The sequence below is a fragment of the Psittacula echo genome (genome assembly GCF_963264785.1).
Source record: "Psittacula echo genome assembly, chromosome: 2".
In the NCBI taxonomy this organism is placed as follows: Eukaryota; Metazoa; Chordata; class Aves; order Psittaciformes; family Psittacidae; genus Psittacula; species Psittacula echo.
In genome coordinates, this window is record NC_137737.1 from 3,624,794 (window position 1) to 3,768,107 (window position 143,314).

The 143,314-nt window shown below is 42.6% G+C and overlaps 4 protein-coding genes across 4 annotated transcripts; 1 reads left to right on the forward strand and 3 right to left on the reverse strand.

Moving 5' to 3' along the window:
* Window positions 1–8,025: 8,025 nt before the first annotated feature.
* On the reverse strand, window positions 8,026–28,364 carry CRTAP (cartilage associated protein). Its single transcript, XM_080611805.1, has 7 exons — window positions 27,877–28,364; window positions 23,961–24,110; window positions 23,174–23,345; window positions 20,972–21,100; window positions 19,248–19,393; window positions 17,717–17,800; window positions 8,026–8,703 (listed from the first exon to the last, which is right to left on the reverse strand). The coding sequence occupies exons 1-7, from the start codon at window positions 28,342–28,344 to the stop codon at window positions 8,644–8,646; spliced, it is 1,209 nt and encodes a 402-aa protein (XP_080467931.1). The 5' UTR covers window positions 28,345–28,364; the 3' UTR covers window positions 8,026–8,643.
* A 4,618-nt stretch (window positions 28,365–32,982) lies between these two features.
* ZNRF2 (zinc and ring finger 2) lies at window positions 32,983–84,051 on the forward strand (the record flags this gene model as incomplete). The annotated part of the gene is made up of 4 exons (XM_080610888.1): window positions 32,983–33,578; window positions 63,122–63,217; window positions 83,148–83,253; window positions 83,994–84,051. Exons 1-4 carry the CDS (start codon window positions 33,104–33,106, stop codon window positions 84,049–84,051), a joined length of 735 nt encoding a protein of 244 aa, XP_080467014.1. The 5' UTR covers window positions 32,983–33,103.
* Window positions 84,052–96,612: 12,561 nt separating this feature from the next.
* NOD1 (nucleotide binding oligomerization domain containing 1) lies at window positions 96,613–115,067 on the reverse strand (the record flags this gene model as incomplete). Its single annotated transcript, XM_080610328.1, has 11 exons — window positions 96,613–96,685; window positions 98,120–98,203; window positions 100,287–100,370; window positions 100,995–101,078; window positions 103,184–103,267; window positions 105,149–105,232; window positions 106,503–106,586; window positions 107,636–107,719; window positions 109,795–111,598; window positions 112,781–112,955; window positions 114,852–115,067. 11 exons carry the CDS (start codon window positions 115,065–115,067, stop codon window positions 96,613–96,615), a joined length of 2,856 nt encoding a protein of 951 aa, XP_080466454.1.
* Window positions 115,068–124,659: 9,592 nt separating this feature from the next.
* GGCT (gamma-glutamylcyclotransferase) lies at window positions 124,660–133,048 on the reverse strand (the record flags this gene model as incomplete). Its single annotated transcript, XM_080611239.1, has 4 exons — window positions 124,660–124,809; window positions 126,782–126,917; window positions 129,913–130,058; window positions 132,908–133,048. The coding sequence occupies 4 exons, from the start codon at window positions 133,046–133,048 to the stop codon at window positions 124,660–124,662; spliced, it is 573 nt and encodes a 190-aa protein (XP_080467365.1).
* Window positions 133,049–143,314: the final 10,266 nt, after the last annotated feature.

Consider the following 143,314-nt stretch of genomic DNA (forward strand, 5'->3'; position numbering starts at 1 on the left):
TGCTCCTATTAATAATAAATTAATTGATTAATTTCTGTGTTACCTGGTTATAATGTAATGGCAAGGCTGGTCAGGCCTTCTTGGTCTAGTCTCAGTGGAAGAAAGAAAGAGGGAAGGAGGGGAGAAAGACGTTTTTGGAGCCACCACACATTTGGTGTTGTTCCTTTTTTAGAACCTGCCCAAGCTGGTCAGGATAAACCACCATAACAAATTATTATCTGATGTGTCTTAAAATGAAAAACCATTTGCTACCGTACTTTAATGGATAGTACTGCAATGATTACTAAGGTACTCTTCTTCAATGTTGTGAACTTAACAAGCCACAAGTGCTGGATCATCACGCCTTTCTGGAAGGTGTTATTTTAGCCTTAGTGAAGAAGTACCATTCTTATACTAATCTATTTATAGAAATCATGATATCTCCCTGGAATTCAGAGGATACAGTAAGTGCCATTCTTCCTTGAGTATCAGCAGGAGTCAGAGCACCTTTGATTCCAGGTGTTATAATGAATAGCCTCTTATTACAGAGCCAAACAGTGATGAAGCACTTTCCAGGGACACCCTATATAAAGTCAGCTGCTTTTCTGAACACGACACTGACTGACCAGGACGCTGAATTCACAGCCAGGTGTACCTCTGGCAGCTGAAGCCATGTAGAACATTTCTGCCATGTGAACTCTGTGGAAGGACTGATTTTCTCCATTCTGCTCTTATATCAGCTGTAGGGGTGCCTGGGGTGGACACTGGCTGTGGGAGATGGTATCCATTTTGTATGCTGCTTGTTGTGGTTTTAAAGATAAAGCAAACCTGGGAAAGAGAAATCGCATCCAGTTAATAAATGCAAACACTTGACTTTTAGACTGGGCGTTGGTGTAAAAACACAGAGGCTTTTCCAACAGCATGTTCCATTTCCAAGAGTCCTGAAAATAAACTGAGAGAGAAGAGGATGTTTTCTAGAATCCCTTAACATAGTTCTGGTGAGTTTAGTATGAAATGCTCTTCCTTACCTTTCTGAATGAACAGGAGAAAGACTGGCAACTGAATAACCTGCAGGTCAGGAATAAATTCATCTGCCACTCTATTGCACAGCCTTAGCCAAAATATGCCAGTAACTCAACACACCAAAATACTGGAGTAAGAAAAGGTGACTGGGGGGAGTTGACCTGTGCTGCCTTGAGTCAGAGTGGTAACCATCTTTAACTCCATGGAAGGTAGACTTTATGAATTGGGCCCATCATACACACAGCCATCAATCTCAGTGCTGATAAGGAAAACAGAGCATTTTTAGATGATGGCCATATGGAGAATTTGACCTCAGAGTGGTAAGAGTGGCAAGAGCCACAGTAAATAAGGGACAGAAACTGTACAAATCTGTAAATATTGTGTTCTCTGCCATATGCATGACTTTATGCTTTTAATGCATTCTAGACTACAAAATAACCTAGGATTTCTGTTGTAAACTATTTTTTTATGCAGTAACATTTAAATAAATCCAAAAAACCAATGGATTTCGCACTATGCAACTTTATAGAGACTAACTCAACTAAAACATGCCATCTGTAATCTTATGGGAACATGCTGAAAAATAAACCTGGGGACAGCCATTACAAATACTGTTTAATTGAAAGATACAAGTATGTGTTACAGCTCTGCGTAGCATCATTCAAAATGAAAAGTCAATACTCTTTGGCTCAAGAACTGAACATGTGAAAATGAGGCTCAAAATAGAATTAAAACCACAAATTGTAAAGGGACCTTATTTGAGGCTTAGAAATAATCGTTATTCACGAACCAGAAGAAAATGTATGTTAATATAATGCTTTGGAGGTATTTAAATAAAGATCAAGGTTAAAAAAAGGGAAAGTAAGCATTTGTGTATGTTCTTGTGAAAATCATCCAGTTTGCCTACATGTTTATGAAGGAAAGACAGGTCTGTCATTTGGATTTCTTGTAGGAGACAATTTAAGACATAGCTAAAAAGTGTTTTGCTTAGGCTGCCAGGCTGGCTCTGCTTCAGAATACCATCTACCCCCTTTTGCAGCAGCATCTGTTTGTACTCACGATTTTCACTTTACCAGAATGAATCAGGGAGTTTGGGGAAACTAACAAACAGATGGGGGTAAACAGCCCATGAATTATACAATTGACTTAGATCTCCTTTTGTGTGTGAAACGTGGCTAATCAAGGACAGTAGGGATGGCGAACAGTATAGTACAGTAAAATCTGAAGATAAGGTCAAAATACAGTAGGGGATGAGTCACTTATCATAGTAATTAAGAGCTGAAAGTGACAGCTATGGGTTGAATTTAGGAAAAGTAAAAGGCAAGGGGAAAATACTGGGAGTGATTTTGTGATGGTGACATCTGTTCATTAAGACATTGATCTGCTGCTCTGTGATAGAAGTCATGTATCATCCTCTTCCAGGAAAGCCACATATTACAACAGGCTGGCTAGAATGAGCTCACTGGTGTTAAGACTGACATGATCTTTCTCTTCCTTTCTTGTATTAGCAACTACTATTAAATAAGACCCCATTTCATACAGATCACGCGCTGTTTTTTGTGTCTGGGCAGAGCCTTGCATAGATTTGTTGTTGGGCAGGCTCAGAATTCACTGTGAGTTGTAACACTGAAGCTACTTGCAGTGTTTGGGGATTCAAGCCCCTGCAGCCAATAGGTTCGCCCCGCTTTGTACAGAAACTCTGGGATCATGGATTTTAGGTATTCAGTAAATTCTTGGGCCGAAATACCCTCAGCTTCTGTACTTGCCCTTGCATTTGCCAGCTAGATGACGATATACGGTTTATTGTGCTGTACTGCCTTATTGCATACTTTACCTCAATAGCTGTTACGTTGGGGATTCATTGCCATGAGCATTGAAGCCAGCATAGATTAATTTTTTTTCTTCAATGGAAAGAATTTACTTTTTTTATATCCAACAATTTGCAATGCAATGATACAACATAATACATCACTGTGAAAGATCGAAAAAAGGACCACTGGAAAAATCACTTGTAACAAAAAATGAGTTGAGTTATAAGGCTACAGGGGTTACCACTACAGGGTTACCACTAGCTCAGGATAATGCTTAAATGTTTAATCCCTTAGAATAAATAAGATAGTAAGATTTTAGACAGTAAGAAGGGGGCAAAGGCAGAAACCCCCAATTTTTTCTTCAAAGTTAGTAGTCACATAAAGTTACACCTCTGACCCCCATATTTCTACTTGAAAGTAAGCAAGTTCCATTCCTTTGCAAAAGAATTAATCAGGGGAAAAGTTACTTCCTGCTGCTTCAAAGGCCTACCCATGATGTACACCAAAGGGAAGAAAAAGGTTAAAAACAATCAAAAAAACCTCAACTTAGAAAGTTTGTCTACAGATAAGGTTCGCGTTTAGAAACTTAAAACTTCAAAACTCTCTACAGAAGGTAGTTTCCATAGCTCATCGGTACTGTAAGGAGAGGGAAGAGGGGAGGGAGGAGGGATGGGTATCTAAACCACAGAATATTTCCTCGCCAAAAATAAATAAATAAAAAGGTACCTATTTAATATTTTTCCTAGGCACTGGAAAGGACTTAGGACACAAACCCCTGATTTGCTGGGGTGTGCAACCCAACTTGCTATGGCTGTTTCTTACTTACCTTCTTTATTTCATATAGCTTAAACTCTCCACACTAGGTCATTCAGGTCTTGAGTCACCAGAAAAAAGAAGTCGCTGTTTAAAGCATGGCAGACAACCAAAAGTTCAGACAGCTGCAATGAAGGATTAGTTGTGGCTTTTTCTCACTGCCTTGCTACAAACTGCATCACAGCTCTATGTTCAAACATTATTAAATGGGAATGTTTTCTCTGGCACTGACTACTTCTCCCCACAGTTTAAGTATTGAATTTTTTTAACTGAAGTAGCTTTGGTTTACAGCTCACATTAGAACTTAAAAACATATTTCCATAGTAGCAGGCATATGCAGGCAACTGTTTATTCTCAGTACCAGTCATAATAAACACTTGTACTTTTATAATCCAACAAATCTTTGCCTAATCACAACTCCGTTTTCAGAGCTGTAAAATTTGCACGCTATTTAAACCATTTTTCCTGAAGACTCTAGAAACAAAGATTATCTGAATCTGCCTTCTTTATCAATATAGACCAATAATTCACTGCAAAGATACACAGTGGGTATTACTGGCAACAGCCTATTGAGAAAAAGCATCATAAAGCAGGACATGTGATAGGATTTTCAGGGGACCAAGTTGTCTTGAGGAGACCCACCTCTAATTCTACCTTGACTTACTCTGGCAACTATGAAGAAGCAGCATCCCTTGATGGATGGGCTTTCCAGGTGAATTGAGAACAGCATCCAACTGTGTTTTGAGTTTATATCCTAGCACTCCAAAGGATTAAGGCCCTGGAAAACGGAGCAATCTGAATCTGCTTTTTGCTCATGCCTTGTCAACAGAAGTAGTGAAGGTCTGCTTGCAGATTTCCTACAGTGAAACAGCCCAGCACGACATTCAAATTCCCATTGAATTTGCCAGAACTGATAATTCTAAAGGTATATGGGTCTTGTAGCTGACTTCACTGGCTATTGGAATTGACATGACACTGAAGTATGGAGACTATATTGCTGTTTTATGGGAACAGAATTAAACTTTGGGGAAAAAAATCACCCACCATCCTTCTTCCTTTTTTAATCAATATTTGTGTTTATGAGGATGAATTAGGCAAGAAGCTGGTAATACATGAGAAGTCACTATCAGGAAGAGCAGGTATTACTTTGAAAAAGATTATATGCTTGGCAGAGTCTGTCAGATACACTGATTTCCCAGCTGCAAATCTCTTCCCTTGCCCAAGCTTTGGTTCTTGCATAAAAAAGATTGTCCTGACAGACAGCAGTCATGTTTTTCACATAACCAAATACCCAGTTCAGTGCACCAGCATTTTTGACTCAATTTGATCTTCAGCTCTCCAGCAGTTCCCCATCACACAGGACCCCATCCATCAAGAGGCCAAGCACTGGTCTTGCCTTTCGTACAGGCCCTTGTGCTAGCCATCTCCCAGAGGATCAAAAGCCAACATCAGCTACCCAAAGAGCCAGCTTTGTTACTGGAAATGTGAGCAATTACTAAGAAAATTAACTGTATGGCTCTATAAAAAGCAATACTACTACTGGGATCAACATGAACTGGTCAGCCCAGGGGTCAGCAGACACATGTCACCTGTGCTGCGTTCAACTAAGTCACACGAACACAGTGGCTTCAACAAATGACGCTTCCCTGAGAATCAGCATCATACTATAAGCCTTATAAAAAAAGAAGAAACGGAGACAAAACCTAAACATCCCCTCAGGTTTTGCAGATGCTGCTAACATCTGAAGCAGGCAACTCACAACTGAGAGAATTTGGGGTGGCAGAAGAGAGGCAAGAACTACGCTCCTGTAGCCTCCCAAGAAGAACTGGCAGGATCAGACAAGTGGAAGACACTGATTTACTGCAGTCACATGTAAGTGTTGGCTTCTAACAACAGCAGCAGAAAAAGAAAAATCAGTTAAAAGAACCTGAGAATGCTGAAAAAAGCCACAATAAATACTGAGGAACTGGAAGAGGAGCTATTTCTCATTAGAAAAGAACAAGGGTTTGAGAACAACTTGTACTTATTAAGATTGAACTGGCTTGGGACCATAATGTAGTGGAAATTAAAAAAGCCAGAAAAAATCCACAGACACTTGAACAAAATGAAAAAGGGATCACGGTGCCATTTCAGGAGGCCACGAGAGTATCAGCTGCCTTCTCAGTTTAAGTGGAATGGTAAAGGACATCAGGCTTACCTAATGTAGGCTTAAGAAAAATAAATCACTGGCTAATGGACATCCTAGTCAATCATGAAATCCCCATCTGAGCAGACACAATGGCAGGGGATTTTAGCTCTAAGGTCAAGAGCTGAGGAAATGGCTGAACATGAAAACAGATCAGCTAAGGAAGCCTTAAAGACAGCATCACAAGCTTACCAGAAAATTGATAATACCCAAGAGACTTGCAACAGCTGAATAACCGTTTGATGAAGAGAAAAAATTAGGGTTCATAGGCACTAAATGTATCCCCAGTGTAACTCACTGAAGTTCAATTAATCACGAAAGAGGTTGATTCTGGTGCTCAGTATTTTACTGGTGGAATAAAAATATTAGAGTATTTTACCACGTACTTTGTTCTTTAAAAATATCACAGCAGTCTCCAATAATTAGTGCTGGAGACAGAAACGGGCTTCTTTAACAGGAAAGAAATAATTTTGGGTGGCAAACCACAGAGATCCTGGAATTGATTTTCTGTTCTCTAGTACCTACTATAGTCTATGCCATTTGCTTCACCAACAGGCAAAATCTGATCAGAAGCTTTTTGCACACACTATTTCCATCCACAATGCACAGATACAGAAAAACCTCATGCCCAGGAACTTGAATTACAGGCACCTCTCTTAGGAGTCTTTAAGGTTTTGCATTGCAGTACTTACAGACAACACAGAAGAGCTGGGACACCACAGAAACAGACAACAGCCAGTGCTTGGCAGAGCTCCTAAGTCAGCTTGGTAAATGGTGATAAGAAAAAAGTAAATGGCAAACATTGTAAAATAAAGGCAGTGTAGATGGATACATCCACCTCCAACCAGCTCCATGCCCTCTAATGGCAGGATTTCTGGATTCAGAAGAATATTAAAGATGAAGTTATTTGGGCATATGATCTTAACATAAACAGTTGGGTTTCTGAGGGGGAAATCTGGAGTTGTCCTATGCAGGCTGGAAAGCAGGAGGGCAAGAATTCTCCAGAGCAGTAACCTCTCCCTTGAGCAAACACACACACCTCCAACAACAGAAAAACAGGGACAAACTGGAGAAGCTATCCCAGCTGGGTATTATAATACATGTGTTGCATAGGGATGTGATGGTTTATGATCAACTGCTTAAGTTTGAAAAGCAAAGTTATTTAACTATCTTACATAAAATTACAATAAATGGAGTGCTAATATTTTGTGGAACAAAAAGCTCCAGGAAATCTGATACTCACTCTGTATTAAGGCATAGAGCAAGCCAGATTCTGGTTTTGTTACCACAAGTGGAGCTGGCTAAATCTCCTAAAGTTAAAAGGCTCTTGATAGATTTTCAGCCTGAGAATAAAACGGCCTGCCCCTTCACATCAGCATGCTAACCGGGATTTATATTAAAGAAGCTAAAAACCAATCTGATTTTCCAAACATCTTTCGCACGCAACTTCTAACATTTTAAAATGAGTCATTGCTGTCATGGGCTAGAAGACACCTAAACCTGATCCTGTGGATTCCCCTTATTCTCTGCAGACACTCAGTAGTGTAGACACTATACTTCCACAGCATACATAGGCTACAGCAGCAATAACTCAGCAAGGTCGTGGAGATCATGTTTTGCCTTTTTAACCGCCTAAAGGAGGTTTTGGTTTTGCAACTCACTTCCATTCTGCTGAATTAGGATTCAGTCAGAGGAGCACTGAATGCTGTTGTCTCCCTTTGATGTAAGCAGGATGAAACCACTTGCAGGACCTGATCCTTAAAAAAGAAAGGGGAAAGCAAGGGATGAAATCCTGGATCCTCCTCTTATGTCAATGGGATTTCTGCTCTTCAGTAGTCTTGTGCACCAATTCACTATTCACCTCTAATACAGTATTTTTGGGGCCTTCAAAGTACTCCTGTATTAGCCTCCACCATATAGTTAATAAAAATGTCAGGAACTCACATGCAAATGCTTAAGTATTCCACTTAAAACTGCCTCAGTCTCCACCTGTACTTACTTTTGGATGAGAACTGCGCAGACAGTCCCACCAGGCTGAAAAACAAAAAAAAGCAAACTGTTTTCTATGGAAAAGCATGCTAAACACATTGATCACCATTATTATAGACAAGATTGGCCTCACCTCACACAGGAACCACAAGTTGTTTCAACAGAAAGAGTAAGAATTCATAGGAAAAAGGAATTCTTTATTATACAGTTCTAAGTGACCTCAGTTTCACATCATGGAATTTAATTTAGTTCTTAAAAAAGAGCAACACTGCATACAGAATTCTTTAAGCAATTCTTACAAGATCACTAGTTGTGCCTTGTTAACTTATTTTGGCTATTTAAATGTATCTCAATGTCTTTCAGGTGCACTGGGATTCAGTATCCCTTTACTCTTCATCGTAGAAAAAGACACATATAAATAATACAACGCATAGCTCAGAAAGTCAAGAGGAACTGTTACATCTTTCCTGGTGCACAACCTGCCAGAAGTTCTTTGGAATTTAGCTGTACTGTTAGAACTCAGTAGAACATCACTGAAATAAGGAACCTTAGTGTTATCCCACAAAGTACAGTCTGTTCTGTTGTGTTTGTGTGATGGGAAGAAAGGTCAGGGGGAAAACCCATATGCACCAATTCTGTAAATGCACAGTGAAAAGCCACGCTCACAGAAGAGTCAGTGCAGCATGGAAGTGATCTTTCAGGAGTGGATCTTGTGACATAAGGTGGAGCTTAAAGGAGCAGATTTGAGGTATATCTAACTGGAACTACAGGTGACCAAAAACAATAGTAAGGATCAATGGTGAATCTTCACTTTCATAAAATACTTCATAGTGATTTCACTCATCAGGATTCCTTCTTTTCCTCTACTTCTAGCAGCTCATCAAGGAATTCCACAACTTCACCCTAGAAACGATTAAATTTAACAGGAACAAGTTAACCATGTACTGCAAAATCAGTGACAACCATTAACTATTTTAACCAAAGCATAAACTGTAGTAGTGTGTCTAAGTACTTTTTAACACACTTCATACAGAAGCCAGAACAGCAAGCCTATAAAATGCAGGTAAACGGCCCATAGAGGTGTAGCACAAGTACTTGCAGGGACATACAGATCTTAAAAGAAGGAAATGTTACACTCACAACAAATCCTCTTTTTCAGGTATTTAAACAGACAAAATTCTCAAACTCAGAAAGTAGAAGAAGAAATGTTTAAAGCACCTGTTAAATTAGGAAATTGTTAGAATACCATAAAAGACTAAAGGATTTTAGAAAGCTTCAAAATTTAAAGCCAAAGTGCTTTGCAGAACTGTAACTCTGACTTTGCATCTGTCTGCTGTAACCATTCATGTCCTGAAACAAAAATGTAAAGAACCAGAGACACCAGAATATCTTCCACACTGGAAACAAGTATGTTGGATATAGACTCAGACCAGAAAGATATTGTATTTACTAGCTCCACTCTGGTAATACAGGGTACTGACACAATCTGACTTTAAACTACTCCTAATGTAGTTCTAGGTCCTATACCATAGTCAAATGTCTTCCTGCAGTCAAGCCTGAGTACCCTGGGATGATACAGCCCCACCGGCTAGAATTTACTGCTCTGTCAACTGAGCTACAGTAACTGCTACAGCACGTTTTTGCCTAGAAAGGTATTCCTTAGGAAGACAGCACCTTGCAGATATGTAGTTTGAGTCCCAAAATTTTAGTTTTCTTTCTATTCTGATAAGGAAAGGGCATTAAAACCTTTGTCAGTAAAAATAATATGAGGAAATAGAGAATTGTCTGTTTTTAATACAGCAATTGTATTATGCTCATGGTGATTAAAAACATTAACATCACATTTTTCAAAAGTATGATTAGCAAGGAGAGAAATAACGAGAACCAAGCAAGCAAAAACAAAAGTGGGAGGAAAGCTGTCTGAAATAACTGCTGCTCTTGTGCCCTGCTTCACAGCTCCATCTCAAAAGGCTGCTGAGTTTTTGCAACTTATGAAGTGGTTTTAGCAAGTCCTGAAGGACGGCAATTTCTTTTTGCTTTGAATTTGTTCAAAACATCTAAGTATCCGATTCAATAAAAACCATGGGAAAAAATGCCAGCACTTTCATATTCCCTACTTGTCTTACTGGTTGCAGGAAATCTGGCACTTGGAAAACAGGAATTTGACATTTCTGCACGTTTTCCTTTGTTTGAAGTATTCTGATTGCCCAAGGAGCCCAATCATGGAAAGAACTCAAAACCACTTCACAAATGGACAGGATAGCCACTAGGTCCAACAGTCACTATACAAGCAGTTGGAAGATACAGAAACAGAGGCCCAGGGGACTTCTGGTCAAGTTTTATAGCACAGCTCCTAAAACTGGGCACAAGCATTTGTGTGCCTCTTGAAGGACTACAGACAGGCAGGTCCCATTAACTCTGAAGAGAGTTAGGAGACTGGGAATACAGGTGTCTACTGCAGGAGTCCCAGACCTAGTTCAGACTAATTGCTTTACACCTCAGGATCACAGTTTAACGAAAGAATAACAGACAATAAAAAGGATTTTTGCCCTCATTCTACCTGCAAAGACAATCCTTAAAAAATACAGAGTCTGAAAGGCACAAGCATCCAACAAGATGACCCAGAATAAGGAAATATAAGGAAGACATGGGGATTTCAATATTGTACATTTGGTAACTCAACCATACGGAATCTCAATTCAATTCATATTATTGTCACGTTCATTGGTAAGATAGGCTTTCAGGAGGCACAGATCACAAACAGAATTCAGGTTTTTTAATTCTACTATGTTTTCACATCCAGAAACATGTGAGAAGCCCAAGTTTTAAATGGAAAAGGATATTTAAAAATTGACTGAAATCTGAATTCTCTAGAGCCTGAAATTGGTCTCTAAGGGAAAGCATGTCAGAAGCTGTTGTGCTCTAATGAGAGGTACTGTGGAGTAAGACAGGTTGAAATATGGCGAATATATAAAAACAGCTGCCCAAACAATATATATACAGAAAATACACTGTAATGCAACTGAGTAATTGGCTGGATGCTGGTTGTATTTGAGAAGGCAAACCCTCCAGATTAAAGACAAACAAAACCTGCAGTCAAAATACTTTTGCCTGTGCATTCACAGTCAGAATGTAAAACATTTGCAAGTTGTCCACAGTGTGGTTGGCAGCCTAATGAAAGGTGCTAACACTACATCAGAAGAGCTGATCACATTGTCACACTAGCAGCTATGACCAAATTGACCAACTGTCCTTGCCCCATTAGCGCTCACTTGACACAGGCATTCTGCATGACTGAAGTCAGCAAGCATTTCAGAGGTGTTCACTCCAGGGAAAGAGCCTCTTGCCCACTGATATCTAATAAACTTCATGCTGGCCTGCAGATCTGGAGCCCAAAATTATTCTCTGATATGACTTAACCATTCTGTGTGATAGAGTTCCTCCCGCTATCTGGAATGCTATTTGGCTCCTACCTACCTTAATAGGAAGGACATCAAACTTTACATGCAGTAGTAAAGAAAATTTTACATGCAGTTGCTGCAGCTACTACACAGGACAACAGCCACCCACCAGTAATGCAGGTTACACAAATATGCTGCTCAGACACAGTGCTGATGTAAATCAGAGTTGAGCAATATATGGCCCAAAGCGTGATGTAGCTGTCTGGCCAGTAGCTAGTAAATCAGTATGCGAAGTCTGACTAAGCTGGGGGAAGAGAAGGATTTGCCACCAGATCAGTACATGCCTGATAGGCAGCCAACTGGTCACGTCCTCATCAGCAAGCTGGCTCTCAGTCCACAGTCCTCACCCCCTGGTTTGCAGTGGAAGCTGGGTACATGCTACAGGTACAGCAGCTCTGCCAGCACCCCATGACCTCCCTTCTCTGTGCTACTCACCTCTTCTTCCCTCTCCCAGTCCAGGGACAGTGAATGGAAAGTGGGAGTGACACAGCAAGGATGTATGGGAAAAGACGGGACAGGTATAGCCTGAAATATGGGAGGCATGATATCGAACAGCAGAAGGGGAATGCTCTCAGACTGGTGTGAGTGGTAGGAAGAACCAGAGAAGCTGATCTGATCAACTGGGGCCTCTAATTATCTGCCATATATGCAAACTGAGCAGCCTCGGCTTAGATTAACAACTGAACAGAGGCACAAACAGAAAGAACAAGTTTTGTACCACAGTAACTAATCCCAGAAGGTTTTACAGAGGGTATGTGAGTAGGTGGGTTATAATAAAGCATGATTTTAAAACACAGTTCTTGATCAATTCTGAATAAGCCAACCCAGGCTACTGATACTGGTGTGCTATTACAGCATTTGAAAAAATAAGTGTTAAAACGATGAAAAATGCAGAAGTCCTCACTTACTACTGCAAGCGGAGTGTCCAAGACCATGGTACACAGCAGGCCAGGGACTGTTGCCAGCCCTTGCTTATGCAACGTTAAATGCTGCATGCACACACACAAAACACAACCTTTTAGAGGAAACATCCGTCCTTTGGAAACTCCTAGCCAGCTATTAAAATAAATAGCAAAAAGGAAAAGCTACCAATACATGGCTCAGGTACAGCCCACTTGAGACTGACAGTCCAGCACCAACTCTTCTTTTGACAGCAGCATTTCAATCTAGTTGCAAGCAGTAGCAGCTGTACTGACAGATCAGATGCTTTGCTGTTAGTTGCAAAGACTAAGCACTGCCTTCCACATAGAAAATATCAATCATTCATGGGTCCTTGTCCTTTCTCAGGGTGAACTGGAAAACTTCTGGGGAAAAAAAATAGCTTTCTTTTTTTTTCTAAAAAAAAATTTTATTATTTGAAATAACCTATACATTCCGTGCAGAACTGTTGATAGCATTTCTAATAGGGCCTCTGTATGCACTGCAGTGAGTACTGTTCTTTAGGGAAGTAGAAGAAAATATTAAGACAATAGTGTTCTACAATTAATTAGGTTCTACATAAAAGTATTACTATAGACATGCCTCCATGTGTGATTATCAGTGGATGAGTAAGAAGCAGCCTTTATCCTAACTCATTCAACAAACCTTGGGAGACAACAAAAAGAGCAAGGAGAATTAGCTGGACATTTGTTTCCTTATGATCTACGATCTAGAAGGAAAACATTTATCCCACAAAATGTCCCCAGCTGTCCTTCACAGCAAAAACTGAAATCTTGCTACAGTTGGAAGATCTTAGTCACTGGAAACTTGTTCAACAGTGAGAGTAACAGATTTGATTCCCTTATGTATTGGGCCATGGGTGAAAAGATAGTGGTAGGGGAAAGGGTTGCAGGGGTAGCATGTATGAGGAGAGGTCAGGGCTGCCCTGTAACTAATGAGCAATTGTCCTATAACTGTCCCAGGGACTAATTTGAATAACTAATGGGAGTAGCGACAAAGAGTTAGGTTATGAAAACCAGCGGACTTTGTTCAAGGAGGAGTAACCATCTTGCAAGAGGGAAGACAAAGGTTTGACGTGGACAACTGTAGAGGGTACGTGCTCCATGGGCCTGATAAGACCTTATAAAGTGCACACCCCACAGTCTTCCGCCCAGTGATATTTTGGGTCACACACATTATTTTGGGATAACAGTAAGGCATGTGTCAATGAATGGCTCAGCCTGAAAGGTTTATTCAGCCTTCGACCAAGAAAAAGTTCCTTGATCTAACCTTCAGTTAAAACATGAGAGTTCACTGTAACCACCTCAAAGCCTTCCCAGATCTTCCAAGAGCAGTACAGACCAGGCTGGACATTCCTTGCATTCTAGCAATGGGGAAAAAAAAAATCCCTCAATTCTTTGTGCAGAGAAATTATTTGGCCCTTAACCTGTTTATTTTTCAAATACCTAGTCCACAGTGCCCCACTGCCACATGCTTTTAGGTGGGGGTTTTCTTCAATATTAAAAGAGCTTATTTGTTCTTTACATGTATGTTAACTGCTTTCTCAAATATTTTTTCATTTCATTTTTATTGATACAGTCTGAACATGTAACTGTTCTCTTCCCATACACTATGAGAGACTGCAGCACACTGCAGTTATTACAATAGTACTTTATAGTAATCCAATAAATATGCTTTCCTCTTAACGTTTTTATAATGCCTATAAAACACGAGTCAGCCCAGTTTCAAAGCAACTTCAACACTGCTCCCACTGCACTGAAAACAGAAGCCTTCTAGTGGCTTTGTTTCTGAACTCCACTTACTCTCTCTTGCTTGCTTTATGCTGCATGCAGAAGCTTAAGAAAAACTGCGCAGGTAAAAATTCCTCCTAATGTCACAACTTAGGGACGTCCTGCCATTTTAGCCCAACCATGCAACCAGCTTCCCATGGAAGGTGGTTTAAATGGAAGAAGAAACATCTTTGACCAGGATACATATTCAACGGTAAAGAAGCAAGAGGGGAAAGCAGGAAGGTTCTGCAGGGCCAGCCATGTAGGCCATATCTCCACTACCAAATGATGACAAAAAAAACCCACCTTCTTCCTTTAAAGTATCTTATGTTGAACAAGGACCATAACAATGCCACTCAGCTGCCAACCCCCTCCGAAATGGCTGCCACCAGCTCTTCTCAGTGTAGTGGTGCTATTGTAGCTGTGTTGGTCTGAGATTGCAGGCAGGGCAGGGTTTAGATGTCTGCAGTTACAGCCTGCCATTACAAGCACACTTGTATAGATCATCTGAATGTAGGCAAAAAGTGAGTTAATAAAGCTGAAAATATGGTGTTAGTGATTCCCAAGGAGAAAAATAGGCTAAATTCAGATCATTATTTGCTATAAGTAGTCCACTGGGCCCTCATGCTTTGATGTAATTCCACATGTTCTTTTTCCATCAGTCACATTAGTTCAACACTTGCTTTCCTTCGCATCACACTCAAGAATGGAGCATTTGAATTTCAGCTACTGTACAAATGGACACACACATCATATACAAATAAAAAGAACAAGATGGCAAATAAAGTGGGTCAAAGCTGCCAACAGTTTTTCACCTACTGATCAAGTACTGAAAGAAAAATCACATTGTGAGATCATCTCAGCCAAATACTTGTGGTTCTCATGTAATCTAGAACAGCTAAGTAGCTATCCCTGAAAATAATTATAAATGGAAAATCCTTAAGAACACTGATTTTATGGGCCAGAAGCATGTCTCATACAATTAGTGCAGAGCTGAAGTTACATCTACACTAGCTGAGTATCTGGCTCTTAACAGCATTTCCGCTTGCTATTTAAATCTGTGCAATACCAGGAGTTGTATCTATTAGAGCCTTCATGAATTACACATCTGAACAGGAATCCAAAAGCTTAACAATCCATGGCCAGCTAAGGTGACAACTCCGTGTAATGTTCTTTCAACTTCACTGTGGAAAACTGTAAGGGTATTTCATAATAATTACTTTAAAGAAAAATTAATTTGTAGCTAGTTGGCACTCATGTTCTCTGTCACCTCTGCTGTGTTAAATGTTTGAACTGGAGTTTTTCATTTCCTTGTGGAAAAACATTAATAAAGTAACATGAACAGGACAGTATTTCTTGTAGTGACATATGCAAAAATCATTACTGCATGTTCCAGCCTTTGCAATTATGGCCATGTATTATTGGAAGAGGCCACATGTTCTCACTCACTTTGCTAATTGGATTTAAAAAGACACATGGATGATATGGGAGCACTGAGAAGTCTGAATAAAGTGAGATTCTCCACTTGGAAATGCTGACATTCACATAGGAAGAGATCCTTTTGCCACATAGGATCCTTTTGCTTCACTCAAGGAAAGAGAATGATTTTCTTCTGCAGATTATTTTTGAGCTTGTTGGCCCACAAGCAACTTCACAGACAGCAAACTTGAACTACAGAGACACACAAAAGGTATGGCCTATGGCCCAAGATGCACATGGTTTAGATAAACAGTGTACTAAAAAGAGAGGGTTGCCTTCATCCTTAACTTTTAATAAAGCTTTTACTGTAACACCTTATCTGGGTTTTTCAGTTTTCAGCATTCCAATGGAATAAACTTTTCAATCTGTGCCAGGAGAAATATTAACAAGAAATTCCACTTCTGCTACCAGGTCCTGCCCATACAGCAGAAACTGGAAGGTAGCGCTTTTACCTTTGTGCTATTCCTGCTCTGTCTGGACTCCCTGGAAGGCTCCTGCAGCCAAAGACAAGTTCTGGTAGCCAGGGATTTATGAGTTCACTACCAAAAGCCAGAGCCAAGCCAGAGGCATGAACAGCCTCCATCCCTCCCAGGTTCTTCAGCCCTAATAAGGGAGGGCACAGAAGCTTTTCCCTGGGAGAAGAGTATGGTAACTTTCCTATTATGATGAGAGTGTGAGATAGGGATATCTGTGGCACTACTAGACCCAGTAATTTTGGTTGTTTAACCCAACAATTAATCCAGTGTAATGCAACTTCTTTGTCACTTCCTCAAAAGTTTAATTGAGGTTTTAATTTTGTACTTCTCTCCTGCAGATTGCAAGGTCATGTATAACTGCATGGGTGAAATCAGCTACAGGAACAAATGCCAGCAGATAACTGCTTGTTAATTCTATACACAGTACTTGAGGCTGAAGATTGTTTCTATCCCTCCTTCTAACAACATATGGGGAAAGCCCTCACAACAGACTGCTTCTCCCCTTCCTTAACTACTCATCACTATGTTTTGAAGCAGCAGATATGAGAGAAGAACTACAAATTAAGTTTATGCCCAACATAACGGGCAAAGCACAAACCAACAAGGGAATATAGAAAGTGCTCAAGAATTTCACACCCAGATGAAATCCATACAGACTAGTCCTCATCTAAGCTTAACCTTATAACAAGCTTATGAAACTGTCTTTCACAGTTTTATCACAATGGAAAGTCTTCCTTAAGTCTGGTAACCTTGCAATGGAATTTTATGTATAGGCTTGTTTTCAGGTCACTAGCATACTGAAGGCAGCACAGACATGTTATTACTTTTGTGCTATAAAATATTATGTCTCCCTATGTGCTGGATAACAAAAATTGCAAAGGTGATTTCATTTTTTAACATAAACCATCCTTCTCTTTCCTAACTAAAACAGAGCTCAGCTGTGCTCATTACAAGTACCCTGCCCCATGCCAAACTGAGCATAGCTCTTTGCCAATGCCAACAATGAACTATTCCATCATTTGAAGATTCTTCTCAAAGCTTTAAATGAACAATTCTGAAAACAAAGCAAAACAAAAAGGCAACCCAAAGCCTCCATGACTTACACTTTCATTTCAGCTGTGGGAGACAAAGAAATGCCCTCTCAACAATTTAGCTACTTTCCTTGCTAAAAAAAAATACATTTAACATATTTCCAGTCTAATAGTAGCCATTTTAAATGTCTGGAATTCCTGGACAGATAACATAAGAAGCAAGACTGGGTGAGCAAACTGTTACTGTGCAGGAAAAAAACCCAACTGATGTCAAGATTTCCTTTTGATAAACATTAAGATTCAGGTGGTTACTTGTGGACAAAATTGTAAGGATCTTTAAATCTAATTTAAACAACATTTCAGAAAGAAACAACCAGAAAGACACAAAAATAAAACCAAAGAACCCCCCAAAACCAGAAAAACATTAGGTTTAAACATATATATAATATATATATATAAAAATATATATACACACTACCTCTCTGCCCCCTTGTGTTATAGCTTGCAAGGTGGATTTCTGTTTTGTGGGCTCAGTGTTACATTTACCTTCGTGTTAATACTATCCACACTTTTTTAAACCGTATGTGATGCTCTTCTGGTTTTTTATATTCCGTTTAAAAAAGACAAAACCATGATAAAATGGTCATGCTTACAAGAAGATTTTTCCATAGTAGCTAAATCCTGGGATTCCATCTATGTATCATCTTCACTTTAATGTGATTGCTGTTTTTTGACCTTGGTTTCCTTTCTAGAAAACTCACCTCATCATCATCCATCAGATGTTCCTTTGCAAAGTCATACATTTCCAACTGGAGCGTGGTTATGTTGTGGTATCGAACAGCCTCCTACCAAGAAACAGAATATCCACATTAGGGTAGCAGGACAGGGGAGTGTCATCACATGTCACCTGAATATACTCCAGCAAAGTCAGATCCAGACTTAGTAGAAGGTAGATCCGGGGGGGGGGGGGGTTATAATGTTTGTGAAAGGAAACAATAGAACAGCAAGCGGTGTATCCAGTGTCTTCTGTGGACCTTTCAAAGCGCAAGCTCCATCGGTGTCAGAAGAACAAAGCACTCTCCTCTTTCTCACGTTTCAAAGCACTGGCAAGTCTGAGAATAAGGAATGAGACTGCCAGAGCTGAGCAGCAGCCTGTGCCTGCATTCCAGCAGGCTTTGGATGCGAGAAAGCTTCTGTCTCCCTGTGCTCTGGCGTATGGCAGCAGGCAGTTCTGAGAAAAAGAGACACTAAGCTATTTTGCATGATAATGGCTCACCCCAGCCTGAGTCTGGGCTAGGGAAATTCTCACCTGTTTGTTTAGCTCAGTCACCTACCCTCATATTTGTGAATACCAACAGTAATCTACTTTGATCATCCCCTTTAACTCTTTTGGGGGAGGAAAATAGGAAACTTCTCTTTCACAAGAACATCTAAAGCTTAGTGATAAATAAGAAAATAATTGTGCAATGACTCAAATGCTGCTCCTTAGACATAGAAAATATTTTCTTTGATGTATAATCCCAATTCAGTTTATAAAATCTGGTTACACATATTCCATATACAAAAAGTGAATAGTAGCTTTAATTAGGACTATAAGGTATCTTGATATACAGGTTTTATCAGATAAATTCAGAATCCCACTCATATCCAGCAAGTTGGTACATACAAGTCTAGAAAGGCACATAAAGCAAGGATGGAGAGACCACAATCATTGCTGGATGGCCTGATGTTTACTGTGGGCTCTTTGCAGCAAGTATTCCAGCTGAGATAATTAGATGCAGTATGGTCCTGGGCCTTTTCCCATCCTCATCCACCCAACTATGCTCTAAAGTAACTGGAAAGTAAGTTCAGCTGGCGTTATCATATCCAGACACATTTCAATGCCAAAATAACCTGAAATAACAACCAAGTGGGCATGTCAGCAACTAAGTGATTCCCAAAAGCCTAAATGTTACTGGAACTATCTTTACACCAGAAGATTTCAGGGAGCAGCTGCTTCAATCATCAAGGTAGATAAAAATATACATATGCATGTGTCAGACAAGTACCACTGTGAATTTACTTGTCATCATATTATAACCTACTGTAATATATGCCAACACAAAAGACTATGACATTCACTGTCTACATTACACAGTACATCTCTGTGTACAACTTTTTATGTGGTTTTAATAAAACAGCATGTATTTAACTCCAGAAGCAAGATAACCCCCACTTTCCCAACCTCTGACCCACTGAGCATCAGGAAAACATCTGAATGTGTCTAGAAGGCAAATTAATTAATTCACCTACCGATCTGGGCTGAAAATCCTCCTCTTTAAGTCCCCATTTGTCTTTGTGGTACTGATAGTAGACCATGTTCTGTTTCATTACTTCATCTTTCTGGTCAAACAAAAGGTAACTAGCAGCACAAGCAGCTGCATTCTTCATGTCATTCACTAATTAATAAACACACACACACACACGAAAATTCAGTTAAGGTAAATGAAAAAATTCCTACTATTACCAAAGCTCTGAAAAACGCAGATGGAAACAGAACCCATTTTATATCTCCCCACCAACAAAATTGCTTCCCAGAAAGGATACACTATTTTCATGCTCTGAAACAGGTTTCTGAAACGTGATTCAAAAATGGGGACTTAACTGATGGCTTTCTATGAAAATCCTAACCAAATATCCCAGTACCAGTGAGGTATCAGCCCACTCTGGGGCATTTATTACAAAACAAAAACACACCGTCCCCACCCCTACAGCAAAAACATAACCCCACTTCTTTGTACAAGAATTGACAAAGAGGGAAGAGTCAATGTGTAAAATGTGCAGTCAAACAAGATAAGCAGAAGTCATTAATGATTTGATGCTACATGGCTGAATGTGTCTTCCCTTTGACGCTGGAGCCTGCAGCAGTAGCTATAAGTGCTACATGTGTCCTTTATAGTGCAAGTGGTTCCTCAAGAAACTGCAAAATTCACAGTTATTTAACTATCAAGTAGGTAATCATTGAGCATCAGAACACTAGAATTTCTGTGAAGTGGTCCCCCTTTTGCTCAAAATCCATTTAGCCCCATAAGCCCCATTCTAACAGGACTGTAAGTATCCACTAGTGAAAAGTGAATGGTATTAATTACTCTCTAGGTTTCTCTGTGGAAGAAATGATGAATAGTAAACTGAAAATTGAGTATTTATTGAATAGAATGAAGTGTGTTGTGTTAAATGTGTTGCCTTGAATCACAATCTTTCTTTTCTCTGAGTAAGTTATAAGTCTAAGAAAAAATTTGCTAGAGCTATACATTCAGCTGCTTAGAAACCATGTGGGCCTGACAGCTTGAACCCTATGGCTTTTTGGCACAAATCACACTTGTTTTGTACATAGATGTACAAAATGAGTCTGTGCCACTGCACACATTCCAATGGAAGTGGTTGGCACCCTAAGATGTCTTGAGTTACTTCAAAAAGGCAGAAGAATTGGTGCATCATTTAAACATCTAAAATACATACTATGAACATTTATAATTTATATGAGCATTTATCATTTCCACAAAATTATAAAAGTTCATATAAATTTACACACAAGTGTAAAGAATTTGTGCTGGCAGTACACATCATATAAAGAACAAATGGTAGTGATGGATCAGACCACATTTACTCTGTAACCACCTCATTTTTCCAGCACCCAAGTGGAGACCAGTCACAACCACGCATGACTTAAACCAGAGGGGCCTGACGTGGACAAAATCCTTATGGGACTTACATTCAGCAATTTATTTTGTCATGGACGATTTTATGAGCATGGGCTCTATACATAAGGTTTATCTTCCATGTCTGTTAACTACAGTTACACAAGGAGAAAAAGACGCCAGGCAACTCAGACTTTCTGTCCCAGAACAGGTTAAAATGCAGATTCTGGAGGCTACTACTTACATTGTAAAGCATTATAACTAGAGGAAAAAGACTATGAATGGAAACTGCCCCACATCATCCCAATGTTATTTCAGCACATTAAAATCACTACTTACATTTATAATAAGCAAACTGCAAGTAGTGGTACATGGTGGCCACAAATTTCTCAACAACAAAGCCTCCAATAATGGGCGTCAGATTACTCTCGCACTGTACTTTGCATGCAAGAACTTCAACATAATGATCTAAAAGGAAGAAAACAACACGGGATGTGAACACAGCACAGTGAATCATTATAACCCCTCCCATTGGTACCCATTAGCATTTCGCCTTATAATGCTCTCCTGGGTTCTATGCAGCTGGATCTTGCTGCTTGGAAGTACTGAGCATCTACAGCTCCATCTGAAGTATGCATCAAGCACTGGTACTTAGCACTTCGGTAAAAATCTGGGCGGTCTGGACTTGAAATGATTCAAAGCCGCAATCCCACAGCACTAGCAGTAAGGTTACACTGACACCTACAGGCAGTCTGTGGCTGCCTACAAGGAATTTCGAGCAGTTTTGGGATAGATCACATCAGGCACCACCACCAAACAGAAGTATTTTAAAGCCTTAGTTTCCCTGTCAGCCACATTGGGCAGGTGAAACCAAGTTATCTAAGCTTACGTGGCAAGTCTCTGACCAAAGCAAAAGAACAGCAAAGGGCCCTTCCTCTGTTTTCATCTCTGACAACTCCTAACACGAAGAATGCTGAAGCTAACTAAAAATAGGTGGCAAAATGAAATTACCAGGCCCATCTTTTACAAGAACTGTGGAATCTCCAAACAGAGTAGTATTCAATTCTAGCCAGGACATAAAGCTAGAAACACAAGTCCCTCAGTGAAGTGACCCCATGCAGCGAGGACAGCTGGCTTCCAAATAGAACTCACTGCTCAGGGTTAAACACGTACCTAGTGCAAGCACCAAATACTTGTGGTTATCTTTTCTTGCTGCATTTACTTCTGCATTAAAACCCTCAAAGGCAGAATGCATCTCCAAGGAGCAAGAGCACAGCTCTGCCCAGGCAGTGCAAGTAAATATGAATTTTCCTATGTCAAGAACAAAATACTTGAAATGTATGCATATGCTCATGATGACATCATGCAGCATCTCCTACTTTTCCTTCTCACCACTATTGCTGGGAATTGTCCTTTCCTTCCAAGAAGGAAGAGAAAGGATGACAGCAAGTGCCAATCACAGCTAAGCATGGACACTGTTGGCTTTGGAGTCATCCTGATGTCAGGGCTCTGAACCACTGGGAAAGAAGGCCTGTGTTTCAATGCTTTACCACCTGTGATTGGACCTTCACTCCTTATCTGCTGTCCTAGGCAAATGCCTGCTTGGCTCAAGAGTAAAGCATTGCTTAAGGAACAGTCTGCAATAGCTGTTCCAGTCAGCTGCACTGATGGGTACCAGTTCCACACTGAGAAACTGTGAAGCTGCTCTTGTACTTCACATCTACATATTATGTATTTCACAAATCTTCCCTCAGCAACACATCTGATGGCTTTCGAACAAAAAGTTGGGCTGGTTTTCCTTCTGGCAAAGCAGAAATTCTGTTGCATTTTTCATGTTTTTAAGTCTGTTGATAAAGCATGCCAGCATTCTCCACGCAACATTGCCAGCAACACTGAGCCTGGAGCACTGAAGAAATTGTTTCTTTTGCTATGAAAGAGCATAGGAAATGAGTATGTGTCAATTTGACAGCAATCAAAAAAGGTGGTATTTCTTTTCCTTTGCAAAGCAATTGATTTTTTTAATCTACACACTAAAGAAATTTTAACTGCTAGCAAAACTGCTGTAGGAAAGATGAAAAATAGGTAACAGAAATTTATCATGTTTATGAGAAAGCAGATACATCTGACCAGTGACACATAAAACACAAAGCAGATTTTGAAGGCAGGCTAAACGCTGAGCCTCAAAGGTATCAAACTGATATTGAAATGTTGGTCAAGAGACCTGTCTGGATAACTGTTGCTACCTGGATGGAGTAGTTCTCATTACTTACACATCTGTTATTCTGGCATATGCTTAAAATTCCATGTTAAAGTAAAAGCTCTCCATTCTGATTTGCTGACAGCCCTCCTTTATCCTACTGGAAAGAGCAAACCAGAATTCAAGCAGTTTTCAGTGAATCTAATAAACTCATGTTGGCCCAAACTGAGCATGGTGTAGCATGTGCATTTCACGCTGCAAACTGAGAAACAGGACTCTGGTAGTCAATCCTTTGGGAAGAGCACCTTTGGGACATCTTTCCTTATTATTTCCTAACTGCTCACCTGCAATGGAAAGATAGAAGTCTTTAAAATCCTTGATCTCTCGGGAACCTTCACAGGTTGCTATACAGTCATCATAGGCTTTGAAGAAATCAGGAAGAGCCAGTTCCATGTCCGAGATAGATGTTCTCCAGTTGTCACCATTGTATGCTCTCACAGCCCTGACAAAAAGATTCTGGAAAATTGGCAGGAATGAGAACCAGAAGTAACTGATCTGTGGAAATTGGTGTGGATATTCAAATACAGAATGCATCTGTATGTCTGAACTAATATAGAAGCTATTATCCGACTAATGTGAGGACAACAGATATAAATGATTAATGGCTTTTACCACGTATTTCTAGAGAGCAGAGTACATAATTTTATTTCAGATCAAAATAAAAGCCTGTTGGACAGCAGTAAGAGTGTGAATCTAAACCACAGGTTTTGACAGACATTTTCAGTTGAATATTTAACACCAAATGTCCAGCTTATTTTAAGCTTTGCCACTATACCACATTTGAGTAACTATGCACCTGCTTAGCTCCAGCAGTGACCTGCATGTAGCAGCCCCCAGGTGTGCCACTATCTATGATTCATTGTGACTCATTAATGAAACAGTGAAAAGCCTGAAAAGTGAGAATTACTGACTGCATCAAGAAGGCAGAACAGAGATGATGGAGAAGACAGGAAGACAGAAAGGAAAGTAGGAACCAAGAACATGTGAGCAAATGATATTCTTGAATCTCACACAGTAAGAGGAGTAACTGAACAGTTCCAAAAGACCAGACTCTGAATAAAAAAAGCATACCTCATAAGGTTTTGTCTCCAAGTCTTTAATATGCTCCTCGGCATCAGGTATGCTTTTATAGTAGGCCATATTTCTTTGCATCATTTCATCATCTGGATGCTTCAGAAGAAATGTGTGAGCTGCTGCAATTGCTTTTGGAAGATTATTAGCCTAAACAGGAATGGAGAGAGAAGGAAAGGCAGGGGAAGAAAGGTTAATTGGAAAAAAACAGTTCAAAGTTTCCCAGTTTCTGTCAATGAACTTTCCTGCAAGCCTCTATATTCCCAAACTTACTTCTACTGAAACCAGTCTCAGCAGATACAACAGTACAGTAAAACTGATGTAATTTTTCTCCATTTTACTCCTAGCTGCATCATTATGAACATTTTGTGTGAACATATACATTTGTATTAACTTATCAGTGAATAAAAACCCGGCCCAGGGAGCATGAGTGACCAGGAGCGCAGCGAACAAGACATGGCATGACAGCTCGCATGGGCAGGTGAGCAGGATAGTGAGCACTAGCCTCAGGACCAGAGCCTGGTCTGGGAACTCTGCTCTGGCTGCCCCAGCAGTGGCCAGCATCAGCACCGGAAAGAACTGATGTGAGGAGAGGCTGCAGCGCAGAGCTCAGGGTGTAGCAGGTGCTGCCACTGGCCTCTTGAGGCTCGGTGCACCCTTGCGGGGGTCCTCCTGCAGCAGAAGCTGAGCTATGGGATGCTGTCAATAGGCTAAAAGATGACAGGGAAGCTGACAAGGCACAAGATTATACTGTTTCTCCTGTGTGGGATTTCTCTCACAGCAATTACTGATGCTAAGCTCTGGATACTGGATAGAGTCATCACTTACCATGTTTATGTTGCTTATTTGCTCAGTGGCACACAAAACAATACTACAATAATCTATCTTCCTGACAGTGTTACAAAGTTAGAGCAAACAACAGGGACTTGCTCAATAATTGTGTCCTAATGTGATTTCCTGTACCCATTTTTAAACCGCATTAGAAATACTTTGTGAAGTATGCATTCCTTATTTACAACTGCATGTGCCAAATGTGCATGCACTTCTGTGTGCATACATTTTTTAGTTTACATATAGATACATATTTTTATAAACTATATAGTACATATGCACATATTTAGAAAGAGTGACAAAGTAGAAATCTTAAATATTTGTGAAACATTACAACGCTTTCCCTTATAAGCCAAGATCCACATAAACCCATTCAGCGTACTGTGATGCATGTGATACAGAGTTCTACCTCTCATCTAAAATAGCTTCTGGAAGTGTACGTCTAAAACTATGAGCAAGAATCACAAGCATACATGCGCATGCTTTTTCCTGTCTTCATCCATAAAAGGTGCCCTTTCATTTCAGAAAGAAACTTGAGAGACAACTACCAGAAAGAAACGACTTCAACCTTAACATGAGCTCTTGCTGCGGTGCTGCTATAAGTGTCCCTCCCAGCACTGGAGCTCTGCCAGCTGCCCTTCCTGGCTGTCCCAAAACTATGTGCTTCCAGTCGTCCCAGACAGCGCTAAAAGCAATGGGAAATTTCAGCTGCACTTTCGTCAAACACCAGGTTTCATTTGTGTTTTCATTGTTTCATTTCATTATGCTTTAACCCTGTTCGTTGGTAGGCTGACAGGCCTCTCAGTTTTGCTTAGTCCATAATTCACTCTCAGTTTCAATTTTCACCACTAAGAAAAATAAAAGTTGTGCAGAAACACATTCCTAAGTGAACTCCATGGCTACAAGAAAGCTCCCTCCAGAGGAGCACGCAGCAGCATACAAACATCTACTCCCAGGATCCAAGACGTGGCAAAGTTTCACTCTGGAACATGCCTCAATAAACACACGGTCACTCTAAAAAAATGACATAAAGCATTTCCCTCTTCTTTCTTTCTATACTATAAAAATCTGCTGGGGGGCTAGGGGGTTGGGAAAGTGACATTCCTTTATTGAGAAAACCATCAGCAGGGAAAAAATCCCTTGTACATAGCAGTTTAGCCCTAGAAGGCCCACTGAGAACTCCCTCAGTGAGTGGTAAGGGCTCAGACCTGAACTGCAACCTAGTAAGAAAGACAACATGAACAACTGACACTAAAGGGGAAACCCACGAAACTGCACCTCTAAAACCTACTGCAAACAGAATGGAAAAACAGTTTAAAGGGAGAGGGAGGGGTTTCTCCCATTTCCCTCTCACATTCCTATCCACCAGTTACTTAACCGTACCAGAAATGGGATGTAGGAACAATTTTTGCTGTGATCCATAAATTGCAAGCTTTGTACGTGCCACAGGGGGGAATGAATGGTTAAAGATAGACAAGAAATGGAAACATCTGTGCTGATGTCATTTTGGTATCCCTATATGGCTTTGAGAATGGGAGGAGTGCCTTTGCACTCTACTATTCAAGAGAAATGCCCCCAGTTTGATACCTTCTACATGTGCAGAAGCCTTAATGTATAAAGTTAAGTTCTTCCATATGATCTTAGGGATGGTTTTAAACTCACAGAATGACACTGGTGTGATACTGTGCATGTGGATACTGTTTCTATTTTTATGAGGACACATTTCCTTACAACTGTTTGTGTAATTTGGAAAAAAAACTGAACATTTTAACAAGAAAACAGCACTCCTACGAGTAAGACACAGATGATGAGTGTTAAGAAGATGAGTGCTTTCAAGCAGCAATCTCAAAAACAATGCACAAGCATACAACCCTATATAATGTATACTGGGATATGTTTGGAGTAATTGCCTGAAAGAAAACAATCTAAGCAAAATTCGGCTTGTTTTCTTCCCTCCCCAGAAATCCCATTTATTTGAAATGCAAGTAATCGCAGTACCTAAGGGGATGGTGTGAAGACAGACCCTGATTTAGAAAACAGAAGAGGAAGGTGAGGAGGGACAGAATTGTCAATCAGACCCTGGACAGGAGGATGACAAGTAGGTAAAAGAACGGGATGAAATCTGTTAAAACAGGTGTGTGTCCCCAGCCTTGGCTAACCCTGGAGCAAAAAGTAAACACCATTCCAGGCCTAGCATTAGTGTCACACTTCAGCAGCCACATTTCCCTTTATTCCTTCCTGTGGCTGCAACAAAACTGTTGTTTGCAGGCATCTGGTTATCTGTGAGTCACAGGCTGGGAGCTGCTGCACTTGAAACAACTGGACCAGAAGGAAGTAAGTGAGGAAGATGGACATGCTCAGGGACAGAAAGCAGCAAAGAGTGCTTGCAATAGCAGAGTAGTGACATGAAAACTCTGAAAAAGGTTTTAGAGGTTAGAAACAAAATAAGGCAGATAGAAAGAGGGGCAGGCGTAGAAAACCCAACTACAGGACAAGAAGGCAAGATTTAATGGGTGCAGGTCTGAGAAGAACTGGAGGAGCTAATCTAGGGGATGTGGTGGATGAGTTGGGAAAAAACTGGTGAAGAGTGAGCTGGATAGCAGTATGTGGGCAAGCAGGGGGGACAGACAACACAAACACTGGTCCCACTGTGGGTTACACGAAGTGCATGGGAGGAAGGGGCTTGAAGATAAGCCCAGAAGACAATGAAGTGCAGAGTCCCAGAAGGGCAGGGACTAGGAGGCCAAAGCACAGACAGAAAGGGAGGTGGCACAGAAAACTGGCAGCTAAACTGATGTGGAGAAGGTGATGGGGAATTAGGCTACAGCCCAGAGCAACTGCTTGGAAGGCCAGGCAAGAGGTCAGGGGCTTTGCCACGAGTGGGTGCGAGGCATCCACATTCAATGAGGCTCTGCAGGGACGGGCCACACTGTTCCCCTCGCTCCACCGCGACACTGCCAGGCACGTTTGGCTTACTTGGCTTGGCTGGAAGGTGGCAGAGCACCAGGCAAGACTTTGGGGAGACGCAGGCAGGGCAGAGACACAGCAGACAGGAGCTGAGGAGGGACGAAGGGCCGGGCCTCACCTTGAAGTAAGCGAACTGCAGGTACTTGTAGGGCTCTCGGCGCTGGAAGTCCTCGAGGAGGTCGCGGCCGGGCTGGGCCTGGCGGAATGCAGGCAGCCCCTGCTTGCAGCGCCTCAGACACTGCGCCCGCCGCAGCACCCCGGACAAGAGGCGCAGCTCGGCCAGAGCTCCCCCGGAGCTGGCGGCAGCGGCAGGGTCGGCCACAACAGCGGGAGGCTGCCCGGCGGCGTGGCTGCAGTTGCGGTGGCAGAAGGCCTCGCTGTCACGCAGCAGGCGGTAGAGCCTCATGCTGACCTCCAGGTAATTGACGCTCTCGGGCCAGTTCTCAGTGCTGTACTGGTCCAGGCCGTAGCGGTAGGCAGACTCGAGCGGCATGAGCTCGTCCCGCGGGAAGCTGCGAAAGCTGTACCGCTCGTACTGCGCGCCCGCCGCCGCTAGCAGCGCCGACAACGCCAGCCACAGCCACATCACCGCGCTCCGGCCGCCCCGCGGCCACCACGTCTCCGCTGCAGGAAGAGGAGAGCAGCGGGACCAGGGGAGGAGCCGGGGGAGGGCTCGGGGAAAGCCAGCCCGGCCCCAGACGGGGAAACCGGCGGTGGGCGAAGTGGGACTGAGGCGGGAGGTTTAAGGCTGCCGCTGGCGCCCCTCCTGGCGGGGAGCAGATTGCAGCTGCGCCACTTTTAAGGTGCCCCACCTTGGAAGCTAAGCAGGGGCGGCCCCGGTTACTACTGGTGGGATCCCGCCCCGATTACCTGCTTGCTGCTGCCCCTTTCCGCTGGGTTTCTTTCTCCCTTTCCTCCTTGCCCTGGATTTCGTCGTCTTCCCTCGAAAGCCTCCTCGCGCCCGAGCTGGGAATCGGCCCCATGACTGAAAAGAGGCGCAGGGCCGCCTGCCACCTCCCTTCTGTACCTCCAGGGGCGCGGTCGGCAGCGGGAGCAGCTCTGGTGCGAGCCTGTGGGCTGGGAAATGCATCTTCCACCACGGCTCGAGGGGTGCGAGGCTTTGTGGCACTGAGGAGGTAGCGGGTGGGGAGCAGGGGGGGCTGGTTTCCTCCTGAGGAGCCACAAGTCCCCGAGCCTGAGCTGGCTGGAACGTGTGGTATCCTGTGGTGGAGAGGGCAGGAGCAGGCAGGCCGGCCGGCCATTCTGTGAGGGGTCAACCTCCATAGGCTCACCTGCCACAGCTGCTGCTTCTCATCAGCCTGCTTCTTTTCTGGAGAGGTGTTCTTGACAAACTTCTCCAATGTGAGTCCGTCCCATGGGCTGCGGTTCTTCACACTGCTGAGCTCGGCCTTTGGTGGTGGCAGGTCTGTCACGGAGCCAGCTGACACTGCCTGCACTGGAGCCTTGTCTCTCCTCCTGTGGGAAGGTGCTAGAAGCTTCCAGAAGTTTCCTTGTAGAAGCCCCTAAAGAAGGGGGCAGGAGGGCAGATGGAGGGTGATCTGTTTGCATATCTCACTGCTGACCAAAATCCTGCCTCTGTTCCATTTATCAGCACTCCTTTTCCAAAACATGCGATATTATGAATTTACAGCTAATCTCTATGCTTAGGGCACACCTGACACCTGGTATTGCAAGGAAACTGGTCAAGAAACAAGTTCATTATTTTCCCTTGCTGATGGACAAGGTAGTATAACCAGAACTGGAGGTACTGCAGCTTGTAACAAGGAGCAGTGAGTATTTGCCAGTCTAAACCATTATTTTTCCACTATCCTGGACAAAGATCAAGGTTATTTTGTGCTTATTTAAGCCTGAGTAAGATTCCCTAGATGTGCTTTTACAGGAGTAATAACAGCATTCATCCATATAGGCCTACAGGAGTAATTTTTTATAGAACTACCTGCTTTTTACTAAGTCCTCGAGACCTGTGGAAATGTGGTCAGGTCGTTTCTCTCTGCACCATTTCCTCTTGTCACTGGTTATTTTCTATGCTGGGGAAGCAATTGAAATTTTTATGCAAATTACTTCTAGAGTGGATTAACGAACAAATGGGTGGAGGTTACAGTGCCAGGAACTTGCCTCAACAATACTTAACAGCTAATAGACAGTCACTTCTTGTTAGAAGAAATGTTATCTTGAAAACCTAACTGTTCTGTTGGCTATAGAAAGCAAATTTCCACAGGTAGAAGAATTTTAGTTGGACCATTTTTAGGAGGAACCAGGAAAGACAGAGGGAAGAAAGCTGGCTCAGAAGCATGTCACATTGCTTCTTGGAAGATGTGGTTATTCTTTGAGGTACGTGGCCTGTTTAGAGTCACACGTGATAATAAGAAAGCTGCAAATATGTGCCCTATATGCAAAACAAAAACTGAAGCCCCTTTCTCCAAAGAAACACTGCACTGGGAATAGCCACGATCTCTGGAGAAGGGAACGCAGGCTGTCCTGTTGTTGTGGCTTCTGAAAATATCAATGAGATATTCTGCCAAAGGTAATTTTCTAAAACTGAATAACTGGATGTCTTGAGGGCTTCCCCACCCCTGAGCTTTATCATTTAATCCTAAATGTAATAAAGGGTTATTCACAGTCAAATATAATCTGTATTTAATACCTGCTCAACTCTTAGATCCTGTGTATAAAGAAATTACAGGAAGTACTGTGGCATTGTGTAGCAATGTACTGTGTTCAAAGTGCTGTTTATTCTAGCAGCTGACAAGTTCTACCAGTACTCAGTAGTGGAAATTTTAAGAACTTCATAAAACTGAGCATGCTGCCCTCTAAACCTGAGCTGATAGGGCTGAGCATGCCACAGGCATTCTGTGAGCAGCAGAAAGTATGAGTCATGTTTGCAACATCCTTTGCCCATGCGGATTCCTGGAATCCTGCAAGATAGGAATTCCTATGTTAACTTTCCCTTCTGTGGGAACCTTAATAGGATCTCTATTTTCTACATATTCACCCATTTTCTATACTGTTAGTGTCTCAGAGATTTGGCTGAAGCTGGGCAAGGATTTCAAAAGCATCCATGGTAGAGCAGACAGCTTATTCACACCGATTTTCTTTCTGTAGGAAACTGAACTAGAAAGAGCTAATGCTTGTCTACTTTGGCGTACACACCACTGGTAGCAGGGACTGCAGCTTATAATTCACAAGTGGGGATGGCATAGCCTGGGACGGCAGATTATCAACCCCAGCTGTCTGCCTAGCACACAAAAGACCAAGCTGTTCATGAGACAGCTGTGGAATCAGTGCCTCTTACTGAAACTGACAACCATTTACAGCACCATCCTCTATATGGGGTTCAGATTCTTCACAGAGCATCTCAGCTATCTGGAAAAGTGGTGTCAGAATGAATTAGGGCTTGCCACCTCCTTTGCCATACCCAGAACCTCTTCTTGCAAATTGAACTGTGAGCTGCACTGATGCCAGAAAGCAAGCATATGTAGTTGTAAAATGGAGATGGTGAAAGGAGGGGGAAAGGGAGGCCTCTGTACCTCTTCACATACATGGATGAGTATCAAAGATGCCATACACATACATGTTACAGTTGTACACTACATATACGTAATACATGTAATGGAGATGCAATAAATGGAATGTACATGCCGTATGTCTAGTACAAGTGTTACATAATACTTCATGTATTAAGGTTTTGATCTATTTTATTGTATTAATTGTAAAATAGCTCAGGTATTATGCCATAGTGACACAGGCATGCAGGTAGCTGGAATCCCTACCTAGATGGTATGATGGGGAGTCCCAAAATGGTGATAGCACTGCTTTATGGTAGAGCAGACAAAAACCCATACACAAAAGCAGTTTACCTCAGATGACCCATGGTAGGAATTGTGCTCCTATAAACTCATGCTCATATAAACTGAGCAACCTGGTCTAGTGGAAGGGGGTTGGAACTGGATGAACTCTTTAAGGTCCCTTCCAACCCAAACCATTCTGTGTTAGTCAATCTTGGGTAAAGCATTCATCCATAATAATGGGGGAGTTTTTCTCTGAGAGACTATGGTCTACGGGGTTCTCCTACATCGAACCTTAAGATGTAACGGATTTTCATCCTTCTCGTCCAGCTTCTCCCCCGCAGACACCACGAGAACCGAGACTCACAGCAAACCTCAAGAGCTAAAGCCGAGCTACACGATAAAGCTCCCGGCAGGGGTAAGCAGCCTTTAGGCCGCACCCAGCCACGCCTAGGCTCGGGGAGCAGCGGGTTGGGCCCTTCGCCCTCAGCCGGAGCGTGGCGTGGCCCGCCCGAGGCGGAGCTCGGGCATCGGGGCGCTCTCCTGAAGCTACAAAGGCAAGCCAGGAGAGCACAGGCCGCCTCGGCGGGCAGCGCCCCGCGCTCGATCACGCGGCCCTGCCCGCCCTGCTCCTACACCTGGCGGGACCCTGCTCGGAGCCCAGCCCCGCAGGACACCGCCTGCGGCCAACGCCAAAGGCCGCCCTCAAAGGCCGCCGCGCTCGCCCGGCCCGCCAACATCACCGCCTAACGCCTGCCTCGTCGGGGCGACCCTCCGGCACCCCGCGGGCTTCCTTCCTCGCAGGTAGCCGACCCCCCACCCTCCGCTGCCAACAGGTTTTCTCCTCGGCCCCGCGCTCCGGTACCCTTCCTCCGCTGGCGGCCCCAGCGGCGGTCTCGGCCCGCTTTTTGCGTGAGGAGCGGGGAGAGACGCCGGACCCGGTTCCCTGCCGGTCGACGGGGGGTGGGAAGAAGAGGCGGCGGCCAATGCCGCCGTAACCGCTTGCCGTCCCGCCCGCTGGTGCCGCCTCCAGTATGGCGACACGGTAGAGGAGCGGCTGCGGTGAGGTGACCGCCCCCTCCCGCCTCCCTCGGCACAGGCACGACGCGCCACGGGCGAGCGAGCGGCCTCGGCGGCGCTGCTGCCGCCGGTGCCCCCCACAGGGCTCAGCGGCGGCGGCGGAGGATGGCGGCAGCGGTCACGGTGGCGGCGGGCAGAGCATTAGCAGCGGCGGTGGGGCCGAGCGGCCGCGCGGAGGGAGCCAGCACCGTCCCGAGCAGCTCATGGTGGCGCCCCAGATCCGCGAGCAGCGGCCGCGCCGGGGCCGCCAGCTGAGCCGGATCCCGGCGGGCGGCTCTCCCCTCTCGACACCGACCCACCAAGAGACCCGTTCCCCTTTCCCGACAAACCCTCTCCCCCTTCCCCGGCGCGACCCGCGCCTCGGATCGCCCTCGCCGGGGCCGGACTTCCACCACCCCCCGGCGCCGCGAGAAAGGCGGCGGCGAAGGGCACCGGGCAGCGCCAGGCGGCGGCAGGACCATGGGCGCGAAGCAGAGCAGCCCCACCGCCGCCAATGGCCGCACCCGGGCGTACTCGGGCGGGGATTTACCTTCCTCCAGCAGCAGCGGCGGCGGCGCTAACGGGACCGGCGGGCGCTCGGCAGGCGCTGGCGGGCGGTACGCGCACCTGGCGGCGGCGCCTCATGCCGCTCCCGGCGGCGCGACAGCGGCGGCGGCAGGAGGAGCGGCGACGGCAGTGGCGGGGGGTGCCGCCGCGGGGTCGGCCCCCCGAAGCCGGTCCTTAGGGGGGGCCACCGCCTCCGGGGCCCGGGCCGCGCAGTCCTCCTTCAACATCCCCCACAGCAGCGGCCCCTACGGCTCGCAGGACTCGGTCAGCAGCACCCCGGAGGAGGGCGGCCGGGAGCGGCCCGCGGGGGGCGGCAGCGGCTCCTCCGGCGGGCCCCGGCTGGTAATCGGCTCGCTGCCCGCTCACCTCTCGCCGCACCTGTTCGGAGGTAAGCGCCATGCCGGGAGGGGTTCGCTGCCCGCGGGGCTGGGGGCTCGGGCGGGCGTGGGGTGGTGATGGTTGTGGGGGGGCTTTCTTCCTAACCAATGAATCATCACTGTTGAGAGCGGCGACTCTTCCAGTCTCGCTGGAGAGGGGGCACGGTTTGGAGATGGGGTTTTTCAGGGCAGTGTCTCCTATTGTTTGTAACGAGAGCTGTGAAGGGGGGGGGTTAAAAATGAAACGAACCCCGCGGTAGTGCGGTCGGGACGGCGAAGAGGAAGCAGAGCCTCTCCGGCCGGCGACTTTAGACTCTAATAGCTGTAATCAGTGGCTGTGTAAGTACTCTTGCCCTCCTACTTACATAATTAGAATTTAATTGGATCATGTGTCTCCGCCGTTTATTCTAAAATCGGACCAAACCCCTCTTTAGGTACTGATGTAACGTGGCTGATGCTTGTTCCTCGTTGTAAGGTCTCGGGTTCTTGGTTTTTAAAGCTGTTTAAGAAAAGCAGAAGTTAAAGTAAGTTTCTTTGTTTGTCTCCCTCGTAAGAGATGAGTACAGCCGGATAGCTGTCCGTGCCATTGAAGTACAGGTTTCCAATACCCGTGTAGGCTTAAGGATGTGCTCTTGTGAGAGAAACACTTGAGGCAGCTAAACTCTGAATTAACCGAGAAGCTGAGGCCCTGTAAGAGGCGTAGTAAAAGTGGAGCAAATTGCATAGTTTTTTGTGTCTCGTGGTATTGAGATGAATAGGGCTGGTGTAGGACTTGCATTTTACTGCCTGAGTTCTTTACCTTGAAGCTGATAATCTGCCTGTAAGTTGCCAACTGCTTTCAAGGTGCTTTCAGTACTGCTCGTTCATTGTTGTTCATATAAACCAAACATTAAGGTGCAAGGTGACTTTTTGATGGATTCGTTCTCTTGATAATAGAACCTATCTAAATACTAACCAACTTCCCCAAAAGCTCTCTTTTAGGAAAAAGGAAGCTAACATAAAACTCCTGTGTTTCTGAATCTTGTAGCGTGCTGGGTATTCTTTTCTGTCATGCATCCTGTTCTCAGCCAAAGCAGGGCTCTCCAGTCTGGCCATCACAGGGTGCCCAAGGGTTCTGTTCTCAGGGCCTGCCACCTGTATGTTGTTGGTGTGTTGACCTAAAGACAGCATAGCTATTACTTCCTAGATCTAAACCTCAGCACAGTGGTTGAACATTAACAGAAAGCTCTCAAACCCTTTTATTATAAAGGAATATTTGCCCTTAAGAAAACATAACTCTTCTCATAGTGCCAAGCTGCTCAGTAGGAGTGCTTTGTTGCAAGGTTGCTCATTATACCATCAAGGTAGTTTGTGGGGGAAGAAAGATGCATGCCTTTCTCCTAGTGATGAAAGGATGCACTATCATGGAGAATCGTGCAGTTCCTGCTAAGCACAAGGGAATCATTAAAACATGTAGCCAATTGTTGCTCAAAGGTGAAACTTTTCTTCTTGTTTAAAGGTTGTCTTGCAACCTGCCTGCCTGCAAGGAGGGACTGGATTAAATGTAAATGCACTGCTGGGGATCAATAACCTAGGAAACTGTTTATTCAGATGCAGGAAGCTTGCTTCAGGATAACTCTGAATTTGCTCGTACTTTCCTATTTCATGTAATAATCTACTGATTGCTGTACTAGACTATAGTTTGTCTTTTGCAAATCTCTGAAATTGGCATATTAAAGAGGATAGAGGCTGGAGTGATGGAAAGTTCTGAGTGCAGGAAAAGAGTCTGCCTTCTCTTCATCTGCTGACAAATAAGGAATGCTGTATGTTAGGAATATGAGTAGTAAGTTTAAAATACACTAACCTTATGTAGTCACAAGATGGTAATGAATCTACTTGCTGCTTGTGTTCTAAAGAGCTTTGTATTTCTTGTTGGGATGAATAGCTGTTTAATCATAATACTGCAACACCTGTGAAGAAGGCCTCACTTGAGATACTGTTCTTTCTTTCAATATAAATATTCTGTGATGTCATTGATACATGTACTCCACATCACATTGAATGTAGGCACTTGTCTACATTTGTGTTTTCTTGATTCCTTGCTATTACTAGATGCTTGGAACAAGTAGCTCCACTGGAGATCATCCATTTGTAGCATCAGCATGGTGAAAAATATCTTGAAGCATTGTTTTTGTCCTGATGGCAACTTGCTCAGGCTTGTCTAGGTGTGGTATCTGGCATTTATCTTGTGTATCATAAGCATGCTTGAAGTCCCCTCCCTTGTTTTGTAACTTGCAAATTAGCCGAATTGTTTCTTTTTATCTTGGAAACTACTGCAATGAATTTTGAGGATTAGCATAACAATTTGGTGAAAATTAAAATAAAAAAGACCAAAAAGAACATAAGTTGAACCAAATCTCCAACTATTTATGCTTTTAGGGAAACTACTTGGCTTCATCAGTCAGTGACACATGGGTGTTGCATTTGTTAAATGACTGTAATTAACTTGCCATTAGTGAATTACACTTTATTGTCACTTTTACAGAGCAGCTTTGCATGCCAAAGTAGTGTATAGATATTAATTCTCCAATGTAACATACTTATATCCATACTGTGCTTGTTAGTATGCCATTTGAACAAGAATATACCATATATGTTAATGTATTGGAAATACCATGGTCAGTTATTTTCTGTGTTCCTTTAACAGGAACTGTACTAACTTCCTGACTGTGAGGGTCTGATGTTCCTCAGGCTAGTGCACCTTTATGATCAACATATAACAGACTAAATTCTGCAGTGTAACCTTATGTCTTATCTCAGAGAAAGCTCGATTCACTGAATTATTAGAACCAAAAAAGAAGTGTTGAACTTGCTGCAAGCATGCCTGGAATAGGCTTGGAGCATTAAGCAGAGCGAGATCAAAATTCCCTAAGATCTTATGGCACTCCCAGATGCAGAGGCCAAACCTGCGCATGACGTGACACTCAGACGCTTTCTTGCAAGGCAGCGCTGAGTTCCAGCTTCCTTTAAGGTGATAACACTGTTATGAGGACTTTCGACGAGTAGCTTCCCTGTTCTGTTCCTCAGTGAATGGGACTTCCCCTCTCTCCCAGCCTCAAAATAAATATTCTTACCTTCTGTTAAGAACAGCATGCAGAAGAGTTAGCTCTAAGAGCCACAGTTAGTTTTTCCATTGTATTGTTAGGCAGTAAAATTCCTGTGTGGACTGTGAGCACTGCAGCAAAGCTATGGCTGTAGTACAATACAGCTTGATCTTTATAGGATCCCAGAATAGTTTGGGTTGGAAGGGACTGTCAGAGGTCATCTAGTCCAACCCCCCTGCAGGGAGGGACGTCTTCAACTAGATCAGGTTGCCCAGAAACACATCCAGGCTGGCCTTGACCATCTCCAGGGATGACACATCCACCAGCTCTGTGGGCAACCTGTGCCAGGGTTTTATCACCCTCACTGTACAGAATTTCTTCCTTATGTCCAGCCTGAATCTCCCCTCTTTCAGATTAAAACCATCACTCCTCGTCCTGTCGTGACAGGCCCTGCTAAAAAGTCCCAGTCTTTCTTACAGGCCCCGTTTAAGTTCTGAAAGGCCACAGTAAGGTCTCCCCAGAGCCTTCTCCAGGCTGAACAACCCCAACTCTCTCAGCTATTCCTCATAACAGAGATGCTGCATCCCTCTGATCATTTTTGTGGCCTTCCGCTGGATCCTCTCCAGTGGGTTCATACTGAGGACTTCCTGTACGGAGCACTGATATAATTACACTTCTGCTGTTCAAATTTGTACCTTGTCTTGGGAATGTTGTTGTAAGACAAGAATAAAGTCTTTAAATATTTTTCTTTTTTGTCTTTAGAAGCCTCTTAGTGAACGATATGTAAAAATTCAACTGAAGATAGCAAAAATGTTATATGTTGAGTCTTTTAAATTTCCACGTGAGTTCTTCATGCATGTTGATTGAACAGGGACCATACAAGCATTATACAGAGTCTCAGATTGTGTTATATACGGTCATATACAATTTTATAAACAGGTTTTTGGTTTTTATAGTGTTGTCAGATATAACTGTTGACAACTGTCAGGCCTCTGTCAAGACTTGGAATAATAGTTTGGCGATTAAGTTCTGTCTGTTCAGCTTTATTAGGAGAAGGAAGTTTGTTAGGTTCTTCTCAAGTCAAATAAGGATAAGACTTTTTTATAGAGTACCTTACAGTGCAGGATTTATTGTCAGCTACTGAATGTACATAACGTACCTGGTAGGTATGTTATAATAGCATCTGTCTGTAATACGGGCTGGTAGAAGTAATGAATGAATGCTTCATTCTATAGAGGAAAGTTCATGAAAGCCTCAGGTTATAACTACTTGTTGGATTGTGGGGAGCAGATATCAGAAGAATGACATGAAATGTCAGAAAATAACTTTTCTAGACATGTGTCAAGCTGCCTAGAAAGCTGCATCTTGTTTTGTTTTCCATTTGATCTGTTTAGTTATATGGTACATTTAAATATGTTCTTAAGGTTCTTTTCATCTCTCTCACACCTTTTTTGGGGCGTATGACTATCTTTTGGTCACTTCCTTGCCCTTCTGTTACAGTAGCACACAGGTACTATTTCTTTGAGAACTTGTGAAGCTCTTAAACACTTCAAGACTTCAACGCTGCCCCTGTTTTGCCAGCCAAAGGTGTCATTCTGAGGTCTTTGCCCCCTGACGTGGGACGAGTGTTGGGAAGCGTGCTTTGCAGTGAGGCTGTTTGGCTATCCTGTGTTTCCATGTTAGAAGCAGTGAAACTTGCTGTTGCAGTTTTGGCCTGGATGCCTTGATACCCTTGATCTTTTCCTCCTGGCAGTTGGACTTTTTTTTGTATTTGAGGAAGGCCAGTGTATCTTTGATACCATAAATATTTCTCTAAATTACTTCCTAAGCATTCAGTATGTAAGGAAAAAGTGTAAGGCTTTAGTCTAATAAAAACTGTAATTTTTCCATACAAATTCTGCCTTTTGCTAAAGGAATGGACCCTTTCCAGCAGGTGAGGGTAACACCGCTGTTTGCTGTGCATTTTGAGATTTGCTGTTGCAATTCATAGGTCTTACAAGGTGCAGAACAGGGAAAGCTAAGAGACTCTCTCTGGTGTTTTGATTTGTTTCTGTTTGCTTGGCTGCAGCAGTGAAACACAATCATATCCATGTTTGTCCACTTTGGAAAAAGGAGAGCGGTAACAATGAGAGGCTGGCTGAAGGCTGCTGATCGTAGAAAAAAGGTTAAAATGGAGACCAGTCTGAAAGCTGGTAGAAATATAGGCATGTCTGTATATGTACATGTAACTTCACAGTAACTATAGACTGGGGGGGAAACAGATGCGTGCCTCTTTTTTCTCTTCAGTTGTATCAGGGAATTGATTCCAAAGTGAGAGGGAAGTTACTTTTGCAAACTCTGAAGAGATGTATTCCCATTCCATTAACCAAAATACAGACTAAAAAATTCACTGTGCTAGGAGAGCAGTCCAAGGACAAATCTGTTGATAAGGAGTTTCTGAAGAGCTGTTCTGACAGATGGGTTTGAGGAATCCAATCTCTTTTCAGGGTCTTGCTGTTCGTGCATACGTACAGTGGGCAGCATAGAGTTCCTGGCTGACAGAAGATGTAAACTCTTCTAAGGAGGGGATAGGAAAGAACAGCAGGAAGTCCACCTTGTAGCTGCTCTGCTTTAGCTGGGAGAGTGCTTTTAGTCTCAACTGTTAAGTGTTTGGACAAAAAAGCTAGAAGAACTGTTTGGATTTTCCAGTAGAGCTTGTGAAGCCCCTGGAGCCGTGTTTCATTTCCTTCAGTTGGAGATAGGTCTCCATGATGATGAGAGGCTTGGGGTGCTGGAATAAGAACTGAGGTGAGTTATAGAGGATCTCTGAAGGGCTTCTTTTTCTTCTCCTGCTGGGTTAGGAGAAGCCAGATAATAAAAATGGTAGCACTGCATTTAGAGGAGAAAAGTAAATAGTTAATGGCCTGAAGTAAAGGAAACAGCCTAATTGTAATGGCATATATAAATATTTCTTTTGGCTATCAAGAAAGCGATAATACCCGATTGAGCCTTTGCAGTGCCAGTTCAAACAAAGGCCTTCCTCTTATGTCTACGGAATACCTATCCAACCCTGATATCCAGACAGTGTTTCTCTCCTCATGTTCTCTCTCATAATTGCAGACTAGTCTCCACCAACCTCCCAAGTAATTTCTTTGTCTTATAAAGAAAACCTTTTGTCACTGCTAGAAATTCAAAGCTATTTTTAAGACGTGCTGCCTACCCATCTGTTTGGGTAAGTTCTCCTCTCCTGTTCTTGCCAGCTGCTCATGGAAAACTTCATCATGTAAAATGTTCTTGATTTGCTGTCGTAGCCTTGCTTGACATTTTTCAGTTTTGAGTAATGCTATGAAATTTTTTGGGTAGGTTTTCTCTGCTATTTGCAAATCCATGAACCAAATTTGTATTATTTTCAAGATTTTTCTGCAGTATCTGTACTGCTCATTAACAGTTTAATTAGTTTCAGGAGAGACATATGGTCATTTCTACAGATTGTGTTCATTGACTGAGGTAATGGAACATGTTCTTGCAGATGTTCAGCCTATGAAAAGAAATAGTGAAAAACTTGAGTGCTCTGAGTGCTGTATTTTGGACTATCTTTAAAGACATGTATCTCATCAGTGTAAGAAAACAACTTGTATAAAACCCACAATTACCTGAATAAAACCAGAAGAGCACTTCTTAAGTACCCAGGAAGGTGTTTTTCCTGTCTACTCTTTGGTTAGACGTTTCCTAAACAAGTGCCTATGTTCCCAAGGCCACCTTTCCTTTGTACATGATTGTTGTAACTTTCATAAGGATTCCTCGGTGTGCATCCAGAGCTCTGTTGTTCGTTAGGCTTCTAATTTCTGATGCATGCAAAAAGGGAAGTGTAAGCAATAGAAAGAATGAGGCTGGTTCTCACTTTGACTCAGGACATGCTTCTGTTTGCTGCATGGAAATTGCATACCATTGACCAGAGAGATCAGGAAGCATGCAGGAAATCTTGTAAGGCTGAGGATGTCTGCCTGCCTGCCAAGCAGAAAGCTAGATCTTGTGTGGGATTTGACTGTGTTACTTTTAGTTGTCTTTAGGAGCTGACCTACCTGGGGTGTTTTCTTCTTCCTTGCCTGCCCTGTCTGAAAATCACACCACCACAGCCTGTGAATAGTCCCCAAAGGGTGGGTGTGCTGCATACCGTTGTGGATATTTTTAGTAGATTCTGTTTGCTGACTGACTTAGTGTGCTATAAATACGGAGTTCTCATCTGGCATGCACTTTGCATGTCTTCTAGTGACTTATAATGAATTCACCTAAGAGTAATGGCAAGAAAAAATGAGCTGTTACGATTTATTTGGCTCTCCATATGAAGTGTCATTTATATAAAGCAATTATTTATCAATATTTCAACTGTAAATGGCTTTTAAAACTAGTGGTGTTCCAAAACACTTCCTAATAGGGCTACCATAATTAGTCCCTCTGTCAGATTGATTTATACTGTAATTTCATTATGGTTTTAAAAATTGGAGGTGGAGTTTTTAGATATGAGAGGTTAGTTGAGCATCTGGAGTAATATAAATACTAGTAAATTACATTATGTCAATACTAGCACCTTGTCTGAACATACATAAAGGCTATTTGGGTATTCGGGGGGAAAATTGGAACTTTAGTTATGATTCTCCTGGAATTCTTTTCACAAAGTATAGTGTATATACATTTGCTTGAGTTGAAATGGAGTTACCATGGCACTTACCATGGTTTTGTTTTAAATTGCCAGAACTCAATGCAAAAAGGAGAGGGACCCTTTCTTTAATGTCTTATTAAAATACAGATGTACCTGTCTTGGATTATTGAATTTGACACAAAACTGAAGGATGGGTTCTTGCTGAACTGCGTTGAGCACAACCTAAATGCAGTTCTTCTGTACTGCTATAATAAAACCCATCACAGTGTACACTAACAGTTGTGGCCTTCATGAAAGCAATTTAAAATTGGTTCAGGGTTCCATATGCAGCAAAAGAAAGGTCTCCTTAGAAGTGCTTTCTGCAGATTGACCACACAGGCAGTATTTTGAGAATCTTAAAGAAATTTCTCTTATAATGAAATCTGGAGCAATCTGGTGATAGTATTTTAGGAAACTTACAAAATAAACTATCTCCTTGCCAAGAATCCTAGGTAGTTCCCTGAAAATTGTGTCGCTTTTGAACCCTGACTTCTTGCAGCTATCAGGAGTGATAAGAGTCATACTTCTTACGAACTGAAGAACATCAATCCTCTCTGATTTCTGAGCACAAATAGGGATTGAAGTTCCAGTATCAGGAAGAAATCTTGCCTGTTTTGCAAAAATGTTGTGACCCTACCAAATAGAGCATCATCATCAGTTGAGCACATTTCAGAGAGATAAAGGTGGGTGGTCTTCGAAATAAAAAGAATAGTGACAGTAGTAAAATGCAGTTCTCTGTGGTCATTTAACTGTTTTCACCATGAGGCAGGCCTCTTTCTTCACATTGTCTTTGCTGCATCACCAAGGATGACTGGAGTAGCCTAAAGCAAGGAGGACTGAAGTAGCCTGAGATGCCAGACTTGAGGATTTGCTGTCTATTTTCTTGGGCGTTTAGCTATCCTTTGGGGAGAATGAATTTAAAATCACACATCTGCATTCTGAATATTGGAAAGCATTTGCTTGTGCAGTGAGTGACTCACAGCTCCTATAGTCTCTCAAACTGGATAAGCATGATTCATCTTCAGAGGTGATTTTGATGAAGTGTCCTGAAGGGTGGTGTTACTGAGTTCAGGTGTGAAGTGCCCAAGTACGGGGTTAGCTAGGCAGATTTATTCTAGAGCTTTTTAAGTTTTCAGTGTTGTGATTTTGCAGCTATAATGGCCAGTTAGGTTTGGTTTGAGTGGCTTGGTTTGTTCCCCCCCTTATCCATGGGTATGGTTGTTAGAGGTAGTCAGATCAGTGCAGAATAAGATACTTGTTTACTGGGAGTAGTTCTAAATATATGATGAGTAGATTCTTTGAGTTTAAAATAAAACAAAAAAGACCCAACATTTTGTTAAAGCTGTATTATTCCATTAACAAATTACAACTCCAAAATAATAAAATGTAACTAAACCTACTTACATATTTTTGAGATGCTGTGTAAAGAAATCGGATACCTGCTCCACACATGCAGTAAAGCCATAAGGCTGTTGCTGGCTGAAGAGAAATGATCTTCTAGAACAACATGGAATGAATGAAAACAGCATGAAATTCACATATATAAAAGGGCTGCATGCTATCAAAGAAACACCCTTTAAATATCTAATTCAGCTGTCCTAACATTAGGATACTAGATGACTAACATTTAGATACTAAATGACAAGTGTACAGGCATCGCCTCCCTTCTGAAGGACTCAATTACATTACTCTTCAGTTAGCTTTAATTGTATGTTTGCTAAAGCTCAGCCTTGGATTAGTTTATATCCAGATGTCTCATATCCATGAAGTTGTGTGGTTTGTAAGTGATAACATTTTCAAAGACAGATAATACTGGGTGGCTTCGTAACCATGGATGTGAAAAAACGAAGTGTTTAAAACGCTTTTGCAGTAAAATACAATACTGAAATAGCTTTCGGTTTGAAGGAAATACAGATTCCATTGCCAGCATAATAAGCCCCGTGCTAAAATAAACTTTGGATTTCACACACTTGATAAGACCAAGATCCAGTGACAGCATAAAACTAGGGAGTGGAGGAAATGTTCCTTGGAAATGTGGGACTAGTTCTACTGCAAACAAAGAAATAAGAAGGCTAATGCAAATGGTGTGCTTTATGTTGTGCAAGTATAGGGAATGACATACTCAGCCCAGGTTATTCTCCTTTATGTCTCCACTGTACCTCTCCAGTTGTAAAGACAACAGTTGTGTTCAGCTGATGAAGTCAAAAGGAAATGATGAACACCTGGGTTGGGGCAGTCCAAGCACAACAACAGGCTGAGTGGAGAATAGGTTAAAGAGCATCCCTGAGGAGAAGGACTTGGGGGTTGACAAAAAGCTCACCATTAGCTGTCAGTGTGTGCTTGCAGCCCAGAAACCACCCATGTCCTGGGCTGCATCACCAGCAGGTTGAGGGAGGGGATTCTGCCCCCCTATTCTGCTCTCATGAGACCCCATCTGACGTATTGTGTCCAGCTCTGGGGCCCCCAACACAAGAGGGATGCGGACCTGCTTGAGTGAGTCCAGAGGAGGCCACAGAGCTGCTGCGAGGGCTGGAACAGCTCTGCTCTGGAGCCAAGCTGAGAGAGCTGGGCTGGTTCAGCCTGGAGAAGAGAAGGCTCCTGAAGGGAAGACCTTAGAGCAGCTCCAGAGCCTAAAGGGAGCCTACAAGAAATCTGGTAAGGGACTTTTTACAAGTGACAGGTCATGGGGGAATGGCTTTAAATTGAAAGAGGGATGTAAGGAAGAAATCCTTCACTGTGAGGGTACTGAGGCACTGGAACAGGTTGGCCAGGGAGGTTGTGGATGCCCCATCCCTGGCAGTGCTCAAAACTGGGTTGGACAGGGCTTTGAGCAACCTGGTCTAGTGGAAGGTGTCCCTTCCTATGGCAGGAGGCTGGAACTATATGATCTTGAAGGTCCCTTCCATCCCAGACCATTCTGTGACTTGGAGCTGGAAGGCAGGAGTTCCTTCTAGTGGGCTGGGTGGGTATATATGAATTCCTTCTACAGATGCTCAGGTAAACCAACCTTTTAAATTTGATGGATGATTTTACATTTTGCTTTAAAACTTTATTCAGAAGAAATGCTCTGAGGTCATGGAGTGGCTATCAAAAGCATTCTAGTTTATAAATTCTGGCCAGTATCAGTTCTCTTTTAGGGATTGGCTAGCTGTAATCTTTAATCAAGGTATTGTTGACCACTGCCTAAATATTTGACCTTTTACATTTTACTTACTAAGAACAAAAACTTTCCAGGACCTCTGCTGCAGCATTTGCTTTTAGTAGTGCTAGAAAAGTCAGTAGGAATTAGTTTTCGTAAGTTCTTTCAGTTCTTGGAAAATAATATACTCTGAGCAGTCTTTATCTGCAAAATAGTTGTCTATGTGTGGCTGTTGCATGATATTAATAGTGGATCAATAGTATTGACCTCAATTTTTGCTGAATTTTAATTTAATGATGAAAATACTGGCATGGAGATTTTGTATTTTGTCCTGGCGTTTTATTGATGAAAAACATGTACTTAGCAGCAAAGCCAGAAGTAGCCAAAAGCATCCAAAACTGAAGTGGATCCCTGTTGAAGTGTATGGGAGAAGTGGTTCTTGTATTTTGCTGCTCACAATTGTTCCTTCTATCTCTGCCATTCCACCAACTGTTTGTTAGTTAACTAATGAAAATGGCAGGTGTAGTGTAGTAGTGAATGAGGGTGTAGCATCCTTTTTCCGTCATGGATTTGGACTATTTCTGGGCTGTTTAACAGCTGCCTCCTATGACAGCCTATTCTTAATTGTGAAACTTCGTTAGCTGTAGCATGCAAGCATTCTTTGAAGTATGTTTGAAACCAAATGATTGTATTCAACATGTGGCTGGCCTGACACTATCCACAAAGATGCAGAGTTAAAATGAGTGAAAAATCAGCACCCCAGGAAATGTTCACTTAAAAGGAAATCCTTGGAAAGGATGCCAAATCTGTAAGGCAGAGAGAGGAGGGGGGGAAAGGCTGTAGGGAATGGTGGTGTTCGTTATGTTACTTTCAGAGGGAACTGGAATTCATGGATATGTGTGCTGATACAGTGGTTTTCCAGGCTTTAAAACTGTGATTCTGTGACACACTAAAGCTGTGTTTGTATAGGTTATTGGGAGCCTCTCCTTTTTTTTCTTCTGCCCTCTTGCTGTTTTCAGTGGGTATGAGTTATCTTGCTCACAACACCAGTATTAGTAACTGAAGTGCTATTGGAAACAAAAATATCTGTAGGAATATTGATTCACCTGGCTCTTAAAAATACTCCTTTTTTTGTTCTTTTTTTTTGGATGTTTTTCTTTTTTTTCCTAGGAGGACATAATTTTGGGTTTTACGTTTAATTTGGATTTTAGCTTAGTTATCCTAGTTTTGTCTAGCAATAGTTATATCTGTACTGTTAATGGAGAAGCAACGCTGAGGAGAAACATGGTGAAATAGATAATTAGCTCTATACAAAGAGAATAGAGGCCATTTTAGTTAAATTCTTTACCTTAGGGTATCTATTTTTAGGTGTTTCCTTGTCCCCACTTTTCCTAACTGGCATTTCCCCAAACTTGAAAATGGTGATCTAAGTTTTCCTTTTCGTTAGCAGTATTTTGGAGTGCACACAAGTGAAAACTGATTTAGTTTGCTTCCTCAAAGATCTAACTGGATAAATGTACTGTACAGATAGCATTAAAACGTGGAACTTAAATGTTAATATTCTGATCCTGTCAGTTTTCTGTTTATGCCTTACGGATTTGTAAATTTACAAAATTAGACACTTGTCATTCAATTCCAGACATGTGAAATTTCGCATAGAAATAGGAAAGTAAGACAAGTTTCACATCAGTACCTTGCTCTTCTTGCATTTATTTCCCCTACTGTAGTTTAGCATATTGTGCTCCTCCAGGCAGTGATGATAAATGTAGGTATGTTATTATTAAATGTAGGTAGAACCTTTTTAAGCTACTGGTACAGCTGCAACACTATGAGGATAGCTTAAATCGGTGAGCCACGTGTGCAGCACTTTTGGTATACTCGCAGATCTGCTTTGGAAAGCATAATCCTGTTTGTCAGGAATTGTCATATATTACTGACAAGGATTCCTTCCTCTGCTGAAGGAAAGGAGCTCTTTCTGTAATCTCAGTATTCATATCTTTAAACTGTTAGATTTATAGCCCTCTGCAGGAGCTCTTAAACTGCAGGCTAATTTTAATGGTGCTTTCCTAACCCTGGAAGGAATGGTACGACAGTTGAACCCTGTAACTGAGGATTAGGAATATCGCCACAATTACTTGTTCGTAGAGGGGTAAGTATAGAGAAAAGATGCTTTGTCAGCTATTACAGTCAGTTATTGTTGTATGCAACACTTAAACATTGCATTTTCCTTTCTCATGCGATGTGCTGGAAAACAATTATTAATCTATTTACTTATTTATCTGTTTATTCTTTCTTAATGGAAATACATCTATTTCCTTGGGTATTTTACATTGACAACTAATTTTAGTATTGGAAAACTTCCTAATAAGCAAATTAGTTTCACAACTGATTCCCAATTTTGAATGCAGAAATTTGCAATTGATTCAAAAGGGCTTCTTTTTTTCTTTTTAAATTGTACTTGACTCTATTATGTACAATTTCAGCAATGTATGTAGCTTGAAATGTAACTGAAAGGGCATTTATTACACTCTTAATGGTTTAGCATCTCTCAGGTTTTATATCCACTTACTGTGAATCAGGCTTGTAGAGAGCTCTAATTTACTAGATGAGCATGACAATAGAGGACCAGGGTGGTACTGAAGCAGACAATATTTAACAATAAAGTAACTCCTTTAGAAAACTTATGGTGCTGTTTGTGCTGAGCCAGATTCAGGAGGATAGATTGATAACAGAATTCCTTAAAAACAGACTTAGGTTTGTTTGGTATTACTGTTTGTGTTAGATAGTAATCTGGAAGCTGCTTCTTCCTGTATGAACAAGAAAGCCATCTGCAATTATTATTTAAAACTCAAAGCTTTTGATTGGGTTGTGAGAAACCTTTCCATAACACAGATAGAAGTACAATTGTGACTGTGTATGCAAATTGGCACTAGTGCTGTACAAATAGAGAGGGATTTCAGTTAGATGTTGTTTTGATTTGGGGGGGTGGGTGGTGGTGGTCGTTGGTTTTTTTTTTGTTTGTTTGTTTTTTTTTTACACAAACTGAAATTAGTATCTTTGTGTCTTTTATCTATGAATCTTGCCTGAAGTCCAACAGTAAAAGCTATTAAAAGGGCTTGAATCTGGCCTGGCTGCAGAAGACAGACTTAATGTATTAATATATCTGTTTGTGTCATTGCTGTGATATTTGGCTAACTGCACTTAATAACAGGATTAACGAAAGACTAATAATCAAGGATAAATTGGTAAGGGTTTAATACACACTCTTTAGAAGCCAAAAAGAGGAGAACCCCAAGCCCCAGGCAAGACCCTGTCAGGGCAGGGACCTGTTCAGCACCCACACCCTGGACAGCTCAAATGAAGCCTCTTCCAGGCGGCTGCTCCTGCCAGGTGCTTCTGGGATGAGATGCACTGGGTTCTTATCGAGGAGATAAAACAAGGTGCCTTTCAAGAACAGTAAGTTTCATGCTGGCCCAAAGCTTTCTGGTTGGGCTACTGAATTATATTGAAAAGACCAAGAGTTTGTGATAGGCTCTCATTTTCCCCAATTCCCTGTGGTACAGAAAGCAGCTTTGACAGCCTTGAGTAGACCAGATAGACTTCTTCGGAAGGCTTTTTATAACACCTTCTAAGTCTGACTCATCTACCTACAGTTCCTGTGTGTTCTTTTCAATTTTTAATATTATTTGGGTTTCAGAAATTCAGCCTTCATCTATTTGTTCACTTTTGTTTATTTTTAAACTAGAAAATAGGTTCTTTTTTTGTGTCACAGCTTTCCCAAACATTGGTAAGCTAGCTTCCTTGTTCTTAACTTCATCTCTGCTGTTTATTTTTCTCTTGGTTTAAGGACTGTCTGGAGCTAGCTCTCATTTTCTGCTAAAAGTCTTGTTAATCTTGTAGTTTCAAGTGAACTTCCCTGCTTGGTTCCTTCCAGTAAGTGGAAGTAGAAGAATTAAAAGCAGATTATACAGATACTTTCTGTTATCACAATTTTCTTTGACACTAGGTGACACCAGTTTTTAAAATTAGATGATGAAAATGTTTGACCTTAACTATCTAAAAACCTGGAGAAACTTCTGTTATGTTTTCAGTTAGTATTAGAAAGATGTCTTGAGCAGTAGGAGGCTCACTGCAGGATTAACCTTTAGACATAATATTATTTTTTTTCTTGACAAAAGGTTAAAATCTAGAAGATGGTATTCTGAAAGATTTGATATTTGAAAAGGGGTAGTTTTTCATCCAGTAATGCTAAGGTAACAAGATAAGATCCATCTTTTCTGTTGAAGGAAAAAAAACAAAACAAGTAAATAATTAATATCACTTAATGGCTTTCAAAGCCAAGATGCAAACCACACTGATACTTTGATTCAAGTGTGAAAACAGGATTTGTAAATACTTCCATGGCCTTTTTTTTTTTTTCTTTTTATGACCCTGCTGCAGAGAGCTGTGTGGTCTGAATATTTTTTCCCTGTTGTTAAGTGCAGCTTATTTAAGATATTATGTGCTTTTTTTTTCCTACGTACTGTTAGCTTTTAGAAATGTCTTGAAGGATTTTCCTTAAGAGTGGGAATCCTAAATAAATAGTATTTCCTTTTTATGCTGAAGACCTTTTGGTATACTACCATACCATTACACTAATTTCTGTAAAAACGTGGGTAGCTTTATTCAGTTTGCTGCTCCCTCCTAGAAGAAATAAAGTGAATTTCACATGGAAAAGAAAAAAAAAAAAAACAACAACACCCTGTTTTTGCTATTTCAGTTGTTGGAGTACATCCCATTTCAACTTCTAAATGAAAATAGGAAATAACTTCATAAACAATACTACTACTAGAGTTTCCTCAGCATCCTGGAAAAGCTGTGTTTCCAAATCAGTTGTCCCTAACTTATGGGTAACTTTGCTTTGTTTAGGTTGGACCTCTGCCATATATCTGGGAACTGTGGCAAGCTGTTGGGTAGTTTCCAGGGTTGGATTCCACTTTCTTTTACCTTCCCCTTAAACTTTCTTCATTGCAGAGATGATATATGACATGATTTTATTTATACATCAAAGGCTTGTATTGAAGTCACATTCTAGAAGTTACTTCTCTGGTATTCTGGTCTCTCAGGTTTGGTGTAAGAATGGTTTGGTCCCTCAGTAATTACAGAAACATACGGAGATTGGGAAGTGAGCAAAATAAGATTCATGGGGATGCAATTTGCTTGGCACGGTTGGGGATTGAGCCCACCTTGTACATTTACATTTAAATGAATTTATAAACCTACTTGACCAGATCAGGCAGTGCAAGACAAAAGCTAATAGCTTTATAAAAGGTGGGGTTTTTGTTTTGCCTCACTTCCAATTTCTTTCTGTAAAACTGTCCCTGAGGGAATAAGAATTGATAATAAAAGTTGTTGTAACTGGTACTTGAGAAGATGTTCCTGTACCTTTTATGAATTTCTTATGTACAAGCTGTTTATCTCTTAAAAAAAGAAAAAGCTTTGTAGCTGTCCATGTTAATACATTTGCTTTGTAGCTGTCCCTAGTAATACGTTTGAGATGAGAATTTTTGTCTAAATTTGTTTTAAAGACTCAGATTTGTGTATACTTGTTCTTGTTGGAATATTAATCGATTAGAAGACTGTATTTGTCCTTTTTTTAGTACTTTGAATATATTCCCAAAGTTTTGCTGCTTTATTTTACTGTGCGGTACACCCCTCAACTTAGTGAGATACCAGGCTAGGTCAAGAGCAACAATATCATACTGCAGGATTTATAATCCCACCTATGCTGTATGTCAAGTGACATGCTGAAATGACATAAATGGATCTGAAACATTAGCTTTATTTTTTAAGGGCCTAAATGAACTTTTCTTCCCCTTGAAGCTGTCGCTGTATGGTTCTAGTTTAACTAAGTGACAGGATTAGTCTGTCTCAGGATTTGGTGTATCTAAAATGAATTTTGTTGCAGGTAGAAACCTGACGAAGGAGTTGAAATTTTCTTTCTGGAAGTTATTGTGCAGGTGTTAAGTGCTATGAAGTACCTTCCTTAATGACAAGCTTAATTTTCAGTGGTTTTTGGATGTCTCTGATGTCAACAGAAATTGTCCTAACGCCACAGTAGTGAAGAACGGCGATTTTCACGCTGACCTAAAAACATTCTCATGTGTAAAATATTTATATTCTCATGCATATGACATAACCCTTCCAACTGCATTTGGTTTGGTTTTGGTTTTTTTTGAGGGTTTTGGATTTTGGTTTTTTGGGTTTTATGCTTTGACCATCTTCTGGACAATTTTGCTACAGTTTTAGGTACAGACTGGTTTTACATCAAGAACAGAATTCCAGTCTCTTCCACCATGTTGTGTGGAAAGCATCAGACAGAGAGCATGCCAGGCGGTGGTCTTCTGATGTTCTTCAGCATTTACACACTCATGTTTCAACCTAGAGCTGGAATCTCTCTCTGAAAGGTTAGACAGCTGTTAGTCTTCTGTAGCTCTGCTGAGAAACTGTTGTTGTAAGTTATAGGATTAATAGAACAAATCGTACAATGTCTACACCGTTCCGGAAAGCAAAGGCATAAGTTTAGATGTTTAAACAGCATTCTCGCTGCACAAAGCCAGGAATTGTATTCAGTATTGCTGCTTCTCAAGGAAAAAACAATAAAAGTACCTTTCTCTTTTTGGCACATCTCCCAGTTCACTGATTTCTGATGTGATACAACTGCTGTAAAGGGCAGGTATGGCAAGATCTCCACTAGAAGGAGGAAGCGTATTTTTGTGATGAACAACAGGAGTGTCAGGCTTCTTTTTGGGAGCTTTTTTTAGGAGTTTCTGAAAATGATAGCTAAATGCAAATGAAATTATTTATTTATTTATTTTTAAGTTAGTTGATGAAACTACAAAGCGTGGAGGCAGAGACTGGCCTTCACGTGCCTGTGGCTTACTTCTCAGTCGTCTTTAACACTGATAGAGATTACTGTAGAAGAACGTGAATAAGTTTGTCTCTTCACCAGAGCTGATGACTTATACTTGACTTAATCTCACTCCTTTGTTGGTGGCCATGCTGTGGAATTTCCCACTGGGAAAGCTCAGAGTCCTGCTTGCTTAGGCTAGTCCCCACCAGCTGACTCATAGGCAGGAAGAGACAGCAAGAGCAAAGGAGGTAGTGCTGCCAGGAGACCGAAGGAAGGTGAAGGGATGAACATGTACATAAGCTGAGAGGCTTGCAGGCTCAAGCTCCAGCGTTCTTTATGCTCCCCTCAAGAACTGTTCTGGAGAGCTTTCCTCCTTCAAACCAGAGAGTTTTGTTGTTGTTACTCTTCTGAGCATTTTATTATTTATATTTTAACTGCTTGGTCACTTGTGTTTGGGATCTGCAGTAAAGCTCATTAGGTAAGGCTTTGGTTAATGAAAAGCAGATGTTTCTCTTATAAGTGTAGATGTTTAAAATGGGCAACTAATCAATTTCCTCAACAATTTAACTGATAGACCAATGCAGCAGTTGTGAACAGTGAAAAACAGACAATGCTACTGAGCATTTTCTACAAAGGTCACTTAAAATGTGAGTGAAACACAAAATATGTCTTAACAGTTTGTTCAAACAGCGGCAGTTTAACCATGAGAAAGCAAGAATTACATTGCTGACTTAGTTGCTGTGTCAGGAGTGATGTGGCATGTCATCTGAAAGTTTGGCTTGTTTGTGACTTATGGATGTTCTGTTAGAGCTTGCAGAATATGGTATGTGTGCTCTGTACTCTCTTAATAGAGGCAGAAGACCATAAATATAGATGAAACTGTCATGAATGATATGTTTAAAGCATGTCAGTCAATAGCTTGATTTTCTTCAGCTTTTACTGACAGTAGTTAAGAAAACTTGGTTGGGAGGTTATTTCTTTATGGGTTCAGTTCTCTTTTTCTTAACTAATTGATATCTCATCTTTACTATTCCTCTTATTAGGCACTTTGCATGCTTTCTTCACTATGGTACCTCCCCAAATGTGATTAAAAGGTTCTGTCTTAGAAATAGGAACTTTTGCAAAACTAGTCAATATAGTACATAAAGGTGTATCAAACTTAAGAAACTGCTCTCACTTTTTATAGAAATTTATACATTAATTCCTGTTAAACACTTAAATATGTTAATACTGAAAGATTCAATGATCTAACTCCAGTGTGCACCTTTCTGAAGTGGTGTTTTGTAACCCTTTGCCCCATTTCTGCAACAGAGTCCATACACTAAGGTGAATACTTTTCAAGTTGAAAGAATAGAGGGGTCAGTGCAGAGTGAACTTTTCTTAACTGAATTTTGCGTTTAAAAACAAAAGGCTTCTGTATGATAAGCAGAGATGTCAGTACTTTTAAAGTGTTAACCCTTAAACAAAATTCCTTTATTCTGAGGATGAATGATGGTTTTCAGCCTGGACTTTTCTGCTAGGCTCAGGCCTTAGTTATAAATTGTGCCTTTACTTGGGGAAGGAGGAAAGGAAAAGAAAACCTAACAAACCCAAACAAGCAAGGATACTTACCTGCTCTCAGCAGTTTCAAGTGAATGACAGTACATAGTCCATAGGTTGGATGCTTCCCCTTAGAATTAAGAAATTGGTGCCCTCTGTGGAGGACTGCTATTTTGAGAGCTGAAGAGAGAAAAACTAGTGTATAATAATGCCGGGAAGGCTGCTGTTGTGCTGAGGTGATAAAAAGTCTTGTATGTGTGATTACAAAATGAGATGAAAAGCACAAGAAAACAAGTATGCTTTGACACATGTCCTTGACTTTCTTGAAACTGCTTTTACTAGGTACCATTTTTCTGTTGTACTGAATGATAAATGTAATTTTAACTACTTCTGATATCTAAGTTAATGTTGCTGTTAAAATAAAACATTATTATGTTTAGAATTAAGAGTTAAAGTCCTGGGAACATCCTACATAATAATTTAACTTTTTATTTACATATATTCTCCCCAGTTGTGATCTTTAATATTTTGTACTCTGAGTTTTTTGTCATTGATTGGTTTTCCCCTTTTTTCTTTGTCACTGCTACCTCTATTTCTGCAGGAACAAGTAGGTTATTGGTAAGTATTTCAACTAAATCGAACTTTACAAAGTTTTGCCTTAGTGAGGACTTCTTTTTGATTTTTACCCTCACTTACTTTGGTAAAAACTTTGTAGACAACAGACCAATTGTCTATAAATGCTGTGCTTTTTCAGGTCTCCATTATCACCTTGTTTGTGTAGTAGAGCAATAGTTTTCAGATTCTCCAAGAGACTTTGTCTTCTGCATGCTTTCAAGCAGCATCGTTATCTGTGCTGTCTTCCAAGATGCTGCCTTCTCCTGGGGCTTGCTCCTTTGTTCCTGTCTCCTGCGTTTCAAGTGCAGTATTTACTGTGTCCCTCCCATTTCTTTTGTAAGACCTTGTATGCATCATGGCCAGTTTGCTCAGAAGACTTCTCTGCGTCTGACAAGGTGCTCTGTTTCACGTGTTCAGTTTAGTCATCCTTGTCAACCATTGTTCAGCCATTTTCACATCATACCTCTTCCCTTTTAGCTATCATTAAATATACTGTCAGCATGGTATAGCCCTCTCCTCTCTTATTATCATGCTTCATGTTAATTTTAACCAGATTTGTTGCATTGCACAGTACAAGTTTTTAAGATATTTACGTAATGTTCAAAAAGCGTGACTTCATTCTTTCTTCTGATCTTGGAACAGCTCTCCCTACACTTCCTTTTAAATGCTGTGATTTCTAATGGAAACTTTCTCTTTAACCCTACTATTTTTGAAACTAGTGACTTACTGACAGTGTGAAGGGGAGAGGAGTGTAGACGAACTTGCACTCTGTACTTAAAAATGTATAGTTGTCTTGCCAAATTACTCAGTTACTCCAGAAGTGCGTACTTCTGACAGCAGGACACCTTTATCTTGTCTGTCTTTCCCAACTTACATTGTGAAATTGTGAGTGGAAAAGCCTTTGTTCAGGTGTTTGAGGAACATGTTGCTCCAAGCAATGAGAGAGAATTTGTGGGATTGAGAAAGTAGGAAAATTAAAGAAGAAACAAATAAAGGTATAGATTTGGGAGAGACTAGGAATGAGAGAGAAGAATTCTTCCTCCTTTAACTGTGATAGGTGAGTTTAGAAGATAAAAAGCAATAGGAATATGTAATATTTCTAAACTACGAGGTTTAAGGCGTCTCATTTGCATAAAGTTTTCAGACCTCCAGGCTGACCTGCGGTGAGTTAATTCCCATCATCTGGTAATGGAAGAACTAAGCTTGTTTGACAGGTTAATCTTGCCTGCTGTGTGGAAATAAAACACATTTGTGCCCCAAACCGTTGACAATGCTTCCTGGCTATTTGCTTTCTGAATAAAGTAGTTGTTTGGGCTCAAAAATGTGTCCAACCTGGCTTAACTGCATATTCAGACAGCTCTTGTCCTCCTCACAGCTCCACAAGGCTTCTCCAATGTGGCAAGAGCCCCATTTGTGTGCAGAAGCCTCTGGAATAGTGATAGGGCTGGTTTCCGCCCATACTACTGCTTTTACTCTGCCAGTGTGGCTAGAAGGGAACCTGGCTCTAATCTCTGCTTGCCAGAGATCTGATGGTGAATAGACATGAGAGAGAGGAAAAGTTTCTTTCCTTTGTTGCCCTTGATTCAGATTTGGAAGGGAGTCATCACACCTATATGAAAGAGAGAGCAAGTGTGTTCTTTGGGTTCTTGCTCCTGCCTGCCTCCCTTGGGAAAGATGCTATGAAAATTAATGGTACTCTTCTGGGGAAAATCTTGTTGATAAGTGGGAGGCTTTGGTTGCTAGTTGAAAATACACTTTGCAAATGTAGTAAGCTAAAATCTAAAATAGGCTGGGTTGTGGGTGGATTTTTTTTCCCATGAAAACCATCTTGCTCTTACCTCTTAATGTACAAAAGCAACTCGCAAAGTTCAGTTTATATTCACACTTGTCCGTCTTCAGCTGCTTCTGTTCCATTGAGAAACTTATGTTACGGATCTGTGCTGGGGGGGCTGACATGTCTGAAGTGCAGTTAATACAGTAGTAAGTTAAAGAGTAAATTAATAGCTTACAAGTCACTTTAAGAACTGTTCTTGTTTGTGCATTTGTCAGTTTGAAAACACAGAGGCTCTAGGAGTTTGGATGCAGCAGACTTCAGCAGTCTCTCATCTGCCTTGCCTACAAATCCCTGTGGATGATGACATTGGGGGATAACACCCACCCTCAAACACAGGTGGAACTAAGAAGGTCTTTCCTGCTCCCTTTGTTGGGTGCTTGCATCGGTCTAAAATGGCACTCTTAAAAGCTGTTCCACTAATAACAGCTGCTCTTATTTTTGTATGACAAGGTGAAAGCAATCTTTCCACAGGTCTTTCCCACCTGTAATCTCATCTTCTGGTTTCCAAGACATTTTAGCATGGGGCTTTTTTTCCTCTCAATTTTCTCAAGAAATTGTTCTTCAGCTTCTGAAACTGTGCAGCTGTCAATTATAATCATCATCAGGTTACTTTTACATTGATTTTAGACACCTGAAGGTGTGCAGGTGATAAAGACTTATTTATGAAGAAAAAAATGTGACTTGAATTCAATTTGTGTTCGTTCTGTACTGTGTTGTTTTTCACTGAAGATGTCCCTTTCCCAATTACCAAGGTGAAGGAAGCTGAAGAAATGATTTAGTACAATTTTGTCTTTCATAACTTCAAGCTTAGGAGGTGAAGTATTATCTAAACACATCTTCTCTAATTATTCCATGGGCTCCTTAACTAAAGTAAGATTCAGGTTTGGTTTTATTCCCCATTTTATATATCTCCCTTTCCCACTGAGTGCTGTGGGAGCTTTAAATCAGAAAACACAAGAGAAAATCTCTTGTTTCTCTCAAGGAATCCACAAGTATATTTACTTGAAGGTGGGGAAGAAAGCCCCTCTAGATTAAGCGCTGAGAAAAAGAAATTATTTGTGCGTATCCTGGTTCAGTTTTCAGGAAAAGACAGAGTTTGGAATGTTTGTATTTTGTTCCTTATTTCTATTTGATTCCGTATTCTCTCCCAAATTGAGGGGAGTATTTCTTTACTTCTTTTGATCTCCAGAAGTCTTTCCAGATGGTGCTGTATTCTCCCAGCTTGGGCCATTTACAGCATAAGGAAGGATAGAAACTAGAGAACTAGATGTATCTTTTCAGCAAGATGCTTTCTCCCTGAACAAGAGAACTCCTGTTCGTAAAATGGCAAACCTTATCCCAGTAGCCACTTGTATCAAGAGCTGCAGCACCTGGAAATCCTGTACAGGGTTTGCTGGGAATTGGTAATGCTCTTTTTTCTTTTCCCCTCTAACTTAAAGATATTTATTTCATGTCAGTTTTCTGTCCTTGAGTTTAGTGTGAAATAACCGTCATATTCTCTTAAATGGTATGGGTAAAGTTGCCAGGTAAGATGTTAACTTTCGTGTACAAAGCTTCATGTTTTCAAGCTTAAGAAATTACTCATTCTGTCTTTCCATTTCAGTTGTCTGAGGAGAAGAGAGAATTTTGTGGCCACATAACTCTGATAGATCCATGTAGTTTGGGGTTTTTTTCTTTGGGGTTTTTTTTTCTGCTTTAAATTTTACAACTGAATTTACAGAAGGGAGAAACAGAATTTTGGCCTCACCCAGACTGTTCTTACTTCACTAAGAATCTGAATGATTTCCATCCATTTTCCTGCTGTTCTTGCAATCTCACTTTAAGTCTGAATCTAAAAGGAAGAAGTGGAAGAAATAAAGGCATTGCAGTTTGACTTTAATAAAATGTTTATGCTATTCTGCTTTATATTCTCATTAGGAGACTTGGAGAATATGGTCTAGGTGAAAAAGTAGGTGGATGCTGAAATAGTTGGGAACAAAATCCTGTAAGCTGCTCTAGGAGAGCAATTCAAGTGAATGGGTCTGTTTTCAGTCATCTTTTTTGGAGGGTGGACGCTTTAAGAAAGGCAATATAATGATGAACTTGTAAGATCTGCATTTGAGCTCATCATTGTTTTTAACATGTTAGAAAAGTGTTCATAATTCATTATAAAAGGTAAATGAGAATTATTAAATGTGAGGAGAAACAAAATGTACCACTAGAATGTGGCACCTGGCTTGTAACAGTTCTGCTGCAGATTTAGGGACTGTCATGGGTCGTGAGAGGAATGAGCCAGTAATCTGATGGTTTAGAATGTGTATGTATGTACCTATATACACACACATAAAGAAGATAATTTCTATCTATAGATAGATCTATATTCAACTCTTGGTGTAAAAGAATGATGTGATAAGTAACTATTTAATTTCTGCTTAGGACTTCTGGAGTCTTAGCCTGAAATGTCTGCCTACTTCTTGGCAATGCAATATGTTAAGGTTGGAGAGAGACCAGAGGACAGCAACAGGAACAAAATGTTTAGGCAGCAAGCCTGGATGGAAAGATTAAACTGACTTATTTTTTTGGCGTAGGGGAAAAAGATGAAGGACACACATTTTTCCAGTGTGAACATGTTCTTATACTGAAGACAGTTACTGACTGTTTTCTGCATCTACTGAACACACAAGAAATAAGCAACCCTTTTTGTAACTGAAGGCTGCCAGATTACAGATAAGGGAAGATTTTTCTGTCTAGGAATAGCTGATCAGCATTGCAGGTGATTATCTAGGATGTCTGTAAAATCTTTCACTAGTTGATTTTTAAGGGCAGATTAAATCCTCTAAGTACATTTAACCCAGTTTTCCAGAATGGGATAGACTTGGTGACCTCTTGAGTTCCATTCTGACATGTTTCTCTGATTAGGCGAAGTCTTTTCTTTTTATTGGTGGGAGAGCATTATTTGTGTTGTTTTCTTTTAGCATCATTATGCAGGCTTTATTTGTGTGATGGTAATCTTGCATACCACCCTTATACCATCATATTTACTGGATGCTGTGCTTCCAGATTGTCTATACTTAATTTCTAAGTACCAAAGAACAAGTGTGAGTAAACATTTGTCAAGCCTCCTATTGTCAAATACATTTTAGAAAAGTACACGTATGCAAGGATTTCTCTTTTCTTATGACTTCTTTAAATGTAAACCAAGATAGATTTATCCATCTTCTTTGAAAACACAAGGATGCAAAAACCTTACAATACTGGAATGTTGCATACTCATTTTAAAAGAACAGCTGGTCTCATTATACTTCTAGTTTGGTTTTGGCAATGTTCCTGTTAAGATGTTTTGTGATGAAAGGTTACTCTGATCAGGCTGATGCAGTCTTTAGTGTTGTTGCAGGTTTTATTTGTGCTTACTCCTTGCTACAACTATTTGATGTTGACCAAAAGGACCATCCATTCTTCTGTGCAAGTCTGATACAGCTTGAATGTGTTTCCTTTACGTGCACTTCTGTGACGCTCCACAGTGTAGTCTGGGAGCTCTGAGCTCCTTTTCTTCCCACCACAAAGTCGATATTCCAGAATGAGTTGCCAACGTTGTTTTGCAAAAAATCATAGAGGCCCAGAAGTTTGCTATTTGTTGGATGGGTTTTGTTTGCTTCACTATGCACTGAACTGCAAGTTAAACAGGCTGATGTTTGCAAAGCAAGCCAAACACAGTAAAATATCAGTAAGTGGTTGAAATTGGTACAGATAGAATGAGGAATGAGTAGTCACCCATCCACCTGTCCCTGTGGATAGTTTCCAAGCCTGACAGAGATGGAAGTTACACACTGGGTAGATGGATGTGAGAGATGTGATTTTTGGCTAACTGCAGCTTCATTTGCAAAAGCTGGTGGAGTCTGAAGACAGCAATGCATTCAAGAGAGAATGAGAGAGAGGTCATCGCTGAATATTTAAGTCCTGCTACTTGCATAGGTTTAATTACTTCAAGCTTTCTGTGCCACCTTGGGATTTTCTAGAGGCTGTGCTGCAACTTTCTGTTCTGCCTCTCTTTTCTTGTAATTGTACTTTGGTTTTTTTCTTCCCCCAGGATTCTGGTTTAAGTAATGTGTTACTTTCGGTATTGTAGTCAGGGTTGTGAAACCAGACCATGGGAGCTTGTGAGAATTAGTCTCCCTGACTCTTTTAAGTGTGCAGTTGTAAAAGTCAGCTAAAGGCATGTGCTTGCTCAGTTTCGCTGCTCAGTTCTTTCCTGCTATACAGAAAGAGAATGGGGTGAGAGGTGGTTCTTCCCCCGGCTTCAGGTGTATCACAGGCAATGTCCTCTCTACTGTGGGAGAAGTAGTACAGCTTTGCACTGATATGCTGACAGTGATGACCCTTATACAAAGGTGATAGATCCTCATCCAAGATGAGGATAAGGGATGCTATAAAACCAGCACCTTCATAAGAGCTGGATTTTTACCTAAAACTACATTTTCTCTTGTGTTCTCCTTGTAAAGAGAGCGAGAAAGTAGTTTATTGAGTTTCCTAGTTTTTAGAGGGCAGTTCATGTGATGCCACCTCATCTGATGACTACTTCCACTTTGTTGTCCAAATGTCTGTGAAGGCACTGTTTATCTGCAAAACTCAGTAAAACAAGTCATGTAGAGAGCAGGTTATTTTCAACCTGTTGCTGATTGTTAAAGTCATGTGAAACTTTCTTCAAGTTATCAGAATTGTTCTCTGAGACTCCTGGTAAAAACAAACATAGGCTATAAATGTTGTTAGCCTGCTGGGCAGTGGTACAATAGAGCCTTTGTTCTTACGGAGTACTTAATTGCAAACTGGGTCATGAGACTATTGCTTTATGATTTGTGGAAAGGTGGGAAAATACCAGCTTTTATTAAGGACCTTTAACTGGCTTGTGGAGAGTGGTTATCGTGCACTTACTTATACTTTTCAAATACAGTTAATAAAGTAAATATTGTGTCTACAATCAAAATCATTTGTTCTTTGGGGTTACTGATGGAGTTGGAAACGGCAATTTCCTTCACACAAAACATATACTGTGCACCTCCTGGGGAAGATGGCTAAGTCCAGAACGTTGCAACAGAACATTGTGAAGGAGTGAGAAGTTGGATTTCACTTGTGTTTGAAAAACGGTTCAGCAAGTGTTCTGAATTTAAGGCTCCTTTTCTGCTTTTATGTCTCTGGCATGCCGCTGATGCTGGTCACTGGAAATGCATCTTTCCTACAAAGATACCTTTGCCCTTGGTATTTAAGTTGGTCCATGAGGCTTAGTTAAGTGTGATGTCCTCTGCTTCTTGTGTTCTGCACGCTAAGTAGAGCTACAGCAGTCGGATATTCCAGACTTGTGTTAGGGGGACATTTGTAGTTGTTTAACTTTTACCTTCAGATCCCCCTTGATACTGGACAAGCCACAGGATACTGTATTGTTAAAATAATTACTATATTGGTAGAATCTAAACTGTTTGCTAGGTTTAGGGGCAGGTACATAGTAGTATAAGCACACTTGGCTGAATACTTTAGCTGGATAAGCAGAAAGATTTTTCATGGCTGTCTACCTTTAAGCAGGTTTTCAGTAAAAGAATTATTATTATCATCATTATTATTTACCCAAAATCTCCCAACAGTTTTAAGTATTCCCTCTAATGATTCCTGGGATATGTACCTTGTTAATGCAAGCGAGTTAACAGTTAATAAATCTAAAGATCTAGTGATGGTTTTCTCTGCCCCTTGTCAGTCCCAGTTAGATGTCCTGATGACCCTAGGGAATAAGCTGGAGGGGTTCTGTCCAGAAAGCAGAGAAGCAGAGGGAACCTGTTAATGATTGTCCAGGTGCTTAACTAATGAGCCATGAACATAGATGTTAACTTGTTCTAATGCAAACTGTTCTGGCACAGCAGGACTCAGTCTGCAATGCATAAGGAAGTTATGTGCTTTTTAATATCCAAATATGTTTTTAATTATGCCTTACAGAAACGTATAAATGAGAGTAATGCGTGGGTCTTAGGGTCTGACTAGACTTAAGAGTAGTCAGCTGCATTAGGCTGATAAAGGTTGAGAGAAAACTTCCCTCAGGTCAGTTTTTGAGGAAAGCCATAACAAAGCAGTTACTGGTGAGTTTGGGTATTTGGAGGACTGAGATACTAGTTTTGATTTAGTCATGTTGAGATGAGCCTGGGGGAAGGAGACCCACAGCAGCTGAAGGGTCACTGACAAAGCTTTCTGCAAGTAAATTAATCCTTTCAACTTGTTTCCTCCAGAAGACGTGTTTGGCTGGTGTATGCTTATTAACCTGTGGTTGTACCTGTAAAGATGTGGGTTGGGAGGAGGATTAAAAACAAGGAGAGAAGAGCAGTATTTAAACTGAAGTGTAAGACTGACAGCAGAAGAACTAGATATGAACTGCTTATTGCTAAAATGGGAAGAATCAGAACTGTACTTTATCTCAGGAAGTGGTTTCCAGTACATGTTCAGCTGCTGCTCAGGAGTTCCTCATGGGTGTTACCAGTTGTCTGCTTTGACTTGCTTCCTATTTAGCTGCACTGAAGAAATAAAGGTCATTGTCTTAATAAATGAAGTGTATTACTTCTGTCAGTGCTAATGCTTCAGGTTAGTTGCTTGATTTACATCTGGCTAATAATTAACAGTAAAGATCAAAATTGTCAGGCAACAGTAACTTGGGAGTGCAGCATCAAGTCACTTGTCATCCTTGACTGATTTGGCTCATTGTGGACTCCCAAGGTTAGAAGTACAAAAGTAAGGGCCAACAAACTAAAACATGGGGGAGCAGGCCCAGATGTGGATGCTGGTGGAAGGTGCAGTGGTCTTTTATACGTGCCTGCGTTACTACTTTTCAGCATCAGAGAAGTTGGTCCTTTGCACTGAGCATGGATTTAGATATTTTCGCCATATGTTGTCCTGTAGGTATATTCTTAAACAACTGTTACACATCAAGATTCCTGTTGGTGGCTTTTTTGTCTCTCAATTGTGTGTTAATTATTCAGGATGTCACAATCAGTCAGACTCTTCTGTGGACTGTAAAACTTGTCCAACTGCCTTGTCCTTTAACTGGAGCACTGCTGTCTTCAGTAATGACATAAAATATTAAATGGTTCTGTCATGAACTAGTGTGCAGTTGCATCACAGTCCAGACTGTCTTAATTATTCTTTACCCCATACTGGCTCAGGCTGTTACCTTGAGAGCTCAACAAGGTCATGCTTGGCTAGGATGAGATGTGTCAAGGAAATTTAGCTCTACAGGAAATATTAGTGATTCAGTAGGTGAGGCAACACACCTGAGTTAATGTTTTCACTGTGCCCCAGACTGGTAAAAGGTGCTGGAGCTTGTATGATGAGATGTAAAACTGAGATCCTTTGTTAAAGTTTCAGTGCTATTCCATTTAAGATGTTAACTCGGGGTTCCTGCCCAAGTTCATATTTGAATGCTTGTGTTCCCCAGACATTTTTAGTTTCTCTTTCAGTAGAGTCATATTATCCTCTTGCTCCTGTCCTAACTGTTCTTCGAGACATTGGGGAAGTTGGCATTCAAGAGTTGCTGACATGTTTGCAATTGGCAACAGATTAATTTGCAGAAACACTTGTCCGTTTTGAGATCTTTTGAAATCAAGGGTATTATATTAATGTAAGAAATGTCAGGTCAAAACTGAAAAGCTGCCATATATAGATATATATTTTCTCTCTATTGATGTATGCAGAACAGTTTTTTGGCTTGAGTATATTTGCAACATGATTGAGTGTACTCAAACTTACATGTTTTTATTTTCCATAGGATTCAAGTGCCCTGTATGTTCAAAGTTTGTATCTTCTGACGAAATGGATTTACATCTTGTGATGTGTCTGACAAAACCAAGGATAACCTACAATGGTAAGAAAGAAGTAAGCTGATAATTGCTAATTTTAAACATGATAGTGGTAATAATTTGTTATTATATAAGATGGGTAAATCATTCAGTGGTTTTTTGCTTGTAGTTTATTTTTTCATATTAATTCCTAAGAACTTGGTGGGTTTTATATTGCATGCCAACATAGATTACACTGTTGACTTGTTCTGCAAGTATAAAAATGTTCTTGTCTGAGTGTGTTTATTCCGTTCTTTGGCCACAAGATTGGATGTTGTTCAATGTGCATTTAGTGTCTACTTGAGATAGATGTGGCTTGAGCATCCTCTCATCTCATCATATCAAGTAGTGAAGTAGGTGAATCAAGTCTCCTTCTGGGGGCATAATTAACGACTTGTTGTGCTGTGCATTTGCATGTTATTCAAGGAAAAGACCCTTTCCTGAAGGAGCTGAAGAACTTTCTCCTTTAGCTGATTGCATATGTGATACTTCATAAGGATTGGTAGATATGTATGGTTTTGTGATTTTATTGAAGCTTGCTCATGTCAAATGAATCACCTGCTTTAGCTCTGGTTTTTCACTACTATGAAGCTCTCGTTATGGGCAGCCTTTCATGCAAGGCAGATAGGACTTTTGCCACTGTTGGTATCAAACCTTTCTATCGCTGTTGCTTAAGCTGACAGTTCTATGGCAAGCACACAAAAAGGTTTCAGAACACTAGGAATTAGAAAATCTGACTGAAATCTTAGTACCTAATTTGGCAGAGCTGCCCTACCATCAGGAAATGTTACAGTGACTCCTGAACGACATTATTGCTTACCAGTCATCAGATGTGGAATACGTGAGAACTGAGTGCGAACACTGGATAATGAGGGTGGTCAAACACAGTAGCAGGCACCTGAAGAGGTTGTGCAACCTTCGTCCTTGGAAATGATCAGAAATCAATTGAACAAGGCCATGAGCAACTTAGTTTAACTTGGTTCTGCTTTGCGCAAGGGGCTGGACCAGAGGACCTCTAGAGGTCCCTTCCAACATAAGTTATTGCATAAATAACCTGCAGGGTTATGAGCAATTTGACCCTCCTGGCTCCTTGCTGTTAGGATATCCTACACAGGATCTTTTTTATTAGAACAAATCCCACCTTATTCTTTGTCTGGATAGCAGTAACGCTGGCCCTTAATTGCAAAAATAATTTGAGATCATAGAATCATAGGATAGTTAGGGTTGGAAAGGACCTTAAGATCATCCAGTTCCAACCCCCTGCCATGGACAGGGACACCTCACACTAAACCATGCCACCCAAGGCCTCATCCAACCTGGCCTTGAACACCGCCAAGGATGGAGCATTCACAACCTCTCTGGGCAACCCATTCCAGTGCCTCACCACCCTCTCAGTAAAGAATTTCTTCCTTATATCCAATCTAAACTTCCCCTGTTTCAGTTTGAACCCGTTACCCCTTGTCCTATCACTACAGTCCCTGGCGAATAGTCCATCCCCAGCATCCTTGTAGGCCCCCTTTAGATACTGGAGTTGTGAAATGCATCTCAAAGCACAGCACTCAGGAAAAGTTTGGGTTTATTTTGTTTGAGTTTTTTGTTGTTGCTCTTTTTAATTCCTGGTGTTAGCGTACATATATTTGAGAAGGTTGGACTTCATTTAACAGAGGGGGCTTTGTTTCTCTCTGTTTTGCCTTTTTTCATTTAGGACTGAGCATTTTCCAGAATGAGTTGATGGACATCTGTGTACTGAGGGATGTTGAACATCAGGGAGAAGCAGGCTACCGCCTCAGTCAGGGATGGATAATGCATTTGGGTTCAGTTAGGGTGGAGCAGGAGGAGGCAAGCTGGCAAAGAGCAAGCTCTGGCAGTAACGCAGCTGATGGGATGTGCACAAATTGAGATGACTGACAGAAATCCTTTGCCCCTGCTGCTTCCTACATGTACCTATGAGCACACTCAGCTGAGTAACCCTTTTTTCCTGAAGACAGAGCAGTTGCATAGTGTAACCTCTCAGTGTTGCTGGTGATGTTCATTTGTATCACAGTGGTGCTGTATTCACACTCTGGTTTTCGTTGGTTGGTTGGGTTTTTTTCCTGTACTGTTTCTCTCAGCTGGTGCGCTGCTTTGGGCCGTCTTGTTACCTTTGAGCAGTCTGTTAAATCAGCAAGCTTCAGTATTGATGAGCAGAAGTAAAATGTGTGAGTGGCCCCTGAAGCCACTCTCTGGATCATCTGCACCGTGACAAAAGCATTTTTAGAAAGCGCCATCTAAGTTATTACCAGCAACATGTCATTTCTCAATTTAGGATTGCATCTACTGGATAGAACGCCTCAGAAACTCATTCTAGGAAATACTTATTCCTAGCTTGAAAGAAAAAGTGACTGAATTACATAGGCTGGTTTGAGAAAGACACTTACTTAGAAGTATGGTCTCATAAACACTTAATAGCAGTGTGCATTGATCCTTCTAACTCCAGTTGATTGGCTCCTGGAGTCAAGGACTAAAGCTTAAATGATAGCCTGTATCTGGTTATTTAACTTACTGCAGCACAAAGAAATGGAGGCTGTAGCTTCAGAGTTGTACAGTGTTCAGGAGTGACTTCATGGTATGATTGTGATCCTTTAATGAGGCTAATGAAGAATTAACCACCAGATTGGTAACTTAATGCTGCTGTGATTACAGGCCCAGAATTGCATGTCAATGTCTATATGCATGGGTTTTTTCCCTTGTATAGTTTTGACATGATGAGGAGATCTACTTTTTTGTCATAAGCCGTAAAAAAGGCATCTCAGTTTTGCTTGCAAGTAATTGAAGAAAACCTTAGCCTTAGACTATCTCAGTAGTTGAAGGGAGCCTTAGGCCATCTCAGCAGATGTTAAATTAGCAGTTGGATTGAACTGGGCTTATGTCTAGTTTGGTTCTAGATGTGTTTCCTCATGACACTGTCAATGTATTTACTAGTTGTTCTGAGAAACAGCAGGGAGCAAAGTATGTATTTTGTCATCTTGAGAAGACAAACCATTGTTTTTAAAAGTGAGTCCAAGACATACAGCCTTCCCCAGAGAAATCTTATAAGACTGTTCAGTTGTGATTTTAAGTTTGCAAAGAATTAATGAGTCCTCCCAGCCAATGTCTTAATTGCTTTCTGAGCTACCTTTGTGCTTTGCATTTGTCATTAGGAAGGGTCAGTGAACTGCAAACTCTGGCAGCTGTCTGATTTAGATGTCTTTTCTGAAAGGAACTGGTCACAATTTTGTCCAGTTCTGTGCTGGAAGTTGTGCTGATTTTCATATAAATAAATCAGTACATTTTATTAGCCTTATTCTTCCACAGTCAGATGACTTGCCTGCAACAGAGATCTCATTGCTGACTCAATTAGGCATGTAAAAAGACCCCTTTCTTTTTTACTGTGGAACTTTGTTCCACATCTCTAAAACTACTTGTGTTCACACATGAACCAATATCTAGGCATTTTGATACACAAAAGCTGGTTAAGTGAATAGAATTGTGCAAAGCCATTGTGGTGTTTGGTATTACTGTCTTAAAAAGCCTTGCATTTCTTAGCAATTAAAAACTCTTTTCATACTGTTACTTGCTGAGTTGCTGAGAAGCCAGAGTAGATCCCATGCACTGGTTATCCACAAGCTGCCAAAAGCCAGTTGTATGGAGAAAGTCAGTTACTTGCTGGTTGACAGATTATTTACTCTTTTTTTCTGCCACTGCTAAAATATTAGCATATATATATATGGCCATACATATTCCTATGAGCTTCTTCAGAGTGTTAAATGAGGCACCTTGTACCAGCTCACTGAAGTTTGCCATGGTGAGTTATGCAGGGAGCCCACTTAGGGACTATGCTGTGAAAGATGTTGCTTACAAGATAGCCCTGCGTTTTGGTAAGCCAGGGGCATTTACTTGTGCTTTGGAAGCAATGTGCCTTTAACTCCTTGCTGATGACCTATCTGGTGAATATAATTATTGTTCTTTTTTTGCTGTTACAGTAGTGATGCCTTTTTTCATTGGAAGGTGTTTTGTCAAACTTTAGAGGATACAGGAGAGATTTGAGACTTTAAAGGCACAAGTTTCAGATGCTCTGCACCAAATGCAACCAGTTCCTCTTGAGCTAACCTTGCAGTTGGTTCTGAAGTAATTCTGGTTTTCATTTTAACAATTCCTTTGTTTCTCAGAACACTTTGTAACACTTTATCATTATTATTGTCATTGTTATTAAAGGGCCTCTGGGAGAGCAGGGACTAGCAGCCTGGCTCCTGCCCAGATGGGAAAGCCAGTGACCCTGGGGAGCTGGGGAGAGCCAGTCAGCTCACTAGACTGGTTGGCTGGCTCGGCGAGCCAGCCTGTCCTCTTTCAAAGGTTTTGACTGAATTAGCACATTCCTGTGGAATATTTTGGGTTTCATCAAGTCAGCACTTAGTGTTGGATCGCTGTTCTACTGGAAGCTTTCAATGCGGGTCTCCTCAAAGCTGCTTGCTGAGAGGTGCTGCTGCTGCTTTGACATCAGTGCTGCTTTCATTCAGACCACTCTGCGTTTAATTCAGATGTGCAGTGGGTCTGATTATTGGCTAACGTGTTTACCAAGGTTCGTTCTAAGGGGAAAAGCTTTCGCTAGTATGATTTCAGAGAAGGAGAACATTGAGACATCTGGTGCATAAGCTGCTAGATGGTTTTTCTTTACTTGAGGTAATGACTTTGCAATTATTCTTTTTAAATTCACTTACAGTAAGTGAATTTTTTGAGTCCTGTCACACCAAAACAGAGCAGGGGATCAAACATCACAGATAGAAAGGATTACCTATAGGATTTTATATTTAAAGTGTATGTAGCTCTGTTTTGAATGGAGGATTAGTGTGTTGAAAGACTGTTACAGGCAGAATATTGAAAATTAGAAGGGTACTAGAAGGGAAAACATGAATGAAACTCTGTGCTCTTCCTGTCCAGCAACTTAAGTTGTCTTCTAGGGTGTTCGAATCTAACACCATGCACAGCTTAGCCAAATATTCCCCTGCTGTCTGACCAAAATGAAGTGACTTGAGCCACAACACTGCAACTGATTCAGATTTGCAAGGATGCAAAGCAGGGTTTTGTCATGAGGATTTACATGCACTTTATTTTAAATCAGTTTGAGGTATTTGGTTAAGTTCTGCCTTGTGAAGAAAGAGAAATGCTGGTACTGCTACATGCAGAGGCCTGCACTGAGTGTCGGAATCCTGAGCTGGAATCTGTATGAGCAATAATCTTGCTCAGCTAGATGACTGATGACATCTAAATGACAGCCATATAACACATGCGTTTTGATCCAAAGTAGAGACCTGAAGATTGGCATGAGTCACCTAAAACACTAAATAAAAATCTTTTTGAACCATTCTTTGTGAATGAGACTGAACTAAGTTTTTTTTTCTAACACAAGCTGTAAGCTGCATTGATTGGTGGCTGTTTCAGCATCTTTGGGGCAAGCTACCTGTGCTAGAACTGACTTAGTTTATATTGCTCAGTAGAAGGGATAAAAATAGCACACCTTAACTGAACACTTGGACCACTGAAATACATGAATCTGGTAGTTCAGCCCACAGCAGTGACTTGATTTCCTTGGTCACTTCTGTGCACAAAAGAAGGGGGAGTATTTTACTCAGCAGGGCTGATGCTGTCGACTGTTTTGACTGATGCGCTCCAGACTTCAGTCTGGAATAAAAAGAATGGTGAGCTTTGAGTTCACTTCTCTGCCAGAGAGATCATACCCTAAAAGACCTTGCAAAAGGGCATCTTGCCAGTCTGCCTGGAGAAGCTTAAGCCTTCCTCCTTGTCCTCATCCTTTAATAGGACTAGACTTCCAGCAAAGCAGTGCAAAATAATGCAAAGGCAAACCAGTTCTTTTGTTCCACTTTATCCGAGGTATAAAATTCTCCATAGAATTTCTCCATTCTTCCATTTGTGGAGTTTAACGAGATTCTTGGCTGAAAGTTTCAAGCTTCTTGCTGTGCCCTCAGGGATGCTAGGGAGAGAGAAGAGCATGCTTTAGAAGGTAGTTTAACAAGACAAACAGACACCCTGTGCTTGCAGTTAAAATAGCGACATCTACTCTTGTTCTGATCTTGTGAACTCATGAGCATCCTCCAGAGTATGTAGGAGGTTCCTTCAGTTTCCCTGATGCTTTAAAAGTGTTTTCTTAAGTAGCTCTTAAAATAATGAGAACTGTTGTACATCTGTTGAACTTCAAGATTTTAACGTGGTGGCAGTAGGACATTACTATAGTAAATAATATTTCATTCTCAGACATTTGGACAGCTGTTATTCTGTGAATTGATGTAATACCATCCACAGCTTGTCTGCAAACCATTGTTACAATTTAAAGAGGAATTGTGTTTTGAAGAACTTGATTAAAATACGTTGGTTGGTTTGTACTTCCTCCCTTTGGGAATTGTTGGTAACGTTTGAACAAGGAGAACACTTTCACTGGTCATCAGCAGTGTTTTCCATGGATAGCTACTCATCAGAACCAGACTGCCAGGAGGAACAGTGGCAAACTCTGGCTCTTCCTCCCTTTTGTGCAGTAAAGCTGTATTTCCTTCCAACCATCCCAAATCTCTCCTCAGCAGTCTTTGGTACCTCACAGAAGAGTATCACTGCAAAAGCAGCCTGTAACAGTTCAGGTTTGTTAGGAGGGAGTTTGTTCATTTTAAAGAATAATGCTGATAAATGTCGCTAAATAAAACCACACTCAATTTCAGCGTGTACCTCCAGGGGTAGGGCCTGCTTCAGTGACCCCATTTCAGCCTCAGGTGATGGATGAGCTGGCTCAGGCTGTGATAGTGTGGAGTTGCAGCACTTCTAGAGTCCACAGGCTCTTATCTTTCCTCCACATCCACAAACTGTCAGCCGTTTGCTATGGGGTCAAAAAACCAAGCTGTGTATTTCCAATGGTGTGTGTGTGAAGAAAGCTCCTGAAACAGGAACATAGCGTAACTAAGAGGGAAGTGCTTTGAACGTCTGGAACGGCAGTTCCCAGGACTGCAGGCTGCTCCATTTACCGTGGTAAAACAGAATCTCAGAGGTTTAGTGGTGATATTTGAGGTATCAATATTGCTTTATATTTTACTCTCATGTGAGAGAGAGAGAGAGGCATGGATTTGTAAAGAAGCTAGGACAGCTCACTGTCATGGTGCAGGTTGGGGATGCTCAATAGACTACGCTGAATTTTCTGGCTGTAATGAAGTGAAGTTGACACGCTTGGAATCCTGCTCAGGAGGGCACACTGCAGAGATCACATCCATTCATGTCTTAAACTTTCCTCCAATTCGTTGTGAGTGTGACTTACTCTTTTAATGAACCTTTGGGCAGAAGGGTATTTGGTGGGTGATTCTCCGCCTACTTTCCCTTGAGCCAGGCCTAAATCTGCTAGACCTATGAAGGAGCTATTGCAAATCTCTCCTGGCCAAAACAGCTGCAATGTCAGCTCATACTTAATTCAGTTCTTGAGAGTGGGACAACAAACTTTTTCTCAGTACCTTGGAATGGCCTTTATATAAATGCACGTATGTGACGTGGGAATATTTTTTCATGCAGCACTTGCTAACTGCAGTAAAGCTTTTGACAACTGTAGAACAAGCCTGCTTGTTTCTGAAGTAGAGAAAATAGGATCATTCATGTGCTGAATAGCTCAAGTTGTTTCTTTTCCTTATCAGCTATTCCTAACCTCAGGGCCTTCCGTTGTCTTGCTTTAGTACTGAAAGCACTGCTAAAGTCAAATGGCAGTTCTTGTCCTAGAGAATTACAGATACACCTGCAAAGAACAGCTGCAGCTGACAAAAGGAGTGACTCAGGTTGGGTTAGAAGAGGACCTGATAATACTGCTCCGTATGTTGCATTTCTTTTCTATAACGGCAGTGCAGTGCTGCACGCAGCAGAAAGCTAAGGGACAGTTTTGTTTGCTGGGTAGCAAATGCTCACTGTGCTGTGACTCTGCATCGTGTAATGCGGGCAGACAGGAGCTACCTTCCACGTCTTACACTTAATCAGTCTTTAGCTTTGAGAGGTCATTCGGAGGATGTCATAAATCGTATCTGCAACTGCTGCAGTCTTGTGACTGCTGGGAATTTGGCTTCAGGAGAAATAGTGTTGCTACTTTTGTGAGGGAATTCTGCAGTCTTTAAAGCTGATACTTCTGAAACCTTCAGATTTTACTCGTTTGTTAGCAGCAAGCTCTCCTTTGTTTGTAGTTGCTCTGTAGAAACAAAATGCTTGGAAAAACACGGCTTTTCCTAATCTTAGAGAATAGCTTTCAGTGGCTGGATTTTGAAATAAAACCACTTGAAATCTTCTTTTAAAAAATGCCAAACTACATCGCACTGAGATCGAGTGGTCTGTGTAGGAATTTAATGGTATTTCCTTCCCAAAATTCCTCACTGTTTTGCAGGAACTAGAACAGATTATTCACAGATCAGGATTTTTTTCCTAAAGAAATAGACAAGAATAAGAGGCACTCCTTGCCTCGAAACTACCCCGAGAGCAGAACAATCAAAAGGATTGCCTTGAAATGTCAGTTGTAGTTTTACTTTTAATTCAGCTTAAAATCGTGCTTTCAAACCTGCTACCCTTGGATGAGTTGAAGTCTTGTGCTTCTGAGTTGCAGACTCAACCCTTCAACAGTAAAAGAAGTCAGTCCAGCTTTTGCAGGGGGTTTCAGCTTAACTCTTCAGAAACAAGCTGGGTGAAAACACTGTTAATCCGCAGTTTAGAAGTGAGAGTACTCCATCATATTGTTATCACTGCTTACATAGGAGAAAGAATACAGTATTATGGGGTTTTTTAATAAAATCCAGTGATTCTAGAACAGGGCTGTAAATTGCCTATTGACATGAATTGCATTGACTGTATACTGACATAGGTTCAAAGTACTAGACTTGCCTGTTGTATCCTCCCTGGAGGAACCTCTTGGCTCCTGAAGTTTGCGTAACTTTGTCTCACGTGGACACAGATTTGTTCAGCTCCAGAAATAACCCAGAGTTATAACAGCTGAAACATGAAAAACTTCATTTTTGCTAGATTTATTGCTGAACTGTATTGACACTGATGAAACCTTGTTAGAGTTTCCTCATGAAAACCTCAGATAACTAATGTTTTAACCCTCCACTAATGTCTGTAATTTAAAGCCATATCAAACTGTCTTCATTTTGACCATGTTCTTTGTCCCCTCCTTGTGTGAAGTTTCATTAGCTTGTCATGTGTAACAGTAGGTATTGGATAGCTTTCATGTAGCTAAGCAAGAATGTAGTATTCATTGATAATTTTTAGCCCATAAATAATGTTTGTTTGGAATGAAGAGATGGGGGAGGAATTGTTTGATTAATGGTTTTATCTTACTTTTATCTCCTTAGTTCCAAGGAAGTCTGTTTGAATCTATGGCTTTATTATCCGAAATGCCTTGTTATGTTGGTGTCCAATAGTTTTGATAGCCTGTAAAATTGAAAAATGAGAAGAAAAGTAAGGCTTTACTATAGTTGTAGAAATACACTGCCAGACTATGTGCATAAGGCTTTGAACAAATAATGGAGAACTGTCTTTGGGGACTACTGTTCTGTTTTGGGTTTTTTTTTTTAACATATCTCCCATGTTAATCTTTTTCTATTAATATTTGTGAACAGTCATGATTGATGAATAATGCTGGCATTACATGTGTGTGTTATTAGACTTAATTGCTAGGATCAAGAAATCGATGCTGTTTGCTTTTAAATATAAAGGAAGATTTATTGATGGGGTTTGGTGTTTCAGGTTTTTTCTCCTCTTAAAGACTCATATATGTAGTGTCTTACTAGGATAGTAAAAACCTGTAGCTACCTGTTAGCACAGGAATAAATTATAATACTGAATTATGGGTTACTGTAAAGCAGAGAAATTGAGATAACTTTGAAAGCTCTGACTCAATATTTGATGTTATCAGAACTTTTTGCGTTCCGATGTGTCTTGCATTCCATCTATATTGCAAGGATAATTGCATTTAAAATAGGAATAGCTTGTAAAAAGCAGTCTTGTTTGCTGCACGTAGAATAGACAGACAAGTAAAAATTACGCAGTGATTCATATCCCTGTCCTGTGTGTGCACGTTGACACCAGACAGTCAATTTTAACTTGGAGAAGGCTGATCTCAAGCCTGCTGGGAAAAGCACCCTGTAGGCCTAACACCTGGCACTGGGGTTAATAAGGCAGACTTCATGCACACTGTGTTTTGGCACCAATGTCTTCATTGTGTGTTGCTCAGTAATGCATTGTATGTTCCCTAAGAATAGTGTCTTAGTCAGACCCACCTGTTTTTCTCCCATTCTCTTGTTTTGAGCTTAGGCTTGTAGTTTCATCTTTCTTGCCATCTTCCTTAGTGCTCTTGATGCATTCGTTTTGCATCAGATCAAACCAAACTCCTCTCTGTGGGCTTGCAAAGAAGTGAGTCAGTTATTTGGCCAGTGTTAAAAGACTGGAAAAAAGACTTGGCAAAACATTGTGCTCAGGGCACCTGTAGGAAGCCTGGAATAGGAACTTGGATAAGGACAAAGCGAGCAAAACACTGAATCGGATCCCACAGCCAACTTCAGAACAAGTCGCTGCTAAAGTACCCCATGTTGTCCAGAGCAGTAGGATAGCTAACTGCATCTGAGCTGCTTCTCTTCATTCTCTCTCTGTCTCTGCTCTTCAGCGACACTATTGCCCTACCCTTTCCTTCCATTAAGGTTTCTAATGTGCCTACTTCACCTGTGTTGTGTTAGATGAGAGTTCTCATAGATTTCTTTAGGCCAGCATGTCCCCATCACACTGTCCATTCATTGCAGACCATTACTAAAATAAAACTTCTTAATTGGAAATCATTACAAAGCAGTTTCTTTGGCTTCTGACCATAGTTTTGGTGATGGTCAATGGTTGAAGCCTTGCCATTTGGAAAAGCTGTATTCTGCAATCTTTTTGGTCCCCTTTATACTGGGGATAAAATCAGCTTAGTCACTTAAAAAAGCTGACAAAGCAAGATGAGTTTCCTAATCTCAGTGGGGATCCTTTTGTATACTCACATCAACATCCTGCACTTGCAAGGAAGGTATTTTCCAGTTTACTTCAGCTTGATCAGAGACAACCATCTTCTGTTGTATATACCCTGCCACATCCTCACTCTGCTTTACTTCCCCAGTCTTTGTGAACACTGTTGGTGGTAGCATCCAGGCATCCACTCTTGATGTGGAAAAGTTGCTCATTTTAGCTGACTTAAATCATTGCAGTTAAGTCTTCCTTGTGACCATAAAACTATTCAAAGAAGACTGTTTCTGCAAGGTATATGAAATGAATTCTTCACCCTCCTCCTGACCGCAGTGGTATCTTTTCCTCATTAACTCATTATCTCAGATTCCCAAGTGATATACTACAGAAGAAGCTTCTGTAGATAAATACTCCTGGGGTTTTATGCCTGGTTGGTTGTGGTGGTGGTTTTGGGTTTTTTTGCTTGGTTTTGGTTTTTTGAGGGGTTTTGTTTGTTTGTTTTGTGGGATTTATTGTTGTTGTTTGTTGGCTTTTAAACCATTGGTAAGAAACACAACTGCGACGCAGGGCAAGCTGGACCTGAGGCCTCTCATTTTTCTTGAGTGTGCCCCACTTGGTGGCAAGACTTGATTTCTACCTGTTGCTCAGGGGGAAACCGTATGGTTCAGCCACATGGTTTGGGCTGGACCTCTAGATTGGAAGCTGAAATTCTCCACGTGCCTAAATTGGTTTCTTTTTCTCCATCTATCATAGCAGTTTCTCAGTGTATGTACAGATAGGCAGATACATACAAGTAGTCCTTAAATATTTTGCTTTGGTTTACTCCTCAAAGACACGAAGCATTGTTTAGCAAAGAATAAAAATTACAAAGGATCTGCATGCATGGATCCCACTCTGATATCTTCTTTCTTGCTTTCTTCTGCAAGTTTCTTTCATCGCAGTTATTTCCAGCTCGGTGTAAGAAACAATCCCAACTGCAGCAGATTCTTTGTCAGCAATACATGCTGGTTGCCCCTGGCCATTTACTCAACCACTCCTTCTTTCGTAGCATATTTGTGGTGCAAGAAGCTCTTTGATGGTAAACTCTCAGCCTTGAGAAGTGTAAATCATTCTTACCCAGCAGAGCCAAGGAGGAGGTATTCCCCCAATTGATAGTTCCTTACACTGTTTCCTAAGGAGTCTTATTTTGCTGCTGGTTTGTTTCTTGAGGGCTTGCCCCTTTCCATGCTGCTTTTGATTTAACTCCTGACATTCAAGAGTAATTCCTGAAAATCTGAGAGCTCATGTAATTAAAACATTAAAAATTAAAACCCAAGAAAACAGCCTAAAGGCAGCTTCCTTGTTCCCTGTGCTGCAGCGAACAGTTTCTGTTTCAGTCTGTGTTGGGGTTCACCGTTTGTGATGGGGTTTTACTGTGGGGCACTAGTTTGGTACTGCTGCATTCAGGGCTTTTTCACCTAGAATGCCTCCTGGTGAGATGTGTTTTCATCTCCCAGGAAGAATGTTTCTAGCCCTGGGACAAACACAGCATGCCAAGGAAGACAATTCAAGAGCAAGTTACCCCTTGAGTCATTCAAAACACAAATATACATCGTTGGTTGGAATGAGGACTTAATACAGAATGGGTAAGGCTGGCATAAAGTCTGTTAAAATCATGTTCTCGAGGACAAGACTGTTTGTGGTTCATTTGTGAACAGGTGCAGCTTTTGGCCTGTAGCTAGACTAAAAGTTGACAGTTTAAGCACACGGTACTTACAAATGTGGTGAACGAACTTATCTTCAGAAGTCAGTGCAACAGGAGGAAGCTGCTCAGCTATCTTGAGATGATTTAACATTCAAAGGCATCTCAAACTGCAAGCAGATTGATTAAACAGAAGGTGGAAAGACAGTAGCTTGAACAGAAGTTTTGGAGTGTGGTATCGAATTGAGAGCAAATCTTGAATCACTGTGGAAATGCATAGTCACTCTGGCAATAAATCTCCAGACACAGGAGCACAAGATGTTTTGTGTCTAATTGAGTAGATAGATTTTATCTTACGTGAGATAGTTTCTTTCACCCCAACGCTTTTTACTAGGAATATAAGTATGGACTGAGAAAGTTGGTACACTGATCACGATGGGATAGGAGCGGCTGTAGATGTTGCTCAGAAGTGAAGAGCTTTGTTTCTCAGAATAGTTGGCCTTTTTATCAAAGCCGAGCTCTTCACTGGGAGTCCTGGGATACAAACTTGACTTTTTCTATCATCAAGATACCTTAATTGGCCATTGTATGAAAGCTGCGTAATTTAAACTTGGGATTTACATTTTTTGTGGAGAACTGTACCTTGTATTGACACCATGTGTTTTAAAGTTGCAGATAGATTTTCATTGTGACCACTGAAGGAAACCTCTTCAAAAGAACTGTTTTCCCTCAGTGCATAAATCCTTCTCCCCTCTGTATTATTTAGCTCACCTAATTAGAATCATGCGAGGGTAACTGGGATAATACAGGCTTTTATACTCATCCTGCTTCCTAAAATGTATTTCTATCGCTACTAGTTCAGTTTTTCTTTGTTGAATAAAGAGTATGCTTTCTCTACCGTACGTCTGATCGCTATCTGCCTGAACAGGAAGCATCTGGCTGTTTCTCAGAATTAGCTTCTGCAAGTTGAGACTGTCCCACAAAAGTCTAAATCCAGTTCTTCAAACCTCAGGGTAGCTGAGAAGCAGTGAAACTTCGGCAGCCTCCTCCCTCCAGCATAACGTGGGGTTGCGGTACAAGAATTGCCACTTGGGCCTTATTCTCTAAATGTTTTCTCTTGTGTGACTTTCCCTTTGCTTTGTGTGCTCCCTCCCCTTTACTTTTGTGTTTTATGAGGAGGGAGCACCAAAGACTGTAGGCAATGTTTGTAGAGGAAGATCTTTCATGATGGGTATCTGTTTGTATATAGATATCTCAGTCTTGGACCAACACTGAGCAAGGTGGGAGGGAAGGGGAAGACAAGGATAACGCTTGGACTTTGAATAGGAAATTATAACAGGCTGCTGTGATGCAAGGGGTGAAGAGTGAGATACCAAAAGCCACACTCCCCCAAAATCCACTAAATGCTTTGTTAGTGTTTGATTAAGTGCCACACTTGCTGTATCTGGTTGGTCTGCTTTAGAGAGATTACAGTTTATTGTGGTGGGGAAGGTGTTTTAGACTGCTGAGGTTCTAGGTATTACCACGCAAACTGTGCAATGGTGTTTGGGGTTTTTGTGCGTATCAGAAGCACACAAAAAGTTGTAATGTGCTTTATTGGTTAGCATATGGGTATTAGGTTTTTCAGCAGTATAGAAGGGGTTGAAGTTAGTCAGGAGAGCTGAATTCTGAATTTCTGTGTGCTCAGCTTTCTGGTATTGTGAATCCTGAAAACCACGTAGCTGTGGTTCAGGTAAAAACACTAGATGTTAAACATCTTCCCTTTTGCATCTCATCTAGAGGAGGTTGCTTGTATTACTGCAGGGTCAGCTTCTGGCTATAAAGGTGCTCTTCATAGGTGAACCAAGCAAATGGCTTTAGCTCTGCTGTGCTCAATCTGCTGACAGGCCCTGTAGCTTGGAAAGCTCTGAGGGCAAGTTCTGCACCAAAGGATCAGCTGTCCTTCAGAGTGTCTTCCTACCTCTGTTTCTGAGCAGCAGCAGAGAACTGACCTGGTCATCCAAGAATGGTCGCTAGCTGGAGCATGTTGAACCAAGGATGTTCCTCTTGTGGCAGCCAGCAAAACCAGCTGGAATGCCAAAGAAACTGCTTGTTTTCCTAGTCCTTAGGATGGACTAGAAGAGAAAGCTTTTGCATGCAGCCAGTACCAGGTTGCAAAGACAATTACTGAGCTGTATGAGAGAAGTACAGCCTGCATAATGGTCCCTGCTCCTTCCATTCCAGTGTCTTACTTCTCCCAAGGATATTAACTCCTAATAAGAAGGCTGTCCATATTATTCATATCAGAGACTGCCTAATAATATTAATCTCTTCCTCATTTCTCCAATGCCTGCATTGCAAGAGTAAATGAAATTAGATGATGGGAGGTAGGATGAGTGGTAGAAAAAGCAAGACTAGAGAGAATGACGCTTTGTGGAAAACGGGTATGAAGAGGAGGAGAGTATAGTAGGAAGTAGATGGAAAGGAATGGAGAGGGAGAAAAATAGATGTAGCAGAAGCTGGAAAGATTTAGTAAATCAAGTCAGTAACATCTAATAAGAATATGTTAATCGCATACACAGGTACTGGCTGGCTACCAAATGGTTTTAGCTGTGGAACACGCAGGTCCTTGTCAACTTGTTTTTGTTAAGACTGTAAGGAAAAGCTCTGGATTGTCCCAGAGGGTGATATCAGTAAAACTACAGGATAGATTCTGCAATATGGATGAATTCATGCTATATGTGTGAATAGGTTGGCCTCTAGGTGTCTAGAGCTTGACGTACTCCTTTAAGAAATAAACAGACTTTCTCTACTACTAAATTAAGAGAATTTGTAGTAATCAGCAGCAAAACTTAATGAATTTGTAACAGATATATGGTAATATGTACTATCTATCAGTATTTTTTAACCTCTTATGGCTCTTGTTTTACCAGTTTCAGTGCTGCGAAGATACTGTTCAGAGGTATGTTCCAACCGAGTTCCAGTCATATTCTTGAAAGGGTGCCCTTCTGTGATGTCTTTTGCTGTTAAGTTAGCTGGGGTGGCAGCTTCTACCTAGGCCTAACGCTATCTGTGTTTTAAAAAGAAAACTAAAAAGCAGTGGCACAGATTTGAATTGCTTAATCTGTAAGGTATGTATTGCATGTGCTTTTGCAATCCTTAGTTTAAAGACAGACTATTTCATCACAGGCGTTGCCTACCATTTTAACCATGGCTGAGTTGGTGGCTTCGCCAGTTGGATATGTTTTTCCTAGGTTCTAGAAAAAGGTTTTAATCGGTAAAGTATGTGCAAAATCACCAGGATAATGGTGAAGTATGCACCAGGATGACTGCATTTTAGTTCAGTACTACCTGTTTTGCTATAAGTGCAGAAGTGAAATGGAATTTATTGTTCAGAAGATAAGGTACAGGCAGAATTTTAGGAGGAAAAATGATTGACAACCAAAAGTTAAAACAGGAGTAGTATTAACCAGGGAGAGAGGAGAGGAGGAGGAAGTATTTGAGCAGACATAGGAAGGAAATACTATGCTTTTTTTGCCAGATTTCATCATTGACACCAGTCTTTGGCTAGTGAGTACTTGTTCAAATAGCTGGGAAGGCGGAGGAGTGTTTACCTCCTATTTAGTGCAAGGCAGATGGATGTGGGGGGTGTGGTGAGTGTTTGTGTATGTGCCATTGTGTGGGTGAAACAGAGAAATGTGGCCTCTGCTTATTTCCTCTTCTCACTTCCATTTAGGTAATACACTCATATACATGTTTTAATCATAACATTGAGGAAATCTCAAACTGTTCCTTTTTTTTCTTCAAGGGAAAAAGAATAACGTGTATGTGCTGAATCACTGCTGCAGGGAAATACAGGGGAAAAAATCAAAGTTGTTCCGACTGCAGTGGTTCTGTGCAAAATGATTTACACATTTTTCCCTAACAGATATATTTAGAAGGTGGTGTTAAATGGCCCTTAAATTTACTTCCATCCGGTACAAGCCAGTGTTGGTACAGGAGAGTGCTGCATGAAACAAGTACAGAACAAATTCTGAACAGATCCAGGTCCAACAGGTTTTTACTCCTTTTTCTCTATTTGGGACTGATGATCTGAATCACTTCAAGTGGTCAAAAGGGAGTCAGGCTCCAAGTGTCATAGGTGTGTGAAGGATTTGGTTTTGATGTTGTCACTCAGCATGTGTAATCACTTATGAGCATAATTACACAGGTTTGGAGTCTGTTAATGCGCAGTGCCGAGTTGCACCTGGGCGTTTATAGCAGTTGTGTATTTTGTACCAATTCCATCAGTATTTATGCTTTTCTCTTCCGTAAGAGCCTGGTAGGATTTGTAAGGTTAATACAAGAAGTAGAGAGCACTGACTCCTTGTTATTTCAGGGGAAGAGCAGCATAGAAGCCTTATAGATAGCAAAATCTCTTCTGCAGGGGTGGCAGAACTCCACCACATTTCTAAGGCCCTATCTATGCCAGCGTTCACACCAGCTCCCTCTGGCATGACTAGACAAATCCAGTGTGTGCCTGGCAGCACCCGATGGAAAAGCCTGGGATGAAGCCAGGGAGGGTGGCAAGCTCTTTGCCTGGGACTTGTGCAGCAGGGCTAGTGTTGGCAAAAGGGAGAGGGTAATTGCAGTTGGGCAGTGCATGGGAGTGTAAGAGGGAACAAAAGGAGTCTCAGACACTTATGCCCTGGCTGGTGGGAGATACAAATACTTAGATTGGCATCTTGCCCTAATGTTAGCCAAGAGGTGCAGAACCTTGTTAAATGGCCCAGCAGGAGTTCAAACCCAAGCGTTGTTCAGTCGTTGTTCATGGCAGGCGCATGATAAGTCTGGCATGTACAATAGAGAATGATGGGAAAGCAGTTGCACAGGAATGTTTTCTGTTAGAAATTGTGTTTTTATTAAACAGCTTTTTAAGGTTTTCATCCAAACTTGACTAAATGCTTCCCTCTTGAAAGTGCTGAGAAAGGGAAGCTGGGGTTTAATTCTCTGGCGGCATCATAGAGCCATTTTGGTTTTGGGTACCAGCTGCTGATCTGGTGAAGCGACCCCATGGAAAAAGTGACTTTCAGTAAGAATCCTCTGTGTATATGATGTGTGCTTGAATTATTAATGGTGCTTCTTCCTGCAGCCTTACTTCGGGGAGAGAATAGATATACTCATGAGACAAAATACTTGTGCAGAGAGGTGGTTTGGAAGGGTAACGTTAAGTCAAAGATTAGTATCTCAGGCAAAAATGGGTATCTTTGTAGCAGGACAGTGCCATCTGGAGAGTCTTGGCTTCTTGGTGTCAGATATTAAAGTGTATTTGAATTTAAAACCAGAACAAAACAGCAACACCAAAAAAACCCTCAAGGAAGCTTCATTCCTTCTTAGCACCCACTTCTGGGCAAGTTCTCAGTGTCAGGATTTTGCACCAACATATAAGAGTTTATAAGATTTTTGTGTTGTTTTAAATTGCTTTGTCTATTAGGCAATGTTCCCGGGAGCTTACAGCTTCTGGTAGAAGAAATTTCTTGCTATGATGCCTGCCAACAATGTTTCCATGTGTAAAATACCTTTGTTTTCCCTTCATTGTGGTGGATGTATATTGCTTATTCTTTTGTTTTGAATACTTTCTTTAACGGTTCACCCGATGTTAGATATTCTTCACATATCCTCACTAAGACGCAACACACATGGCATTACACAGTATTTTTAGCATAACCAATGAGTATAGCAAAGACTGAAATTGGTGCTGATTTAGAACCCCAAGCAGCTGCAAGGCAGCTTGCTGTCGTTCTAAGGGAAGCAAGGTAGACCTGATTTCATTTCACTTTGCTGCTGCCATGAGAGCTTTTTCGGTTGTCTGCTTGTCATTTTCTGTGTGTTTGGAATGCCACAGTGATGAGAGTTTGAGCCACTGAAGAGAGCAGCGTAGAGCTGGTGGCTTCTCAGTCGTGCTCTCCATAAAAAGTCCCTCTAGGCTCCTTTTGGTTAAGAAGGGAAAGCTTTTCCCATGACACTTGGTCAGTTTGAACACGTGGGCTTGACTTTGCCAAGTGTGCATCTTCCTGATCTGCCACAGATCGCCAGCTTAGCTGCGATCCCTTGGGGAATGCCCTGTGTGTTCTGTGAGGTCTGACTGGGCCTTTTAACCTGCCTCTGGCAAACAGGGCTTTACATGATCTCCTGGTTTGCTTTGTGCTAGAACCGAGTTCTGCATCCCACGTTCTGGCTAAGAAATGTGTCCAAGAGAAGGTTTTTATTACAAAGAATGTGTTTTCCCAGAAATTCCTCTTTGAAAGCCAATTCTTGTGCATTCCTACTAACTTACTTTCTCCTTCTTTGTAATGGGACTTGGGAATGCTGCAGGAAAATCAGTTTCTCCAGGAATTTAGGGTCATTGGAGCTGTACAACATTCATCTTTCCCTGACAGAAAATGCGTATGCCTGTTACTAATAGTTGCATGCTTTACATTGAGGAAAAGGTGGATGGATGTGGTAGAGCATGCTGACATAGTGAGAAGAGGAGGTTGAAGGTGTGAAATATGAGTACTGGCAAAGCTGGTCAAAGAAATCCAGAAGTCTAGAAGAGAGATGAGTAGGAGGGTAGAAAAAGCAAATGATAGGCTAAGTGTTTAGAAGTTGAGATGATCTTTACCTAGTTAATCACCTGCAGTGTCCTGTCCAGAGAGGTATTATGTTCAGGCTTGATCTTAACTCCCATAGGGAAACTTGAGCATGGGGAAGAAGGTACAGCTGAGAAAAGTCCGCCCAGCCTGACTTCTCAAAGCCCTGGAGGCATTACACACTGCCTCTGTATGAAGCATCCAACTTGCTGAGTGCTTAGCTCTTGGTGTCAGCAGCACAGCTTGTGTCTGCTGTGGCTGCATGGTTTAGAGCCCAGGTTTCCGAGGTCACACTAGAGCATGCTGCATGGTGGGGTTTGGATAATCTGGGAGAGTATAAGCTCCAAAGGATGCTGACTGTTGATTATTGATACCCTTCTTCTCCATATGGGTTCTTCCTACAGGATTTCATTTTGAGCTGTGGTATTCAGGCAAGAAACTGAATCGTAACCTTATTTTGATCTGAGCTGCTAAGAGGTCTCCCATCAGGAATACTCAATCAGCTGGTGTGTGACTTACCCTCACCTTGACAGGGCTTTCTGCAGGACAAGAAGTGTTTTCTGTAACTGTTCTTGATGTTCTCAATAAGGAATGGTTTGCTTGTAGTGGTCTGCTTGTCTGCTTTGTAACCCTTTTAACTTTGTGCTCTTCCCTTAGAGGATGTGCTGAGTAAAGATGCTGGGGAGTGTGCAATATGCCTGGAAGACCTGCAGCAAGGAGATACTATAGCACGGCTGCCTTGCCTCTGCATATACCATAAAGGGCAAGTATTTCTCAGGATGCATATAAAATTCCAGAAGGCTGCATTTGTTGGGTAACTCCTCTAATGGGGTGCTTAAAGGAGCACTAAAGTGTAGTTGCTTTTTATATTTCAAACCAAACAGCAAAGAAACAACAGCAGCAACCCTAAAGATGTCTTTAGCATGGTATCTGTGTCCCCACCAATGTATCTGCAGTCAGTTTTCCTGCTGTTGTTGTCTTATGCTTGCATGAAAAGCCCACAGGAGAAATCAGGCAAAATCACCTGTATGGGGAAGGAGTGCACATCACAGGTAGGGGGCTTAGGCTGTGTGTGCTTCAGTTTTGTTAGATGCTGATAGACTTTGGAGGGAAGAGGAGGGGACACCTTTTAAACCTGTATCGTATCTGTTTTCATAAGCATCTGTGTGTGTAACTACAGGAACTAAAATGTCAATGAATGACAGAAGCAAGATGATAGTGATAGGAGTGAAGTAACCTGTTACTGGATAGTAACTTGTAAAATGCTTCCTTAGAAAATTTTAACACTTAGGAAATTCAGTTTTTCAACAGTGCTTAATACCCAAATATTACCGTGGTTTGGGGTTATTAAAGTTTCCAGTGATGTGTGTATTTACATATATTATTTGTGTAATATGCAATCTTCCTAGTCATTGAAATGGAGAAACCAATTTCATATCTGACTGCTGAATGTTACTAAGATATTAATATCAGTTGTTTTCATTTTTGTCTTGTATCCAACAGCTGCATAGATGAATGGTTTGAAGTAAATAGATCTTGCCCTGAGCATCCATCAGATTAAGACAAGATTCACGGTTTTAGGTAATGCTTATTTTTAGACATGTACCTTTCAATAATAAATATCCTGATCATCTGAAATCACTCTTTATGCTGGTGCTTTCAATTTGTGAATGTGCTACTGTGTCTCAGAACTGCAATATTAATCAGCAAGTATTGACGTGTATTGCAATATGGAAAAGGTTTCTGCATCCTTATATGGATGGTCTGAAATGGTGTATTCCAGTTTTAGTACTGGAAAGTGGCAAGTCTGTGCCAATAAAGCTTTAGCATTAACTTTTAAAGAGTATTTTTTCCATGGAAATGAAGCAAAATCAAAATAATACAATTGTGTCATTTTGGCTTGTTCCGTGAGTACTAGCATCTATTTCTAATGGGAAGCTTTTGGAATCGTATGGGAAAGTTGAAAGAAGGTATCTTCAAAACCACTCCCATGTAAATACATCCCAGAATGTTTAAAATGAAGAAATAAATGGAAAATGTGAACATATTTCTGGCCATCCCATCTCAGAGGTTCACATTTTTCCATCTTATGTCTCATGTTGGGTGAATGATTGCATGTCTGCAATCAGTGTCAAAGGTTTAAAGGATAGGCTTATTCCTTTAGTTGACTAGTTCAAAATCATTATCTTCCATTAAACTATTGCCCCTGAGCATTACAAAACACAGCAACAGTCTTAGAGAGTTCTTAGAGAAATGGTAGCTTAGGGTTTGGTTTTATTGTTCTGATGGAAATGAAAAGAAAAATAATAACCTGAAGAGTTCATCGTTGGTATTTATGTGTGCATTGGTTTGATCTTGCTTCATGAGTCTGTGTTGCAGGTCACACTGCTGCGCTGTGCTTGTTGCAGGGGTAGCAAAGAAAACCTGAAGGCAAGTGTTCTGCCACAGGGATAATAGGTTTAACCTCAGGGCAGAGTCATCCAAAATTAATAAACACGTTTCCTGTATTGCCCCCAACAACTGAACTGTGGCAGAAACCCACACGATGGTTTTGAACACATCTTCTCTGTGCATGCTCATGGTGAGCATCATGTTAAATTCTATTTGCTTTCCACAGCAGAGATGGTGATAACTGGGGTCTTAGGGAAAAGGGGAAGGAGAACACACAGTGGTTGTGCTTGTGCTGTCTGAGCGTGTTATACACCGAAATAGCCAAAATGATGGTCCTTTGCCTTCTGCTTTTCCAACAGCTGCTTCCACTGATGAGAAAACACAGGAGGTGTGAGGTTCCTTTGCTGAACACAGCGTGCCTGGCTTGAGACTCACAGTTCTTTGTGGCTGAGAAAGGCAAAGACGGACAGCGACATGGAAAACACATTGCAGGAACCAGTTCCTTGCCAGTAGTGCTGGGTGCACCAAACACTCACGCCAAGGACACACAGGGGTTTGGAAAATGCTGCACCTTCTGGAACAATCGACTCCCCACGGATGTTCCTGACATGATTTCGTACCGAAGGCCAAAGTTCCTCGTTTCAGCCTCACTTTTGGTTCTGTGAAGAAGCGGGTTATCGGGCATGTGCCTCAAGTGGAAGTGGAGATGCTCGATACGTGCTGTCTGAGACCCTTGCAGGAAGACGGCCCTGGTTTTGAGTGGGAACGTTTCCACCTTCTTGTTGGCTGAAGAACAGTAAAATGGCAAACTAAATATAACCTAACAGTGTAACCTTAATGTGCTGAATTCACACCCTGGTTTGTGTTCCTCACTTTTCTCAAGAGCAGAAAACATCAACTTCTCCACATAGGAATACTGTATTTCAGATTTTTGTACCTAAACGTTGGTCACAATGCAGTCCAAAGAGTAAAACCAAGACAGGCAACTCATTTCTATTGACCCAGCTATAGGGATCGTTGACATCTGCACATTGCGTTGCTATTTAAATAACTACAACTTCTCTTTTACTGCTTGTGAGTAAAACCAACAACAACAACAAATTGCAGCAAAGCAAAACCTTACAGCTATGCAACTTCTTTTTAACTAGGGAAAAAAAGAATTAACCAGTTTTAAGTGCTGCCAGTTCAAGGTAATTTGTTTAACGGGTATTTTTTATTGTACTACTATCATCTCCAGGCTGTCTCCTGATGTGGAAATGAATAACTGCAGATGGGGCCACAGCAAGAGGTTTCTATAGGGCGTGGGTGAGATAACACCGAGGTGGGATTTGTGTTTTAGCTTTAAAACACGCCAAGGTTTTGTTTCTGGGTTTGAATGTGGTTTTATTTGATGACGGGGTCTGTAGTACTTTGCATCTGAGTCCTTGTCTCTTCATGGGGAGACCAGCATTTGACAGTGTGGGTTGGGTTTAGTTTCCTTTTGGTTTTTGAATGTACCTGCATTTAATTTATTGTCGCTTAACTGTGTTGGTATAAACGAGGGCTGCACAAAACAGGATGTCTTGGGGGGTGGGGGGGGTGTGTTACACCAAGTAACGCTGTGGGTAAGTATTAGTTCCCATAAAGTATCACAGTTCAAAGAAGACCACAAACTGGAACAGCTGGCAGGGCTTAGAAGTATCCTTTTTATATCTAGACTTCAACGTAGTAGTTTCTGAAGTTCACAGCACAGGGAAGAGTTTATGAATATTTATTAGCGACAGCGTTTCAGTGGGTCTCAGTAGTTAAAATAAATTGCACACACTTCAACCGTTTTTTCCTGTACAGAAACAATTCTGCTTTTTTGGGTTTTTTTTGTGTTGAAGTACGATTTTCTCTCTGTTGCTACTGTGATTTATAGAAAAAAGGACAAAGAACAGGAGCAACTGCTGCTATCCAGAGAAAAGTGCAGTGCACGTTACTGAACTCTGTCTTGCTTACAGAGCAATTCCTGCCTGGATAATGTCTTCTTCGGAACGTTGCTCTGTGAAATGCCTTTGTTATGCTGCAGATCTCAAAGAGTCCAAACTAGATAGCTGTCATCATGGCCAGTGGAGTTTCTACATTTTGGGGCTTGCATCACTGGTTTCAGCTGAACCTGTAACTACGGGCCCCTGGTATAGTCTCTTTTTCAGTGGGAGCAGAATCATTTTGTCACGCTTTGAATTCTGTGGTCACATCAAATGTACAGACACTCCCTGTACAGATTACTTTTTAGCCAAGAATATTTGTGTTGCCTTGTATTGTCATGGGGGGGGAGGGAGAGGATGAGGAATTACAGCACCTGTAATACTCCCATAGTGGTGTTGCCTGCAGGCCCACTTTTCCACTCTTCTGAATTCCTGCTATCTTCTGAAAGGAAAGCTTTCGCATTTGCATTGATTTAATGTTTGCTGTTGGCTTCATGCCTACAGAAACTCACCTGTAATAATATAAAGCTGGGGGTAGGTAATTGTTTTGGTGTCCTGTGCTCCAAGGTCATAGATAGCCTTTGGCCTGGGGTTTAAGTAGGTGAATAATATAAACATAAATCTGTTTACAACTTAGGCTCAGTTTTAGTGGTTCATATTTCTGGTTCATTTACTGTTTGGGTTTGTCTCAAAACCCTTCATTTTCTGTATTCAGATGCAAGTAGCTGGTTTAAAGACCCAGCAGGTATCACTGCTGTCCTGCATTTAGGACCAGGGTTTGAAAAGCACACCACTAGCAATCACAGTGGTTTTGCAGGCATGTGTCTGTTGCTGCTTCCATGAGCACAGCAGAGCAGCAGTACCTTGGATTATTTGAGGAACTGATACAAGGTCAGCCTTAGAGCTTAGTTTGACACTCTTGGTATCCATAAATCTCTTCTGAAAGGCTGTGGGAGATTTTCTTGTATTAAAAGCTGTAGTATAGACCAAGCCTAGAATGACCCTGAAAGCATGAGAGTGATGCTTGTGTTTGAAAATGCCTGCAGAAAGTCACCCACCTAAACTTTGTTTCACCAGCTGTGTTGGTCAGTTGGTGCTGTAGGCATAGCCCTAGTCATAGGCAACACCTTCGTTTTAAAAACATCCTCACAGTGGTTCTGAGTCCTTGTGCTTCAGAAGGGGGAAATCAACACTGAACAAGTCCCGTGTCTCAATCAAGGAATACCGCACTTGTCCACAAGAAGCAATAACTGACATTACGGAGCTATGCGCTTCTTTGCTTGTAAATATCTTGAGGTTGCCAATTCTGCGCTGTTTCAGAGTGTTTCCTGTCATCTGCCCTGTATCTTCCCTAAGTATGTAAAAGTGTGAAATAATTCCCATACTCAGGTCTGCCATTAACATGCTGCTTGCCAGGAGGGGAAGAGTAGGCTCAACACTGTCTTGAAACGTGAGATGTTTCTGAACTTGTACCATACCCGTGTATCTTGAGTAGCGACTTGTGTTTTGGAGTTCGTAGTGGAGGTAGCTATGAGTTGGATTGTATATAACCATATCCCATACACCACCAAGAGAGCCATGCCACTGTTCCCACAGGGCACGCACTGTCCTTTCTCTCATAACAGATCAGTATATCTCTAGCAACACTTCCTTTTTAAAGGAGGGAGCTAATTTTCTTTCCATGTGTTATGTTCATACGGGAGACATAAAAGCAAAAATGCAAAGCACACTGCAATTTGTGGGAAGAATTAAGCCTAAACCAGATGGTCTGAATTGTAATCAATTTTACTTTCATAGTCAAGGATAAGGGTACCGCAGTATCTTGAAATGGGAAACGTGTCGGAGATGCACAAAGATGTGGGTGGATACCAGTGACCTCTTCTTTTCCCTTCTATGATGTAAAAGGGGGGCTTATGACCTAATCTTGAGTTATACATTTATCCTAGTTCTTTATGTTAGGGGCATTGGCTTTTTAATTAAGCCTTTGCTAGCACTGGTAAAACTGACACCTTCCCGAAGATAAAACCTCAGCAAATGTGGGCAAGGTGATTTTTATTCAGGAATGTGGATCTTTGGTGTTTCTGGATGGAAAATGTCTGGCACATAAAATGTGCTTATGGATGCTTTTGGTGTTCTGCCTTTTCCATGTGGGGGCTTCAGAAACTCCATCCCTTTCTTATGTGTTCCACCAAAAGCAGGAAACTCATCACTTGAATGTTACTATCTCTGCATAAACAGCAACAAAGTGGACGTTATTTTTACCGTAGGCCACAATCTCTCTCAGTTTCTGTGAGTTTTAGCTGCTTTCCCATATTGACAGGGAATATTTGTGTGCAGATTTGCTGTTGCTGTTTTGTACCTGCTGATTCTGCTGTGCAGTGGGAGTTTCCTGCCAAGAGATCACCATATACCTGGGAATGCAGCACTACTGCCATGGGACCTTCCACCTCACCTTTGCCAGTGGAGGATTAGCTCACTCTTTGATGAGTGCTGTATTTTATGATTCACCTTCCACCCTTCCAAGCTTAGAAGTCACTTTACTGTCTATTGCTTCTCCTCTTCCTAGCTGAAGTCATGGTACAGTTTAGGCCGTATTCCCTCAATCTTGGGGCAGGCTTTGCATTGGCATCAGCGAAAGTAAAGTAAGAGGTGGTAGCTGGAAGAAGAGGGCTTGTTATGGGTTCACTACAGCCCAGCCTAACGTGTGTTCCTGCAGCAGTGTTAGCAGCTCATACCCCTTAACCTCTTGTCATTCAAAATGCTCTGCATGGGAGTTCACAACAGAACCGTGTCCAGGGTTTGTTTCCTGAATGTAGAACTCAGATTTCTCCATCAACCTGCTCCTGATACCAGGTTGAAGACGTTTTAGCCTGTGGTTACAGAAAATCCCCAGTCCTCCCGCTGCAGCTGTCCCAAGTTGCATTTGGTTATCTTATGGCACCGTTCCCTGGCTTCCCAAGCTGCTGCATCATTCCGCAGTTAAGTCCATCAGAGCTGGCGATGGGATAAACTGTAAAAGGACCTCATTATTGCTTAGGTAAACCAGGGCAGGAATGTCCTCGCACCTGAAACAGGTTGGACTCGGTTGTGTCTTTGATGTAAGCTGCTGCTGTACAAGCAGTGGAAGGCAGCGAGCCCTCTAGCTGGTCTTTGTGGCAGCTTTTAATCTACATCGGTCTGTTTGAGCGACTTCTGCCCTTGGGTGTGCTTTGGCAAAGGTTTTGCAATGCTAAGTAGGATTTGCTTGATTCTGGCAGAGTTTCAAGTGTAAGTAACCCGACGTCGCAGGAGCATCGTCTGTTGCTGGATCCGGTTCCTCTTGTTTTCCCTCACGTCTACCCCTTTCGTTGCTAATTTGTTATATTTAATGGTAAACACTCTTCAACATGACGGGTCCCAAGCTCTCGAGATGGGAGATGCTCACAGAAGAGGCATCAGAGCATGGTTCTGTGCTCTTCCTGTGCTTGTTAAGATGATGCTGAAGTGTTCGTTACTGTACAGTCAGGAACCCTCTCCTGGCTGATACTGCCAAAGCAGTTTAACTTCCAAAGAAGACAGGAGGTGGCTCAGCTGTAGAGGGCATGTTTTAAGGAACTACTTGTGCAAGCTGCAGCATCACATGGAATGGTGATCCAGCATTATCCTTATCACTTGATTGTGAATCCCATCCTGGCTCTTCCTACCCTTTGGCAGGTACCTGCTGGTAGGCAGCAGAGTGTTTATTCCCCTTTATGCCTCTTCCCAGAGAGCTCACCCTGCCCACAACGAGTTAGAGGGAACTCCATGCTAGCTTATGGAATGCCCCCTGGACGTGCAGCGGTACTGCACTAGATGTCTTCCTTCATTACCAGAAACCAGAATGCAATCTGCAATGTCCAACGTAAAACATGTCCAGTTTGGGGTCTTTCTGTTGTTCTGGTTTTGGTTTCTGCATTGAGCAGTATGGTTGCAAGCTGACCTCAGTTGTTCCAAGGTTCTCTTTCCAGTGGTTTTGCCAGGACGTAATCATGAATTAAAGTATTTTTGTATCGATCCCTAGGTTGTGTGTTTAACATTCCATTCCTGTCAGATATGTACAAATGTATGTAATAAATCTTTTGAAGCACAGCTTCCTTCACACTTCCAGCTGATTTATGTTGCGAGGGAGAGAGGCATCCCTGTGAGGTGGATCTGCTTCATGTCTGTGCTGCAGGCAGTGCCGAGGCAGAGGAGGGGAAAGCAATGCCTGGTGTGTACATGGAGAAGCAAGTTGCTGTGTGCCTGTCTGCAGCTCCTCTGGGCCAGCCTCTGCCTCTGCTCAGAGCCCCCCTTCCCTCTCCGTGTATCCGGCAAACCCAGGTCTGTGGCTCCGTGTGTCCGGTCGCTGTGTGCCACCGTGCTGGCCTGGGCAGAGCAGAGCTGATGGAGCCGCTGTTGTGCCCGGGTGGCTGGAGGAGAGGAGTTTCTGGTTGGTGTCCTCTGGGGATCCTCAGCAGACGCGATGGCCTTCGAGGTGAGCATCAGTTAAAGCTGCCAGGCCTGGCGGTGGGAGACTCAGGGATGGTTTAGAAAGGGAAACACAGGGAGGGGAAGGGGGTGTCAAACAGCCCTTTCTCATCACCAAGGGCCTGGCACCACACTAGCTCCATAGACTCCTCTGTTTCCTCTACCCCAGCTTCCTCCCAAAACGCTTCAGTTTCATCTTTAAAGCTGACTCCCAGCCAGTGCAACCATGGCTGGGCAGTGCATGGATTTCCTACCAGCACTCTCGTGTCTGTCCCTAAAGAGTTGGGAGGAGGCTCCTGCAGGGATGTGTTGCTGGAAGGGGGAATCTCTGCCCACAGCCACCGAGGGTCTAAAAGTGAGGTAGGAGTGGGAGCGCAGCCCCCATGTGCTACTGAAGACACACAGGCGCTGGATGGTGTATGGGGTAAGTCTGCTTGCAGGGAGAAAGGGGGTGGTTTTACTTCCCCTGCAGAGCTGTGGGTGCTCGGAGCCGAACCAAAGTGCCAGTTCCCCAGGGTCACGTGGAGTGCCTGGAAACAAAAGGAGTTCTTTCTCCAGGCAGGAAATGTTGTTCCTTATGTCCGTGTGTTGCGTGTCAGCCCAACCACCCGCTTCTCCCAGCCAGGCTGGGAATAGCTGCTGATGGAGTGGGATGCAAGGATTTATGGCACAGGTTATTCTGAGGCTGGGTGTCCGTCCATCCTTGCTCCACTTCTGGGAGTGGCCGAGGGTAGCTGAGCCTGTTGCTGAGGCTCGCTGACAGTCACGACCCTCACAGCTTCCTCTGTAGGAGATGCTAATTTTAATGCATGAATTATTCAAGCCTGCACCGGGAGACAGTTGGATGTAATTACTAAGGAACGTGTTCATATCTCTTGCTGGTGTAACTTCCACCCCCCTCTCTGGTCGCCTTCTGGGAAGCCTGAATTCCTTCACTGCCAGTAATTCCCGTGTTTTTCTCAAGAGTCTGGAGCCATTATCACGGAAGCAATTGGTAATTACTTAAGAGCCACGTTTGGCTTTGCATCGTGGAAATCTGCTGGAAATCATTCCGGTTTGGTAGGTACAGGATTTCATCTGTGCAATTTATAGCGGCATCTCTTGGTACCCTGTCGTGCCCTCTTGCCTCTGCCCTGAGATGCTTGCCTAGTGCTGGGACGTGAGTGAGAAAGCAGTGCCTGCCCCAGGCTGTTCCTGGTGGCTGTCAGTGCGGGATGGTGATGCTGCTCCTGACCATGCCCCTGGCTCTGCTATCGCAGGCTGCTGCTTGGTACAGCCATTGGTCCAGGCTGGCTTCTGGATGCTGCCTTGCTATTAGCAGGAAGGGAGCAAAACACACAGCCTGCAGCAAAGAGAGCAGGGAGGGAGGGGGGAGTCCCCTGCAGCAGCAGAGCTAAATGGGGGTGTTTTATCACGGCTTTTGAATGCCTGTGCTGGAAGGTCTCATTCTCCTTCTTGAGGCTACAAGACCCAAGCGCTGCCAGTGCCTGGGGGTGCAGCCTGGACACTGCTGATCTCTGTGAGCATCCCCGGGGTGTCTGTGCAGCTGAGCAGGTTCCCAGCTCCATCCCGCCCTGCAGGGAGAGGGGTCCAAAGCCAAACAAGGCTTCAGAGGACACCGCTTGTGAGGTGCTACACAGCCGCTTCCCGGCCAGGCGGCAGCTGGATGAGGAGCCTCAGCGACAGCCAAGCGAGACAGCGCTCTCCAGTCCTCACTTAATGCAGCATCTGCTTCGCAAGGGGATGAGATCAGGGATGTGCAGGGGCAGGGAGGAGGGTTCCACATCAGTAATTGCTCAGAGCCCACCCTCAGCTGACGCAGGGTGAGTCACTGCTGGTAAAGGCGTGATCACAGAGGAGGCAGGTACTAAAAGCATGGGGGGACGGGTCCTCATCCAAGCTTGGTAGAAGCTGCAGGTGCTCGGTGCCTCTCCCCATCTGCTCCGTTATCTCTTGAGCCATGCTGTTGCCCTGCTCTTCCTTTTCACCCTGGTTACAGACTGCTTTGAACACACATCTGAATTTCAACAAAGGCATCCTTCCCCTTCCCATCCTAGTTGCTGCTTTAAGATGGAAAACACCAAACCTCTGCCTGAGCTCAGTCAGGCTTTGTCACCAAGGAGAACAACCACCATGGGACCATGGCCCCCATGCAGCAGTGGGGTCTCCTCACCCGCTGCCTGCCTCAGCAGACCTGGGTGGCTCTTAAAGGGCACAGCTTTCCTCTTCACAAGTCACCCAGGCAGGATTTTCCTCACCTAAACTCAGGATTAGGGAGCCTGGCAGGTAACAGGAGTGTGAACACTCAACAGCTTCATTTGCTCCAGGCTGTGAGGTCTGAGTCTCCTGGCCTGCAAGGCTGGGCTGTCCCCAGGGCCACTGCACTGGGTGGCATCAGTAACTGCACAGAGCTTGCACCATCCGAATGGAAGTGATGGACCTCCTGCAGGCAGCATGGCAGCAGCGTGTCCCTAAGAGACCGGGAAGAAGCAGCAGGTAAGTAGAGTGTATCCCTTGCTGCCCCTAACTGCGTTGGCACCCGCTGCTGGGAAGGTCCCTTGTGGACAGTGGTAGCTCCTCTCTCATCTGCAGCCAGAATTAGTTGGGCTGTCACAGTCCTGTCTTGATTTAGCCTGATGGGGCTTCAGCAAAGCATCCCTCACAGGCAGGCTGGTCAGTGCTTTAAGAAGTTTGCTATTATTGCACTGGACAAGTGGAAAAACCAACGCTGTGTACAGAGGAGCCCTCAGCAAACGACAAGCAAGTCTTAAAGAGGGTTGTCTCTGAGTAAACAAGGCTCTCACTGCAGATGTGCTGCTCCACTGTGCTCTACAAGTGGTCTAGTAAGACTAGGAAGGATGAACTGCGGCCCCAAACACTCTGCCGATAGACAAGGTTTGCCAATAGACAGGGAAGCTCTAGCTGCTCCCCTGGTGTGATTTCCGAAGCTGTGATGTGCTGCATGAAGCAGCCTCTGCCCTGGCTGAGCTGGGAGCACTGTGAAACCCCTCAGCCTTGTCAGTGCCAGACTGAGCTGTGTTCACAGCCCAAAATCCCCTCTGAAACAGGGGGCTGCAATTGGCACAGTCACTGGCACCATAAACAGTGCCAAACCCTGTCCCATGTGGAGCTGGGCTTTATCTACTGCCACCGCTTGCTCTGAGCAAGGCTGTGTTTAGCTGCTGCAGTCATGTAGATGCTCGTGTCCCCGAACACTGCCCTGGATGCCCGGCTTGTAACAGCCAGGCACATAACAGGATTTACAACAGGGTTGAGGTGGTTGTGTTACAAATAGCTCCAAAGGCTGCTCTAAACCAAAATAAGGGGCAGAAGTGTCTGCACTTGGAAGCGCGGAAGGAGCTGTCAGGGACATTTTGTGCTGCTTTAGTCTATCGGTAAAGTGAAGGCAAGAGCTGGAGTTTTAAACTGTATTTTTCTACCTGCAAAATGAGCAAATAATTCAGTGATTAAAACAAAGTGCCCTCCAACACAGGCAAGTGACAGTCCTGGTGAAGGCGCTTCCCTATGTAAAGGCAGCCTGGTAGAACAGGAACAATGTTGTGTGTCATGGGTGTCTGATTTGTTAGAGCTGCTGTAAAGGCCTTGCTTTGGCAGATGTCTGAGCAGCTGGAATCCAGCTCATCTGTAATCATATGCCCTTTTGCTTCAGTAAACAAATGGCCCAGGTGCAGAAATGGTTCAGGTTAGCTGAGTGCCCTCTGGCGTGGTCTAAAAGCCTCATCTGTCTCCCTGCAAAACATCAGTGCTGATGCCATGGACAGGGAGGAAAAGGCACTGGAAAGTGATGGGCAGTGAGCTGGTTTCCTGTAAACTGCAGGTTTTCTGGAAAGCTTTATGAACAGTTTAAAATGTGTTATGGAGCTGAAGGAAGAGAACTGGGGACTGGGAAGGTCCTGCTGCCATGTAGGAACCACAGGAACTCTGACCCACAAAGCAAGCCTTTATTGATGTTTTGCTTCATGGGGCAGATGGGAAGGTGAGGGCTCTTTGGTGTGGCATTTTAACTGGAGATTCTTCTTCCAGCCTACTAAGGTTTTGTGGGTTAGTCAGCAACTGGAGATCTGCTTCTCAAAGTTTTGGGGGTGGTAACATGGGATAGGGGCAGGTAACAATGGTAACTCCTTTGCAAACTGGTTTCTTTTAAGGGCATCTAAAGTTACGCTCCCTAAACACTAATTATTTTGGGGGGGGATAATATTTTCTTGCTGGTCCTTACCATTGCTACCTGTCCTTTGCCTTGAATTTTCCGCTCATTCAAGCACAGAATAAAAGCTTTCCAAGCGAATCTCACTCCTTCTCTGTGCTTACATGTTGCCAAGAGAAGGGATTTCTATTTGACACAATTGATTTTCAATCATCCTTTCTCCCCACTGAAGCTAGGCAACTTAATATGGGTGTATTGCCCACCAGCATGGTGTCTAGGCCCAGAGCCAAGGCACTGAACAGCCTGCTAATTAATTTGTCTCCAGACCCCCTCCCCAGAACAAGCATTGTGGAAAACACAAGGTAGCAGTTTCTATGCAGTCCTCAGGAAGCATTCAGCGAGCGTTTTACTGCCAGGTTTATGTTCTACAGCGATGGCAATAAGGACTTCTGGTTGTATAGAAGAAAAACGTATTAGATTCAGTACAGAAAAGACTACTGAAAGCAATCTGAGCCTGATGTATCAATTTCTTCCCCCAAATAAGCAGTGTCTACCATGCTGCCTGAGGTCAGTGGGGAAATACGGGCCTAATTTCTAGGCAGGAGCAGGTATTCCTGTTGAAAATATTGATACCATTCAACTCTTATAGATGGATTATGTTTCCAGTAAAGCTGTTCATTTTCAGTTATGCAGCAGATAATACTGTGAGCTCATGGAGTTTGTGCATCTTGCACCCTTGTTTGCATATATATATGTATGTGTATACATTTATCTATATAAATAAGTTAGGGAATATTTACATCAGTGTACAGAATAAATCTAAACCTCAGTTACCAAAATGCATACACCTACCAGTGGATTTGGTCTGGTAACACCCTGCATTTCACCTTCAAAGCACCATACAGACATTAATTATTTAACCAGGCAGCTTCCCACTCACCAAAAGGATAAAGAATAACAGGCAGGGTAAAGGATGGAGCTGAGGGAGTGCAGCACATTCATAAAAAGGCAGCTAATCGTGTATCTCTCTCCTGCCATGAGCACTGCAGATTTATGCCTTTATAAACCCTGCAGCCCAAGTGTAGGAATAACCTTTGTAACACAAAGCTTGTCGACATGGGGAAGTCCTCATTCAAAAGCAAATGATCCGTTCTTCATTTTCAAAAGCTTTGGCCTCTTCTTGGCTTATGAGGTTCCCGTTCAAACTGGAGGGGAAAAATAAAAGGGATGTGAGAGTAAGGTAGTGACCATCGCCCATCTATTTCTATATATATAGAGAGAATATATATATATTGGAGCAGAGGCTTTGGAGCAGAGATCGCAGCTTTGCAAGGCCAGATGAGCTGCATGCTTCTCCTGGGCACACAGCTAGGAACTGGCCTCAGGCCGGCAAGAACATGTATGAAGAACAGGGCTTCACCTTCAGAAATAAAACTGAACCAAGACCTAAACTTCACTGAACTGAAATCGGTGTTAGATACTCAGCTGTTTGCATTTCAGCAAGCAGCAGATAGCTGACTAAGGTTCTTACCGTGCAGTGAGCTAGTTTAAAGAAACTTAAGTAGTCTTCAGAGCATCTTGTGTCTTCCACAACAACACAGGAAGAAAACTCTTAAGTACTTGGGCATTAATAATGTGAAAAGATTTAAGGCAAAATTTTCAAGTCTGGCATCACAAAGTTAATCTATGCTGACATTTACACCCCTGGAAATGAGCAGCCTGGGTAAGAGCTGAAATCTATTAAGCCATTTAGACTGAGGGAATTCTGGGGGTTAATGAACACCTCTGAAAATTCAGGCAAGAATCAAGAGGCAGGTTTCAGTCTGAACATTCAGAGCGATTCAAGTGGAACTTGATGCCTCTTCTGTAGACGAAAGCTGACAGTGGCCTCTGAAAAAAGCATCTCTTCCACATCCCCAGGGACCCCACTAGTCAGATACTGAGTCATCATCTTCCTAAGCAAGAATTCAGTGTCCTTTCCCTAAAACAAATATATATCTTTAAAAATAAATTTCATATTCAATAATACAGCAGTGGTGCTAAACCCAACACTTTCTTACTGACTTCTGAGCTCCCTGAGGTGAGGGGAGGAATGTGGGATTTGGCTTTGTGCCTGACGGTGCACATGCGTGACTCTGTGATGCCCACCTAATCTACAAGCAAATGTTACGAAAAGTTAATCTTCTTGTAGCTTAGCACTTTGAGCGTGTTTGGAGCGCTGCCCAAAGGAAATCCACGCACAAATTCCATGAAGCACGTTAGTAATGCTAATTAAACAGAACCATCTCCTGCTTGTTGGGGTTTAGCTCCTGAAAAGCATGAACGTGGTCCAAAGTTTAAAAATAAATCAGAACAGGCAAGACTTGGTCTATGAATTGAGGCCCAAATTCTGCAAACACACACGTTCTGTGCATCAGTGGCATAGAGAGATGGAAACTTGCAAAACTGCGTGACATTTGTAACACACAGGGAAGTGTTTCAGTGGCAGAGGCTTTTTACCTATCTGAAACCTACAGCTGGAACTACAACCCCTGCCTCACATAAACTTGCTCTGAATGTTTTAGGCTGGAAAGAAGCAATGCCAGAAGTGTTTTAAAGGGAGAGTTTACAAAGTGAGCCTTTGAGGAAGGGATCTTTACCAGACTTCTTTAATAGCTGTGTTCTCCTTGAGAGCTTCACTGAGGTACTTCACCCCTTTGGCTGTAATCCGATTCTGGATAAGCCTAAAAAGAAAGCACTTCATGTCAAACTAACACACAAACTAGTTTACAGCACATGCACAACCTACACTCAGCTTGATGTCAAAGAACAGAGCTGCCTGTTTGCCACACAACGGCTGTGATTCCTGCCTGTGAGGGTGGCACACAGTGTTGGTCGAACACCCCACGTGCACTTCCAGAAACAGAGCTCAGGGTATTAAGTCTTTTCCTTTTAATCTTGCTTGTGGTTGCATTCCAGAAATACTGAGCTTAATTACATAGCTGACAAATTTCTGCTAAGAACCTTTTACTGCTGGTATAGGACTGTGTTATTTGGACTCTCTGAGACACACAAACCTCTTAGCCCTGGTTTCTTATTAAGAGTGCTGTGAGACATAAGTGATGTACAGACAGTTCTGGCTACAGAACCTGTGTACACACAGTGATTTAGCAGTTATGATCTGCAGGTTGCCAAATCCTCCTGTCTTGGTTATCAGACCAGCAAGACCTCTGAAAAAAGGAGGCATTGAATTTGACTCTGGTATGAGTAGGTCCAAGTCCCAGTGAAGCCACCTTAGCAGCTACAACATACTTCTTTGAGGGACAAAAATGATACAAGACTCTCAAGTAGCACAGCTGATGGGAGCAGTAGGTAACTCTTAAGACTGCAGACGATCCCCTAGCTAAAAATTAACAAAGCTCTCTCATCTGCATGAGTATAAAAATACGGATACACCCCTAGCCTAAGTCAATACTCACCTTTCAGACTGCCATGGTGTGCCCTGTAGCTATTCCCCTCCATGTGACTGGCTGCATGAATCCCACAGGATTCAGGAAAATTGGAATGAACTGAACAATCTCTTAGTAGGGGAGAGAAGGAAGGAAGCAGGGAGGCATTCCCATTAAAGGACATTCTGCATTTGGTAAATTAATCAAAATGCAAAGGGATCCAGTAGATGCTTTCAGTTACCTTTAATTGTGCCTCAAGTCCAACTATCTATATGGGTCACTACCTTCTGGAGGTACCCGCTGGTATACCCAACAAATTAGGATATAAATTTGCCTACTGGCAGAAACCCCAAGCCCTGGTAAAGGCATGTATCTAAGGTTACTAGGCCTGCTTTGGATGGGAAAGGTTTTAATATGAATTAAAACCAAACTGCTCAGTGAAATGTATCTGCAGCTCTGCAAAAACAAGTCAAGCCCTCCCCACCCCTTTTTGTTTTCAGGGTTATGAGCAGCAGAGCTTCTACTGGTTTCAGAAGAGGCTACAAGTACTTGGCACCTCTAACAACCATCAGGCTTCCTAAGAGGTGAGAATGAGAGTTAATACAGGGATTGCTAGAGTGGAGTTAGCAAAGTCTGTGTACGGCTTGTAAAGGGACTCCATTTATTACGTTCTCTTCATCACTTGGAATGAATGGACGGCCATTTGTTTCACAGCTCGCATGTGCCCAACTCCATCCGTGGACAAATTCTTGTGAACCTCTGTATTAGAACAGCCAATGCTGTGTGTTCTTAGAAGTTTAGCTAGTCTCTTTGGGATTGCTAGGAAGGATCCCTGAGGACTTCTTATAGATGAGTGTCTTGCATGAGTGAAAGTGCTAGCCCTTGAAGAAACATCAAGCAAATGGGACATGTATTGAAGTGTCTGTCATGTAGGTGCTTGGTTGAAGAGTAAGAGTAGGCTTTGCTACTTGCATAGTATGATGACAAATAGTAAGAAACATAATAAGGTGATTCTATTCTAGCTGTCTGATTGGTTCTTGCTTTGTTTGGGTTTTCTTTTTTGAGTTGTTTTGGGTTTTGTTTGGGGTTTTTTTATGAAACTTGTTTGAGGCCAGTGCTGTTCCCCAAAGGAAAGATGAAATCAAACAGTAGTTTGAAAGTTACCAGGACACATAAACAGCTTCAACCTGTGGCTGTATGAAAACAGGTTCAAAACGCCGGACAGCAGCGTTATTAACTTTCCATTATAACTGTCTACAACCAGTCGCTGCATCCAGACCATGCACAGAAAGCTTACTGTGACCTACATAGATTTGGAAGGTGAAGCTTTAATGCAGTGACTGCCAAAGAGCCTGTGCTTCTGTGGAATGTAACTCACCATAAATGTACCAGTTTCTTGTTGACCTTCAGCATCTCTGCAAAACTCATTGCTGCCTCATCATCCAACTCATTTTTAGTCAACCTAAATGGGAGAGAAAATGTTCACTTAGGATGTTGTCATTATTTTTCAGCCCCCTGTCTTACCAGCTTGTCTCTGACTTAGCTTTAGACAGCCAAAGGGGGGTATGGTATTCTTGCCCTGAGCAATTTCTAAAGTCTGGACACAAAGAGATACTGAAGAGAAGCCCTGGAGGTAAAAGAAACAGGAGTATCAGATCTTTATTTCTTAGACTAATGTCCTAATGATGTTCTAGAGGCTAAAAGGTGGATGAGGTGTAGTGGAAAAATGCAGAAAGGTAGAGACCACACTGAAGAGGTACAGAAACTGAGGACAAAGAACTTGACTTCATATGATGGAAGTGAGAGAAGATGGGGAAAGCGAGATGGAGGGAGCAGAGTGAAGCATGACACTGGGACATTGGAATGTGTCCTAGAGGACAGGCACTGCTGATCCATTACTCATGTCCCAATTCTTCCAAAGGGGTACATCTTACAGCTTGCTGGTAGTGAAAGCATAGCAGATGAGGGGAGGGAGAGAAGGAGGGAGGGAGAGTAGGAGGAGGCAATGGTATTGAAGGGAATAAATTAGGCTGCATCTTTCTATGGAGAAAGAAGAGGAGGAGAAGCAGACCACACTGTCAATTACCAGAAGATTTTCACAGAGTTGTTGTGCTGCATAGCTTCAGCAATACTTTTGCCTCCTTCTGTTGTGATGCCATTGAATGCAAGACTAGGAAATAAAGATACAAATGTGTAAGAAACGGCATCACTTGGCTCTTCCACTACCAAATACTAGTGCATATCCTGGATGATCTATTTCCCAGTTATACAGTTCAGCATTTGAGTGTTTCAAAGGCCCACATACTCTGTGAACCAGTAAGTCCTTATGACTGTCACAAGTGAGAACAGTTCACAGGCTGCAGCCTGAGTGCAGGTCTGTCATGCAGGCCGTAAGGCTTGCTGTCAGCAAGTTGTACTCTTGGGATTGAGAGCAGAGCTGCACCCAGTGGTTTTGAGAGTAAAGGCTTTTAACAAGGACAAAGACTTGTGCTTAGCAGTACATGGGTTTTTACATGGATCTGTCATCCCAAGTCCTGATATGCACTGGGCATATTGTCCTTTAAGTCCTTCAGACACTTGAGTATCTCATCATTCCTCCAAACACAACACCTGCTGTTGTGCAGGGAGAGATTAGCTTGTAAATGCATGCTTTCCATTACAAACCACAAATATTTCTTAGTCTGCCCTTCATTCTTTGAATAGACATTGGCAAAATCATCCAGTTAAAATTATGCTCCAGGCTTTGAGAGTTCAAAAAGCATTTCTCCCCATCAAAAGCCAGGCCAGAACCTGAGAATAATGCAATGTCTCAAAAAAAGGTGAAAAGGGACATCAAGTAGGGCAATGGCACAAATATATTGTTAGCACAAGTCCCTCCTAGCTTCAGCTGAAATTAGATATTCTCAGTCCATCATGACTGAGCCTAAAAATGACAAATATGCTGAAGTAAACTGATGTAGTAGGAACTATCTTCCCTTAATCTTCTCATAACGCTACCACTGGTGCTAACTATGAATTCAAGTCATGAAGCACGGTTAACCACTGGAAGACAAGAAATGAACCCAAGAGCAAGTACACTGCAGAGCAGAGGATTCACCCTGCACAGGTGCCAGCAAAACCTAGGTCTGACCAGCACAGTTACTCCTCCTTATTCTTGCAAACACATTCGTCAGCAGATTTGTTTCCATCTGAGAATCACTCAGCTCTGGTTCAGGTTCAGAATGTTTCCTTTCAAGTCTGATGTGTCTGGATGCATCCTGCAATTATGGGAAGATGGCTATTTCAGATAGCTTTTACGTTTAAATATATCTAGGTCACTGCACCTGTTCAGCTTTTAACTTTTTAAGCCTGACTCGCCACTCACAGAAAGGAAGACAAGGCACCAGCTCAAAAATCCCTGTACCTGAAGTGGCAGCAATAAGCTCTCCAGAGATCCCGAACTCCCCAAGAAACCAGTGCCATGTGCCACCTTGTGGGGAAACCAAAGAGGCTTGTCTGCTCCCTCACAGTGGAGGCTAGTGGAACTGGGAAACAAATTGAAACGATCACCATGAACCAGCTGTATGGATGGACTCCAAAACAGCAGCAGATGCTACAATATGCATCTTTAAATCCCTAGCCAGCACTTGAAAGTCTGGCAGGGGATGGGCTGTTTCACACTGCTGGCTTCTGCCTGTGGTGCGCTAGCAGCTTCACCCATGGCTTCCAGAAGGCTGGTTTGAGATGAATCGCTGAACTCCAGTAAGAACTACATCTCATTAGCACTGAATGTGTGGGGTCTTACCATTACTGCAGTAATGATGAGCCTGATGAGCCTGAATTAAAGAATGCCCCAGTCCCTAGCCAGTATCTCCTAAAAATCACTTTGGTGAAAGTACTGTTATACCTTCACAACAGAAGCTGTTAACATTGAGCACACTGGGATCCTGATTCTGTGACAGCTGGTGTATCCTTCTGCTAATGCTCCCAGATCAAAATGGCACCCACTGACCATGTGCTTTCCCAAATGCCAGCAACTCTGCAGCACAAGGGGAGGAGGTGCAAACAGAGGAAAGGATGCCAGCCCTGCAATATTCTTAACTTGCTTAATGGCTTCACAGGGCTTTTTGATTCAATTTGGCCTCTTGCTTCCACCAGGAGCCTGCTGGTTACACAGAGAAGGCTGCAATACCAGATGGCATTCCAAGCTAACACTTGGTGGGAAGAATCATTGCTTCAAAGCACAATGGGACAACTGGCACTATAACGAGCTGCTGGGCTCTGCTGGTGCTTTACCTTACGTTTGTTAACCTGGGGTGGTTCCTCAGGGCCTCTGCGAATGCCTTTGCTCCTTCATCTCCAACTTGATTACCCCACATCCTGGTGAAGAGAGGAAACCATGAGATATGAGGTGTGCTGCCCTAGTGCCCCATGGCGTTGCATTCTCCCCTCTTCCCTCCCCTACCCCCTGATTACTTCACAGTCTTTCAGGCTCATGAGGAACCTGGAAGGTATCTCCTGGCTGAGCCAGACGTGTTCCACTCCTTGCACAACACACCAGCAGCCTCTGCTGACTCATCAGTACCCTAAGGCTACAGCACAGAAGCAGTTCTAGGAGACAGCCTGCTGCAGGCTGTGCAGCAGAAGTGCTTTTGGGATCACCTTGCTGCATCGTTATGGGGTAAAGGAGTCTTGTGGTCCTGTACAGTAATCTGCCGTGCGAAACAGACCAAGTCCTAAATCCTATCATTGCCCTGCTCAGTGTTTCTTCCCCTTCTCAAGCTTTCCTCCTCCTTTAGAACAGTCTGGCAAAATGGTCACAGTTTCTTCAGTGTTATACCCAAATGGTATCTCCTCTCTCACCAGTGGCCAAGAAAAAGGGGTAATCAAAATCTCACGGGGACAGTATGACCCTGGGCTCTTCCACACATCTGTAAGGAATAGTATTTCCAATGGCAAAACAATCCTTGGTAACACAAAGGGTTAAGGGAAGGTAACGTGGTAAAAGCTGCAGAGATTTGGTCAACATTTAATAGCAGTATCTGGTAAAATCTTTTCTGTGCAGACCAACCACTTTGAAAATTCATCCGATATTATGAGGTTTGAAAGCACCTCTGCTGAGGTAATAAGGCTTTTTTTTTTACAGGGATCATGGTTTGATGACTCAGAGCCACACTCAGCTTGATGGGTAATTAGTTGGCAGCTCTTATCAAATCAATTGAGCTCTGTGGTATCTAAACAAATCCACTTCCAGTAAGTCCCCCAGAATTTCCTTGTCCTTGACAGTTTGCTATGTAAATGCTGAATATATCTGTTTAAACATTACTGTCAAAGCAATCCTAAGTCCATTTGGAGAGACCATTTCCTCCACAGGAGAAAATAGGAGTCCTTCACTGAAATTACAGCACGTACAGCACAGGAGACCCAGCTATATGATAATGGAAGTGTGCCTGCTGGTGACTATATTTGTGAAATGTTGTAGAACAACAAAATTAAAAGCCAAAAATCTGATTGTTCAAATCTGATTTTCCTATTTCAGGTGTTTCTGTGACATTCACAATGGCCAAAAAAGTTTTAATTCCATGTATTTGAGTGTTTGATTCTGAAAGAAATGTTCTCCTGTAGGATGGAAGGCGAAACTGAGTTGCCAGGGGCAGGGGGGATATATTAAAATACAAATTAAATCCTAAAGTCTAGCACCACTCCTGAGGAAGTGGTCAGGGACTAAAGGTTTATTTGAGTACATTCAGACCTCTCTCCAATCATAGCAGAGTCTCCAGTTAGGGACTAGGGAGAAAGATGATGGGAATTCTGCTTTATTCTCTCACAACTTTATCAGCACTTGATGCAGGTGGTTTGACAATTGTAACACTGACACTCCATAACTAGGTACATTACAAATAGTCACAGAACCACCCAGACTTCAAAATGACCAAATATCTCTAGAAAAGCTGTGTTGCCATAAGGAAAGTGGCTATCTTTACATACTCTCCTCTTGCTAGTTTGTCCCTCCTTTAAGTTTCTGTCAGAGCAGGGACAAAACAAAACCCAAACCAAACATTATGTGAACTGGAGAACAATAAAGCAGCTCTCCTTCTCCCTCTGAGTGGAAAACATGACTATACTTCTGCACTGGTTTGTTCTAATGCCACCACTGGGGGGGAAGGAATAGCAGGAGAGAAGGTAAGACTAAAAGAAGGAATCCTACAGATGCATTGCCAAGATCAAGCCCTGAGCTCTGCTCCTTAGCACTGAACTTACCCAATTTCAAACATTGTCTTGCTCTTTTGGATGGCCTGGGCAAGGCACTTCCCTCCTTCACTGGTTATCTTGTTCGCTCCTATTCTGCACAAAAACATGAATTGATGAGGTATATCACTTACAACTGTACAGTTATTAGAACACCACCTCAGAAAGCAATATGAGTATTTAACGCTGATTAATACTGGAGGCTAGCTGCAGTTATCAAAGGTTAACCTAGAGTAAAAAAAAAATACATAATTTTATTATACAAAGTATTATACATACTTTGCATGTCAGCCCTCCAAACGAGAAGTATTACAGTAGAATCTTGGGTTTGGTGCTCAGTATGTCAGAAATGAGCTTTAGGAACCAGTCCTCAAGACAAGGACCCCTGCCTATTTTTTTAATATAGTTCATAATATCAGCAGTTGGTACAGAGTACATGAATTACATGCAGCATGTTTCATGACGCCATAGGGAACAGAGCACCTGTGTCTCTGGGGTAACTATGCACCCTGAAAATAACCATCTTCCAAAAGGCTTTCTTGTGAAAGGTAGAGGAAATAAGCAAAGCACTGTGTCAAAGCAGTGAAAGAACCAAAGTGCTCTTTGGTTTCAAAACTCTGCAAATATTTCAAATGGGAAGGATGTGGCTACTGGGGGGTTTCAGAACTGGACCAGAACCCAAGAGTCCCTGGCTCCTGGTTTCTACATTCCTACCAACTACAGCTGACATTGCTGTAGTTACCTCTACTTTCTGCTATGGTCACAATTACACCATTGGTTAATGATCATATTGACCTTTATGTCAAACTAGTGTTGTGCATGGCCAGATACTCTTACCTGGGGAAACTTCCAGGAATTAAATGGAACAACTCACCAAGTGAATTCGGGGAATTCCAGAGCTGAAGTATGACATCAGCAGAGCCTGACTCCAGTGGCTCATAAAAGACAAGATATAAAGCAGCTTGGTACTAAATCCAAGTGAATTCGCCTATTGCAAGGGGCAGCAAGATTCATGCACCACTGGCATCACTCAGGTGCTCAGACTGAATTTAGGTGAAGAACAGGTCTCATACTCTCTTTCTGCTTGTTACTATATTCTAGTAAAGACTTTCAATTATAGAATTATAGAATCATAGAATAGTTGGGGTTGGGACTTTCAAAGGTCATCTGGTCCAACTCCCTTGCAGTGAGCAGGGTTTCACTTGCTACCATTCACTGCTAGATGACTGTGAAAGAAGATACAAGTTTAATCTAAGTTACATGTTATTTGAATCAAAATTTTTGCCCTTTTTCCACTCTCCCTCCTGTTTCAAGTTGCTTTAATTAAGATACTGTAGAAAAAGAAAGGAAAAAAAATCCAACATACTTAACATATTCAAGGCTTGAACACTCCTCGATTAGTTTTGCAACGTATTTGGCTCCAACATCAGTGATTTGATTGTTGTATAAGCTTAAAGAAAAATCACATTGATAAAAATAGGTTATTCCTGCTGTTGCTTTAATATTTGCAACCTGAATATTCTATAATAACACATAGCATCTATCTTTTTTGTACGCCTTTGTACACATTCACAGTTACTTGTATTTCTATTTTTATATACAATTAATATTGTGAAGGGCTAGATATAAAATACAAGGAGACCAGACTCCAAATCATGGGAAAATAGATATTATATAAATTTTTTAATAAATGGTCTCTCCAAGCAAACCAAGCTTCCCTCTATTCCTGTGTTGGTACAGAAATAATATTGCCAGAAGAGAAAACACCAGAAGAATGGATTTTTGGTCTTTTAAAAGTCATAAAATCCCCTTGCAAATATTACTGAAGATCAGATACCTGAGCAGATGTACTTACATTAGGGCACTGGAGGAAAAAGGCAGTCCTTCCTATTCATATTTACTTCTCAAAAAGTCATTTTTATGTAGCTACTTAACCAAGAAGCAAGGAGTCAGAGCTAACATGCCTTCCAGCTTCAACTTGATGAAGAACTAATTAAGGTTAAAGAAATTGATAACACGAACATTATGCCTTTAAACTGTATGTTTCTGATCCTAGTCTCTACCAAGCTGTATCTGCTTTGCATAGTTGAAATAAATCAGTTTACAGCAGAGCAAACAGAAGGCTCTAGCTATGAAGCTCATATTCTTGCTCATGCTGTGTCTCTCCCCCTCCACAGCTAGCAGAAGGCTTTAGATATAAAACTAGCATGCCCACACAGTTCAGTAACCTGACAGTGGTCTGCAGTGTTATAGAATGGCTTGCTGTCAGTGGAAGGCCACCCTGTGGTGCAGTGCAATGGGAGAGGAAGCTGTGGGCCTTCTCCCAGTGAACTGTTAAGGATGGCAGCTGAGTCATTTCTGACACAAAATGCTGCTTTGCATGTGTTCAGTAAATGAGGGGGTAACTTCCACCCCACCTTTGCAGTGTCAGTACTGTCAGCACGCCACTTTTATTTTCTAGTATCAGTATCTAGTGTTTTGCTCCCAGTTGGTACATACCCCAAGAAAGACACAATTTGGTACTTGGAGAGTTCTTCATACAAGATCCTTACTCCATGATCTGTGACCTGATTTACACTGAGCCTGGAATGAAAGGCAAAGAGAAAGTTTGAATTGATACAGATTACAAGTGTTCATCACCCATGAGTTAATGCATAGGTCTAAGCACAGAGGCCCTTATGCCACATATTAAAAGCCATTAAGGGAAATATGAGCTCAGTTTCATACAGATCACTTCAAACCCAATAGAAAACAAAAAGCCCCAAATCTCCAACGTAATGCTCTGGAAGCTGTCCGCAGAGCTGAAACCAAGAAAATATAGTAAGTCAGAAACCAGAAACAAACACCTCATCCTCCTCCCACACTTACTGTGATTGCAAGGAAGAAATTCTGCTTGACACCCTACCAAACCCAAGCTTTCCTAACTACTCTTCCTGCAACGTTCTCTCTGAGTACCTAGTGAAACCCAGGCACCTTGGAAGTCACCACACGTTCAGACTTCACTGAATAAAGGCTGTGAAAAGTCCTGGCCAGGAAATAGAACTGCAGTCCCATGGGTACCCTAGATGTCTCTAATTTTATTGCACCAACTAGACATGAAACAAATCAGTGTCAGTCATTCACAGAATAAAAGTACTTCTTTTCACAGGTTTATTTCTTTGTTGTTTTTTTTTTCCCTTCTTGTTTATGTTGTGCTGGTTTGGTTTTAGCTTCTCAAGCTTTTTCACGTTGTCTAAATGGGCAGGCTCCCATGAAGCATTCAAATTGTGATGAATCACATTTTTCTGGGTGAAGCTGTCCCTGTAAAAACATTCTGACCAGCTTTAGGTTCTACACAAACCCAGAAGTTGAACATTCACAGCTGAGAGTCCCTTATTTTACCAAAAGCCTCCCTGGCTATTGCTAGTTAGTAACTTGGTTGCTTTAGAATGCACTAGCACACAGGAGAAATCAGGACTGATTTCTACAGAGCAGAACAGTCTGCTTCCTTGAAAGGGACGGTTAACCTGTTAGAAACAACATTTCCTGATTTGGAGAAATTCCTCATTAGAAATCAAAGTCCTAACATCAGAAGAGCCATAAAGGCAAAAAGGCAGCCTAACAGACTGGTTTGGTGCTGGGGATGGTGTTAATATCACAATGTGTATGGGCATGATCATATGATAGGGACAAAGAACGAAAGTCTTTCCTTTTCTTCTATGTTTGTCTTACATACTTAAGCATTTTCCCCCAGGTTTCCTTACTGCTTTCTCTTGGGAGGTCAGTTGATTTTGCAACTAACTGGAAAAAGTGTCACTTGTTCTGATTTAGTCTTAGAGGAAAACAAGGCAGAGCACAGCCAACCATGAGGAATAAATCCATTTATAAAAGCAAACAAACAAACAAAAAACAATCCCCTCCCCCTCAACAAACTCATGAGGCTGAAGCAGCTTTAAAAAAGAAAAGATGTATTTGAAGTTCCTGCTCTTCTGCACCTAAATATTTGGACAAATAAAGTATAACCACATGGCACAACCTCAAAGGACTACAGGTGGAACAATGTGGCCTGTGATGCTAGAGGTGGAGTTAGTTCTCTGTGATCACAAGCCATGTTCTCTCTCCACATCACCTCAGGGAAACACCACATCTAAAGACATCAGCTACATCCTTCATGGAGTACTACATGTCAGCTTTTATTCTGTGAAAGCCAGACATCTTGGAAAGATGTAAAAGCAAGAAATTCAGAGCTTCTCATCAAGGGTTATTGTGAACAGCAGATCCTCTCTTACCCCATATGACCAAGGACAGAGATAGGCTCAGGCAATCTTGAGGTAATGGAGGAAGCACTTCTGTTTCCTTTCTTTTCCCTTATGCACTTCCTCCCATAAAAATCCTCTTTTGAGAAAAAACAATTTGAGGTGGAGCTAACTGAACCTACAGGTTTAAACAGTCCTGGCTTCTAAGGACTTCTTATCACCCTTTCCATTTGGGTTTCCAAAGTCACAGCTTGTCCCTGCTCCTGTGACTGGCTGAACAAAGAGTTCAGAAAATATGAAACTTTCATTTCCAGGAGCAGTAAGAATCCTCATCCTTCTCCACTTCTGAGATCAACTCGTCCAGCCCAGCAGTTTGAGTAATAAACCAAGGGTAAGCAAAGACCTGCTTGCACAGACTCCCACCTGATCACTGCAAGCTTGCTGAAACAAGGCAGCAGCTGTTTCACTCCATAGTCATTGATGTTGTTGTTGTCCAGATCCAGAGCCAGGTGCTTTTGAAGGTGATGCACAACAAAGGAAATAGCACTGCAGTCAGCAGAGTAGGCATTGCAGTACGTGAGCTTGATGTAATTGGCATGCATGCGTTTGGCAGCCAACTTCCCCACTTTCTCGCTCTGAGTCTCGTAGAGGCACCTCAGCATCCAAACAAAGTTGGGTTGGACCTGGATCTGATTGTAGTTTGGAAGCCTGGACCGAGTGAGGCCTTTCAGGTGGGATTTCATGCTCTCCCCAAAGTATGTGATGAGTATCTTTCTCTTCCTCTTAATGACTGCAGGCAAAACTAAATGTCTGAAGAGCTTCTGCTTGGATCTAGAAAGCAGGCCACAAAGAAACAGGTTGGTAAAATGAAAGTGTTCATTATTTCGGAAAGGATCCTCCCCTGCTAGTTGTTTCTTCAACCAAGGAATACGAAGGCAAGTAGGCTGGACAGTCTCAGTGGAGGAACACTCATTGAAAAACTGAAGTAACTCCTTGGCACTCACTTTCTCTTCAATAACCAGGAACAAAGCTGTGAAAAAACACTGAAGGGTTAGGTGCAAGAACTCATAAGTGAACTGATCGTCACAGCCACTGTAACCTTTAACTGTCCTGAGAAAGCCCAATTGCAAATCTCCTTCAGAGATGTTCACTGATGAGACCTCCTCCTGTTCAAAGATAAAAAAAGAGTTCTCCATCCCCTTGTATGCCATTTTACCCAAAGCTAGAAGAGTTTCCTTTCGTGATTTGAACACCTCTGCTTGGCTCCTGGTGTTGTTTTTCAGCAAACTTGTTTTCAGGGACCGATTCAGATGAACTTCAATCATGAGCAAAAATACATCTGTCAACGTAACAGAACAGTGTGGAAGCTCGTGGCTGTCAAACATGGAATGGAAGTGTTCATAGCATTTAAAAATAATCCAACAAAATAAAGGCACTGTACACAAACTGCAGAGATTGGGGTTAGCTTCCAGCTGGTTCAATACCAGTGTTCGCTGCCCCTCATCTTTGAAAAACATAGCAGTGTAATCCTTCAGGTTATTGCTGGAGAAACCACGAAGCAACACTTTCTTTCTGATGATGTTCCTTTGGATTTCAGTTCCTGTCCTTGCTGTAAGAATTTTCTTGGATCCCTTAAGCAGCTTTCCTCTGAGAAGGCTTACCAGCAGCACCAGGGGGTGGACGGCTTCACTGGGCGAACACATCTCGGGCATGCTACTGAGATCAAAGTTGGAATATATCTCATCAAAGCCATCAAATGTGAAAAGAACTGTATGAGGGAATTGCAAGATGTGATGGAACACCTCTGTGGGATCCTGGTCTGGGTAGCAATTATATTTGAAGAGTAGGTCTTTCAAACACATGGCTTCATCTTCCTTAAAGCAACTAAACATCCTACATCGGAAACGGAAGAAAAATTTGGCCCCTATGTCCAATTCTTTTCTGGCCCAAAGGCTTTGTATCTTTTGCAGCAAGATGGACTTCCCAATTCCTGCATCACCGAAGACATAAACAGTCTCTCCATCTTCATTAATTAGACCAACCGTGTCATCAAAAAGGGCTTCTAATTGACACACTTTGCCTAGACTCTCATTGTTAAAACTGACCAGCTCCATAATACTGTCGGAGTAGATTTCTTCCAAGAGCATCTCTTCCCTCTGAGCATATGACATAACAAACTTGGAGTCCCGTCCCAGTTCATATCTGAGTTTCTGGCAATACCTGCTAACTAAAAAGACAGTGAGCTATTATTAAAAAGACTATTATTAAAAAGCCTATGTATACAATGAGCCACCTCTTTGGGAACTGAGAAGTGTAATAAGCAAATGTAATTCTAATGTAAAATAGGTTCTTTGGCAGATTACTTCTATTGGTGCTGCCATTATCACTATCTTTGGAAATTCAGGTGCTAATGAAAGGGAATGTGTGAGCCACCATTTCCTGAAAGCCAGTACTGACATCGCATTGGTTTAAGGAGCTGCCATCTTTCAGTTGAGACTCAAAACCAAGACCCTGACACTTTGTTAAAGGCTGTTTTACTCTCTGCAAAAGCTTGTTGGTCACCGATTAGTTTTGGCATGCCTTTTCACTATATTCATATTCTACCTGAGAGCTCTATCAAGGAGGTGGTTATTCTTTCCTAAGTTGTTTGTTAACTTTTATTACTCTAAATAGAAGGCATGCATTTTAGAATCCAGGTGCCAAGCATCTCAAAAGATGGTTTTTTTACACATTGGTTTGTGTTCTTACTGCAACCGAAACTTTGCTTCAGATGGAGCAAAGTAATTCTTGTATTTATATAGTATGAAAAAACCTCTGAAGAGGAAAACATTTATTTCTGCAATACTTTAACTCTGACTTTTGGTATAATTTGTTTAGGATCACAGAATAATTCAGGCTGGAAGGGACTTCAGAAGGTCTCCAGTCCTACTTCCTGCTTAGAGCAAGGTTATTTATGAGAACAGATGAGATTACTCTGGGCTTTATCAAGTTGGACCTTGAAAACATCTAAGTATGGAAACTGCACAGCCTCTCTGGGCAACCTGCCTCATTGCTTGACTGTCCTCATCCTGAAATACTGGCTATTCCATTGCCAAAACATCACAGTGTTGTTAATAAATTGTAGTAGAGGCCTAGAAAATACTACAGCTGACAAAGACGGTTATGCTGTTATGCTACATATCCACAAACAAATGCAGAAAGAGTTTGACTTCAGTAAACCAGGATGTAATATATCAACATGACTCTTGTGCTATACAGTGTGCCTTTTAATTACTTGGTTACCACTGCTAGCAAGTACAGCATGCACTGGCTGTGCCTGCCTAGACTCTCTCACTCTCATGTCACTTGGTTAGAGCTTCCTACATAGCAAGGTAGTTCTAAGGGAAGGAGTATAGATGCATGGCCTTACCTGGATCTGTATTTACCACAGGTTTACTACAAATACTCTCTGAAGGCTCGTAACCTATTTCATCCAGCCAAGGCTGAAGTTCATAGTAAGCATCAGTGACTTTCTGCAGGACACAGATGAAATATTCTGAAACTTCTTCTCCCTTGCTTTGAACCAAGTCTAGAATCTTGCGAACCTGAAGAACCACCACATGAAAGATCATTGATACACAGCATTTTATCACAGTTACACTTGTAGACTACTTCAGGATCCTTGCTGGACTGGAACAGGGGACCATAATCCAAACTGGTGCTTCAACAATGTGAATTTGAAATCTAGCTCTAAAGTTGAACCATCACAAACCTCACTTGCTATTTGTATTTGGATGTTGCAAGAAAATTGGCTCTGCAAGTTAAGGACTGAACTTTTGGCTAAATCATATGCTAACCAGAAACAAAATGGATAAATACTGCTCCTCAAGAGGGGACCCAAAGGACTTCCTCAGCTTGACTAGATAGCATATTTTAAATCCCATGCTGGTTAAAATTAAGAAAGGGTAGTTTCCCAGTGCCCTAAATTCACCCTCTGGTTTCTAAATACTCCCGTCACATTTAGATTTACCTCAGGATCCAGCCAGATCCAGAGTAGGATAGGCAGATCTCTCTCTGAACCTTAATGCAGATCCCAGAACCTACAACTCTTCCTTTTAACACAGCAGCTCAATTCTGCAGGCCCTCTTGGTACAATGCACTTGCTGCCTGCAACAGTTACCGAAATTAATGGCTATGAGGCAGTGGCTGGAAAAGTTCAAGATTAAGCCTTAGCTCTGAAGGCAAGGCAGAGCGTGATCCCTGTGCAACTAGGACAAGGCAACCCTAGTACAAAACCCTCTGCAAGACACAGCAATCATCTGGGGATCCATTTTGAATGTCTGGATCCTCTTGCTAGAAATTAATGGAGAATTCAGTTCATCCATTCATAATGAAGAATGTCCAGTTCTAAACTAGACACAAGTGTTTATTATAGAGATTGTGGTCTCTTGTGAGCTTAAAGCAGGGTGAGGAACATGCAGCCCAGCATAAACACAGTATTTTTTTTACAATCTGTACGCTTTAAAAAGCAATTTTATGCCTTCCAGAGAAGCTCCCCCAGAGCCCAATTCACTTAAACTGCTGTGGCCTGCTGTCTCTGCTTAGACTCCTGATGCATGGCCTCCCCCTCAGCTTTGTTACAACAATCCTGTATATTATGCTGAACAATAAGAAATGCAGATGATTATACAGCGTGCATTTATTCAGCTTTGACCCTATACACAGAGCGAGCACTGTGTCACCATTTCAACTTGCTAGCAAAAATGATTATTTCATGAAAATCTGCACTGTTAGTGAAGTCCAAGGTCTCTGAATGTTTTATGGTTTGCCTGCCTCTGTGACACTATTCTGAAGCTGCATGACTGCTTTTTCAGGGAAAGAAATTAGGGATTTGTTTTAAGTGATGATGCAAAGAGCAGCTCTGCACATGTGATAATTCTCTCCTATCAAAAGACCAGGAAATAATTCTTGCTGCTGATGTCCAAAGACAAATCAAGAACTCAAATGTGCCAGGATGTATCAGTTTTCCACAAAAACATTTACAATGTACACAGGTCTTTAAAGAGAACGGAGGGTGTGCACATGGACAATCATTAACTTTTAAAATATTTCCAACTCTCCTCCTCTAAAGCAGGACGATGTCCCACAGCATCCTTGCAATGCTCTGCACAATAATGGAGGCTTGCATGTAGCAACCTGTACTCTAACAGCTACTGTGGCCACATCTTATCAGAGTACAAAGCTGCAGCTAGTGGAGACAGAACAGCAGCTATCACCCTGCTCATTCTGACAGCTGCCAACGGGCATTACAAGCAGTGCCAACCATGCTGTAAAGAGATATGCTGGGAATCCCTGTCCAGAAGGAATGGGGTGAGTAAATTCCAATCTAACAAAGATTAGAAAAGACACTAGACATGAAATTGGCAGATAAACCCATAAACCCCAGTGATAAATTGAATTCAACCAAAGGTTTACCGTGGCTAGTGAAATAAAAAGATTACCTTATCTGCTTGAGTTGGAAACTGGACAACAATCTCTGCATCTTCAGTGGAGAAGTAGTCATTCTCAATCAAGTTGTCAATCAAACACTGTGTGTTTCGGATTCTACTGACCAGAAGTTCTCTGTATACCTTCAGCAAAGCAATGAAGGATGGAGGACTTGCTCCTTGACGTTTTTCCACAGAAATCTCCAAGTTAGCACAAAGCTGGCCTTCCATAGTTGAGATAGCAAGAAGCTGCTCCACCTAGCTTCATCACTGTCCATGTGCAGTGAGGAATCACCTTGGAGTTAACTTCGGGGAAACATGCAATCTGTCCTTCACGTTATCGAGCCTGTAAAGAATAATTGCAGAGAACCTCAATTTAAACCTTATCCTATGAAGATACAGCCTTCAATTTGCCATCAAAAAATACTCGTAAGTTCTGTGTAATATCATGGCCACCTTCAATAAGAGGTTTCTTCCTCAGGTAGTTCCATTTATTTGTTCAGGCTTTGGAAAAGAAAGTCTCTACAGGAGGCAGTATCCCTTCTGTACCAGCACTTCACTGTAGCTTGCCTCAAACACCACCACTAGCATCTGCTTTATTAACTGCCTGTTCTTAGTGCATAATTTAATATTTTTTATTAGCTTTTCATGTTTCAATAGCAAAGCAGGGCATCTGTCCAAATATATTTGGGCATGGAAGTAAACAGAATAAAATTATATTTCACAGCAATTAATTTGGTAGGGGGGATTAATTTCTACCAGCAATTCACTTTGCTTTTTCTGCGTTACAACAACAGACTCTATAAAGTGTTGCCAATATGTTATCTGTCCCTGTAAGTGAGGCCTTCTAAAATCTTGACAGAGTTTTAGCTAAACTAGGAAAAAGCATTTAGCTTCAGGACAGAAGGTTTGAGAGGCAGTAATGAGACTGTGGGAAAACCACTGATCAGATGTTTCTGATGTGAAGGCCAAGAGTAAAATGATGCTAACAGTGAAAACGATGCTGCTGATTTCAGAGCTAATACACCATTTAGGGCACAGAGCACTTCACACGTTCTAAAGCTATTGGTTCAGACAGCATGGTAAAGCATGGAAAATACAATTGCATGGGTTTAGTTTGGTTAATCTTACCAAATTCAAGTGAGTAACCATAAAAGTTAAAAAATAGTTTTTCAGAATCTGAAAAATAACTATGGTACTGAAAGAACTGAAATTAGGTGACTGCAAATATACAAGATCCCATCTAGTGATTCACACAAAAAATATAGACCTCTCCTTGAGCAGGAACTGCACAGAATAACTGAATTCACAGACTGTTTCCCCATGTGACGAACTAGATCTGGAAGATGGCATCACTATTCATATTCATTACCGGATTGGGCATCCAATCACCTCCATCTTCTTAAAGGGAAGAGACTGCATCCAATGCAGCTTGTAATGAAGATATCAATTTAAAGCCTGTGCAAACACTTAGGCTTGAACACCTGACCTCAGCCCCTGTATATATACCTAGAGACACAATGTGATCACTAACTCTGACAGCTATGGGATCAGGAAACCCTCTCACTGCTATCGAGATGTTGTTTAGAAACCATACTCTTAAGCATGAATGCTCTCTCCTTGTCTATAAATATATATGCTGTGTATGCTCTGGTTTTCTATACCAGCTCTTGGGAGCTCTTTTTAGGTGACTATTTATTCCCATTTTTCTTTACAAGGCATAAAGAAATAGGAATCGGGATCAGACTGATCTGCTCTCTGTTGTATTACTAAAGTTGTTTTGTTTTAATTGCAGTTAATACATCAGGTGTGAAGTTATATTGTAATTACAATTCAACAATAGGTTAATTTAGGTATGAACCTTGCACACACAATTTCCCATGCAAAAAGCAGGTTTTTGCAAGATCACAACTGAATCACCTCCACGTAGACAGTGAGAATCTGCATGATGAACACAAATTACTGGCACCATCCAGTAACAGGTAAAATGCACTGCTTTTACTCTGCATTTTACTGTGCATTTACCAACAGGTAAAATGCACTGCTTTTTATTCTTCCAAATAACAAGGGTTATTTGGAAGAATGTTCAGTTCTGATTACTGTCATATTAATAAAAACAGAACACAAAGTTCTTGTTCAACAATTCTGTAAAGGTGCCAGCTCTGCTGCTACAAAATTCACACAGTTTCCCAAGACGTTTACAATGATGGCAAACTTTCCAAACACTCCCTGCACTGCCCTGACAAGCTAGAACTGAGCCCTGCCAGCTCACAGATTCTTCTAGGTGACCCGCTGCTGGAACAAGCTCATTTCTATGGGGTTTCCACACCAGAAGCTGCAGCCTGCATCAGTTTAGCTTCTCCTGCTTGATGCTGGAGAAGGACACAGGTTTTATACTCCTGCATTTTAGTGATACTACCTATCTACGCTTACAAGGAATGACATGGCAAACCAGCTTAGTTCCTCTGATTTCAGGAGACCAATCAGTGCTAATTTATGGTTGCTAACCAGTACAGATGCAGATAACTGCATTAAGAGCTGAGGCCTGCAAAGGCTGACACCATGCAAATTCCCAACTGGATTGTAGCCAGCTCCAAAACTGAAATACTCCCTAAACCAAAGGGCATGTAACCAAGTGATCTGACTTTCTTACCACATAAGTAAGTGACTGCATCTACTCAGACAAATCAACCTTTCATTACACCATTCACATGACCCACCAGATGAAGTGGCTGATTTCTGAGTCACTGAGCTTCCTAGAAGTCACACTAGCACATCTCTTTGTTCAAGAAAGTTCATTCCATAAATTAACTCTATCATGAAGACCAAACAATGTAGAAAACATCATTTACTCTAAAGCTTTAGCAAGCTTTTAGTTAAAGAGACAGTCACCTTAAAATACACGCAATAGAGATCTTAATAGATCTTAATACCCAAAATTCCCCTGCTTGCTTTGGTTATTCTAGGACCACATTATCCTAATATATTTTCTTTCTTCCTGCTTTGTGAGAAGGACTGAGGAACACTGAAGAAACCATAATAATGAACCAAAGTGCTGTTATGTGCACAAAGGAAGTATTTTCTTCACTCCTTCAGATCCACCTACAAACAGGGTAAGAAGAGAAAAAAAGAAAAAAAGAAATATAGGAAAAGGACAAGAACATGGAAAATATGGAAAGATCAGAAGGTCCCAAAAATGCCTGGGGTGCAAGAGAGTGAAGATATAACGCTGCAATCAAAAAGAATATAAAGTAAGGTTAAGCATCAGGGGAAAAAAGGGAAGAGGACAAAAATGTCAGCCAGGGAAGTCAGAGCTGGCAATATGAATTCTGTGCATATGACGTACTCAGTGGTATTTTCAGTGGCAATATTGACTTTAAAGCAAAAAAACGCACACCACTCAGTACTAGAGAAAACAGTAATTTTCATCAGTCTCTTGGTAAGAAACAATGGAAATTTCCACCATCCACAGACTAAGAAAATGCCACATCAGATGAGAGGCTGAACACCTTAAATGGTGCTGGAACTGAAAGACTTCTTGCCACATCTAGTTAGGAACAAGGCAGGTACATGCATGTTTGTAGTAATGTGTATTAGCTACATAAGAAAACTTCAGGTCCTCCTCAGACGAAAGTAAACACAAAAATTTCCTACAGTAGCAGTTCTTGGTGCAACAGCATGTAAAAGTCCTGATCAGCATGAGAAACGAGCTTGTTCTCTCAGAGAAACACACTGCCGTACGATTCTGATGTACGCGGTTCTGGTTCGCTAGGGCATTTTTTTGTTGGTGTGTTTTTAAACATAAGGCCAATGTGTTGGTATCATGAGGTCTCCAACTTATTTGTAAGTCCATCACGCCTCTTCCTGGGAAGAGTTCCACTTTCATTATGCTTTAACATGAGTCTTTTCAATGCAGGATTCCCAAGGTTACAAAGTACTCTTGTTAAACAATCTGTTAGTTTTACAATGCTAGGTTACACATCTGGTATGTTTAAATGTAAATGCTTCCACAGCTTTTAAACATGTGCTGAAAGCATCTCCTTGCTTATAGTGCATATGGCGTTCATTGCCTTATTTTGGGCACTCCAGATGCTGGATTCAATTTTAGTGCAATTCTTGTGACTGATGTGGCATCAGTCATTAGAAAGCTATTAGAAAAGACAGAGACATACACTGATGTGAGGCACCTCAGCTCACTGATCAAGGTCTAAGAACATCCACCATTTATGATTCTATGATTTCTGGAACCGTTCCATTTCTGAAAGGGCTTATGAATGCAGTAATTTTTCTGAAAGCCATCTTAAGGCTCTTACAGTCCTTCATAAAGTATCACTAACAAGACAGACAGAGACTACCAGGAATTAAAAAGAACCAGAGAACAGAAAGCTCACTCATCAGTTGTAAAGGCCATGAATCATAGAATAGTTAGAGTTGGAAAGGACCTTAAGATCATCTATTCCAACCCCCTGCCATGGGCAGGGACACCTCACACTAAACCATGCCACCCAAGGCCTCATCCAACCTGGCCTTGAACACCGCCAAGGATGGAGCATTCACAACCTCCCTGGGCAACCCATTCCAGTGCCTCACCAACCTCACAGTAAAGAATTTCTTCCTTTATATCCAATCTAAACTTCCCCTGTTTAAGTTTGAACCCATTACCCCTTGTTCTGTCACTACAGTCCCTGATGAATAGTCCATCCCCAGCATCCTTGTAGGCCCTTTTCAGATACTGGAAGGCTGCTATGAGGTCTCCACGCAGATAGAAGACATGGCCCTGGACAAAGAAAATCCAGTGGGGACTAAAGTGATGTGAGAAGCAAGTGTGGCAAGAGATGCATAGCATAAGCCTGTACACCTGAGAAATGCAAAGGAATACAAAGAAGCAAGATGGTGATAAGGCCAGGAATAAGGAGGGAAAGAGAGAAATTAAATTCGTCATAGTGAGAAGTACACTAAAAGTATCAGTGCTCACAGCAAGGTTTTGTATAATCCATGTCAACAAGCTGCAGCGGTGCTGATGGCCTCTACATGAAGGCACTGGCACTTTTATCTGGTGGTTCTTCTGACTTCTCTGTTCTCAGCATTGTGCAAGCATATGTACATTTATATCTTTCCCGGCATTGCCCTTCTCACATCCTCTTTTCACTAAGATCTCGCTGCTCTTTTTCTAACAAAACTGCTATGCCTGTTCACCTTCCAGTGCAAGCCCTCTGACAGTGAAAAATATGCTCTTTTATCACAACAAGGTCTTACCAAATGTAAATGCTGTAGATAAAGGGCTGAAGAATCTTAAAGAACAGCTAAAAAACATTTCCATTTTGGGGTGAACTGGGGAATTTACTCCTAACTGAGACAGTTGCTCCCAAAGAGACTGAGTAGGATGAAGCAGTGAAGGCAATACAAGGAGCAAGTTAATTCACTGTCTTTTAAAGCAGCTGGTTTAAGACCAAACTAGAATATTCCTGAAAAGCTGAAAACTCAGTGAATACCACTTCTTCTGTAGTCTTGCTATTCTGACAAAAACTGTTCCCCTAAACTGCCTGTGAAACAAAGTCCTAAGGCACATAACTGGTTAACCACAGCCAGTAGCTGGAACATCTTCAGGACTTTTACAGCACTCAATAGCCATCTCTAGCAAACAGTGAAGCACACACACAAACCCGAGTGCCAGCCCAGGGCTAGGGAGCCCCTGTTGGCATAGCCCTCCACCTGTAGTATTCAAAATGTAATTATTACTCCCTGAGAGGTGGCTGTATGAAAATAGTGCCCCATTTAAAATGAAACTCTGTGCTCTTTGTGTCTCCAAGTCAGATTTGTTTCCCGAGGAAAGCTGTTTTACAGTGCCAGTCACCCCACTGCAGGTCATTACAAGCAAGAGAACTGCAGACTTCGCCATGCTTTCTCATTAGTAATGGTAAATTAGACTCAGGCCAACATAAACTCAACTTTTTCTGTTTCTCCCAGTCACAGCAAGGAAGTGATTTTCCACATCTTATTTCATGTGCACCACAGCAGCCGGTCTGTAACAAACAAATAAGGCAGAATAGATTTCCACACAGCAGCTCTCACTTTTAAAAGAACTTAAAACTATTTTACATAGCTCAAGAACAGGAAAAAATGTGTAGAAAACAGGAGTGAAAGGACACATACAGTACACAAAAGGTCTGTATGTCTTGATGAACAGTGATTCTATGTATTTCCCAGAGGTACTAAAACCCCAGCCTTTTCTTTTTATAGGAGAAATGGTGCATTGGTAGAGCTTGTTCAGAGTCCCCATTCCCATTTACAATCTCTGTCTAACTATCATCATTGATGCTATGTATGTCAATAAGTGCCCTGGGACCCATACATTAACATCACACTGCTGTAAATCCATTACAACGCCTGTGATTTTTTGCTCTGGGGTCACCAAGATCAGCATCTTTCAGCAATTTCCCCCCTCTCTGACAGCAGCGTAAGCTTTTGTGCCCATCCCTAGTTGTTTAAAGGGCCACAGATGTAAATGAAAACAGAAGGAATTACTTCTGCCTCCACGCAGTAAACTGACAAGATTTTGCTTAAAAGGCACAGGCTTCTACAAAAATATCCAAATCCCTCACAGTTTTGCTGCTGTATTTCCTAAAAGCTTAAAGAAACAGAACTTTGTATACAATGTTTGGATGAATTAGCAAGCCCCTGTCAAAAACATTCCGGATAACTCCGTTCTGGTGGGAAAAGTTCAATAAATAAGGACCCACTACTAAAAAGCAAAGGAAAATTCCTTCAATCGGAGGAATCTCAGGGATTTTATTAAGAGATGGAGAAGAAAGGGAACAATTCACTGGCGAATGTAAAAACTGGAACTGCTTTTCTACTATCATATACTACCTTCACATTCAACCCGCAGCAAATTCCACACCTGAAGTTGCAACTGATGGAATCGCATCCTCACAGCTCTCCTAACGCTCTCAGTCACCGTTCTGGTCATCAACAGCAAACCGCATGAGCTACAGCCACTCCGCCTGCCCAACACCACCGCTCGCTTGTGCCTTGACATCCATCGATCCAGCCAAACGGGGTCCCGAGGGGGAACTGCCCGGCTACCGCAGGTGAGACGGAGTTAACCGCCGGTGCCAGCTCTTCCTTCGGGAAAACCGCACCACGGGCCAGTATCTGTAACTAGCTATTCATTAGCCTTGCTGGATCTCGTGTGAAGGCGCTGTTTCCCTCACCGGGGACACTGCTGCGGGTCCCGGCCCCTCCTCACTCTCTGCCGGCCACTCGGCAGCCTCCGCCTCGGAAGCGAAAGGAGCCCCTGCTTATAGAAACACCAAAAAGCCACAAAACTTTCAATTCGGGAGCGCGGCGAGTCCACCAAGACGCAGACCGCGGCAGCAGCCGCCGCGGCGCAGCCCTTCTCCTTCTCCTTCCACCTCGTCAGGGCAAGAAGGTAACAGAGGTACAGGTAACAGGAAAACTTTTTCACGCGGTAACAGGAAAACTTTGCTTTACAGAAAGCACAAACATTCCCTTGCCCCTGCAGCCTCTCCCGCCTGCCCCGACCTCCCCGTTCCCGCCCGCCCTTCACGACATGGCGGCCGCCCCTCAACACCCACACCCAACCAGCCGCCCGTCGCGACGGGGGAGCGGGGCGGGCAGCAGCCAGACGACCCTCCTCCGACCCTGGCCCTTCCCCGGCACTCACCGCGGCGCCGAAGGGACGCAGGCGAGGGGAGGAGCCGGCCCATGGGTGCTTCCCCCCGGGGAGGACCTCCCGCCCCACCCATGGTCTCTCCGCCCTGGTGGGAAGCAGCTCCTCCTCACGGAGACACCGCCGAAGAGCTTCTTCCCCTCACGGACACCGGCTTTCCCTCCTCCACACACCGGCATGGAGAAGGCCACCTCCCCCGAGAGGTGCTGGAGGTCCCGCCGCAGGGAACGCGGCCTCCCCCGGCCCTCAGGAGCCTTGTTTTCCTCAACAGGAGGCACCTTCTGTCAACAGCCCCCACGGAGGCTGTCAGGAGATTGATTTCCACTTTCTTCTTGCAAGAGTAAAATGCCCATTTAAGAGCTCAAAAGCCCAACTGCGTGTGGTAAGGGTAAAGCAGAATTGGTGCTGATCATAGAATCCCAGGTTGGAAGGGACCTCAAGGATCATCTGGTCCAACCCTTCTCAGCAAATATGACCTAAACTAAATATCCCAGCACCCTGTCAGCCTAATCATCAGTATCCAGTGCTGGGGAGTCCAGCACTTCCTTGGGGCAGTTATTCCAATGGCTGATAAATCATCTTCCTCTTGTGTGCAGTCAGAATCCCTCTAGGGAGGACTTTTGCCCATTACCACTCATCTTGTGATTCCTTGTAAAAAGGGAGTCTCTGTTTCTGTTGTAGCCACCCTCTATATACTGTTTATTTAATAATTTATATATATGAAAAATGATACTTCAAATTAACGATCATGCCCTCCATAGTGAAATCACATCCATTAAAAACCACAAATAACCAACAGAAGTTTCAGTTACCTTTCCATGTAACTTTCACTTACATATGCAGCACTGGTATTCTTGAAGCACGCACTGAACAGGGAGAGGTTTGGTAACTGCAGTTTTATTTACTCAGACTAGACATTGCCAACACTCAAAGTACTGTGTTTTGCTGCAGACACAGTGCCCAACTCTGAAAACACACATAACAGTTTAGGCAGAGAAGACATCACTTTGTCATTTGTTTATCTATGCAGTCACACAGTGACACTGGTTATCTTACATCCCTCTGTACATTAAGAGAACAGCAACAAAACACACTGTACAGAAGATAAGCCAAAGTTCAGTTGTTTGACATCTTTCTGGGTGTCAGTTTTGCCTTGTTCCCCCCCAGGTTAACTACAGGGGTTGCCAAGTGTCATGAAGGTAAGTACTCTAAACCTTGCAAAAGCTTCCAGTTTTGCAGATTATCAAAGCTGGCGGTGGGGAAGAGGCCAAGTCTGTTCATCTGGGGTATAACAGACAAGCAAAACCATGACACAAATGCACTAGGAGTCACAGGGGACTTCCCGATTTCACTGGAAGTGAGAGCAAGGCTTAGATAGCACCAAGCCAGTCAAAAAGGTCATTTAAAAACCCCTTAGAATTATCTAACTCAAATGAATTCTTTAAAATTTGTTGGTTATACCTAACCTATTACTATGCATAGAAAGTAGACAGCCATTAGACTTTGGATGAGATCCTTTGCTGAATGCTGTCTTCAGGGCTGGGTTGCCTTTTGGACTAACACTTAAAAACATGGAAATAGTTTAAAAATACCATTACTTTTCTTTGTTAACTATATAAACAGAAAGAGGAAGTCCATAGCGTTAGGTAGCTTGGCCTTTAAACCACCAAGAGAAGCAGCAGAGGAAAGAGTTTAGTCTTGGTTTAGAGTTTGAGTCTACTCTGCATCTAACAGATCTTTGAAAGTCTTGACACTACTCTATACAACACTGAAGAATAAAGGGCCTGATCCTGCAGCCCTTACTTCTCAGAAAGCAACAAATGTACTCATCAAGACGGCCTTTTTCTTTTAAAAAGGTCAGTAAATGGGACATGAAGCACAGATTTGTGTGCAGCACAGCATGACAATTACAGAAAGAGAATGTCTACATCTGCAACAACTTCAGCAGGTACTCAAGCTATACATACAAAGCAAAGAAGTTACCAATGTCAGTGTGTCAGACTGCAAATTATGTCTGATGTAGATGCAGAGCAAACTCATCTTTCCTGGATAAATCAACCAACTGCTGATCAGCAGAGTGATGAGAGATATCTAAATGAAGGTGAATGGCCAAGCAAGTGCAGAGGTATTCTATGCAGAGTTTTTTTCCTTTGCTTTAATAGCAGCTTCAATTTTTTCCATGATTGGCACTGGCCCTGCATAGTTATTAGTTTCAATAGCTTCTAATTTCTTCTGATAGTCAGTTGGTAAGCCATTCTGTTTTGCACCCATACAGATAACCTATAATCAAAAGAAATAAAAAGAAAGCCTTCAATAAGAGTGTTAGGAACAACAGACTCCTCCAAACTTACTTGTACGGGAAGAACTACTTAAGGTAACAGGAGAATTAATTCCAAATAATGCCATTTGTATTTAACGATAGCCAAAGGCTTCTGGAAGACCACTGAAGACCTTAATAATATCAATAAAATTACTCTGAAAAGGCTGGTAATTACACTAAGACAAACCCTAAGATTCTGAAATCTTAATACTTACACAAGTAGTCCACAATCTCCACTGTTGTACTCTACAATCTATAATTACACAAGACTGTACAATTAAGCTGTTAATTCAGTTATTCCATTCTTTCAAGTGAGGATAAGAATTACTTTCTATGCCTTTAGCCAGCCTTAATATATCTTCTGAGTGAGAAGCAGTGTGTATTATTGAAGTTGTTTTTCAAACTCAGCTGTTCAAACCACAGCAGTGAGTACCTAGGCAGGTTACCAGAGTAAAAGAAACAGATAACTTAGTTTAGTGAAAAAGCACAGATTCCTTAGGGTTTGTTACCGTAGCTTTCCTTCTACATACAAAATAAACCCAAGCATTGGTCCTAGAGAAAAGAAGTGTCAGTGACAGGAAAAACGAAGCTGTAAGAACCACACTTGAAAGAGACCAGCAAGTTCCCAACGAATAGATATATAAGAAGGTTTTAAAAGCTGACACTTGAAAATATTCTTTCATGCATTCAACATCCAGGAAATTCAAGGATGAGCTGTCCAGAAAGGATGACCTTTGCTACAGAAAGTGCACATCAGTAGATGGGTGCTGATCACTGTGCGTTGATGCTGTCACCTGTACTAAATTTTTAGCCTCCTTAAGCAAATAAAAGCTTGGGGCATGGGGGAAGAAGAGGACTAACAACTGACACTGACAGCAGCAGGAGGGAGTGTTTAGCTAGCTAAAGTTGTCAGTATTGGAGGTCTGCTCTTACACCATACTAGTGAGAGCTGACACGCAACAGCAGACTATTGAAATTCCCTGAAAAGCCCTAAAGATCTGTCCTGACAGGAAGTGGGTTGGCAGGGAAGAGGTTTGTGAAGTACCAGAGCCTGCTTTCTAAGCAAGCTTTCTCTTCAAGAGTCCTGCAGCAGCTGACCTCTGCTATGCTCCTGGAAGCTGATTCACAACAGTGAGTTCCTCAGTTAAGAGAAAGTGGCACAATTGGGATTTAATAAGCTCAAGCTTTGCTTTTGGTAGAAAAAGTCAACATGTTACAGCGATGTCTATCTACAATTGCTAATAGCTGCACAATTCCAGACATGCTGTCATTCCACCTGAGGCTAGGCCCACATCAGATCTCACAAGCTAAGCAGGTCAGGCCTGCTGCGTGACTGGATCATGTGTCTCTATAGAGCTAGTATGTTGCAGAAGTGCTGCAACACTTCTGCTTCACCAGCCATCAAGTGGGAAGCCTGCAGTGCTCTGCAGTGTTGCTGGAAGTCCTGTGATATACTGATGATGCCTCTTTTAAAAGGAGGCAGGTGGACTTCTGTATTAAATGGTAGCAAGATACTTCACAAGACAACCTGTGCCCTTGAGACTATAAACCAGGTGCTGTATTCTCCCCACAGAAGCTTCCCTCTGTCCTTTTAGTGCAGTGCATTAATTTTTCAAAAGGAGAATTGCTGCATATCTACAAACAGCATCTTTCAAAAATCCCTGTGTCAGTCATAACTAATTCACAAGTTAAATAGAGTCTTCATGCAAGACATAACTAAGCCAAAAAATAAAACTGTTTTAGCAGGCCTTTAAGAGCTAGCAATCCTCTGTGAGCATCATTACAGCAGCACATTGCACAAGGATCAAGTTATACCTTTATTTACAGTGGATGGAAGGCATGACTAACTTAACATATTTATTAAATAGGACAGAAGTACTGCATTATGTATTTCTGTCAGTTCTTCCAAAGTTACAGTGATGCAATACCTACCTTTTTATACTGAGGAGAAGGGGGACCACAGACGTAGTCCTGCATCTGGTAGCTCCGACAGGTCAGCACCTCTCCTGCTTGAGTCTGGACATTAACTTCTATTGGGACATAAATGCCAGCTTCAACTCCCTCTTGCCTGTAAAGGACATATATTCCTTTCAAGCCAAGTAACAGGTATATCTTTCAAACAAACTGTGCAATTAAACATATGCATTTATTATAACAGAATTCAAGGCAGGACACTGGTCTGCACAGTTAACAGACTTAAAGAAAAGCAAATAAAGCAAAACATGTTCCAGTACTTTCTGTGCAGACTTGTTTCGAATCCAAGAATATTTCTAAAGCAACAACAGCAGTAGCATTCACTTTCATAATTTTATCTCTGTAAGAAAGATGACTTGCAAAGGTAGAGAATACTCCTTGTGAATTAATTACAGTGCAAATCTGGTAATCTACAAGGGAAACACAACCAAGAGTATCAGAATTAATGAGCCAGGCACATATCAGTCACTACCTTCTGCTCAGACAATGAAACAATTGTAAAGTTGTATCTTGCCCCTTGTGTCACATTTCAGTAAGGGGAAACTTGTACAACTCTTGTGATGCACATTTCAGAGATTAGTCCAAGACACCTTTTAGTTTGTGTCAGACTTGTACAGCAACAACGAGTTAGATCAGGGCAAACTCCATTTTGTTATTTTTTCATTAGCAAAACCATGCTCTCTTAAGAAGACAAAGCCAAACTCAAAACCAAGGCTACTTGTCATCTTTAGCCTTTTAGCCACCTTTAGATGTGCTTTAGATACAAGTGATAATATGGGTTTTAACACTGCTCATCAAAATACAATTTTGACAACTTATCTTTCATTTCAAGTTAACATACACAACATGGGCCATGTTATGTGAGTAATTAGGTTAAGTGCAAGTACATAGTGGAAGCTAACTACAGATTCAAAGTCTACAAAGACTGCAAAGTCAGTCAATTGGGTGTGAAGAGCAAGAAAAATGGTACAGTAAAGGAACGTTTACAATTACTATGATATATAAGGAAAAGTCATGAGTTAGTCTGTAACCTCTGTGTGAAATAGAGGACAAAAAAACCCGATAAAATAAATCTGACCATAACACAGCACCAAAATGCATTCGAAGCCAAAAACTTCAGCCACCTAAGCAAAACATTCCTCTCCCATATTTCTTTTCTGTATATTACATTGTTTTATTAGTAATTCAACTAACTACATGCAGCATCAATTACACATCCCTTCCTCTGCTTCTGGACAACAAGCACAGGCCTCTTTATCCGGACTGGGGGGGAAGAAAAAGTAAGGAAGGAAACAGTGATTTGTTTTTCTTGATCCATGGAGATTTCAGGAAATAACTTGGTGAAGAACTTACAAATATATCTGCTTGTGCACAGCCAGAGAATCTCAAGGCCCTCAGCAGGGACACATGCAAACTCATGTGAGTTGGTTAGAGCAGTCCTTAGAAGAACACTATCAACTAACGCTTTAAAAGCCAAGAACACATCTTATTTCTTTCCATTTTCAGTTCACCTTTGTGACATCAATGAGGCAGCTGGAAAAAAAGCATTCTTTAATGCTAGTGTCCATCCTGCAGTTTCTGGTGATGTTACAGCACTCAAGCCTCTGACATCCAGCATTAAAGTTTATCTCCTGTCAAAGAAATGCCAGGGATCTGCAATTCTGCAGTATTTAAACAAAACTTCTAGAAATCAAAATACAGAACAACGTCCCCATAAAGTGGGGAAACACAGTGCTACTATCAAAGCAGATGCTACCAGACAGGCTTTTTATACTGGTGAAAGTTTATGCTTTAGGAAAGCATGGTAAATACGGAAATTTAAATAAAGGTCAGCAGAAACAGGGCAGGAGGTAAGTGATAGTGCGTGCAACAGAGGGGGAGCTCAGGATATCATAAAGCAGGGACATGTGATGCTCTCTCCAACCATAAGCATACCAAGTAGATGCCCTCCTGCTTAGGACTAACACTCCCAACTAGGACATGAGAGTGCTGAGACTGCCCATTCCCATGGTGTGCTAACAGAACTTGGGCAACAGTTTCTGTTGTATTTCAGGTTCACTGTAGGCAATCAAAAGCAAGTTGGAACTTCCACGTTCCATGGCCAAGGTTATAAGGACATGCCTACACAGCATGGTACAGCCATAAGCCAAACTGCAACAGTACCACAGCAGGAGAACAGTATTAATGTAGTGCCTTCAGCGGGTTTAATATGTCCTGCTTTCTTAGCCTCATAAGCCCAGGTTTTTACTGGATTTAACTGATGATGATGAATGGCTCTGAACAAACTATCCTTGTGTACCAGAAGCACTGTGCTGGGCAGGCGCATCCCAAAAGCTGCAATTAAGTTCTAAATCCTGCCTTAAATGCTGCAAGAAATTATGCTACACCTTGATTTGTTCACCCAGGTGGTCCTCTAGGCTTCAGCCTGGGAACAACTTGCTCACGTTGCCTTAACTTGTTTGAATTATCAGGCACAGGCAGGACATTCTGCACCATGCACTGCAATGGTGAAGGCAGCCTCTCCCATTCAATGGGAGAAACAGCTCTCTGCTTGGAGTGAGTTCACAAAACTTTGTCTCCTTAGAAGACATATAAAATAAACTCCTCAAAAGGTCCCACTGCCTTTAGTAAAGATCCCCTTCTCTTCTGCAAAGTCTTGTCCTCAGCCCTTCCTTTTCACTGCATCTGGAGACTACAGACATATAGAGATAGAAATTGACATCAGTCTCAAAGGAAAATCTCCCTAAAACAATGGGAGAAGTGCTACACCACAAATAAAGAGTTAAGAGTCATTTATGGGACAGGACATTGTGAGATCAGGGGTTAAAAAAAAGGAGCCTGACCAATGTATCAGCTCCAAATCAAGGTCCACATCTTAGGAAAATACCCCTATGTTGAAAACAAAGCCATTTTAACCCCAGTTGTGTTAGAAGTCAATACACATACTATGAAGTGAAATTCACATATTAAAGTCCAAAGCACCTTTGTGATCCCAACACCAATGCTTCCACACAGCTCTCCACCAAAAATTAACTACCACTTTTCAATTGCTCTCTAAAGTAGAAGACAGCAAAAGTTAAGTCACCTACTTATCCAGTGAACTTAAATTGCTAGTGTTCATTTTCCACACTATTCCCCATACTTCGTCTCCAGGGCTCTGAACAATGGTAGCTGTACCTCCATGCCAGACAGAACTCGTCCTGCCTTGATGATGGCCAAACTCGAGCTTAAAATCCTGCAAATGAAACCAATGCAGAGAATCAATTTCCACTTAAGGCAAGGGCTGTTGGCTAATCTTGACATGAATGGGGCAGCTAAAGGAGAATCTGCAAGTAGTCAGTTGGACCCAGGAAGGAGGAATGGACAAGTGGGATCTGATCCAGCTCCCATCTCACAAGGGGCTATAGTCAGCCTTTTTCACCTCCCCATACGAAACAGCAGCCTTGGGACAAAGGGGAGAGAGATCTGACAAAGAGCACTACTGATAAAAGTCTTGGTCTGCCGAGACCTGGATCAATCCAAACCTCTCAGTAGTCTGGCCTAAATATGAGCCAACGAGAAGAAAGCAGAGGTAGCCCTTTATCAGGAGCAGCACACACACCCCACTGCGCAGTAAACACAGTACCGCTGAAGTCAGCTTGACTTTTGTCCAAGTTGGCAGTGACAGGATTGCCAATGTTCTTCCCGCTAGGCAATCTGAAGGGCCCTCAGCTGAGGTGTGCCATGAAGGAAGGAACCGACTACTGCCTTCTTCTCGCTCCTCAAAAGACGTGCCCACCCAGTGCCCACCCCTGTGCAGCTTCTGGTGCAGTTACAAGACTTAAATGCTACCATGCAGGGTCCAGGAAAAGAGTGAGGGTAAGGAAGCCCACAAGATGGTGAACTTTGGATCTTGTCTTCATGCACCATCCTGTGCATTTTCCAGTGTTTTGTGCCATCGCTCCACTGAAATGTTCCTGGGTATGTCTACGTGACGGTGCAGTGAGCTTACTCTGCATTTCTTGAATAAGGAATAAGCTCACCTCCTTGAGTGAGCTTATTCTGCAACTCTACAGTATTTAAACAACACCTGAAGTTGAAACATTCTTTTAGAAATGGACTATCTCTTTCTTACAAGTAATATCACATATTGCTATAGAGACAAAAGAGAGTAACAGGGTCTTGCATTTTACCAGAGTAATTTCCCATCTGGCTCCATACACTACCTTTCCTCTCCTACTTGTTAGCCAGTTTGTGGATCCTTCCCTAGCAGTAGAAAAGGGAAAGCAAAAGAAACCCCAAACCAACAACTTTTACAGAAGACTTCCTGCTTAACCACAATGACAACAAAAATAAACCCCAAACATACATAACCCCACAGCTTTATTTCTCATAATCACCCTCTTTAAGTTATAAGTTTAATTTGAAATACGTGTGTGTATGTATTAATATTCGCCTTCTGAGGCATGTTGCCTTCTTGTAACATACCCTAAGAGATATGGGAAAGAAGTTTGCAGAAGTTGAGCAGTTGGAGGCTCACACATACAACAGCACTGATCAGCAACCATTTTTGTTTTATCCTTTCAGTGATGTTTTCCTGGCCTGACCCACACTGAATACCTGCAAGGGGGTGTATAAAACCATCAGGTAACACCCAAAAAGGGTGACAGAGACTGCACAGGAATACAGAAGTTAGCTCTGGTTCCAGAAGCAGGAAATCCGACGTTATGCTGTGCAGCAACTGCGGCAAGCACTGCAGGGCAGAGGGAACAAACACACTACATACTTTCTTGGGTCAAGAGCTCGGTCTTTGGCCCTTCTTCTAAGTACCAATGTAATACCCTTTCTGTGCATGTTATGCATCCCGTTCCTTATAGCTTTTGGCTGAAGATTAACAAAGCTTCAAGAAGTAAAACCAGAGGGAAGTTAATTTAATACTGTAGTTCAGCAACAAAAATATTCTGTTTACCGGTTGGTTTTCCTTTTTTAAGCCAACATGGTCCTACCATAGGACAATTAATAGAAATCGGCTCCAACCTTTGCGCACTTTCTCACTCCCAAACCTCAGTGACTTTCCAGATTGAAGCAAGGGAGCAAAGCCACCCAGGGAACATGGCAATCAGAGGCTGACCAGAAAAGCAAGCACCTGGCTGTGCCCTGCAGTGTGACAGATGTGTCACCCGAAAATCCATCCAAAACCCAAAAGGAAAGCTGAAGCATAGGGCTTTCTTTTATTCCAAGGTAAGCATATACTACTGCTGCTTTCCTCCTCACCTTCCACATTTGATCCTGCAAGGTGCTGGGCTCTCAACACATTCAGTTCTTCAGTGGTACCTCTAAGCACCTCGCACTTCATAGAAACATGCCTCAGCTGTCCAGTTAATAGTTCTAAGAGACACCAAGTACCTGACTACAAGGAGGTTATCAATGACAAGCTCTTGGAACTTCTTCACACACTCTCACATAGATCATTTCCTACCAGTTACCCCAAGAGAGCCTTCAAGTCATCCTTAAGTGGCATCAATCGATACTCTGCTTCTCCAAGGATCCTTCCAGTTGTACAAATCTCTACATCAACTTAACGACCATAAGCTCGTATTTCCAAGTCTCCTAAAGCCAACCTGATGTACTATCACTTAATAACCCCAGACAGGGGGAGATCTGCCAGGGCATAGGAAGGAGCCAGCTACTGAGGGCAGCTTGCATCCCACTCCACACAAAGCACACGGGAAAAGCTTCTCACTTGTACCCAGTGTGGCAGGGTGGAGGAGGACTCCTGATTTATAAGTGAAGCATCATCCCTTTAGAACTGCCAGAAACTCATCCCAGAAGCCCAGCTACCACCTGCAACTCAACGTGCTCAGGTTCACAGCTCTCTACACGCAGGGTCGCGGATGGCACCATGACAGACGTGCCTAAACGCAGTAAGATACCCCCAGAGGCGGGACTAACGCCACCACTTGCGCGCTCCGGCAGCCCGCAGCCTCAAGGCATACCCAGTGATGCTACCGCCGATGGTTCCCCCCCGTCATCGGTGGGAGGGATCGCCTGTCCCGCAGCACCGGACCCCACGCAGCAGAGCCAGGCCGCGCTCCCCGCACACACCTGCAGGCGTGCCAGGCCGTACAGCGCCGCAGAGGGGTTGCTCAGCAGCAGCCGCTCCCGCAGCAAGTTGCTGCCGTACGCGTAGTACAGGAAGCAACAGCCGCCGCTGTCCCCCCACTCGGGGCCAGTACCCGACTCCATCGCTGCGCTCCCAGCCCGGCCCCACCGCGCTGCCGCTTTAAGCACCCCCCTTGCCGCCGCTCGCCATTGGCGGGTCACCGGCGTGCCACGCCCCCATCGCCACTACCCTAGTCACGTGAGAGCGATGCCCAGGATGGCGGTGGCAGCGGTTTCGGGTTGGAACCTGCGCGGTCCCTGCGGGCAGTGATGGAGAGCAAGGCGCGTTCCCGTCGTCCCGGGGTGACCCTTACAGCAGCTCCAGTGCCTAAAGGGGCTACAAGAAACCTGGAGAGGGGCTTTGGACAAGGGCCTGTAGGGACAGGACAAAGGGGGATGGCTTTAACCTGCCAGAGAGGAGACTGAGATTAGACAGCAGGAAGAAATACTTCACTATGAGGGTGCCCAGAGAAGCTGTGGCTGCCCCATCCCTGGCAGTGTTCAAGGCCAGGTTGAACGGGGTTTGGAGCAAGCTGCTCTAGTGGAAGGTGTCCCTGCCTGTGGTAGGGGGTTGGAACAGAAGAGCTTTAAGGTCCCTTCCAAACCAAACCCATCTACAATCTAGACAGGAGGAGGGAAGCACGCTGCCCTGGGCCCCTGCAGCCTCAGCACCACACCATGTGCAGCAGATGTTTTCAAGTGCATTAGCCATAGCAGCGGGTGGGAGCTGCTTCCTCTCTGGGGTAACACAGTCAGCGAGCAGAGCCTCTTAGACTGACCTGGGGAGGGTTACAGCCCCGCTGCTGAGGTCAAGCTTGTGAGTATCCTGTCTGCCTCTGAGAGAAATTAGACAGTGATGAATTGTAAATACATTCCCTGAGAAGTAAAACAATGCAACTTGTCCTATCTGGGAGTGCTCAGAGCAGAGTAAGCTGGTAATATGCTAGAGTAAAAGGTGAGAAGATGCGGACGTGCAGGCCGGCAGAACTGCAGACCTGTGCACAGAGGCAGTTCCAACCCTGATGTAAGCAATGCTCAAATGAGACAGGAGGAAGCTTTATTGCAGCTACCCCTAAGCTACCCCTAAGCATAAGCTGTTGAAGCAATATAAACATATATGTATAATACAGCAAAACTGCCACTGAAGACTGTAATTAACAACAGCATAACAATTAATGGAGAGACACCATTCATTAACGCTGTTAAAATAGCCCTTGGCCCGCGTCAGCCTGCTGAGCAGAGGCAGCTTATGCAGGATTCAGCATCAGATCTGGCCTCTTCGGGCATGTCCTCACCTGCACAATGTGCAATACAGAGGGGAAAGCAGCTGGTGAACTGAAGCTGTTCCTTCCTTTAATGATGGGCGCAGTGCTCCGTTTGGATCCCAGCTTTAGTTTTCCCGACACAGGCATGGACAAAGTCAGATTCATCATAAAACACATAAAGTGATCAATGTGGCTCTAGTCCTTCTGGAATAGCAGTTGTCTTGGTTTTTGCTTATGTAGGAATACTTTGGCATGAGAGGGAATGTGTTCATTTGTTACACAATTCATAGGCTTATAAAGCAAGACTTCCTCACTCTCACTCCTTATAACAGCTAGTAGCCGAACACATCTTCTCATATATGCTTTTACTCCCCTTTTCATAAGGAAATGTGAACTCAATGAGAAGTGTCTCTCCTTCTGCAGCAGTGTCTGGACTATTGGATAATTTCACCGACCTATGGGGCTTGTAACACCACTGACCAGGAGGAATATCCGTCATTCATTTTGCAATTCTATTTTCACATGTTTCCACAAATAGTATGTGCAGTCATTTAGGAGATATGAGCTATTAAAGAAGCTATGTCTGTGCATGTATCCACATGTGGGTTTTTTGATTCTGGCCAATGCCAAAGTGAGTTTCAGGCCTTTCCTGAGGCAGCCTCGAGCTCTCCCTGCTCCACACTCAGTATGGTCCTAAGATGTCACTGTATGGTCTGTATCATTCAGGGTGAAGAAAGGGGCAAAGGAAAAGAACAGCCATGTGAATTCCTCTTCCAAATCTGATATTGGAAGGAGGAGGGTGCGTATCTGTGTCATGCTTTTGCTCGTACCTCCTGGGTCCCAGGTCTGTACAAACCGTGATGAGCTTTTTCTTTGCAGAACGGCAGCTATGGAGAGATGGATTTTGTTATGCATCCCCAGACTTCGTAGCCTGTTTTCCTAAGGAAGTGCAGCTCATGCTATCACACCATGTGCTTACACCGCTGTGTGCACATCCTTCACTGCCCATCCTCCTGACTGCTCAACGCATTGGGCAGCTCTTACTGAGCCTGCAGAGAGGTACCAATCTCTGAGAAAACACATTCCTGTGGATTGTAGGAGAGTGGGCATCTGGGCAAAGAGACAAGTCTCGTACAGGGAAAGGCAGCAGTGTGAGTACAGCTGCTCTGAGACAGCAAGGACCTTGCCCAGGACAGAGACAGTGGCCCAGCTGCAGAAAAACTCCCAGCAGGAGTTGATGTTTGTCAGAGTTAAGGGGCCAGAGAACCCCTCTGGGAGGTCTCTGATTTCTAATGAAGCCCTCCAGCCGTGCAAAAATCACTCAGCAACAAGTTCTGAACCAATGGAACAGGCTGTCCCGGGTTCAGTGCTCTGTGTGGGCCTGTTTTCCTGTTCATCTCCCAGAAAGAGCCCTTCTGCACCAAACATTTAGCTTGCCAGGCAAGTCAGTGAATAAGGAGCACCAGGGCAGTAGTTCTGCCTCAGAGCACATGTATTATTCACGAGGTTTGTAGAGTGCAGGGAGTTGCAGAAGTCACATCTTACTGAGGCACAGAATGTCCCAGAGACAGACAGAAGGAGAATCACATTTTCTTCCAAGGCACATGTGGCCCTAAGCATCTCGAGGGATGCACATTTGGGAGCTGATTGGAAACAGGCTCATTTTATCTCTGCCTGCATAGGAAGCCCTGAATATATATATATTTTAGCAGTCAGGAAAAAATTAATGCTTGTTTCCAGCAGCTAGAACAGGTCCTCATTGCTTCCTTCCTTCCTTCCAGTCACCGAAGCAGAATGAGTGGGTAGGGAGGCTCGTGCAGCGTTCGTGCTGTGACCACAGATTGTGAATTGGTGCTGCCTGCCCGCCGAGGGGCACGCAGAGCAGTGAGGTACAGGGCTAACTGCAGCCAGCAGTTGTCACTGACCTGGTTAATCAGGACCGCGGTACACGAAGGGCTTCCCCGTCATTTCCACTGCCCCCAGCATCCAAACCAGCAGCACTAAAACCAGTTTGTGGCTGGTGCGGGGGGGATGTGGCCACCAGGTGCCACTCTCGCTCCACGGGGAATACGGGGAGGCTGCGGGGACGGACAGAGTGCAGGAAAAGCGGAAACGTTTTGTCCATCCCTCGATGTTCCCACAGGGGGACGCTGGGAAGCTCCCGACGCTGCAAACCCGTGGGTACCACTCAGCCCGGGTCTAAGTTTCAGCTTTGCCGGCAGTGTTTTTGCATCGGAAGGGAGCTGTGGATGGAAAGTTGCTGCTTGAGAAGGCTGTGGCCTCTTTCACCATCTCCTCGTTCTGCTGTACATGGGAAAAGTTGGTGCTGCCTCCAGCCCATGTCCCCTCCGGGACCTTCTGGCGCTATTTAGGACGGAACAGTTTGTGGTTGCTTTCAGTGCAATAGTTACCCCTTCTGTTTTGGCTATGGAATTCAAGCCTGAGGTTTCCACAGTGTAGCCTCTCTGGTTTTGCTCATCTTCTGGGCAGTTTTCTGTGTCCTAGGGAACAGGGACCTGTCATTTCCTGGCCCTCGTGTTTCCTTGTGAATGAAATAATAGAATCACAGAATGGTTTGGGTTGAAGGGACCTTAAAATCATCTGGTTCCAGCCGAGGCTTTCCTACCTGCTTGCCACCGTGAGAGTTGCCCTGGAGGCTGACTGCTGTTACCGGTGGCCCTAGGAGGTGCCTTGTGATGTTCTGTGACTGCTTTCATTTTCAAGCAGGAGGGGCTGGGAAGGCACCGTCCGCGCTTCCTCTCCTGGTTTGCTGGTCCTGGTGATCTGGGCTGACGTTTGCGTGCAGCGGGGTTTGAGAACCAAAGGGCTTCCAGACCTCTTAGCACCATGTGAGCACTGTGTCTGCTCCTCATGTGTCCCTAAATCACATCAGTAAGCTCAGTTTTGCCTCTGCTTCTGCTTGCCTTGCTCTCCCTTTCTGCAACCCTCCATTCTGTCCTGCCCTTCAATGACTCATTGGACTTGGGTTTTGATGTAGCCTGTAACATCCCACTTGACTTTTCTAATCAGATCTGTTTTCATTTGAGTTCTCCATGCACTAAACAGTTTCTGCTTCAGTTGAAGGCCCTTCATGTCTGCTGGTTTATCCTTTATGCTTTTTGCCTTTTCTTTTCCTAAATCATGAATAAAGATGTTAAATACAAGGTCACAGGGGGCTGCTGATTTCCAAACCCTGGAGCCAGTAATATTTCAAGACCAATTTCCTTATGTGATTATGTTTCACTTACTGGGTTTTCTCAGGAAAATCATTTGTCATGGAACAGCAGCTTCCTGTAACCCTCTTAAATCAATCCCATCATATTCCAGAAGCCTCATTTTAATATCTTCCTTTGTTTAATTGTTTGTTTGATGAGGCCTTCCTGGTGTATTTAGTAGCACTTGGGTTTTTCAGCAGATTAACGTTTTAAAACAGAAGAGGTAGGAAAAAAAACCCACAACCAAAAACCAACAGAGAAATCCCCCCCAAAACACTGATTTCCTGGAAAAATGATGAAAAAGCTGTTATAATGTATCAGCCTTGCATTAATGCTGGCCAGCTCTTTGGGGTTCTTCAAGTGGTGAGTGAGGTATCTCACATGGGACTGATAGGGATATGCATTTGACAGAGCGGAGAGTGGGGAATGCAACACCCTGATTTGAATGTAGGGTGGTTAATGGAGACTTTTGCAAGGCTATTTTCATGTCCCTGTTCTGATGTGCTCCCTGGAGGAAAGTGAATCAGCTTTGGATATGCAGAAGCAGACCTCATTGGCTGTGTTTTGGTTTACATGTGTGTCCTGCTGGACAGTGTGATGTGTTGGTAAGCTCAAAGTGGTATTTCCTGGGGAAAAAAAAAGAAGCATGGGCTCAAGAAGTTCCAGTCACTGGCTTGGGATCCTGCTTCACATCTGATGCGAAGGATTCATGTCAACACAAAGCAAATACGTTGTGGCCTTTCCAACAGTGTCCAACTGCAGCTGTTTGTACAAGGATGAGAAGTTGCTGCTGTTTCTAAACCAGCTGTATTTTGTTGGGTTTGGAGGCATATCTGTGCCTGTGATAAGGATTCCAACCTGGCGCTGGCAGGTTTTGGTTAGCTGGAACATTTCACTCTTCAGTGAACTGCTGTTTCCTGACCCAGTGTCAAAATCGTTCCACAGGCCAGCCTGCTGGCATGTTTCAATGTGGACAACAGTAATCTGTACATTTCTCTGCACCTGCAGATGGCCCTACCTGTTCTGTAGAACAAGTTCTTCCTGCAGTGATAAACACATCAGGGATTTAAAATGCAAAGCTTATTGCTAGAATAATCACAACAGCTGATCAAAATCTGCACCTTCTTTTCCCCACTTCCCTCCTTTGTCGATAGAAGTTTGCTTGTGTAAAGAAGAAATAGAACATATTTAGTATTGGTTTCTGTATCCCTAGTCCAGCTTGCCTCCTTGGAAAGGCTCTTTGCCCATTCTGAATCAGGAACCAGGTGATTTTATGTAGCGTCAGCCCTGGATTTCCTGCTCCTTTTTAGGCTTCTGATCTCCTCTTCCACCCTGCTCCTTGCTGGGTGAGCCAGCCCTGGTATGTGCCATCAGCATGTTGGTTTTTCACACAGCATGGCCCCTCACTGTGGTGAAAGAAAGGCAGTCATGGAAAGGATTGCTCATGGCCTGACCGTCTCAGGGCTGGGGACATGCAGGATGCCACCACTGGAAGGACACAGCTGGGGTGTTCTTTCGAGTTCTCACATTGCAGGAAAGTAGTACAGGGTTGTCAAAAATACCTTCTTTTGGCAGGCAAAAATCCAGCTGGGATTGTATCATAGGGGAAAAACAACCCTGTGGCTGTAGCTCCAGAAAGGACCGATAAGCACTGTCTGCAGCAAAAGGACCAATAAGCACTGTCTGCAACAAAACCCCCAGGAAAGCCTCACACATTTAAATAACCAGTTGTGCATCCAGTGATGTCTTGGTTTACCTGGATGAATGGCTTTCCTAAAGCAGAGCTCCCTCAAACCAGTCTGAATTAACTGCAGTCATTGTCCTTTGCTCTCTTGAGGGTTACACCTATTCCTAGAGCTAATTTAAATTAGCTGTCCCACCTAATTAAAGCATCTTAATGGAAAAATACTGAGTCTGATAACAGGCACCCCTTGGCTGGAACGCAGAATAAGATACAGGAGCCAAGCAGAAGACAGATGTTTTCTCTTATGCTTTGAATAGCTTTCTACTATGCAGTTGTGGTTTTAACCAAACTCTTACAAGGATTAAGCTGTTTTTTCCAGAGCTGTAACCCAAATCTGGATAGTTACTCCATTTCCACTCAAACTCCCACTGAAGGCAGAGTGGTGTTGCCTGAGGAAAGGACGGGTTTGTGTGGGATGGCTTGTGGAAGTAATGCAAGCCAGGGTATAAGCAGGGGATTGTGAAAGCAGTATTATTCACTTCCTTGCTTGAAGAGCAAGAGGGTAATGCACTGGAAGTGGCTAGCATCCCTCCCTCTGCCCTCCCAGCCCTGTGGTCATCAGTGGGGTCAGAGATGACAGGGAGGAGGACAGCGGCAAGCCATGGTTCTCCCTTGCTGAGGTGCTTGCTCCAGGCACAAGGTGTGAAGGACAATGGTGCCATGCAGATAATGCCCATGTGAGCCCTGCAGTTGCATGGGCCAGGCAGTTGAAGCTGCAAGCTGACTTTACACCAGCACTTGCACACTTGCCCCCTCTTGAAGACAATATTGTTGTCGTGCTGTTTCCAGATTCCCCAACTGAACAGGAGAATTTTATCTGGTCACTGAGCTTCCTTCTTTTCAGGTTTCCTGCAGGTTTCTCTGTTCCTTGATGCCTGATGCTTGCTGCTTCTCTGCTGCCCAGGTACATCTGGCTCCTGACAGAAGTGGGTCTGAGCAGTGATGGATCATAGAATCATAGAATAGTTAGGGTTGGAAAGGACCTTAAGATCATCTAGTTCCAAGCCCCCAGAAGCTCCTTCTGACCACCAACAGCAAAAGAGAAGCATATTATAAGCACTCATCGATCTAATGACTACAATGGTATAGTTTTTAGAGAGCACATTAAAGTGAGCAGAATAATTACTATCCCATTTAATTAGCTGAGAACTTAATCACCCTTGCAATTGGGGAAAGCAACCAGAGTCTCTCTGTTTCTAATTTAAGCAAATACAACATTTCTCAGTGCCTGTCCTGGAACACCAGGTGAGAATAGGTGAATCTATGTCCCTTTTATCTCTCAGACAAGTGACCAAACCATCCTTTTAATTCCCCATTCCATCCAGTGGGTACTTAAAACAATTGGTACTAAACAAGAGTGACTGTGAAGCTCCCTAAGTCCTTGGTTGTGTGATACTCTCTCCAGCACTCTTTTTCTTTCTGCTGCCACAGATCAAGTGTTCTTGACTGATCAGGACTGGAAAACCCCATTTTTGTTCCTGCAGTGTTTGCAGGAGAGTGTCCCAATTTGTTCTGGTTTAGAGAGCGAAAGGGATGAGAAACGTTCCCTTTGTGAACACTTTGCTGTGTAAACACAATTCCAGATTGATAATTTTTGGGCTGTTAAATCAGAAAAGCAGTTAATTTCTTCCACTCTTCTTCAGGTCATTGTGAGCTTCTTTATGCCTGACTCAGACCAAATCCCTCTCTTCCAGGTTGTTGGAAGAGAGGGATCCCTCTCTTTCATTCCTATATTGGCTTTTGCTAGGACTGGAAAATTATCTGACAGCCAGCTGATGCTCCACTCAGGGCACTTCTGCTATGGCTTAATGCTGATTCTGCAATGGTAAGATTGGCCATTTGTGGTAGAAGTCTAACAAACCTAAGGGAAAGATTAATGAAACTAAGTAGTTATAAATAATGTGTGGGCCAGTAAAGGAAGAATGAATGACCACCAAAAACCAGAGTGTGTAGACGCAATTCCAAGTGGACACCAAATCAAGGAGGAATGGATGCCCTGTGTGCACCCACATACTGAGCCTATGCCTCCCAACAAAACACTTGGGACCCTGGTGACTCACGTTAAACCTTCCCTTTTAAGACTGGTACCATCAACCTTAGGACTCAGGAGGCCATGGAAAGGATTAACAACAGAGAAAGCGCTGACTACCAGAAAGTCTGTGCATAACCATTTTAACAAGAGAAGTAAAAGGAGTGAGCAGTAATTGGATAGCTTGGATTATATGTGTTAGTATTACTGGGTGTGCACTAATAATATGTCTAGCCAGGATAGCAAAGATTCAAGCCTATGTGCCAAGCATTGCACCTAGCATAACACTGTCTGAGCTGTATTCACAGGTGAGGAGACCCAATGCACACATCTATATGAAGAATATGTGTTTGTGTGTGTATATAAATATGTGTGTATATATGTATGTATGTATATATTTGTATGGGATGTATATGAGCTATTTTCTTATATTTCCAAGAACAGAGATTGTGTGAAGGTCAAAGGGACTACAGAGAATTAAAGAAAATGGAACAATGAACATCATCATCCTTTCCACCCCAGACTGTGCAGCACTGACACGGAAGAAATGTGCTCTCAAGAATGCCTTGCCTTGCCTCCCTCCATGACACACAGGTGTCGAGAGTTGCCTTGTCTCAAGACCAACTCAAATAGGCACAGCCACCCAGACCTGCTTAATCTGGGTGAAGGAAGGAGGAACAGGTAATCTTCTCTTCTTTTCACTGGGTGAATTGTCAGAGGTTCTTTTTCTATGATGGACTATTAAAAACCTGTTCAATTTTGCAGTAGGCTCCCTGGGATTGAGATTTTGAGCCCTCCTGTAGTGAGTATAACGAAACTTGATAAAGGTCATTGTTGCCTTGCTGGATATTGATTTCTGTCTGAGGAGGGAACATTTTAACTGGGATACAAAGTGTTCTTCTCTAAGATCCTTAAAATAGGACCAAGGAGCCATCATGATATAAACTAATCAGCTGGACATCAAATTCAGAGATGATCCTGAAATTGCTTAGAGATTGATTCTGCATTATCTTTTCCTGTGGAGCATATTGCTCAATTCTGTTACTATTGAACCGGTATCAGAAAGAAATTTCAGTGAGCAGCAGCAATACAGAAACCCTGGAATTATTTTATTCTTTTTTTCTACAGGAGATTTTGGCCTTTTCAGTATTTTGACAGTGGGGGTGATCAGAGAAATTGCAGCTTTTGTATGTTTTTACTGCTTCTCAATGGAACAATGTTAGTACTTATGGTTACTAAGCCAGTCAGGCATGGGAGAATGGATGTTGCAAGTATATCATAATACTACTCTCAAAACTGTCAAAAAGGACATCAGATTAGAAGACATCGGGTAGTTGTCTACCCCCTGAAGTCCCATTGAGCCTCTCCATGCAGAAAAAGGGGCAAAACTGGGACTTTTCTTCCCACTTTTAACCTAATTCCTATTTATTTAGTATTTGAGAGCCTAGGATGAGAAGAATAACTCACAGCATGAACAGTGTGGGTCTTAGCCAAACCCCATAGAAATCAATTGGAAAATCTCTTTCCTGGGAGGTGGACTAAGCTTAGTATTAGTCAGAAGCTGCCAAACCATAAGTAGTTGTCTCTGTGCTAATGCAATATTGTCTCCCATCACAGCCCCTGTTCTGATTTAAATCTCCTGTTTCTTCCTGGAAGGGGTAGGGCTGGCTTATATTTTAAAGTGCCGTTGGCATGAGGTCAGCAGAGGCTCCCAAGAGCTTGTGGGAAAATGCAGAAAGTGGTTTCTAAGTCAATAACTGGATTTCCTAATTACGGAGAGTTATTCTTGTTAATGAGGGATGTGAAGAATACGTGAGACTCTTCCTTTGTATCTCATTTCCAGCCTTAGAAGGAGAGACTGTACCTGGAAGCAACCTTAACTATCACTAAAGAAAACCATGTATCTGTTGCGCACATTAATCAGTTTTGCATCGTTAGCTTCAAGGTATGAAAGAGTTCTGCAAAGAATGAGTGAATTTTAGCTTTGTTAAATTCATGACCACAGAATTCAGTTACAGTTGGTGGAGTTGAGCCCACAGAGAGTTTGATCTCAAAGGAATAAATCTTGGGTGACATGGTTTAGTGTGAGGTGTCCCT

Excerpts from the sequence above, each read along its gene's own strand:
- CRTAP (XM_080611805.1), bottom strand. The coding sequence starts at position 28,344 with ATGTGGCTGTGGCTGGCGTTGTCGGCGCTGCTAGCGGCGGCGGGCGCG. Across the intron at positions 24,111-27,876 it reads TGCAGTTCGCTTACTTCAAG|GCTAATAATCTTCCAAAAGC; the intron begins GTGAGGCCCGGC and ends ATTCCTGTTTAG. Across the intron at positions 21,101-23,173 it reads CTTCTATCTTTCCATTGCAG|ATCATTATGTTGAAGTTCTT; the intron begins GTGAGCAGTTAG and ends TCTTCCTTTTAG.